General features: G+C 48.0%; 1 protein-coding gene and 1 long non-coding RNA gene across 6 annotated transcripts; one reads left to right on the forward strand and one right to left on the reverse strand.

Moving 5' to 3' along the window:
- Positions 1-8,178: 8,178 nt before the first annotated feature.
- LOC120096556 (uncharacterized) lies at positions 8,179-17,303 on the forward strand. Of its 4 annotated transcripts, XR_010057423.1 has the most exons (4): positions 8,179-8,333; positions 8,674-8,804; positions 11,067-11,128; positions 16,775-17,303. It is a non-coding gene; the product is annotated as an uncharacterized LOC120096556 (long non-coding RNA). The 4 variants fall into 4 exon arrangements; XR_005493107.2 differs by having other exon boundaries at positions 8,179-8,804; XR_010057424.1 differs by lacking the exon at positions 11,067-11,128.
- Positions 17,304-22,934: 5,631 nt separating this feature from the next.
- On the reverse strand, positions 22,935-99,370 carry Lrrc8d (leucine rich repeat containing 8 VRAC subunit D). 2 transcript variants are annotated; one of them, XM_039091810.2, is made up of 2 exons: positions 99,231-99,370; positions 22,935-25,909 (listed from the first exon to the last, which is right to left on the reverse strand). In XM_039091810.2, the coding sequence occupies exon 2, from the start codon at positions 25,905-25,907 to the stop codon at positions 23,331-23,333; it is 2,577 nt and encodes an 858-aa protein (XP_038947738.1). In that variant the 5' UTR covers positions 25,908-25,909; positions 99,231-99,370; the 3' UTR covers positions 22,935-23,330. The 2 variants fall into 2 exon arrangements, with proteins under 2 accessions (XP_038947738.1, NP_001008339.2); NM_001008338.1 differs by lacking the exon at positions 99,231-99,370 and adding an exon at positions 37,884-38,057.
- Between the last annotated feature and the right edge of the window lie 44,809 nt (positions 99,371-144,179).

A 144,179-nucleotide genomic window follows, 5' to 3' on the forward strand; every position in this document is an offset into this window, starting at 1 on the left:
TGACTGGAAATCAGAAAATGGACTTTGAAATTGTGATGCGTTAATTAATTCATAATAATAATAATTATTATTAAATGGTATACAACCCTAGAAGGTCTTGGGTACTCTGGGTAAGAATGTCTTTTGTCAGGGCTTTTGGAGAGATGGCTCAGTGATTAAGAGCATTGACTGCTCTTCCAGAGGTCTTGAGTTCAATTCCCAGCAACCACATGGTGCCTCACAACCATCTGTAATGGGATCTGATGCCCTCTTCTGGTGTGTCTGAAGACAGCTACAGTGTACTTATGTAAATAAAATAAATAAATTAAACAAAAAAGAATGTCTTTTGTCTTAAATGACTAGAGGCTGTGCTCTTGCACACTCCCAGCCAAGGGGGCCTGGCTGTACCAGGGGAGCCATCATGAGCTCAGACCTGAGAGCTTCTCAACCCCATCCCCTAACCTCTAGGGAGGGAAAGGAATTGAAGGTTGACTCAGTCACCAATGCCCATGTAATGAGCTCCCATAGGAACCCAAAACGATGGGCTAGGCCAGGTTCTGTGGGGAGAGACTTCCCACACCAGTCTATAGAGGGTGCACACCCTGAGCCCTGCCTCCATACAGTGAGCTCCACGTAGCTTATGATGAATATCCCAATATAAACTCGCTGGGTTCGGTCCCCAGCTCCGAAAAAAAAAAAAAAAAAAAAGAAAAGAAAAAACAATATAAACTCGCTGTGTCCCTAAAATCCACCCAATACTTTAGCCAGCTAACATGAGGGAAGACTGCAGGAGCTCTGAGTAACAACTGCTCAGTCAGAAGCACAAGCTACAACCCGAGACTTGCAATTAAAATGTAATGTGAGGCCAGGAGAGTTCCATGGATCAGCCTGTGAGGGCTGATGCTGCTGAGTTAAATGACAGAAGAGGTTGGTGCTGGAAACCTCCCTGACCTAGTGTCAGAAATTCTACTCTGAATGGTAAGAGTTAGAAAACAAAACAAAACAAAACACACACACACACACACACACACACACACACACACACGCACAGAGGGAGTGCTGCAGAGATAGCTCGGCAGAGAAGAGCATTGTCTGCACCTCTGGAGGACCCAAGTTTGGTTCCTAGCAAGCACATGGCAGCTTGCAGCTGACTGTAATTCTAGTTCTAGACAATCTGACACCCTCTCTGCCTCTGCTGGCACCAGGTATGCAAGTGGCACACTCAGGCAAGACAGTTGTACACATAGAATAATTCTTGTGTTAAACAAAAACAAATTATTCCTTTAAACAGCATATATGTAGAAATAGGACAGCTGGGCCACATAGAAGGATGGCTAATCCTCTTGTCAGGGCTGGACTTCAAAGCTCACAGGAGAGTGAGGGCACACAAAACAGTGGGAGCAGGCAGGACAGTGGGAGCATAACACTGGGTACTTCTGTAAAGGCATTTCCGATAGGATTAACTCAGAGCGGAAGATCCACGCTGAATGTGGAGGGCTCTGTTCCGTGGGCCTCGGAGTACATGTGGATAGAATGAAGACATGGCGAAGCTCAGGCATATGCTGTCTCTGCTTCCTCTCTGCTACGGCATGAGCTGCTCCCCTGTGGCATGAGCTGCTCCCCTGTATTGTCCCCAGCCCGATGGAAGAACTGAGTCATCCAAACTGCATGCTTTTGCCCATAAACTGAAGGATGTACCTTTTTACTATTGAACTGTACTTTTATATATTTTAGATACGAGTTTCTCTTAGCTGTGTGGTTTTCAAATTCTCCTCCTTCTGTAGTTGTTCACTTGTGGACCATGTCCTTGAGGTTTCAAGAATTTGGTTTTGATGATGAAGCTCACTTATTCCGTTATTTTCTTTTATTGCTTACTACTCCTGATGTGCTCTCTCTCTCTCTCTTCTCTCTCTCTCTCTCTCTCTCTCTCTCTCTCTCTCTCTCTCTCTCTGTGTGTGTGTGTGTATGAAAGAGAGAGAGGAAGAGAGAAGAAACGGAAAAAGGGAGAGGGAGAGAAAGCCCAGACTCCCCCCTCTCCCAAATTCTAAGCTCTTCCACTGAGCTACATCCCCAAAGGTACTGATTCCAGTCCTTTTTCATAGGTGTGTGGAACTCACACGTGTGTACAGGTTCACATGTGAGTGTGTGCAGAGGCCAGAGGTCACCCTGAGATGTCAATCCTCAGGCCTGTCCACCTTGCTTTTATAGCCTCTCACCGGTCTGGCTCTCACCAAGTGGTCTGAATCGGCTGCTCACCGAGTTTGCCAGGGGCGCACTGGGTGTTACCTCCCCCAGCGCTGGGTTGTTTTTTTTTTTTTTGTTTTTTTTTGTTTTGTTTTGTTTTTTTTTTCTTTTTGGGAGCTGGGGACCGAACCCGGGGCCTTGCGCTTGCTAGGCAAGCGCTCTACCGCTGAGCCAAATCCCCAACCCCAGCACTGGGTTTACAAGCATGTCAGTGTGCCAGGACTCTGGGAATCCAACTCCAGTCCCACCGCTTGTGTGGCAAGCACTTTACTGACTGAGTGGTCCTACAGCCTCTCTACTGAGGCTCTGGAAGCTATTTGTACTGGCTAGTTTTGTGTGTCAACTTGACACAAGCTGAAGTTATCACAGAGAAAGGAGCCTCCCTTGAGGAAATGCCACCATGAGACCCAGCTGTAAGGCATTTTCTCAACTAGTGATCAAGTGGGAGGACCCAGCCCCTTGTGGGTGGAGCCATCCCTGGGCTAGTAGTTTTGGGTTCTATAAGAAAGCAAGCTGAGCAAGCCAGGGGAAGCAAGCTAGTAAGCAGCAGCCCTCCATGGCCTCTGCATCAGCTCCTGCTTCCTGACCTGCTTGAGTTCCAGTCCTGACTTCCTTTGGTGATGAACAGCAATGTGGAAGTGTAAGCTGAATAAACCCTTTCCTCTCCAACTTGCTTCTTGGTCATGATGATTGTGTAGGAATAGAAACTCTGACTAAGACACTATTCTTTCCTAGTTTCTTGTAGAGAAATTCTTCTGATATTCTTTTGCAGTTCCAACTTACTCAGAACTGTAGAAGCAAATATTTATCATGTTCTTAGTATATCCAGAGTTTAGATGGTGTGGGTCAGCAGCCCAAGAAACCTGGGGTCAACCCACCTAACCTGACTCCGAAGCGTCAGAGCTCTGCACAAAGCGTCCCCTCCTCTAGGTATTTATTTCTCCGCTGCAGGAAAAGCGTACATCAGCTCTGACTTCACACAGTTAACTCTGCCTGTGTTCTTTGTTCCTTGCCCTTCCCTGAGGTCAGTCCCCTGCCCCACCCTTTCTAGAACTGCCAGGATCTTCAAGCTCTCCAACATACACATAGACTCATCCAAAAGAGGCAAGACAACACCCTCATTCATGACTCAGAGTCCAGACTGGCACACCGCCACCTGTCTTTGACCCTCTCCTCACCCTAGCTATGCTGAGTCTGCCCTTTGGTTGTGACAGTCTTGGCTTTGATAACCAGAGGCAGCTGTGGCACTACCGGGAAGTGAATCCCATTCGGCAGTGTGCCTATAAAGCCCCACCGAGGCTCCCAGGTTTAAAATAGGTCAACTGTCAGTTCCACGCAGCATAACCTTGAGGGGCAGTGCGTGAAATCAAGCAGAGGAGCCTCTCAGGTCTCCCCCGTTGACAATATTGTTACTCAGATGTCAACCTTATAATTATTCTTAAGAACTCTGTTAAAGCGGAGTTACCCTACAGGAACTCAAGCTTCTCCCATGCCCCGCCTTCCCTCCTGTTGATTCCAACTGCCTATCAAATCCATTTAATTATACGTAAGAAACTCCTCTCAACCTCTCCCACTTCATCCTTCCAGTTTCTGCATCCGTCCTGATCTTATCACATCTTCGGTCTACTGACTAATCTCATTGCTCCGTTGATTCTCCCATTGTATTGCAGTATCTCAGGATCCTTAAGGTCAGAGAGCAAAGGTGCTTAGGAGGGAGCCAGCCATATGAAGGCCCCTCATCAACTCCTGTGAAGAGATTCTCTGCACCCTAAGCCCCCCACTGCTTACAGGTTTTTAACAAAAGGCCTGTGGTTAAATAATTAGATCCCACACCATTGGATTCAGGAGAAACCCTTCTGGTCCTACTATGAGGATGACTTAAGGAACATTCCTGGTCCAATCAGGACAAAGTAGACATGTCATCATGACAACACATTTGCAGGCCCGTGCAGAGAGGAGAGGTATTTTGTTGGTTCTTGGCTGGTTTGTTTGTTGAGTCAGGATCTAGTCTAGGTAGCCCCAGGCTGATTCATGGTCCTCCTTCTTCGACCTCCCAGATACTGGGATTACAAGTGTGTGTCACACCAAACCATGCAAAGATATAATACCTTCCTATCACCCATCACAAGAGTGACAACACACAAGACTGTACAGAAAAAGGCAGTCTGGCAAGAGAAAGCAATGATGAATTCACAAAGACCCCAAGAAAATTGTGTTTCATTGTGTGTGTGTGTGTGTGTGTGTGTGTGTGTGTGTGTGTGTGTGTGTGTTTTCTTTTTTTTTCAGAGCTGGGGACCAAACCCAGGGCCTTGTGCTTGCTAGGCAAGCGCTCTACCGTTGAGCTAAATCCCCAACCCCAGTGTGTGTGTGTTTTAATGTATCTTCCTGGGCTGGAGAGATGGCTCAGCAGTTAAGAGCACTGACTGCTGGAGGACTTCCTGAGGTCCTGAGTTCAATTCCTAGTAACCACATGGTGGCTCATAACCATCTGTAATGGGATCTGATGCTCTCTTCTGGTGTGTCTGAAGATAGCTACAGTGTGGTCATATACATTAAATAAGTAATTTAAAAAATGTATCTCTGTGTGTATGTACAATGTGTTTGTGTAAGTGTGGGAATCTGTGAGCAGGTAAGAAGGCAGCCTCCGGCCTCATTCCTGCCTTCCCAGCTTTCTGGAGACAGGAACCCTTGGCTGTCTTCCTCTGCACAGCAGGTCACTGGCCCATCAGAATCTGGGGGCTCTAGTCTCTGAATCCTAGCTTCATGTCAGACTTCAAAGGATTGCAAACATCCACACTGTAACGCCTGGCTTTATGTGGGCTCTGGAGCTTTGAACTCAGGTCCTCATGCTTCTCCACAGCAAGTGCTTTACTCACCTGAATCATCCCCCAGGAAGAGGACAAGTTCATATCTTCCTAAAATGCCGACTTTAGAGGACCCAATACTTTCTTTTGGTTTCTGAGGGTACCAGTGCACACAAGCGTATACACATACAGGGACACACAACATAAACAGAAATAAAGAGTAATTTTAAAAAAAAGTACTCAGTGTGTTAAGGCTCCATTCTTTGGAGGAACGTGGGTTAGCTACTCGTTTTCATAGTTATGGGGGGCATTCTAGCCTGTGTCTGTAGATAGACTCTCTTATAAGCATCACCTGCCAATAAAGAAGCTTATGGCCAATGAGCTGAGGCAGAAAATAGGAGGCGGGGCACCTGGCAGGGATAGAGAGAGTTCTGGGAAAAAGTCAGAGGTCCCGCGGGAGATTCGCTGTAGAACGCTGAGAGAATGGACGTAAACCAGCGAGTACCTGAACTTGGGATAGAATAAAGGGGCAATTCGCTCCAGGAACTCTGAGAAGTCAGACACCAGAAGACAAGGAGAGGAAACCAATCACGTAGCTAAACCCAGGTTCGAATAAAAGTTAAGAACAAGTCAGAGAACAAGCCTAAGCTTCCAGCGAAGGAATTTACTAACAAATAATTAGTTTCAGAGTCATTATTTCTGGGAATTAAGTGGCTGGGAGGAAAAATTTGTTTTTTGTTTGTTTGTTTTTTTACACGTTTCCTGCTCTGACCACTCTCCTTACCAAGTCATTTCCTTAACATACCCACATCCGTTTCATCAGTTAGAATGCCTCATGAACACGGATAAAGAGGCGAGCTTACCCCCCAAATTCAGGTAAGCATGGTGGTACCCCATCAGAGCGAAAATTGTGGGAAAGGTGTAGGTCAGCACACGAGACCTCGTGGGCTTCCGTGACGGTACAGCTGCCTCCTCCTCCTCCATCATCTCCCCAGGCTTCTGCTGTCCCCTCCTCTCCAACCCCTCCCCCACACACATTTAATTTAAAAAAAAAAAGCATTGCTTAAGATGCCCAATTTGTGTAAAAAAAAAAATAGCCCACTACATGTAGAACAAAAGGATCCCACCTAAGATTTCTAGCAGACTTTTAAAGACTTTATTTTGAGTTTAAATTATGTATATGGATGTGTGCGCCCAAGGAGGCCGGAAGAGTTTTTAGAGGGGGTCCCTGCATCTGGAGTTACAGGTGTCAAGAGCCATCTTGGTGGCTGGGAACTGAACTTTGGTTGTCTGGAAGTCCAGTTAGAGCTCCCTCTAACCTCTGAGCTGTCTCTCCAGGACCTTAGTGTTGTTTTGCTTTCCATGCAGCTCAACCCTCTCCTGAATGCCTGCTGTGCAAAGTGCTCCCTGGTGAAACACTACCCTGTACCACACAGGGGAAACTTCTCATGGTTTCTATAACTGCGGCTTAAGGAATAGCATGCTGAGATGGTTGGCCTGGTGATTGTTTCTTTTTTTCCTTTTCTTTCTTTCTTTTTTTCCTGTCAACCTAAAAACAAAGGAAGCAAGCATTTTCCCCAAAATGATTTATCCTAACAACAGCCCTAACGGAGTCTCCTGGGATAGGTTGCTGGGTTCAGAAGTTTATGGAAAACTATTCCGAATTCCTTCTGTTCTCTCCTTCAGTGATGATTTCACTTAAGCTTAACAGTAACAAAGAAACCTCTTCAAGGGAAAACAACATTGAGAGGAAAAGCAGCTCGGAGAATAGCTCAGTCAACATATCTGAGTTGGAATATTAGCACATAAACGATGCCAGGCATTCTTCTAAAGCTGCTTCACAGGGGACACGTGATTCACAGGAGTCTAAAGGAGGGCAATGCTGAGGGAGAAGCACTGTTGTTTTACCAGCGGGTCTTCAGAAATACCCAAATTTTCCACAAGTCCTTGTCGTAAAAATTCATCTATCTCCACTGGAAAATTCCAGGGACCAGCATGCACTGACTTGTATTGTAGCATGAAGCATCATTTGCCTGAGTTTCCGTCACTCACCCAGACACATGACACACAGACATGTTCTCAATCCATAAACCCATACGCTCTTCCTATGTAGGCTGTCCTGGAACTCCTTATGTAGACCAGGTTAGCCTCAAATTCAGAGATCATCCTACATTTGCTTCCCAAGTGCTGGTATTAAAGGTATGTGACACCATGGCTTGGTCATCTTTTGTCATTTTAATTAAAATTAAAAAGTAGTTGATGCCCGATTGCATATAGCCCAGGCTAGCCTTGAATTTGTTGTGTATCCAAAGGTCGCCTTGAATTTCTGATCCTCTTGCCTCAACCTTCCAAGTGCTGAATGACTAGTACCCACCGTCATGATGCCTGCCTTATGTTGTGTTGGGGAATGGGCCCAAGGCCTGTACGTACTGGACAAATATTCTACCGATAGCAGAATATCCCTAGCCTAAAAGGATTTTTTATGTTTCTTTTTTTTTTAAGATTTTATTTATTTTATATAAGTGAGTCCCCTGTCACTCTCTTCAGACACACCAGAAGAGGGAATCAGATTGTGTTGCAGATGGTTGTGAGCCACCATGTGGTTGCTGGGAATTGAACTCAGGACCTGTGGAAAAGCAGTCAGTGCTCTTAACAGCCCCTTATGTTTCTTTTCGAATTTTGCTTTTTCTAATCAAATTACCAGGCAGGAAAATGATTAATCGTATACACTTGGTGTACTTCAGGTAAAGTGAAAGAAGAAAGAAGAGGAGGAAAGCAGGCTTCAGATGCTGTGACGGTAATGATCGAGCTGGCAGCACCAAGAACCGCAGCACATGTCTGCCATCCTTGCACTTGGTGGGGCAGGGAAGGGGGCAGGCAGGAGGATTACAAGTTCCTGGCCAGCCTGTGCTACATACCCACCCAGAAGTAGCTCAGACTGCCCAATGAACCCTTGCCTCGAAATTAAGAACAACGGGAGGCTGGAGATGGCTCAGCAGTTAAGGGCCCTGGTGGCTCTTCCAAAGGACCTGACTTTGGTTCCCAGAACCCGCATTGGGCAGCTGTAACTGCCTGTAACTCCAGCTCCAGGGGATCTGATGGCCTGTGTGGTACCCACACATAAATAAAAATAACAATAACATAACGTAAAACAAAAAGTAAATGAGAAAGACCATCAGCCAATGAGGCTGTGAGATAAGCGGAAATGACATTGTGAAGTAAGCGGAAGTGATACTGTTGGGTAAGCGGAAATGGCATAGGTAAGCGGAAGTGATGCTATTAGGTAAGCGGAAATGACGCTGCGAGGTAAGTGGAAACGACGCTGCGAGGTAAGCAGAATGACACTAAAGCTCCCCAGCACGGCTTAGAGAGCTCCATGCTTCACCCTTTAGAGTCTGTGCGGCAGGCAACACTGAAACTCAGCACCTCTTGTTGCGATGCATAGACTGCACTGCTCATTTGTAGCCGTTAAGAAGGGGAAACTGGGGCTGGAGAGATGGCTCAGTGGTTAAGAGCTGATTGCTCTTCCAGAGGTCCTGAGTTCAGATTCCAGCAACAATCTGTAATGCCCTCTTCTGGTGTGTGTGAGGACAGCTACAGTGTACTTATATAGAAATAAATAAATCTTAAATAACATCTGGTCCAGGTATAGTGAAAACGGGAGAACCAGCGCCGCGGAGTTTGTCACCTGAAGCCCCGTGAAAAATTATAAAGAAAGAATATCCACCCCAGGAAAAACAAAAGCACCTCAGACTCTGGAAAAAAAGATAACAAAAGGTAAAGTAATAAAGGATAAAACTTCATATTTAGAATTTAGAAGTAAAGTCTGGGAGGATGGCCTAGTCAATAAAAGGGCTTGCTGCAATGCGTGAGAACCAGCTTCCGGTTCTGGTACCTAGGTAAAAAGCCAGGCGTGCAACCCAGGCTGTAACCTAGCACTGAGGACGTGGACAGAGATCACTAGGGCTTGCTGGCCGTTTAGTCTGGACGAATTGGTTCAGAAAGAGACCTGCTTAAAAAAACAAGGTGGGAACAAGCAAGGAGCATACCAGTGTCAACCTGATTAAACACTCCCCCACACACCCCATACTGAAAATTTAAATTTAAACAGAAAGAAACTTCCTTTAAAGACTTATTTTGCATCAATACTCTGCAACTTGCCTCAAAGGGCTTTCATTTTTAAATTAACCACTCAAGTAATTTTGTTTCGGAGGGTCTCAGGGTCCCCAGGCCAACTTAGAGCTCCATAAACAAGGGAAGATGGCCTTGAACTTCTAATCCTCCTGCCTTCGTTTTACAAGAGCTGGGATTACAGGCTTGTGCTCCCACACCCAGGACTTCAAGCGTTGCAGGCAAGCACTTTACCAGAGCACTACACCCTCAACTCCTCAAAGGGCTACTCTTAAGCAACACAGACCTTCTGCAAAACAGAACATGCTTTGAATGTACTCATTTGAGTTCTTTCTCGTGCCTGGATTTTTTTTTTCCCCCTTTACTATTAAGTGTGGCTCATTAAGCAAGCCCTCTGGAGAGGGGGGTGCTGTGCAGCTGAGATTGTAGTCTGACCTCAGCAGACAAGTGGCTTTAAAGCTCCAATTTTACATAACCAATATTGTGCAAGCCAGGGACAAGGTCCTTAAAGACCCAACACCTTTACCCTTTTACAGGGTCTTTTGGCTCCAGCTCTAGGAGACCTTCACGTTCCCGCTTCTACCAGGAAATACCAGAGGAAATAAAGTTGTTGGTGAGCCTGACGGTTTATATAGCTGCCCCAGCACAGCAAGGCATGTGTCCTAGGGGCCTTCATGGCGGCTGATGCGAACGCCTGGATAGAAAAGTCAGCTTACTTCTTTTGAGATAGTGTCTCCTTTAGCCCAGGTTTGCCTCCATGACTGTGACTCCTGTAGCACAGGCTGGCCTGAAACTCATATAGCCAAGGACGAACTTCTGATTCCCTCGCCTCCATTACAAATTCTGGGGACACAGGTATACTACCTGGTTAATGTGGTGCTGGAGATCACCCAGGGATTAGTGCATTGCTAGGCGAGTGCTTTACCGACTGAGCTGTAGTTCTAGCCAGTGTACTGGCTATCGCACCTACAGACAGCCCTTGCTTACCCATTCCCAATGTCCGGGCAATGGTATTTCTCCAGCCATCTGTGTGAAGTTGTCCTGAAATAAAATGAGACCTTTTGTGGGTCTCATTTTTAACAGGAACAGCATTCCCAAAGTTACAAGGTGACTGACTCACAGTGAAGCGTTCTGGGAAAACATTTTCAAATTAATATTAATACAGTCGGTCATTTAACATATTCATGAGCCTTTACAAACAATGGGGGAAAGTCAGTGAATACAGACACAGATATCTCTACCTGCCTGGAGTTTATAGTTTCTTAGCCAAGGATAAAAATACACAGGAAAGTAAAAAAAGGTTACAATTTTGTTTTACTTGACACTTTTTATACCTATTTATTCACACGTGTGCATGCTTGAATGCATGTAGTTGCGTGCATCAAAGGAGTGGGCAACTTTGACTCATGAGGTTTTTTTAAAAATTTTTTTGGGGGTTGCTTACTTATTTAAGCCTTTTTTTTTTTTTTTTTTTTTTTTTTTTTTTTGGTTCTTTTTTTCGGAGCTGGGGACCAAACCCAGGGCCTTGCGCTTCCTAGGCAAGCACTCTACCACTGAGCTAAATCCCCAACCCCTACTTACTTATTTAATATATGAGCATACACTGCCGATGTTCTCAGACACACCAGAAGAGGGCATCGGATCCCATTACAGATGGTTGTGAGCCACCATGTGGTTGCTGGGACTCGAACTCAGAACCTCTGGAAGGGCAGTCCGTGCTCTTACCTGCTGAGCTGTCTCTCTAGCCCTGGCCTATGAGTTTTGAGAGCACATGTATGTTTTTGTTTTTTATGACACAGTAGCATGATATCGTCATTTACAGCGGTCATACTCTGGAACCAGAAGATCCACTTAGAAGAAAACTCCCAAGTGTTTTAAGAAAGTTTACATATTTGTGTTATAATACAGGTCCCTTGCTATCCTGGGCCACAGGTGTGAGCTGACCTCCACAGAGAGATAACTTTGCAAAGGTAGGCCTTCCAACAGCAGTCGTGAAGGGTGTGTCAATGCAAACAAAGACCTAGTCTAGTTTCCAGGAGATTCCAGGGACCCTAATTGGCCCAGACCATTGTGAGGAAGGTCAGTGGTTGAACAGAGGACCAGAGACCTGAAAGCCTCTTTGAGAAAATGATTTCTTATTTGACCATGGAGGCCAGGCGAAGGTATACAGTAAAGGATGCCCTGAGATGACTCCTCCTTCTCCCCATCCCCCTCCTCCCTCCCTCTTCTTCTTCTTCCTCCTCTTCTTCCTCCTCCTCCTCCTCTTCTTCCTCCTGTGCCACCAGGCTGGCTTGATACCCATCATTGCTCTGTTGGAAGGTGGGGCCTCTAATGAAGCAATTAGGGTTAAATATGGTGATAAGGAAAGAGGATTGGCCTGTGGGGATTGGTACTTAAAAGAAAAAAACATGGGGGCTGGAAAGACGGTTCAGGGGTTAGGGACACTTGCTGCTCTGGCAGAGGACCCAGGTTCGATTCCCAGCACCTACATGATGGCTCACACCCACCTGTAACTCCAGCTCCAGGGGTTTAGAAACCCTCTTCTGGGAGGCACATGTGTGGCATATGGATATGCAGACAAAATATCCATGCCATAAAACAAACGTTTAAAAAGGAAACAAAGACAGCCTTACAGCAGCAGTCTCTTACCTACTTGTCCCAAAGCACCGTTAGGAAAAGAGGCATTGGAGACACAGCAAGAAGGTTGACTGTAGCCCAGGCCAGACCAGGCTAGACCAGGACAGATCAGGCTAGACCAGTACAGGACAGGAGAGGCCAGGCTAGGCCAACAGCCCTTAGCAAAAATCAAACTTGCCAGACCACTGAGCTCACACTCCTCAGCTTCCAGGATACTGAGAAAATAAATTCCTGTGGGTTAGGTCACCCAGTCCATGCTGTTTATAATGGCAACCCAGGCTGACTAAGAGAGGAGCCATGCAGATGCTCCCAAGAGGCCCGGAGAACAGACAGGCTGGACAGGGACAGGGCAATGTAGAGAAAGGAAGGTGGGAGAGGTCAAGGGTCAGCAGGTCAGCAGGTCAGTTCAGGACTTGCCTTTTACACTGGGTTCAAAGGAAGGTCCTTGGAGCCTTTAGCAGGGCGGAGGGACATGTTTTCAGACGGCACGCGCTTCTGCAGTATTTGACTTGTGTGTGTCTGTGAACACGTGTTGCTTGTGTAATCAGGAAACCTACATAGAATACACAAACAGACAGGAGCTATGGACATCAATGCCAACATGCGGGGGAGGGGGAGGAAGTGCAAGAGGTAGGAGGGAGGGAGAAAGAGTGCAGAGAGGTTGAAGCTGATTGGAAGGGAGCGGCAGCCCTCCACCCTGGCAGTCTGTGAACACAGGTCCCTGCCATGCCTTCTGGCTCTGTCTTCCCTCTAAACTCCTATGGCTTTGTGTCTGCCAAAGGAGAGGAGGCCAGGACAGAGGGTGAGGATGGATGAGGAATGAGAGCATAAGGTGGTCTGGACTGGGAACCGTGTGTGTGCGTGTGTGTGCGTGTGTGTGCATGTGTGTGGAGTTACAGGTGTGTGTGTGTGCGCGCGTGCGTGCATGCGTGCGTGTGCTTGCCACAGTTCATGTGTGGAGGTCATGCTATATGTGGGTCAGCCGTTTTTATCACCACGTGAGTCCAAGAGATTGAACCCAGGTTGCCGAGTTTGGCTTTACCTGCTGAGAAGTCTTGCTGGCTGGCCTTCCTGGTCTCCATGCAGGAGTTTAATAAACGTCTCTTAAAGGCATGGATGAGAAGCCAGAGGGACGATTTAGTCAGTAAAGTGTCTACCTGGCAAGTGGAAGGATCCAGACTCGAACTCCAGCCCCTACTTAGCGCCAGTTCTAACAAGGTCTGGGCAGTGCACTTGTGACCTCAGTGCTAGCGAGGTGGAGTGCAGATGCATCTGTTTCCTGGGCAGCTGGCATAGCTGAATCAGCAAGATCCAGGTAAAAGGAAAGGCGCTCTCTCAAAACCTTAAGGTTGAGCATGGCTGGCAAGATGGCTCAGCTGGTACACGTGCCTACCTCCAAGCCCAAAGATATGAGTTCAGGCTCTGGGACCCACATGGTGAAAGGAGAGGAGATGAAAGCTGTCTTCTGATCTCCACACATGCTCTGTCATACATGTACACACACAGACATACACATACAGACACACACACACACACACACACACACACACACACACACACACAAAGAAAAATGTAATTTTAAGAAATGTAGGAGTCTGTGAGGCCCTCAGTTCACAGTAAATACCAGAGACTCATGTGGTCAAAGCAAAGTGCAGAACGGCAGGTGCACTGATTCGGGCAGAGAAACAGCTCTGTGAGCCCTACCGAGTACCCCTCCCTATTCCTAAGTACTAGGGTGGGGTAGGGGGCCAGCCTGAAGTCATCTAGCCTGTGCTGTCACTTGCGTTTCTTTTTCTCAACAAATGCAGTATGGGGGCTCATCTCTCTGTTTTGCATCCTGCTTACTTTCAAGATTATCAAGGGAAGGCCTTGCAGGCAACCTTGGCTATTAGTAATTGTCTACCCTAAACTTCTAGTTTGGGTTGGAGCTTAGCTTAGCAGAGGTTGGGTGTGGCAGATGCCTAGACTAGCCAGCAGGGGTCTATCCTTTTCTGTTGATTCTTCTAGAACTTAAATTAGCTTGAGGCACTGTTGAAAGTGAATTATCATAGTCATTTCTTACAACACCAACTGAGGAAGGACACACAAGGGTGGCATCTGGCCTCCACATGCACATACGTGCTCCCATGGATTCATGCACACAGCACATGTGTGTGCATGCTTGTGTGTGTGACACACATATGAATGAACTAAGGCTAGGACTGAGTTGGTAGAACATTTGCCCAGAATGCAGTAAGTTCTGGGTTTGATTCCCAGTTTATAAACTGAGCAAGGAAGTATACACTTATAACCACAGCACCCAGGGATGAGAGGCAGATGTGTTAGGAGTTCGGGGACATCCTTCACTCCAGAGCAAGTTCAAGGCTAATTGGGACTCTGTCTTCAAAAGAAAATAGTAAACTTGGTGTTGTGTGCATGCCTTTAATCTCAGTACTCAGGAGGCAGAGGCAGGCAGATCTCTGAGTTCAAGGCCAGCCTGGTCTACATAGTGAGCTCCAGGTCAATCAGGGCTACATAGAGAAACCCTACTTCAAGAACCTATCAACCAAACAAAAAACAAAACACTAAAAGAAGAGGAGGGGTAAGGGGAGAAGGGTGGGGGAGGAGGGAGAGGAGGAGAGGGAAGGAAAGAATAATCCTAACCTGCTTTTCCTCCTTTGTAGACACAGCTGAATTCTAAAGGGTTCTAAAACCAAGCAGTGGGCGGGGTAGGAGGTTGATTGTCATATAATGAGATGATAATCAGTTTGTTGCAAGGTCTTTTTACAGTTTTAAAATATAGCAAATCAAGCTGAAACTCCAAGGTTGAGATTTTACATTTTCTCAGACAGCTGTTTCTAGGTGTGGACTGGGAGGTCAAAGTGCAAAGGTCAGGTGGTGTGCTCTCTTGAAAGACAGATTCACTCCCTTCCTTTAGTACGTGACTTGATGAGCCGCAGGGAAGGGAATGATGCTGTCTGTGTCCCTGAGCAATACAGACTTCCTAAGCATCACCCGTACCTCCCTTCCACTTTCAGGAGCATCACGGATGAAAGTGTCCTCTTTCCCCTTGTTTTTTGAAGGATCATCTTAGTCATCTGCTCTATGAACCTGAGATTTTTATGGCTCCCCTAGTTTTCAAGTAGGGCACACACATAGACACACACATGTACAAGTACATACATACACATGCACAAGCACACATACATGTATATGCACACACACATGTACCAGGGCATACAAGCACACACACAGAGGTACATGCATACACAAATGCACAAGCATGCACACACACACACAGATACTCAGAGGCACATGTACATACACACATGCACAAGCACATACATATGCACAAGCACATATACATGTATATGCACACACAAGCACAAGCATGCACAAACACACACACACACACACACACACACACACACACACACGCCTGATATATCAGCTCTAGGAATCGTTCTTTGTAGTCATTCTTTAGAAATGTGTCTTGGGGCCGTTGTCCAGATGGACCACTGGGCCTGACCCAAGTTTGGAGTACTAATTATAAATAATCATAGCCAACTAAAGAGGGTTCTTAACATTTCAGTGTGTGACAGCCCCAATGTGCTAAGCAACGTAAACAAACCCATAAGGGTGAAGCGCTTGTCCTTGGGAGCAAGGCTAGGCCAGGCCTTCCTGCCCAGTGTGCATTCCCTCACCTAGACCGGTCTGTTCCCGTCGCCTTGTCTTCCAGGTTTATGTTTATGCTTGTAATAGACACAAATCGTAAATATTTCAGACACACTGGCCGTGTGTTGCTCTGAGGGGTTTCTTTTGTGTGACCGCATCTTACCTTCCCCGATGTGCTCTGAGGCCATTAGCACCAGCAGGTTCATTCTACAGGCAGCGAAGCGAAACTCACCTTGCTGACTGATTTTCCAGGAGGAAGTTGTAGTCGTCTAAACCTAACCACCATGCCTGTGGCTTCTCAGAGCCAGTGGCAAGGGGCAGGTGGTTACACTGTTGGGAAAAGGCCACTTATTCACAAGGAATAAAGTCTGAGGCCAAGAATATTAATTTAGGATTGCAGCCACTACAGACTCAGTGGAGCAGGGTACCTTAGTACCTGTGATCCGTGGATGGAGCTCACACAGTGTTTGTCACTCTGGCTGGGGGAAGACACCACCCGGGGGATGCGTCACTGGCTAATTTTATTCTGCAAATGGCAGAATAAGTGTTTACAACATTTGAAAACATTCCCGCCCTTTTCCTGGCTTCCTTGGAGTTCCTTCCTTAGGTCTTGGCCACTATTGACTCTAATTTTAGTCATCGCAAGTGAGGGAAATCTGCTAATAGTGACTATACGTGAACTGTGTGCTAATGTGAGCTGTGCTGTTATCTTCTCAAGGTTTCTCTCGCTTTTATAAGGGGTTCAAAGGTAACATACACATCACATACTACACATACTTCCACATACCACACACATACATACCCCATCACACATATACACACCACATACCCATACACACATAACACACATATACATACCACACACACTACATATACATATGCACACACACTACACATATACCACACACATACACACCACACACATACAACACAGCACATAACATACTTGTATTATACATACAGCACACATACACACCTCCCCTATATACCACACCACACACTCATATACACCACACACACACCACACATACATACTCACACATACCACACTTACACACACAGACACTAATTCACATACAGATTCCACCCCGACAACCACCCCCACTAATACACAGACAGTACACATATTCCTCCCCCCCGCTCTCGCACGCGTTCCTCCTGGGGGCTCTGAAATTCACATCTGTCAGGAGCACATTGGCCAGCAGGGCTGAGAGAACTGCACTGTAATCCCAAGATTCCTTCATCTCTGTTCCAAGCAGTTCATTCATAGGGCCCGGCCCCTTCCCCTGCACAGACCACAAACATGTCTTCCTGCCCTATCCCAGATGCCAACTATGGTGACTACCCAGAAAAAAAGCAGTGCAGGAAGAATAAAGGTCAGAGCAGTGTAGCCGCCTGCTGCTGCCCGGGCTGTGACAGCCTGGGAATCCGCCCTGAAATGCCGTGCTGAGAGAAAAGCCACATCTGCCCCAAGGGGCCTGCGAAGGATCCAGCATTTGCCTGCTCCCACCTCTCTGCATCTGCTGAATGCCAGCCTGCACCACACTGACTCTCCTCGAACAGTCCCGACAGAGTGCCCTCATTTCCCAGTAAGGACACCACGCCTTCAGCATTTAATGAGGGAACATGACTGCGGTACCTTGGGTGGGTTGCCCTTTCCTAACAAGTAGTACAAGGGCAGATGTGGAGACAAACTAAAAATATCTGATGCTGAAACATGGGGGATCCTAGCTCTGGGCATATTAATATAAGTGGATATTCACGCTCACTTCAGAGTTGCTGACAGACAGAGCCCAGTCACTGCTCTGTATTTGGAATAAAAGAGTGTAAAGTCTGGTGTCCTGTGCAGACCCATTTCCGTTCTGCTGTGTGGGTGCTTTAGACAGATTGCCTAGCCTCAGTTTTCCCAACTGGAAGACGGGCACGATTCCTGTTGATGTAAACCAAGTGCAGCTCTTTCCTCAAATGAAATAAGAGTTTATTCTGAGGCAAGTAAGGGTGTCTCTGTGACTCGGGCACATGGAGTCAGCTCACCCGGAGTAGTACATCTCTGGCTTGCCCTGACTAAGGCTTCTCAGCGTGAAGCGGTTTCATGAGCTTTAGACATAAAAGAAAGTCATAGTCAGGATACTTACCATATACTTGAGAGGAGCATCAGGTACATGAGTTACAGAAAACAGGGTTTTAATTTTCAAGATTTTACGTGTGTGTGTGTGTGTGTGTGTGTGTGTGTGTGTGTGTGTAGTATGGAATATGTACATGTATGTGCACATGCCCCTGTACCTATGGAGTCCAAAGGAAGACACAGTTGGGTGTCCTGTTCCATTCTCTGCCTTATTTCTATAAGGTAGTGTGTCTCACTGAATCTGAGGCTAGGTCTGGGTCAGCATGTCCCATAATCCTCCTGTCTCTGGCCCCAGTGTGGAGGATTGCAGGCATGTGTGCGAACACACTCAGCTTTGTACATGGCTTCTAGAGACTATACTTAGCCATGTGTGGTGACACACACCCAGTTTCCTACACTCAGGAATCCAAGCATGGGGCCAGCCTGACTTAACATTGGGACCTCATCAAAAACAATACACGTCATAAAGGAGTCGGCAGTATACCTCAGAGGTAGAGAATGCACTTAGCGTGCAAAGAGCCTGGGTCTGATCCTCAACATCAAAATTAAAACCAAACTACAGCAACAAAAGTGGGTTAAGTAGGTCACTGGTGTCTGCTGGTCTTGACCCTTGTTCCAGCCTGTCCCAGCCTCCAGCAGGTACACCTCTCTAGGAAAGCCACAGCTGGCCAGGCCTAGACAGGGCCGCTCTGTGCGGCAGTCCAGAGTTAGAGGACATTCGGGAACGGTTTTGTTCCCTTCTTTTGATGAAAGGGCTTTTGCTTTGTCCGGCCTTTGTTTGGGGAGTTCAACTAATAAAGGGGCTATTTTGCTGGGATGAATCACTGATGAAAAGTCCCGCTGGGATCGGCGGGAGGACAGCCCTCTGGCCTCTCTTCAGCAAGGTAAGTGGGAACAAGGGCTGGGCGCTGGCGTCAAGGGCACTCTGGAGTTTGCTGCCATCAGCGACTTGAAGGGTCTGGTTACTGGTTAATGTGGAAACCAGGGGAGGGAGGTAGTTACAAAAGGCAGAGACTTACAATAGAAAGCCCTGCTTTATACCCGAAAACTTCCATACAGCAGGGCCTGCTGGCCACAAATTCTAAACAATAAACTTTCTCTGCCTGTTCCTGGGTTACTTAATTCCCATTACTAAAACTGGGACCTCTACAATGACATGAAGCTTACCTTTCTGAACTGAGAAAGCCAATCTTGTGTTCAGGGTGGGAAGGGGATGGTAGGGGGTGGCGGGCATGTGTTCTCTAAGACTCTGTAGGCTTCACTTAAACATGGACTATTTAAACACACCGGAGGGGCTTGAGATGTAGAGTCCTCACCTAGCGTGCACAATGTCTCTGCTCCACCTACACCACTGAGTCTGTGGAGTTTGCTCTGCTCATTTGTAGCTCTGTCACTTGGGAGGGGGAGACAGGAAGAGTCCATTTTCAAGGTCTCTTGGCTACACTGTGAGTTAGAAAGCAGCTTGAACCACAGAAGACCCTTGTCTCAAAGCAAAATAAAACTTCAAAGTCCTTTTTGTCAGTGGCTAAGGGTCCACCCACTGTTTGCCAAGGATGCTCAAGGGTCAGATAAAACCAGTTCTTCAGATGGACACTCAAGGAACTTGAGAAAGACAAAACATTCTTCAGCCAAAACATGTCTGAGCTGCTGTCCTCGTATCTGGTGCGCTTGACCCTAACACAGTCACAAGGATTCATGGACTCACGGGACCCTGGGGCCCGGTTTCTTACTGTGTTTGGAATCTAAAGGAATCTTTAGATGAATCCGCATCTTGCAGTTCCGTTTCTTTCAGAATGTTGCTGTGTGCAAACGGAGCCATGGGGGTGGCATTTAAATCAATTGACCGTGAGCTCTTACGAATTCAGGGGCATTATTAAGAGCTGATAAAGTTAATAGAAACTGAGTAAGAGGAAAGGCAGCCCTTGATGCTGTTGGAGGGATCTCGCGCCCATCAGTTCTGAGTGATTAGACAGCAGATGCCTGGGGCAGAGCGGCCAGCACCCAGCTTTGGATGTGGTTGCCGATTACAGTCTCTGTAGACCGGCTCTTCGCTGCAAGCCAAGCGAGCCGTGGCATCCTGCCATTCCTACTGTTTACAGTCAGCTTTGGAGAGCTGGAGGGATGGCATTTCAGTCATTGAGATGTTTACTATGTAACCCTGAGGCCAAGGGGTCAGACCCACAGCACCCACAGAAACCGACCACGGTGGAGTGCTCTGTGGAAGTCTAGCCTAAAGCATGACTTCCAGGCTCAGCAAGAAGAGGCCATGTCTCAAAAAATAATAAAGTTGTGGGCTGGTGAGCTGGCTCATGGGGTAAAGGTTGCTTTGTAACCTGAAGGCCTGAGCTCAATCCTACGATCTCACATAAAGATGAAGAATGGATTCGACTCTGACCTGTGCACGTAGGCTGTGCCCCATGGCACCCACCCCCACCATGAACAAATAAACAGTCAAAGACAATTAACAACAACAACAACAAAAACAACAAAAGATTAAGGAAGACATCCCATGCCAACATCTGGTCTACACACACCCATCAAAAACCCAGCATGAGAGTCCTTCTCTGTGATTAATATTGTCAATAGGTAAAAGCAAAACGAAACAGGGTCTCACTACCTAGCTGCACCTGGCCTGGACGTAGTATCCTGACCTCACAGCGCCTGCCTCTGCCTCAGCACTGGGATTAAAGACACGCACCACCACACCTGAGAAGTTCAACATCCAAAGCTCAGTTGGAGAAAGCCCCAAAGCTGTCATCTCTTTACATCATGACCGTCAATGTGAACGCATATTCCACATCGTAATAAAATATCATGAAGAAAAAAAAAAGAGATACGTGTTCTAGCTCATGAAGCAAAAATCCTGAGACCTGGCTTGCTGACGTCACCATCTGGACTCTGTGGCGCCCTCTTTAAAATACTGAACCTAAACAGAACAGTAAAAACAAACCGGGTGCTCCACCAACTTGAGGTGCTTACTGAGCTGCAGAAGGGCAAGCGGGAGGGAGACACCGGAAGTACTGGCCTGGCTGGCTGGAATGCATGCTTCCCAGAAGCTCACTGGATGCACTCTGGTCCTGTGCGTCCTTTGGGGGAAGCTGTAATGTAGTATCACCAGTGTCTACACATTCCCATTTCCTCCTGCCTGCCTCCAGGAAACCAGGGCCCCTGCCTTCCTGGAACATGGACTCTCCTGTATCATTTAAGCGCAAGCAACTCGGGTAAATACCACGAGAACTGGACGGTGTGCAGGACATGGCTTGTGTGGCTGTTCTGATTTTCCAAGCTTGACCTTTCATAAACCTTGTACCTCAAGTCCTTCAGGGAAGAGAATGGACAGCCAGCATGCAAACATTTCCTAACTCAACGACAGTGGCTACTGACCTGTTAATGCTGCACTGTTTCTAAGTTCTCCAATGTGCAGAGGTGTATGCCCCTGGGCGTGTGCCGTTTCTCCCAGAATGCCATTTTAAATGTGGAGGAAAACATCCGTGTAAGCCCATCTTCCCCCAACTGTCAGAAGCTTCCAGGATATGTTTAATGGACAGAGAGAAGTCTAGTGACTCTGTGAGAGTCCACTCTGACAGGAAAGGACAGAATGCCCATCAGTCCTCTGCTCTTGCCAACTGTAGTGATTATATCTATATAATCCACACCAGCCTGACAGATGCAAGTCTTGAGGCCAGCCTAGTCTGCCCAAGCAGTTCCAGGTTAGCTAGGCTATGGAGAGAAGACTGGGAATGGAGCTCAGTGGGTAGAGTGCCCGTGTACACAGAACCTAGATTCCATCCTCAGTGCAGCCGAAACCAGGAGTCATGGTGGTAGAACCCAGCACTCAGGAGGTAAAGAGCCCGAGGTCAACATGCGCTTCAAGATACACTGTCTACAGGACGGGCAGAGACAGGAAAGAGAAAGTGACCCCACCAAAGAAAAAAAGAGGGATGGAAAGGAGGGAGGGAGGGAGGGAGAGAGGGAGAGGCCACCCTGTGGAAGCTACCGTAAGCTACCCCGCTAATGTCTAAATAGGTGGCAGGCTGATTCAGACATTCCACGAGTTAAAGAATTAAAGCTACAGCAGAGAATCCCCTCACTACTCCTCCTCTTCCTCTGTTGTGGTAAAAATTAAAAAACGGTGGAACCAGTTCCCGCGTGTACCCTGGTGGTCGCTAGTTCCGGCTCCAACAGGCCATTGGAACTAGTGCTAATTCATCTCAAATTAGTATCTCTCCTGGTACTAGTAGTTATTAGTATCTACACAATAAACCTACAACCAATTGATAAGGATATAAACCACCCACCTAGATAAGATATAATTTGTCCATCTAGACAACACAAAATCCTATACACATCCATCCCTTAAGAATAGTCTTAGCGTCCTGGGTTCGGTCCCCAGCTCCGAAAAAAAGAAAAAAAGAATAGTCTTAGCAGGGTTGGGGATTTAGCTCAGTGGTAGAGTATTTGCCTAGCAAGTGCAAGGCCCTGGGTTCACTCCCCAGCTCCAGGAAAAAAAAAAAAAAAGAATAGTCTTATCAACATGTAACATGTGCAGAGAGGAATCTTAACATCCACCAGCACGTTCTCTCAGCCCTCTCCCCCTCGGTTCCAGCCTCCTCAGCCTCTCTAAAACTTTCCCACCAGTCCATCCTTCTCATCCAATGACAGGCCTCGTTTTATCCTGTACCTGCCTTCACCTGCATAATGACACCAACCTACATTCCCTCTCCTCACAGACACAGAAATACAATTTGCCACTAAAATGTGAATAAAAGCCAGGCACCTTCCAGCTCAATGAATTACAAGTCCTCTTTCTCTCACACCCAATCTCCAATAGCCCCTCACTGACACCACCATGAAAAGGTGAATCTATTTATAATCCAAATGCTGGTCCCAAGAAAGTTTGTGAACCACTACGATTTAGATAAACTTATTTTATTGTTATAAATTTATTTTTAAAACACATTTTCTATTTGTTGGAAATCCTATTATATTTGAGCCAAGAATGTACCATATATAACCAAAACTCTAGCCTATGCACATAAAGTGACTATTAAAGGGTGTAATTTTTTTTTTTTAATATTTTTAGCATTTGTTTTAAGAAACAATCAAAGAGTCTTGACAGGCTACACACTCTACTTCATTCCAGGCCGTCAAGACTGTAAAGTCTGCTGTGGGATTCCCAGAGGTATAGAACCATCAAATGCTCCAGGAAGCACTTGCTTTAAGTTAAAACAGTAGAGAAGTCAATATTTAGCAAATCTAAATTTATGGGTTTGGCCCCTTGTGTCTTCAACGATCCAAGATTAAGCAACATTGCACCAGTTAAGCAAAAAATGAATCACGACACCTCAAAAAACGCAACGTAGTAAGAAGAAAGTCAATTTAATCATTTACTTTAGCAGGCAAGCAATGTGTAAACATTCAGCCAGCAGCCGCATCCAACTTACAATTTTAAAAAGAACTGAGATCAGTGACTGTGATTTTCTTTTTCCTTCCCTTTCCCCAGAAGAAGAACAATAAAACAAAAACAAAAAAAACCTCAAACAAACGAACAGGAAAGAAAAGATTTGGAAATGAGTGACTTAAAAACGCTACAAACATCGAACATTCGGTTTCGTCTGCTACCAGCCTCCGTGCGCCGCGTTCTGCTTAAAGGGCTTATCTACTCCTAAAATGCATTATCTTGTAATAACTTGCAAGTGAGCATCTGCAATCTAGGAAGGTATCCCCGCACGCGGACGTGCCCGCGTTCGCTTGGTTCAAATCCCGTTCGCAAAGGGGACATTTACGTCTTGATTCAATGCCTCTTTGACTTCCAGTGGCAGCGTGTCAAACAGTTGGTCTTCTACAACAAGCCCGCTTTTCTTGAGCATCCGACACTGGCCCAGCTGGGCTGGCAGGCGGTCGAGACAGTTGCCCTTCAGCTCCAGCTGAGTGAGCTGGGACAGCTGACTGATCTTCTCAGGCAGGGAGGCGATGCAGTTCTGCCCCAGGTTCAAAGTCCTCAACTTCACGCACTTAAACAACTGTTTTGGCAGAACGTCCACTTTGTTCCCTGTGATGTGCAAATGCTGCAGGTTCTGAAGCAAACCTATCTCTATGGGGATCGTGGAAATGTTGTTATAGCTGACATCTAAGCATCTGAGTTTCTGTAAACTAAACACTGCCACCGGTAAGGACTCGAGCTTGTTGTTGGAGAAGTAGAGGGACTCCAGGTTCTTGACGTGGGTAATGGAGGGAGGAATGGCCACAATTTTATTGTGCCACAATTTCAAGCAAGTCAGTCGCTTCAGGTGTTGGAAACTGATGATCTCCTCGATCGTGCGGATGCTGTTGGACTTCAGGTCCAGCTCCTGCAAGTTAGAAAGGCTGAAAATGGCGTGTGGAATCCTCTCCAGCTCACAGTTCTGCAGCTCTAGCTCGGCAACGTTCATCATCTTCTTCAGGCTGTTGAGCACCAAGAGCTTGGTGCCGTCATTGTGGATGACGAGCTTGGTGAGGTGAGGAGCCACGTCAGTTATGTTGGAGGGAACTTTGGTCAGGTTACTCTTCACGTGGAGGATCTTAAGGTGCCGCAGCTCTCGCAGAGACTCCAGCCCGATCATCTTATTGTTCTCTGAGTTCAAGTTGCCTATCAAGTACAGCTCCCGCAGGTTTTTGAGCAAATACACCCAGGCAGGGATTTCAGCCACGTCAGTGAACTTCACATGAAGGCATCTCAAGTGATCGCGAAGAAAGCTAAAGGCGGTCTGCTCCACCTTGGCAGGGCAGTGGCAGAGGTGGAGTTCTTGAAGGTTCGTCATCTGAGAGATCTTGGCAGGAATTTTTGCTTCGGGAATCAGTTCAAGTTTTAGCACATCCAGGTCCGTGAGGTCAAAGACAGCGTCGGGCACCCCTGACAGCATGAACAAGTGCAGCTCCTGCTTGTCCTGGGCGTTGCGAGACACGTGCTGCCTGAGTTTCTCGAAAGTCCACTCATGGTTCAGGCTGATTTCCCTCAGTTTGTTTTCACTGACTTCAGATAAGAAGACACCAAAACGCTTGGAATAGAGCTGGTCGTACTGGTCGACCATGTGCAGGAGGAACGCGAAGTCGTTCTTGACATCCGGGATGTCGCTGAAGCTGCTTTCCTCTCGGACTTTCTCAAAGGAATATTCCTTCAGAGGGATCCTGAACAGCCAGAAGAGAGTGTAGAGGCAGATGAAGCCATAGACACAGATGATGGAGATGTAGCTGATGAGCAGTTTCTTCAACATGTAGGCCATATTGTGAGTGCACTCGAACACCTCGTACCCCGTGAGGTGCTCGACTTTTGGCTTGCAGACATGCTCGAAGCTGATGGCGTTGACAAAGTTTGCAGTGTAGCAGAGGATAAAAATGAACTTGGCGGTCTTGATGAGGGTCTGGACCACGTAGAGCTTGTAGATCAAGTCACTGTCTTCCACATGGGCACGAAATTTCCTCACCTTCTCAAACAGGGCTTTGGCCTGCTCCCCGTCCTTCTTGTCCAGGATCGTCATGCTGGGAACTTCGATCACCGGCTTTTCAGCTGAGAACTTGAAGCCCGTTTTGTTGATCATGGGGGTGCTGGCGCTGGGGCTCCCCTCATCGCTGCTGGTGGACACGTGCTTCGGTAGGGTCTGGGCGCCCGTTATCCGCTGCTTGTTCTCCTCAGAGTCCTCACAGGCTGTCTCGGACAGCGCTTTAGTAGTCCAGGGAGATTCGAAACACTTTCCTAATATTGAAACAAAATGCTCAACCTTGGAGCACGTTTTGGGATATTTGAACCAAAAGTTGCTACTGACCATAAGGATGATGGTGTGTATAAGGGCAAGGTATGGAAAGTACTTGGAATACCAAGGAAGGGCCAGATGGTAGCACATCTGATTGATAAATACGTACTGCTGAAAATCCAAGTTGGTTTTGCGGCCCGTGGGGTCTCTCTTCTCCTTCTTCGTCTCCTGACTGGGAAAGGTGGACTCTGCGTGTGAATAGGTGGCTTGGAGAGGTATGTCAGGCGTCACAGCAGATGTGCCAAAGGCAATGTCATTCGTCGTCTGCCCGTTTTGGTCTTGGGGTGTGGCTGTCTCCATCTTGGGGACTTCAGTGGTGACGTCAGCATTCCCGGGTGGTGTGTGCGCCTTTGAATTTGCAGGCGACGGCAACACTGGCAAACAGACCACCTGATCTTTGGTAAGTTGCATGGTCCCTGCAAAGATGGCTACCATCAGCATAACAACCGCCAGGTAATCCATAAACACGTCCCACCATGGCTTCAGGATTCGGTAAGTTGGCTGAATGTCATTAAGTGAAGCAACTTCCGCAAGGGTAAACATTCCTGAAAAACATAAAGAAAACAAAAGGCGTCACTAGAGACATCATTGCAGAGCAGCAGGCAGTGGGACCAAGGAGAGCCCAAGTCCACTACAGATGTCATTACGCTACACAGGCGTCATTGCGTCACCAGACGTCACTGCAGAGCAGCAGGCAGCGGGACCAAGGAGAACCCAAGTCCACTACAGATGTCATTGCGCCCCACAGGCGTCATCAAGCCACACAGGCGTCATTGCAGACGTCACCACAAAGCAGCAGGTGGGGGACCGAGGAAACCTACAAAATGTGTCATTATAGACATCATCACACAGCAGGAGGTATCAGGAAAGAGGAAAACCCCATGCTTAAAGTGACAGCTTCTAAGCCAGGTCTTATATTTGTTTACATAGCAGCTGTAGTAGAAAATAAACAGAAGGAAGGAAGAAAGGACCAGGTTCGGGTTGAGATGGAATGAAGGTCTACGCTAAGTCTCTCGCCGGTCTTGGACCTGAACAGAGGGGGTGTCATTTATATATTAGTCTGACAAGCTCCAATTAGGACTCAAGGATTGGGGCAGGGAACAAGATGACTTCTGTATGACTAAGTCTAACGGGGCCATGCAACCCTTAATCTCTACACAGCTGAGCCCAACGAGCCCGACTGAGCCCTGTCACTTCTTAAAGGTGTTAACTCAAGGCCTTGTGTTTACCAAACTCTGTTTGCATGGGGATAATGTCTAAGGATGGCCACAAAGGTTAAATTAGGTAAGGAACGCAGCTCTTCCCACCGCTCCGACCACAAGCACGTGTTAGCAGGTTGTTAGCAAAGACTGCCCTGTTAGACCGTTTCCACAGAGAGCTGAAATTAAGGGTCTACAACTCAGGCATAGTTTAGCTGGGGATACAGCTCATTTCAGAGTGCTCGCCTAGTATGGCCTGGATCTCATGACCTCCCTGCCTCCAGCTTCTGAGTGTGCTGACAAACACATGCCACCACAGGTGGTCTACGCCACTAGGAACTGAACCCAAGTCTTTGTGAACACCAGGCCAGCAGAGCTGCAACCACAGACGCTGTTCAAGTCTCTCCCCATCCGGCCTCTTCCCCCAGCTGCAGGAATGATCAATGATTTTATAAAGCTTCTATGTAATCCTACCAATACAAACCTAAGGACCATAAACGCTGAAACCACTGAGTTATGATGCTCTGTGAAAAAACATATACCCAGACTTTGGGCACCAAGTCTGGCACGCCGTCTGGTGCTCTGCTCTCTCAAGGACACAGTAGGGTACGTGGATGATGGCATATCTCCTTCCCCCTTTTATTCGGAGTTTCCTGTAACTGTTTTACGCATTTTCAACCTTTCATGACTAGCTTGGGGCTCCAAGCAGGAAGAAGAGCTCCCAGAGTGACAGAGACAACTCAAGCTCAGGTCTGGGTTTGAGGACTGAGGATCGAGGACTGAATCTTGGCCACTGTCCTGAGAGCGCCTGAGACTTGTCTTTAATACCTCCATCACTGCCTTGACACCCTGCGGTCTGTCTGTCCCAATACACTGAGGTAATATCCACTTAGCTGTTCCCTCCCTGCAGTTCTCTTCCTGGAACTCTTCCTCCAGTCGCTCAGCTGCCAGGCTTCTGTCTCCTTTTTCTCCGTAAGTTCGTGCCTCAGATGCGCTCCTGCAGGCCGCAGACCTCTGTTCAACACTGCCCCACTCTCGCTCTTTGCTTGTCTTGAGCCCGTCCACATTACCGTTCCAGCAAGGGCCAGGACTGCAGTCCTTTCCTTTCCTTGTTCTGCACATCAATACCTGGCGTAGCAGGCGCTTGGACAAAATAATGCATGAGGTTTTAATCATCACCTTCAAAGTATAAAGATTCCAGGAACACCATTAACTACATCTGTATAGTATGGGGTGGGGGGACAGCTGTTAAGGCTGAACCACCCTGCGGAGCAACTTGTGACTGTGAGAATAAAAGTCCAGGACAGGCCTCGGCATGGAAGAAGAAAATGGACGCCGCATACAAGAAGCCATGGGGTTTTTATGGCGCTGTTTCAGAGTGGTCAAACCTTCAGTCTAGACTGGCCTTCAAGCATCTTGTCCCAGGAACTGGCTTCATTCGGTGCCAAGAGAGACAGGAGACAGGTCTTTTTCTCAGTAGACAAAGAAAGCAGAAAGTCTGAAAGGTGCAGCAGGGGACTTGCCAACAGCACACGGTAACTTCACACCAGCTGCCAGCACACCGTGACTTCACACCAGCCGCCATCCTCTCCGGCAAGAATGATAAGGCCAAACTAAGACCAGCATCAACTCCACGCTCAGACAGACACGACCTCCAGCAGTTCCTGCCCTACCACTGCCAAGGGTGATGTCCAACATTTGTGACATGTCCCCATCCTCTTTCTGCTGAAATATAGCCTTGCTTGCCCTGGCCCTCACATGCATACTAATAGTAGTGGCTTCTAATCTGATCTCCTTACTCACCTCAGGGTCCACCATGGCCTACCCTGACTCCTGAAAGAACACAGGAGCAGGACCAGTAGACTTGCCATCTTCCTGCCAGATGCCAAGCACTGTCTTAGACCAGTCACACAGGCTGTGGACTCTGAGTTTGTACAGAACGTGTTTCTGAAAACGAACTGATTTCGAGTTTAGAGTTTTGTGGGTTCCCTTAGTTACTTTCCTACTGCTGCGACAGAGTACCATGACCGAGCCAAACACTCGTACATACTGAGAGAGAGAAAAAGTCTCCTTACTGAGAAGATGTCCTATTGGAAACATCCAGGGTCAATGGCTCTCTTAACAAAGTCCGGGGAAGGATGCCACTAACTAAAGCCAGGAGTTTGAGCAAGTCTTCATAAGCCTAACTTCATCCAGGTTACAGTACAGTCTAATTTACCTTCCCTCCCTCCCTCCCTCCCCTGCCTCTCTCTCTCCTTTCCTTTTTGGTTTGCAAGGATGGTGGGACGGGATCTCATAAAGTCCAGACTGGCCTTGAACTCCTTACTCTCCTGCTTCCACCTCCCCAAATGCCGGGATGACACGTGTGTACCACCACGCCCAAAAAGCATCTAAGGGGCCCTGGCAGGAAGCTTTGCAAACATTTCTACATCCCTTCCTTCGACTTGTGAGCCAGGCATCCGAGTCCCGAGTTCCTGCTTTCTCCATATGTTCCCTCACCTTGAGTGTGTACAGAGGTAAAACAGAGTTTGTGTCTGAAGCTGGGGGATTGGTGGGTGGAGCACAGTTCTGCAGTCCCAGAGGTTCCCAGCGTTCTCTCGCACCTCTCTTCGAAGCAGGAAGCCTCTCTGCTCATTCATCAAAGGACCTCTGCCCAGACGCTGACCCTTGAGCCTCCCAACCCTTATCTCTAGGTGTGGGAGACTGCTAGAAAGCAATCTGAAAGTATCTTTCAGCCAGATACGTATCCTGTTGGCCCTTAACAACTCAAAGGCAGGTTACAGAAAGACAGATGGGGGATACAAATTCTGCTCTACCCAGAGGGATTTATTAAGTTAAAAAGGCTCCTGTGGTGTGTTAGGAAACCTAACCACTGGGACCGAAATGAACACAGAGCAGACACTGGCCCTCGGTGGTGCCCTGCTGACTCCCTCCAATTAGCTTGGGTTCCTCTCCTAGCAGGTAGCTTCTTTTTATCTGCATGTCCCCAGGGCACAGCCCAGGATGGGCATTTAATATGGGCTGGTGTGCGGAACGACCCACACGGACATCGGACATCCAACAGCAGGCTCATTAGACACTGGACCCAAACCAATACTGCCAGCAAGAAAAGGTCACTAGTAATTACATCAAGGTGGAAATGATCGGCGTTGACAGGTATTTTTCAACGTCCAAATGGACAGTCTGTTAGAGACCTTCGTAGCAGGTTATTCTGAAGCTAACTCACTGCAGCGGGCCAACTGCAGGCAGCTTGGGAAACCACAGAGGCAAGCGCAGTCGTGTGCTCAGGAGAAGAGACCAGGTCCTGACTCCTAACAGAGTGGTAAGCCCATAATCTCTGGGCCAGAAGCCAACAGACTTAGCACGTCAAGGGTGACACCACACCAAAGGCCAGGAAGGGGCCTCCAGGAGGCAGCCTCCTGCCTCTGGCTTCCTTCTTGCCCTGCATGGGGTTTTCTAACCTCCACACAGGCAGTGGGACGGGAACTGTGAATGAGGGGAGCTGCTGGGTTAGTAGTTAATGTTTCCCTCTGTCCACACATTTTACTGCAGTCAGTAAAGCAGAGCACGGTATCAACGTGCTGTGCACACGCCTGGTGCGTCTTGAGCACCCAACACAACCTAGCTGTGCTGGTGTCGGCCATGAGGAGAACCATTTTACCTGAAGAATCCTATGCACACTCTGTGCTAAGTCCGCTTTTCACGATGAACCGATACAAGGAGCCACGGAGCCCAGATGGTCCCCACTCGGCTGAAGCTTCTGCCAAGTTCATTTAAACATTGTGCAGGCAACATTGGCATCGAGGATTCACTCAGTTGTCCACTTATTCATTCCTCCTCTAGCTGAGCCAGAACTGACAACATGGCAGAGTCCCGCCCAGCCCAGAAGCTCTAGCTGGGCTAGAACTCACAGCAGGGTAGAGCATGCTGGCTTCAGCTCTCCTCCTCACCACGTACACTAACTGTAACGTGGAGAGCACGTGGCCTGGCTGTCTTCTAGGGCACCTAGGCCTTCCCTTTTCCTGCCCCTTGGAAAAGAAATAAATGACTCACTTCCTCAAACCTTCCTTTATGGGGTCTCTCTGTGATAGGCGCCTAACACCCTGCATAATTAACTAAAAAAAGAGGGGTTGGGGATTTAGCTCAGTGGTAGAGCGCTTGCCTAGCAAGCGCAAGGCCCTGGGTTCGGTCCCCAGCTCCAAAAAAAAAAAAAAAAAAAAAAAAAAAAATGTGACAGACTGGTATTCTTATCTACAGGGCAAGTATTTTCTCTAACACCATCCAAGGTCTTAAAGAGTGGAAAATACAGAATAGGAATTTACATGAACAACTGGCAGGCCAGAAGAGCAAATTAATATACCATAAAACTCACATTAAAATAAACAGAGTATGGTTATAACTGTAACAAAGTTAACAGTAAACCGTGAGAGGCAAAATACACTGGACAGTTGAGGCGATGACTCAACTCAGGCTACAGCAATAAAACATCCAATAATGAGGGCCGTCTTGGAAAAAGGAGGGGGCCTGGCCTCATAAAGACCTCATCTGATGGGAACCAGGACAAAGGAGAGATGGGTTTCAGAACATTCGAGAGCAGACTGGTTTGCTGTAGTTCCTCAGACCCCCAGAGAGTGGTGGGGGAAACTTCTGGGAAATTAAGATACAGGGATATCTGGAAACCCTGTTATACTGAATTTAGGAGGAGGCAACGAGGAACCCTTGGACGGTATCTGGGTGGGACAGTGAGGTACAACTGTGTGTCTTACAAGAGGAAAAAGACTGGAGGGAAAAGGCTGGAGACAGGAGGATGGATAACTTTAATTTTTCAGGTTGGACAGCTTGGATCGACTAACACACTAAAGCACAGCTAGGTTTGGGTGGGGCTAACGTGACTATCAAAATGAAGACCAGGGGCAGACCTACAAATTCATTAGCATGTGCCAGACGAGACCACTCAGGGAGACACAGGCCAGAGCAGACCCAGAAGCACCAGCATCCAGCGTCGACATGGCAGAGCTGGGCAAAGGAGGGCGATGGGAGGCGGGCAGAGAGGCTCGAGGAAGGGGGTCAGCATGGACCCCAGCACAGGGATTCCCACACAGTAGTGGGGAGGGGTAAAGGAAATAGCAGCATCTGCAGGTGAGAGCCCGCTGAGAGCAAGGTAAGCTGAGAGCAAGCTACACAGCGAGGCTCTGCAACAAAGAAAACCTGGCTCGAGTGGGCCAGGCCCAGGCAGACACTTGACGTTTGCCTCTTTCAGCTTGCCGGGATGGAAAAGCCCGGCTTGGGCTGCAGCATGGAGTGAAGGAGATCTGGCAGAGTACACATTTACGCCAGAAAAGGCATTAGGTGAGAGAAGCTGACAGTGGCTGAGAAAGGGCAGAAGCATCAAATTATATACACAAACACATTCTGAGTAGGAGCGTGTGCACACACAGACACACACATGCATGAACACACAGGTGCATACACACAAACATACAGACACACACGGTTTGTGAGCAGGTGTGTGCGCACGCGTACACATGCACACAGTTTGTTTAATCTCCACACCTTTACAAAAGGGAAAAGATGAGGGAATTTCTATCCTTGTGAAAGTTCCCTTCACAGTGTTTGTTTTCCCTTTACTCCCTGGGCAAACATTAACTTTACCAACCACCACCATCTTACTCATCCAATAGTAAAACTTTAAAGGGTCCCATTTTGTAGTCCAACAGGAGTGCATTGTAATTCCAGGTAATCATACCCCTCCCACAAATACACACACACACACACACACACACACACACACACACACACACACACACGAGTGAACTGCTCTGTGAATGTCTTATAATGCAAACAGGGTCAGACTCTCCCACCAACCCAAACTCTCTAGGAAGGCTAAACATCTAGAGAACTCAAGTTTGATCTCACTGGAAGGAAGAATGCACAAAAAGAAATGTTTATCCTTCCTAAGGAAAGTGTCAGCGACCCAAGTCGCTGAATTGACTCTGTATTTCCTTGGTCATAGTGGGGTGTGTGTGTGTGTGTGTGTGTGTGTGTGTGTGTGTGTGTGTGTATGTGTGTGTATGAGGGAGTGCACAGAATCTTCACGGGATAATCTTAAATTGTTAGACACCCCCCTCAAACACCCCCCTCCACCTCTAAGGGCTAAAATCAGAGCCAAGATTCTCATTTAGACCTTGGCATACTCAGGACCTTCTTTTAAGTCTGCTTTGCAAAATAACATTTCCTAAATTAGTGTTTCTCCAAAGATGAACCATGAGAGCCCTACGCGTTCTCCGCTGCTTAGGGAATGGAAAAGAAAATGAGGTATTAGAGAAAATATTTCTACCTGTTGCTTTTAGCTATTGAGCCATGGGTCACACAGCCATTGGTTATGCAAGCGACCCTTTACCAAGCTGCGTCTAGTTACCCTGGCCCAATAGCTCCCTTCTGTCCGGGTTACGTGAGGAGTCGGCACTGCCTAAATGACTCAGGTCTCTATTCGCTAAAGTCACAATCACCGGCAGAAGGAAAAGCAGGCCTGAGTTTGCACAAGCATGGCAGGAGGCAGTAAGCCACAGATGTAAATTACAGGCCTCCCCTGAATGCTGTCATCGACCTCAGCAAGCTTCCTGCCCCATCAGATCTGTCTTAATTGCTTTTCTTTCTGCTGTGGAAAAGCAGACACTGAGCCGGCCTGGCCATCCAGGCAGCGATATGGCAGGTTCTCTCGCATATCCTTATAAAACGCAGACAAGCACATCCAGTTTTTAAGGAAGTTCCCTAAGGAACGGGTTGATAGTATTTTTCCATTGGTTTAAAAATAAAAGCATTTGATGCTTTTGCAAGAAAGAAGGGTCTCGGAATTACAGAACAGGAAGCAGCAGCCGGACGCTGGACGCAGCAGCCTTCGTTTCCTGAGAGTCGCCAAGGAGAGGCAAAAGCAATGCCCAGGCTAGCCCCTGCGGCAGGGTCTATATATTCCCCCCCACCCTCGGGTGCCAGAGCAACAACAGATGGTGGCCCCAGAAGAGCTTCTTCCCTGGCTCAGACGTCTGCCTTCCGCTCACTCTGGAGGCGTCGGGAGCCAGGCTTCAGACATAGCCTGGAACACACGGAAGCCTGGTCCCCGTGCGTCAGCTGGAAAGAAATGGAGGAGCTGGGTGGGTTTCAGGCTCTTTGCTGACACCCAGGATCTCCATCTCTCGGAACCTCAGTTCTCCCCTCTGTGAAATGGCAGTGAGGTCACCCACTTCAGAGAGTGAGTGAGACAACGACTGTGAGATACTCTTAAAGTCACACTGCAATAACAGTTACGGTGCTGTGTACTCTTTATAGAACAGGGGCTTTGTAGTTTCAATACTTCCACAAATGGTACATAGGACAGGGTTAACGGGGTAGCATCACCACCACCATCACCATCGTCGTCGTCATCACCATCCTCCTCTTCCTCTTCACCATTACCACCATCGGCACCACCATCATCACCGTGGGCAAACTGTGTCCCAAGTCCTCAGCAAGAGTTCGAGTCAGAGGCTGGGGAGGCGATCCAGCAAGTAAAACTGCTTGTAAGAAGGGATCTAAAGTCAATTTCCTCAGCACCCATGTAAAACACTGGGTCTGATGCCAGACGAGATTGCAATCCCAGTGGGACAGATTAAAGATGGGGTTCCTTGGGGCTTGCTACACAAACCTAGCTGGAGATTCAGTGATGGACCCCATTTAAGAAAGTAAGAGAGAGGGGTTGGGGATTTAGCTCAGTGGTAGAGCGCTTGCCTAGCAAGCGCAAGGTCCTGGGTTCGGTCCCCAGCTCCGAAAAAAAAAAAGAAAAAAAGAAAAAAAAAAAAAAAAAAAAAAAAGAAGAAGAAGTAAGAGAGAACAACAGAGCAGGACACTTAGTATCTCCCTCTGGTTTCGCACATACCCATGCACACAGGCAGGCATGCACACTCACATACATGCACCCCCCCCACACACAAACATACTGGTACACAGGCAGGCGTGCACACACATAAACATACACAGCTGTGTAGGCAGGCCAACACAGGCAGGCACACACACACACACACATCCACACACACCCACACAACTTCAAGCCATCTGAAATGCATCTGGCAGGACACAAGTGCCAAGTTTGAGATGGTGAATTATGAAAGTCCTTATACTCCAGGCCTATACTCTGGGCAAGTCCCTTCACTTCTTGGGCAACATGATTCATCTACCTGTCACCAGCACCAGGCTGGTGTCAGACAAAAATAGATGAGACCTGGTTCCAGCTCTTGAAGAACTCGACTGGAGGCAAGGGAGGGGGATAGAAAGACATGACATATAAACAAATTAATTACAAAACAGTACTTACTCAAAACATGGAGTCTGAGGAAAACACCATGGGACTCAGGACAGGAAATGACTAACTCTATCTGGGGAACTTAGGGAAGAATTACTTTAATTTGTAAACAGGGAAAAGAAGGGAACCGGGCTACATGCATGTTGGTCTCAGGCTAAAATTCAGCCTTATAGAGAAGGTCCTACTGCTCGCCTGCTTGTAAACAGGGAATAACCCACCCGAGACAGCACACGTACCACGTGAAAAGCACACGGAAGTGAGGCCGGGTCTACCCAACATGCCCCAGTTATGGGGCTAAACGACGGAACCTGAACGGGTGACTGCAACTGCGAGCTGAGTGGATGTTGTCGCCTGGTCTCTCTCTGCTGCTGTCCCCACGACTGTGGAACGGTAAGAAGCCTGACCGTGATCATAATCACAGCAGTAATGGTCCCCTGCCTCAAAGGGTCAATATGAAGATGGGATGTGTTCAGAGGAGCACCCAGACCCGGCCTCCGCACAGACTTGACTGGAGAGCTGTGACTGCAAAGCACTGGTGGGGCAGGAACTGTGCCACTCTTCTGTGTTCTGACTGGGGATGTGGCCGAGTGCTGGCCTAGTGTGTCCAGGACCCCCATTTGATTCTTGGCAGAAAAAAAAAAAAAAAAGAATTAGGTGATGCATCCTTGTAACCCGAGAGAGAGAGAGAGAGAGAGAGAGAGGGGGGGGGGGGGAGGGAGAGGTGGGAGGGGGAGGAGGAAGAGGGAGGAGGAAGAGGAGGGAGGGGGGAGGGAGGAAGTGGGTACAACAACAGACAGACAGGACAGGAGGACCAGGTATTCAAGGAAATCTTCAACTACAGAAAGAGCTCGAGTTTTCCTATCAAGAGATCCTTTTAAAACACACACACACATGAAAAAATAGTTAAAATTACTACTTCTTTGCTTGCTATTCACAAAGCATGCCTTTAAGTTTTAAGGCTGTGCCCTAGCTAAGGCCCCGTATTTTATTATTTTAGAAGAGACAGATGGTTTGTTTAGTTGGTGATGGCGTCAGGTCCCAGGCTTCATATACACTGAAGAAAACGCTTTCCCAGTTGTAAATATGGAGTACGTGTGAAGAGAGGCTCAAGGTAGTAGAATTTTTTTAAAAAATCATATTTTAGAAAAAGATGTTTTTAAATCGACACTGCAGGAAATCTGAATATTCTGGAATTACAGAAAAGCAAAAACAAAGGGGGGAGATACTTTTCTGAACCCACCGAAACTACATTATCGTTAAAATCTGGTTTACAATACTTCAAAATGAAATCATCCTTCTTACTACTGAAGAGGCAAGTGTGGCCACCCAACCGAAGTCTAGGCAGTTAAGCAAAATTATTTTCATTAGTTTTTTTCTGCTGTGTCTGAGAGCTTTGCCTGTATGCATGTATGGTATCACGCGTGTGCAGGGGCCAGCAAGAGGTCATGTGAGCATCGGGCTCATGTAAGATATCATGTGCATGCTGGGGTCTGAACCCAGGTTCTCTGCCGGAGAAGCCATCTCTCTGACAGAGATTAGGTCATTTCCATTTTTCTCTCAATGAGAGTTATTTGGATTGTTATCAAAACGTCATGATGGTATGGTAATTGTCAGATGAAACAGGTTGTATCCAGATCAAATTAAACTTCTATAAATCAAACTGGATGTTTTAATTGGCAGCGTTAGCAGCACTCAACACACCAAAGGATTCTGTATTTAATATTTAATGTATTAAACATCACTCACCCATTGGCCTTAAACCAAAATCAACACTTCCTGACTCCAGGGGCCTGTGGTTTTGTTTTTTGGTTTTTTTTTCCTTAGTCAATAATACTTAGGTTCAAAATCAAAATCCATCACTGAAACCCACTGCTGAGAAAGAACTTATCAGAATTCTAAAAGAATAAAGAAGTGTGTGTGTGTGTGCACATGCGTGCATATTTATCATACTCTTATTAATATTTTTGAAAGAACATATTTTTTATTCAAAAGGTTATTCTTAATGCTTTATATAAATATGTCCACAGGAAATGAAGCAAATTAATTCAAGCTATGATTCATCATAATTTACACGTTTCTTGGTCAGGGCATTAGACTAATCCACCCAGTGCCACAAATCAGAAGGCACGGTGACAGAATAAGATACATTTGCAAGTTATGTGCAGTTGTGCACACATTTAATTCCAGCACTCGGGAAGCTGAGGCAGCAGGACCATGATCTGAAAAGCGATCTTGGCTACACAGGGAGAGACGCTATCTCAAAGACAAAACAATAATATAAAACCGGGTACGCAGGAAAGCCTGTAATTCAGTACTCATGAGACACACACTGGAAGAATGCCCCTGAGTTTGAGGTCAGCCTGCTCTACAGTAGCCCCACAAAAACATAGGCCAACAACACAGAAGAAGCCAAAGAGTTGTTTCCAGGCCAACCTGGGCTACATAGTCAGACTCTATCTCAAACAAACCAACAAAATCATAAGTAAATAAATTCCCAAATGTTTGGTGGACAAACTTGATAGAATACATGTACCCCAAGACTTTGTACAGACGTGTGAAGCCAGGCAGCCACGCCAGCCCGCTTTTAAGCAGCACAGTGGTGACACAGTCGTAAGTAGATGTTAGTCGAGGACAGTGCTCAACCCTGAGTGATCCGATGCAAATCAGTAAGTCTGTAGTGAACACAGCTCAGCAAAACAGATGAAAATGACTCCTTCAGTCTTTCTGTCCTGTGTTTAATTATACTACATGATGGACGGTCTGGTGTGCCTGGTGTCCTCAGACTCCCCGAGAGTCACACACGAACCCAGTCCCAAGGTGTCTTGAGTGTCCTGCCCTTTGTAATTAAATGTCAGACAATGCACGTCGTCCATTTACAGGAAGGAGACTTTTAAAAGCCAAAAGCCAACCAACATCCCTTGTACAGTAGCCCCACAACAACGCAGGCTGACCTGTGTCCCCATGACTCTTACAGGGTAAACCTACCCATGATCCAAGCTCAATTTCCAGCAGGAGGAGGAGAGTCCCAGCATAATTCTTGCCGTGAGTCTACATAGACTGCTGCCGGGTCTAAGGCAAGGTCACCTAATGTCTCCGAGCCTTAGATCCCTCATGTGGGAGACGATGCCTGAATAGGGACGGACCTGCAGTCACCTTCGTGGGCTCAAACTGTAACTCCCAATGTGTCTTAGCAAAGCCTTCTGTCCCACTGCACGGCTGAGTTAACAGGGCCACCTCTGAGTTTCCACACTTCATCGCCCGCAGTTCATTAACGTGAACGCACTAGGCTCTAACTGCTGTTCATTCAACGAACTGAGCCATTTCAGAGGAAAGAGCGTGTCTTACTGGTCTCTGCATATTTAGTATCTGTTTCTGGCTGCCCTGGACACAAGACACACGACAAATGGCTATAAAATAAATTCTCTGAATCACAGCGTCAAAAACAACATGCCATTTCCCTTTGTTGGGTGGGGGCAGGGGGCTGGTGCTCTAAGGATTTACTGGCCTCCTCACGAAACATTTTTAGTTTAAAAAAAACATCGGGCTCCCGTGGATGATATAACGTTAAGAAAAATTTAGTACATTTTAAGGAGCAAGTCCACGTGAATGACAGAAGCAACCCGTTCCCAGTTCCCGGTATGTAAGATCCCAGGACCTCTGTGCACCGCTGCCTTGTGACTCACCTTGGAGAGCTGTTACCATTTGCCTACCACTCCCTGTGCGTGGGGACGAATCCCACCATGGTCACTTCTAACAACTCAACTATTCGGAAGAAATAAGTGAGCTCACTAGGACAGAACCTGGAAAAAACTAAACCACTTGGGCGGGGGGGGGGGGTCGGGGAGTGTTGGAGGAGATTAGAACTGTTTTCTAACAAAGCCGCGTAATTTAAGGAGGAGGTTACATCAGGCCGAGGCAAACAGGGAAGGGGGTAAAAGATGTCTTTGGCTTGGCCGTGTTTAGTTTTCAAGTTCTGAAGCAGAGGCTTATGCAGTACTTGTCTGCCCTTCTGTTTTTATTCTTGCTTGAGGCTCATCCCCGGTGATTAGGAACCAAAGTGGTAAGAAAGGTTATGGCTCGGGGCTGGGGACTTAGCTCAGTGGTAGAGCGCTTGCCTAGGAAGCGCAAGGTCCTGGGTTCGGTCCCCAGCTCCGAAAAAAAAAAAAAAAAAAAGAAAGGTTATGGCTCTCTGGCCCATGAGCAGAGTGGCAGACGGGAAGCCTGGCACCTCCAAGAAGGACGAAGCTTTTGAAACACTTTGTGTTCTCAATGCCAGGTCACAGCAGTCTTTCTGCATGAGCAAATGCTGGCAGGTTGGGCTGGAGAGGTGTAGGTTACCCACCGGGTGTTTCTTGTAACCTGAATTCAGCCGAGCAGGTCTTCCCCTCAAATCCGCTCCCTGTCTACACGAACCCCCAGAGACCTGCACAAAAGAGCTGTTTGACCAGCAGAACGCTCACTCAGGCAGGAAAGGCAAACTGAATTCGGCTTGGGAGTCCTAGCCAGCAAGGCAGAACCGAGATGACTCAGCAGGCTGGGGCTGTGACCCTGAACTGGGGGGAGCCCTTTACCCAGTGCCTGCTACAGATGCTTGTGCACGGACTGGTCTCAACCCGGAGCCCACCTGAGGACAGCACGTAGCAAAACCTGGCACAATACACAGGTTTTTCTCATGGGAGTCAGCCCTTGGTCCTGGGTGGCACGCAGCTACCAAAGGTTTGGCTGAAGAACATCAGCCAAGAGCCCAGGCAGATAGATACCCAACCAGTGCCTGTCCGGTCAAACTGCAGTCCTGAGACAGGACTCAGATGCCAAGAACAGGGGAGGTGGGGGTTGGGGTGTGTCTGTGTGGTTCTGGTGGTTACACGCAGTGACTTCCAAAGCTGAGCTGTCGGCAATGCCGACGGGCGTCGTGAACTGGCTTGGGTGATGACAGCGAGGTGACTTGTATGCCTCTTAGCAGCTGGAGAGGAGCGTGTGCTTGCCTGATGGCTGCTGTGCAATCTACTCTGCGTATATTTAGTGTAAAATCCACCTTTAGGGCGTCCTGCTCACCTACAGATGCCCAGCAGCCCCGCCCAAGCATTTTATGAAGAGCAATCTTTTCTCTCGTGTTTTAGTCGCACAGGGATTAATTATTAAAAGGGCTTGGAACTCGGCAGTGAAAACATCAGGGGAGGAGAGATCTGTGACTAGGAAGCAAGCTCCCAGCCCTGGCTGATCTGTGAGTGGGACTTAGCAGGGCTCACCTGGGCAATCCCTGAAGGAATCCACCTGGGTGCTTCTCTGCCCACCCTCCTCACTAACTAGGTAGGGCTATGGAGGCCCTCCCCGCCTGTGCACACCCAGCCTGATGGGCATAGGTGGCTCTCCCTGTTGGTAGCCTGCCAGTTGTGCTGTCCCAGTGAACCAGGGAAAGGGTACTTAAGGCCACACAGTCTACAGAAAGTGCCAGTGTTTAAAATGGCGGCAGGGTGGGGGGATGGGTGGGATGAGGGCGGGGCGGCCGGCCTAAGAACCAGCCCAAGCCTTTACCTTCTTCATTGGTTCTGAATGTGGATTGGGTTTCTTACCCCCTGTCTTCTATCTTTCTACAGTGGATATTCAAGACATGTGCAAAACCACGGTGAAAGGGAAGCTGAACAATTTGCTTGGTCTTATTTGGGAGCGGACAGTTGAGCACTCTCCACCAAATTCTTGAGGAGGTAGTCAAAAAGCATCCAAGACATTCTGGGCATTTTCCTCCATTAAGACAGACATTGATTCTGTCTGTCTGCCTACCTGCCTAAGAAATTCTGGACATTTCCCCCTTAAGAATCCTTCCTATCATCTGTCCATCCGTCCTTCCATCTGTCCATCCATCTATCCATCCATCATCCATCCATCCATCCGTCCGTCCGTCCGTCCATCCACCCCCACACCCATCCAATGTGAATGAGTATTTTGTCTACACGTGTATCTGTGTAGCCCATGCATGACTACTACTGGCAGAGGTGAGGAGAAGCCATCCACTTGCTTAGAACTCAAGTTACAGTTGTGAGCTGTCACAGGGTCCTGGGGCCTGAACCCAAGTCCTCTGGAAAACCAACCAGTGCTCTCAATTGCTCAAGACACTCCTCCAGCGCTCACTTCACAAGTGCTTACTTCTCCAGTGAGCGAATTCTTAAACATCGAACAACTCAAATGTCACCGATGACTTAACACATTTCCATGGAACCAGGATCCCGATCCCACGGAAAGTTTCTCCCAGACGTTTTGTGCCGTGGAAGGATGCCAGAAAGGCTCACTATTTCCCGAAGCAGAGAGAGACCCACAGGGCATCACGACGCTCTCCACAAATTCTTCCTCAGTTTCACAACCTAACACTTCAAACTACGATTCCTTTAAGATGAGTTTTTTTTTTTTTTTAAACTCCAATATATGCAAAAGGCAGCGACAGGGAGAAGCTGACCCTCAAGGCTAACAGTCAGGATGGTGCAGGTGTAAACCCTGTAAGTTCTCTGTAACATCGGTGTGAAGGGAGAATCAATCCTGTAACAGAAGTGTGCTGAGGTGCACATCCTGGTCTTCCAATACGAAAAACAAGTGCTCTCTATTTAAGTCATGATTCTAAGGTGTCTCTGACATGCCAGGTCCCCAGACGTGGTCGCCGCAGGAGCGGCAGATAGGGTCTGGGTAGAATGTCAGCAAGGACCAAATGAAATCACCCGGAGCCAGATGATGTACGGGTTAGGGATGACGTGAAGGGTATTTCCGCCTTCTCTGTGCTGTCTACACCCCACCTCCACTTTCACTTCTCTGACATCAGAAGAGTGTGATGGCTGCCTCTCCCACAGTGGCTGGAGGGACAAACATACCATGCAAGGACAAATCCTCGATCTGCCATTTGTGAGCCGAGTAGATTAAGCTAGGTTAGTCACCACCTCTGTCCCTGTCTTTCCATATCTGTAAAGCAGACATAGTGTGGGTAAAGATCTACTAATCCAGACACGTGCTTAGTCCCCGGCACAGAAGTACCGTATGTGACTGACAACGCTAACACACCCTAAACTACGCTGTGAAGATATGTTCTGGGGACTAGTAAGGACCTACGTGAGTTGAAGCTAACTGTTCCCCTAGACGGTCAGACACAGAGCCCTCTTTAAAACAGCCTTTTAGTCTGGTCCCTGAGGACCACAGCCTGCTCACTCCTTAGCAGCCACAGCAGTTTACCAAGGGAGCCAGACTCCTAGGATCTAGGATATGACACACAAAGAGGATGCCCGAGTTTGGGTTGCACTGGTTTACGGCAACTCTGAGAACAGGCAGCACCCAGTGACCCGCGGCCGTGGGATTCCAAGCTTAGAAACCAAGTACCCAGCCATCCAGATCTGCACGGCTTGCTCACTAAAGCTTCTGCCTCCGCCCCTCGGTGGCCACTTCCACGGTCTGCTCCTCTGCACCCCTGCACCACATCTTTATGTGCTTTTAATCCTGGGCCTCGACTCATTTATAAGCTCAGGGGGATTTCAGGATACATAGGCCAACATGGCGCCAGCGAAGAGACAGAGAAGCCGGTGACCATGCGGGCTTGCTCCAAAGTCTGTGTGGCCCTGGTGAAAGAGAAAGAAAATGGAGGCCCAAGTGTTCCAGAGGATCATATTGCATTCCTCCAAACAGAAACTCAAGACACAATGAACCACGAAATAAGCATAAGACAACAGCTGGGATGTTTTGCTCTAACCCGCCCGAGTATCTGATTCTTTTATAAACATTTTCTGGTGGTGGCCGTGCTTTGCAGGTGACCTCAACGCATGTTTACTCTGTCTATCTATCTGGTAACCCAGCTTAGCACCAAGGCATCACTCCAGGCCCACAGAGGCTTGTTATGAAAGAAAAGGACGGGCCCGAGTGGAACAGGAAGTAGGGAAGACAGTGGGAGTGAGGGTAGGGTAGCGGCCAGTGCAGCTGGGGGGTCAGCAATGACACCAGCAGATAAGTCATCAGGATACACTGAGAGACCTTCACACGCAACCTGAACTGGGTCTTCATTTATAGGAAGCTATGGCCCACTAGGAAGGCTGGCACAAGGCCCAGCTGCCAGTGAGGGGCAGAGCAAGAACTGAAATTGGGTTTCCTGGTTGTCCAGGAGGAGCTCTCTCTCCACTGAGCACATCCCTTGTGCTCACAGGGCATGGGGTGCAGCGGACCAACACCAGGACTCAGACAGCCAAGGGGAGGGAACGTGGCAGACCGCTGGCCAGTGCCACACGTCAACAGAGGGACCAGATGGACACCCTCACTCTCACACTGCTTTGCATGTCTGCACACTGTACACGAATATTCAGGGTCACACGTGCATTTACTTATGAGAGCACAGTTTACATCAGGTGTCTTACTTGAGTTCTCTCTCGCTTGAACCCAGAGCTTACTAGCGAGCCAGTTTACTCTGGGGATTCCTGTGGTCTGTGGCTTCCACATGCTAGAACTGTAGGCAGGCCTCCTAACTCCTATTATGGTTGAGGGGCCAGCACTGCCACCCTACTGTCCCCTCTCTGGAAGCCACATGGGATTTTCATGGCGTCTCACTGGGCTAGGAATCTACAGAGCACAGAACTAGCCAGCCTAGCAGTCTAGATGCTTAATTAGTGTTCTCAACCTGGGTGGGTCCTCTATTCACACCACAACCCATAACAGCATCAACACTGCAGTTGCGAAGTGGGAACGCAGTAATTCCATGGCTGAGGAGCGGGGGAGTCACCACAACATGAGGAACCGTACCAAAGGGTCTCAGCATTAGGTTGCGGGCCAGAGCACTGGACGGTTTGTATAGGAAAAGCTTCTCCATGCCCTTCTGGCCTTCACCCCTCATCTTGGAAGGGCTGGAACTGGCTTTGGATACTGATCTTTGAGAGTCTTGGTTTCCAGGACAGAGATTTTAAAGGAAACGGGTGAGGAAAGGCCCTCCCCAGCGGCTGAAGGTTGGCTCTGACCAGCACTGTGCTTTTGCCGGTACAAACCGGGAGCTCCATGGAATCTCCAGCCAGGGCTCTGCATGGTTGATGGACCAGCCCTGGTCGCTCCACAGCTGTTAGAACACGCAGCCTTTTGACAGGACCCTGCGGATTCAACGTTCACCTCCGATACTAAACACAGAGCAAGCTCCACTCGGACATGTTATTTTGACCACAGGTTTCTGACTACAGAAATCCTTTAATCTCCTCTCTCTTCCTTATCCCAGGTACCTACACATGAATTAGGTGTGATAGTTTGTATATGCTCGGCCCAGGGAGTGGCACTATTAGAAAGTGTGGCCTTGTTGGAGTAGGTGGGTCACTGTGGGTGTGGGCTTAAGACCCTCATCCCAGTTGCTTAGAAGCCAGTCTTCTGCTAGCAGCCTTCAGATGAAGGTGTAGAGCTCTCAATTCCTCCTGCGCCATGCCTGCCTGGAGGCTGCCATGTTCACACCGAGATAATAACGGGCTGAACCTCTGAACATGCAAGCCAGCCCCAATTAAATGCTGTCCTCCTTATAAGAGTTGCCTTGGTCATGGTGTCTGTTCACAGCAGTAAAACCCTAACTAAGACACTAGGATTTGTTCTCCTTAATTCAAAAGTAAAACCACACCTCCCAGTGGAAAGAGAAGTCTGAAGAAAGCACCCCATCACCCCTCTCTCCACCCCCCCCAAAGATCGTCCTCTACTGTCCCCTGTACTGCCTGCTCCTGTTACTGCCATCAGTACCCATGGGTTGAGGGTGTCCAGGTCTGAAGGCATTTACTGCCTGTGTTGTGTGACCCACAGCTAACGACCTGCAGGAGTCAGCTTCAATCTCAGCTCCTGACACACAGGAGGGAGGTGTTCTCTTTGGAGCTTGTGAGAATTGGGAAATATCGAGGAGATTCCAAGATGCTTCCCTCCGCTTCTCACTGGTGAGGCTGAATCCTAACCCCAATTCATACTCATCCTCTCTCCCCTCCACTCTTCCAAACTCCCCGTGCAGCCAACAAGGATCCTCCCCCAGCCTTCGCCTCCAGAGGGAATGCTGGGACTATAGGCACGCTCCACCAGTCTGACGAATCTGACACTGGAATGAAACCCAAGGCTTCTTGTATGCTAGGCAAGCATACGACCCCAGACCCCCAAAATGCCCGTCCTCCAGCTATGTGTCTGTCAGCCATGCTTCTAGCTTCCCTCTTGTGAACCATTTCAGATTTGCTAATGTCTGGAATGGTCTCCCTTCCACAGTCTCAGCAGACTTCTCTACAGTGACTGTATTCTATCAACGGCCACTCGCTGGCTCACACTAAAAGTTTGAAGGTTCTTAGGAGCCTAACGTTTCCCCCTGCCAATATCAGTGGCCGGTGGGCCCTGAACCACAGAGTGCAGCCACCTTTGACAGTTCTTTATGCTCCTCAGGAACAGCTGTGGAAGTTGGACGGCCATTCCTTTTGTTACTGCCTGTGCCAGAAGAGGTGGCCGGATTCATGCTGTCCCTTCCCTACGTCCGGTACCTCTTCCCAGCCCAACCTCTGCTGTGTTTGCACAGCCATTCTGTCTGTGACTTGGGCTTGACAACACACCACCACAGAAATCCAAAGACAGATCGCTAAGGCGGAAAGAGGCAAACTAGGTCACTCTGAACGGAGCAGTCACCTCACCTCCTATCGGCCCCCTCCTCTTAAAATCCAAAACAAAGCCCACAAGATGGAAACAAGAGCATCTTCACTGGAAGCTCTGTGAACGTGTCGTTTTACAATAAACACCCAGCCTACCGTCACGTCAAGTCCACGGTAGGTGCTCATTAAGTGGCGATGGTAATTCCCATCATTAGTGTGACATTGATGTGACACGGTAATTTCCTGTTTGTGGAACGTCCTTCAGGGCTGGAAAACTTGATCTCCCCATGCCTGGCTTGGTCATCCTCACACCCTTGAGTCTCTGGCTTTTTCTTTCTAAGTCCCAGGGCATGTACTTTTAAAATTGTGTCAGGAGTCCCAGCCTTGCATTCTAGACCCTGCTCAGTGCAGAGCTCAGGGCCTTGGGCCAGGCTCATGATGTGTGGATCCCCATCCCCCTTCTATAAGGTAATGAAGACATTACTCGCATATTTTTTTCTAAAGATATTTTTATTATGTTGTGTGTGTGTGTGCACATATGCACGTGTACACACAAGCACATGCACGCATGCACAAGTTCACATTCATTTATAGGTGCTTCAAGGTGCATGTGAAGGTCAGAGGTCAACTAGCTCAAGCCAATTCATTACTTTTACCAGGTGGCTCCTGGGGACGCAAGTCAGGTCATAAGGCTTGGGTCTCACTGCTTTCACCCACTAAGCCACCTTACTAGCCCTAGGCAACAGGATTTCTAAGGTCTCTGTCTGATCCCAAAGTTCACGACCCCATCTCACAGCCTCTTCATGGCTGTCTTGCTCTCTGGTGGTCCTCTCCGCCTTCCTCCTCACCTACAGGGGAGTTGTCTTACGCTAACCAATTCCCACATCTCGACCTCTGTCTCAGGCCCTGGTGGCCACACACTTACAACAGATCATGTGAGACATGGCTTTGGTCAGGAGCTAGGCAGAGCGGATAGTCTAGAAACCTAAAACGCGCTCTTTAATTTGGATCTGAAATGCACCCTCACCTCAAGGCACGTGTCATCAGATACATGGATGAGGGAAGGAGACTGACCCTTTGGGCGTTGAGCCTGGAGGAAGAAGGCTGGGTCACCTGAGGTCTTCCCAGGAAGGGATCACTGTGGCTTCTGCCTCTGTCCTCCTCCCTCCTGGTTTCACAGCAGAGGTGAGCAGGCAGCTCCCACCACACGCTCCACCATGATACAGAGAGTGGCCACTGGTCCAGCACCAGGCCAAACACCAATAGCTGGAAACCTGAAAACAAGTGCCAACCTTTCCTGTAAAAGCCTGACGTAGTGTCCCATCCCAGTCACGGGTTGGTCAGTGTGCACATAAATGCCACTCTGTTAGAAAAAGGTATCAGCAAACTACAGTTACAGTACGTTAAGACCACGGTATATAACACTGTTTCCAACACTGGTCACTGGGAGATGTAATGGCTACACTACGAAATGCATTTAATATACGTCTGCTGATACAGCTTTTGTTTCCTGGTACTTCCCACGGGCAAGTTACATACATAAAGCTGAGAGATACTCTAGAGTTACCATTATATACTGATGTATAGTGCTTCACACACACACACACACACACAAACACACACACACACACACACAGAGACAGAGAGAGAGACAGAGACAGAGAGAGAGACAGAGACAGAGAGAGAGACAGAGACAGACAGAGAGACAGAGAGGCCAGATCACTAGAACCATAAAAAGAATAAGGCTCTGATTATTCACTTTGTATGTTTGTAGTACTCTTTCAAGATTTCTAAAAATAATTTAGCTTACTGAAGTTCGAGGTCTCACCAGCTCTTTAGAAGCCCAACTGCGACATGAAATGAATTGTGTCATCTATAAATAGACACTTGTAGGTAGGCTGGAACAGAATGGGTAGGTCGCTCTCTATGTGTAAATTCATCATCACACCTCCACTCACATTGTTCCCTGCTTGCTCAGAGCTATTCGCTGTAAATGTAGGCTGTGGTGTGTGTGTGTGTGTGTGTGTGTGTGTGTGTGTGTGTGTGTGTGTGTGTGTGTGTGTTGTACTCTCACACAAGCAGAGTAACAAGTAACTTCAAGTAATCTGTTTAAATGATCAGATCAGAGAAAACGTATTAACTCTGCCAGGCCTTACAGTAAAAAATAAATAAACTGCACTTAAATGCCAGCTTACAGAGGCCACTCTATGGATACATTGATCCTACCTTATTGGGGGGTGGGGGGAACAATATAAAAGTTCATCCCCTGCTCCAAGCATAGTGTTGTCCTTTTAAAAATATAATAATTGCTTGTCAAACATGGTCACTATAGATCGGCATGCTATTTCTTAGTTACCCAGTGCACCTCTGGGCCCAGGCAATCACACAGCCCCTGAAACTGCTGACTAAAAGCTGAGTGGAGGGGTGTGGGGGAGCTCTTTGGGGTCCCCTCTGTAAGAGATCTTCCTCCATAGACACATCTGGGTCCCAGGAGGAGGACAACATGAGGACACCTGTTGCTGGAAATGCAGTGTTTTCATCTTTGACAGGACCTCTTGGGGCCCCGTTTAAGTGGAGAGATTCCCTAAGCTATAGGATATGTGTAATTAAGATCACCCTTATAGGGGTTGGGGATTTAGCTCAGTGGTAGAGCGCTTGCCTAGCAAGCGCAAGGCCCTGGGTTCGGTCCCCAGCTCCGGGAAAAAAAAAAAAGATCACCCTTATAAACATACTGTTCGTACACAAATAGTAAACGTGTAACACCATTAATCTTTATACAATTCCATTTAATTAACATTGTGCTGTAAATACACATTATCTCCTTCATTTCCTTTGTTCTCAGTTCCCTTCTAGCAAATTCCTTTTCTTGCTGTTGTTACTATCTGGTTTGATTCCACTAGGACAGTGTCTCAAATTGTAGCCCAGGATGTCCTGTAATTTACAAAGTAGCCCAGGCTGGTATTGACTTCATTCTCCTCTTGCCTTAGTTCCTCAAGTGTGAGGCACAGAAGGCACGAGTCAAACAACCCTTGCTCAGCCTAAATCCAACAGAAAACTGGTTTGTCTAAAACTCCTAAATAATCTGAGGTTAGTGAACCTGCTTAAAAACAATGTTTAGAGACAGGGCATGTTGAGCTTCCTGTGTTCTGAAAGTTGACCCTCAATAGAAAAACAAGAATCACACATCCCTGGCTGCTCCTAGACATCTCCCCTCGTACCCTTCGATGCCAAGACTGTACTTGACTCCCTCTCAGACAACAGCAAAGTGAGAGCTGAAGGAGGTGGGAGCGGCTACAGCAAGTGACACAGTCTGTGTCCTAACCCGACAAACATTCCTCTCTGTCCTAGAGGCGGGAGCCTGAGGTCAGGATGCCAGCAGGGCTGGACTCTGGTGAGAGCTTTTCCAGGCTGTCACAGTGCATGTCAGGAAAGGCCTGGGAAGCTCTCTGGACAGCTCCTTCTATAAGTGTCTCCATGAAGCCCTTCACCTAGTAACAGGGTACTGGGCTTTAGGTTTCAACAAAGATATCTCCTGTAGGACCGAAAGATTTAGGTGGGAACAGGAGCCCTCTGCTTCCAGAATGTATTGTCGCCAACAAGAGGTTCAGCATATTCGGAAAGGCGTCACCAACTCACAATACCAATTCTGCTGTGAGAATCCAGACTGTTAATGACATCGCTCCACAGATGTATCTCACGGAGTGTCCCTTCCAGTCACCTCCTACTAAGGCTATAATAACAAAATGCCACAAACCGAGAACAGAGCCCAGGACAACATTTTATATCAGATGTCACAGCATCTAAAATGATGCCCCTGACTGCACTGATGGTTTTTCTACTACAGGGGCCTGGCATTCACTCCAGGGAAAGGTTCACCTGGGGACTAAGTGACTCCCACCAACCCTGGAGATCATTTCCAATGTCTTTTGCTTTGTTTGCAGGTAGCACACTCTGCTCCTGGGGGAATATGCTAATTCTTTTCCTGCAATCCCCGCTCTGTCTCTTTCCCTAGCTATCTGAGAAAATTAGGTCAAATTTGAAGCATAAAACTGGATATTTTCCAGAGTCAAAAAGCTTTGAGTGAAGCTGGGCGGGCATGGTAGTGTAAACCTTTAATCCCAGCACTTGGGAGGCAGAGGCAGGTTGATCTCTTGTGAGTTTGAGGCCAGCCTGGTTTACAGATCGAGTTCTAGGGCAGCCAGGGCTAGAGAGAAATCCTGTCTCAAAAAAGTCATAGACAGACAGACAGACAGACAGAAAGATAGATAGATAAAGAGACAGACAGATAAGTAGATAAGTAGATAGAGGGAGGGAGGGTGGGAGGGAGAGAGAGCAAGCGCAAGCAAGCTAGACAGCTAGAAAGAAAGATGGATAGGTAGGTGGGTGGGTGGGTGGATGGATGGATGGATGGATGGATGGCTAGCTTTGAGTGTGTCTGTCAAGCACCTGAACTCTGTAACCACACTCTAGGCCACAGAAAGCCTGTGTGCTCTTTAAGTGTACATGCCTCAGGACGTCAGCACAGTCTCCTCTGCAGGACTGCATCTGCAGACCCTGTCACGGCCTCTATAGTCTCTCCACTTCAGTCTCCTTCAACGATTATCTTCCCACGGATGCCCTTCTCAACTGGCCTCCACCCACTGCAATGTTTCCACAGCCCTTGTAACCAGTTGAAGGATTTTGTGGTTAATTTGCTCGTGTATCCAAAAGGTAAAAACCTTTGAGTGTAGGAGAGTGGCTAAAGTCTCTGTAATTTACCTTAAACAAAACACTAGACTCTGTCTCTACAGCCCTGAAGCTTCCTATTTAGATCACGCAGGCCTCTAACCAAAAGGTCCCCCTACCACTGCCTCCCAGCTGGTAGGATCAAAGACGTGCGAGTGCCACCACGTCCTGCTGGCCTGTCTGTAAAGAGCAGTACAAGTGGAGTTCAGGTTCCTGGCTTAGCTGCAGTAGCACCACTCTAACTGGCCCAGGGCTTCTTGTGTCCTGAGCTTCCTATGGGCCAAGTACACATGGTGGGTGGGCTGGAGGTCACGAACCAGGGTGGGAAAGACCAGAGCAACAAAGCTATGTTGCTCACTGCACTCAGTTTTTGAGCAATTCTTGGGTAACAGGCATTATACACAGGGAGATGCAAGTTGAGAGATCAAACATCAAAGGTCCACTGTTAGGAGACCGAGCGCAGGACAGGGAGAATAACCAGGAGGGCAGGCAATTTCCAGAACAGGGTTCTTCAAGCCATGAGGACAGGCTGTCCAGAAAGAAAACACATAGCTGATTCATAAGGTCTGATGAAGAGCAGGGTTTTAGCCCAGCACCAGACACGTCATGAGACTAATGTTGGGTATTATGATTATAATTGATATCATGGTTGCTATGACTATAAATAAGAGAATTCTCCATCAGGTGTTCCCTAGCTAAGTATTCCAATTAGCACAGGAAATCTGAGTGGTGAAAATAGAAAACTCACCATCAGGCAAACACCGTGGTGGAAATGGCTGCCTTGGGGGAGGCCTCGGGGCCAGATGCTGGGCTCAGTGGGCAGAGGGAAAATGAAAAGCGAGACACCAGCATGGCCCACGGTGTTTCTCCATCACACACTTAACGGTGGAGGAAAAACAGCAGCCTCACAATGGGCTGACACAGACTGTCAGGTGCCGTCCCCAGTGACAAGAAGTATCAGCGTTACAACTGCCTGTGTGTCTTAACATGATAAACTGGGAAGAGAATGCCACTTGTGTGGCCTCTTAGGTAAAAATGTGCAACCTTCATCCAATCATGGGATACCAGAACACCTAAACCGCAAGGGTACGAAATACCTCGCTGGTCAGCAAGCTTCAAGAGAATCTGAGGAACTATTAGGACTGGGTGTGGGGGGTGGAGGGATGGGGGGGAGGTTAGGAGCTGTGAAATCTGCACAGGACAAGGACTGATGGGAAATTTGGTGGAATTTGAGGTGAACACGGATGCTACCTTCCGCTTCCACCATCTTGAGGCACGCATGGCGTTAACCTCAGGAGAAGCTTAGGTAAAAGGTATCTGAGAATTCCATGCACGGTTTGCGTGACTTTTCCTTAAGTCTAAAATGTTTCAAAACCAAACATCAAAATAATGGATGCAGCAGAGCCAGGAAGATTCTGACAGAGATACAGGAGATGAGGAGCGGCTGAGTCAGACCTGAATTTTGGCTTCTGGGATTGGAGGCCAAAGTACGTTAAGGAAAACAGAGAGAAGTGCACAGAGCCCAGGGCTATGAATACCAAAACCTTGACTCTAACCAGAAAGAGAACTGTTCTGGTTTGAAGAGTGGCTCTAGGGCGGAGTTGGTCGAGCTCTTGGTGACTCAGCCGTAGAGCTAGGAGCATTCACTAACAAGTCCTTGCAACACTGAAGCCCCAGGCCTGGGTGCCTAGGGTGTGGTGTACCTCCTCCCACGATGCTCCTGGATCATTTCAGGTGAGAGCAGGGGAAAGGGATCCAAGGAGACCAATCAAGGTCTCACTATTTGGACACGGCAAGCCTCAAATGCATAATCCTCCTGCCTCCATTTTCCTTGTGTTGTGAGTTTCTGGAGCCTACCGTTACAAAGAAACGTCTAAGAAAATACAATACAGTTTTAGGTTCACAGAAAAGTCTTGAGTATCACCAAAGGTTACAATTTACCTCATACTCAGTTTCCCCTATAGCACATGTGTCAAAATGTATCCAATACGAACAGCAAGACATAGGAAAGTCCACATTCTGTTGACTTCCTAGGGGTGCTTTCTATCCAGGGCATGTGGCATCCACTACTGCCTTCTCCTGAGGTTCCTATTGTTTCTACAATTGCTTGGCTTTCTTTCTTTTGATAACCTCGACCTTGTCGGATGACCTGAGATTTGTCTGATGTTTTCCTCATGGTTCGTTCATCTAAGGCTATGGGTTTCAGGGAGATGAAAGGTTACCCACCCCACTTTTGCTTCAAACAAATGTGTGGTTCTATTTATAATAGTCATGGTTTGGGTGCCTGTTTGCATTTGATCTGGTCAATCTCAAACATATTTCCCTTTTATTAATTGGGCTTCACATATGTCATTTTACAGGCTGTGAATATACCGTGTTTCAAAATAAAACAAAAACCAAAGAGGACTAACAATGTAGCTGCTGACGGGTGCACACTTGCTCATGTCTGCACGATAAAGCATTTCAACAGCGCAATCTCCTGTGAAGAAAGACCAAGTCAAGGACATATCATCTAAATGTTCAAGAAACACTTGCTCCACCTAGGGAAAACCCTCATAACAGAAAGTGGGGGGCGTAAGAACTGTTTTCCCGTTCTCCCTCCATAATCTGAAGTCTGAGAGAGGAGGTGCTTTCTTATCAGGGCTCCTGTTCATTAAGCAAACCAGAAGGAGGACAGACAGACAGACAGACGTGCCCGTGACAACAGCAGGAGGTTCCTCAGAGCTAGAAAAGACTTGGTGCTGTTGTACATTGCCACTTGCTGTCCTTTCCCAGGGGCAGGGACACAGTGAAACCTTCCAGCAAACAAATATTCCGCTACCAGAACACACGGATACGATTATAAAACTACCGTGTCCTAACGTCATATTATTTATTATGAGGGAAAAATAAAATGGGGGAGTGGAGTACTAGTTACCACGGCTGAGGTTCTGGGTTCGATTCCCAGCCCAACGGTAACCAGGAAGGGAGGAAAAGGGTCTTGGTCATTCCTTAAAGGAAGACATCTCCAGGCTCCCGTGACTCACAGAGCATGCGCATGTGTGAGTGTTTCTGGATAGAAAACACTGTGTGCAGCACATTAGACAGGAAGACCCACAGGAGTGAACTTCACACGGGCAAGACTGACTCTGCACCTTCTGTGTCTTAAGTCAAAACAACCAATGCTTAATGAGACTGAGGAAGCGAGCTTGGGGGAAGTAGTCATGGGAAACGAAGAAAGGGGAAGGGTTTATTTAGCCAGGGGTCAAAGGGCACGGAAACCCAAAGGGAGTTCAGCTTTATTTAGTAGGTAAAAGACAGTGCAGATTCACACTGACTTGAAAGGGCTTTAGAAAGTGAAATTACAGCTCCGAGACACAAGGAAAGCTGGGTGTGGTGGCACTCGCCTAGAAGCCCAACTCCAAAGGGTAAAGTCGGAGCGCGGTCTTGAGTTCGAGGCAGGAGAGCGAGGGAGGGTGTGGGGCAGAGAACTATGGCTAGAATTCTGCAGGAAAACAGTAGGGCTGGGCAAAGGCTGTGTTTAAAGGGGGCAACCTGGGTAGGAACTGTGACAGCTCCACATGATAAGGAAGTCCAGGCAGGACACCAAGGTCACACAGGGAATGCCTTGAGGACTCTAGTTATTCATTTGCAGACTGCGCTTCTCTGTGTAGGGGCTTAAAGAGCCTCACTACTGTCTACCCCGCCCCCAACTTGGGGACTTGGACACGCAGAGCAGCTCCGTAGAAGGCTGTCCTGCTCAGAATCAGAGCTCAGGTTTGCCGAATTCCATGGCCCTTACCCCACGCTGCTGCCCAGGGTCAAGCGTGAGAGGCACTGCTCCGGGTGCATCACCCCCACCCCTGCTTCCACTAGAGCAGAGCATCGCAGAGTAGCTTCTGATATGTGGATGTGGATAAGCCCAGCACTTAGGAGTGCTAAGCAGGTGTTCGGTATTATTTTTAATTATTAAGTGGGAGTTTTCCTCCAATGAGTAATATCAGGAAACAGAGGGGGCCCCGCCTCACCTAGACAACTTCTTCTGCAGCCCACTCCAAAGACGGAACTTATTAAAGGCTTACTGTAAGAACCTTTTCCCTCAAGGCAGGATAAAAAAAAAAAAAAAAAAAAAAAAAAAACAAGCGAGGAACTGTGCTCACACTCTGGGGCCTGGAAGAAAATCCCTTCCGTAGTTTCAGGTGCAGGCTGTGGCCTGACAGATGTTCCTCCAACACCATGGCCTACTTTCCCAGCAGTGAGAAGGTTAGCAGGAACCAGCCAGCCCGCTGCTTTGTCTTCCTGGAGAATCTGGGCAACGCTGACTAAACAGAGGGCAGTGGCTCGGGCTGGAGTCAGCTGAGAGTGGGATGCTAGAAGAGGCGGCCATCGGGGCTTCCCAAGTCCTGTCTTCACTGACAGCCACATGATGCTGGCAGAACGGGCACCAAAGAACTACTTTACAAAGGAAGTAATTAAGGCCCCTGGAGACCCGCATCTTCGACATGGTCACCATGCCAACAGTACCACTTGGACTATATATGAGACGCTGTGGAGCACACTGGGGGTGTCCATCAGCCCCCGCCCCCGACTTCCTATGTCTCTTCCAGACAAACCTTGTGAGCTGTACTGATCCCCACTGCCCAGAATTCACAGCAGAGGCCAGCACTCCGAGGCCTCTCTCTAGGGAAAGGTTGGCTGAGGGAGTTCATCACCTCCCTCCTCAGCATCGCACATGACCCAAGAGCCGGGTCTCCTTCCCACCTTGACCTCTGACCTTTTCATTCCCAAACCTGAACCCCTGTTGTGATCCCACAACTTCTCCTATTTGAACATCACAGTGCCATCTACCATCAAAAGCAGTGTCTGGAAGCAGTTTGTGGGGTGACCTTTTACAGAGGGCAATACTTTCTAAAGCAAAGTCTAAACTCTCAAGTTTGGCCCACTACTGCTTCAACTCCTTCCTCCACGTGTCTCAGGGGCAACTACAAACAGAAGCCCGGGTTGCTTCTGTGGCGTTTCTGGTGCTTGGCCAGCCTCCTCCTCGATCCTGTGGACTATTTTCCCAGACCTGGATCAAACTGTCACTCATTCTACAAGAATCACGATCATGACCGTACGTCAACTTCTGTCTTGCAATCAATAGCTACTGGTCCGTGGACTCAATCAGCATTAATGGAGTTTCCGATACCAGTATTTTACTGGGAATACACAGATGGGGTATTTTTGTATGATGAAAATGATCTCACACAGCAAAAGGTTTGCATCATAGAATGGGCATGAATGTCTCCTAAGGGCACAAAATGAGCGTGTGTGTGTGTGTGTGTGTGTGTGTGAGAGAGAGAGAGAGAGAGAGAGAGAGACACACACACACACACACACACACACACACACACACACGTTCCTATGGGTGTGCAGACGTGTGTGCAGGTGTGGACGCACCTGTGGAGACTGTCTTCCAGAATCACTCTCCATCTTCCTTTTTGAGGCAGGGTTAGGGTTGCTGACTGCCAGTGAGCCGCAGGTGTCCACAGGTCTCCACCCTCCCTCAGCACCAGGACTACAGATGCCCGCTGCCACCGCACCCAGCTTTGAAGTGGGGGCTGGGAGTCTGAATTCCGGTCATGTTTGCGCAGCAGGCACTTGACTACAAGTCTGTCCCACGTACATCTGTGAACTCACAGAACTTTAAAGACTTCTCAGTTAAAGCGCTAAGCACAGAGGTGTTTGTGATGGGCAATCCTGACTGCCAACTGGATGGATTAGGAACGCCTGATGTATTCCGGAAGTGAATGGCTATGCCTGTCTGTGACGGTGTTTCAGAGGTGGTTACTAGATTCTCAGGGCTCTGACCTCACACATGGATTAGCCCCTGGATGGATCCATACGATGGCATTATTGGGAGATGGGTAAAGGATACCGGGAGTGTCACTGGGGGCTCTACCCAGTGCCGGTTTCTTCCTGTGTCCATTTGCCACCTCACTCCTGTCGGTCAAAAACCAAGCAATGACAGCCTGCACTACACAAGGCGCCAAACAGCCCTGGGCTAACCCCCGGAAACTACCAAAACATCTTTCTTCAAGTCCTTTATTTTTTGAGGTATTTGGTCATAGCTACATTGATGTAACCAACAGAGTATTGTAACTTACCAGTTTAGCCTTGAGTAGACATTCATTTTTTTTTTTTTTTTTTCGGAGCTGGGGACCGAACCCAGGGCCTTGCGCTTCCTAGGCAAGCGCTCTACCACTGAGCTAAATCCCCAACCCCGACATTCATTTTTTAAAAAAAGATTTATTCTAATTTTTATTTCTGGGTATCCCATATATACACCAATGTCTGGAGAGGACAGAAGAAGGTGTATAATTCCCTGCTGATTAGGGTTACAGGCAGTTGCATGTGGTCTGACAAGAGTATGGGGAACCAGACTACTCAGGTCCTCCAGGAGAGTAGCAAACACTTTTAGCTGCGGAGCCATCTCTTCCTCCCCTCGCATTCATTTTTAAAAATTTCTATGGGCCAGCAAGATATCTCAGCCAGTAGTTAAGAGTGTACTGCTCCCACAGAGGACCCTCAGAGTGGGCAACTCACAACCACCTGTAACTCTAGTTCCAGAGGATTCAATGCCCTCTGGCCTCCACAGGCACTTGCACTCACTTCCCATATGTATACATACATCCCATACATACACCAAACACACCAGACCCCCCCCCCACGTGTTCAATACATGGTCCAAAACAATCACACAGTAATTTGATGAAGAATGAATGAATGAATGAATGAATGAGTGAACCCATGACCCACCATGAGCTCAGGGATGTCTCCTCTGTTCCCCTTCTTGTCTGTGGGCCCCACACAGGTCTTGGTATACAATGGGGTACAACACACATCTGCCGACAGCCAGTACTCCAGATGAGCCTATCTCTCAGTTGTGAGGATTCAGTCTCTGGTCCCAGTGTGGGTGGAAAAGGCCCATGGGCAGGTTTATAACAGCATGCAGTGTGGTCCCTGATCCAGCTTCTCCCCACCCTTCCTGGCAGCTGCCTCTCTTGACATGACTTGGCTTTCCAATCCCATCACCCAAGCCCAAGCTTCCTGAGGAAAACTTAGCATTAGTTCACCAAAAGGCTTAAAGTGAGCAAGGCCAGCTCTCTCCTCGGTACACAGCCAAGGGCACCCTCAGTGTGGCCTTGCTGCTCTGAGCCACACGTGATAAGACCAACGGTCACTTCACCCAGCCTTCCATTGGGAAGGAAAAAGCAGTGGTCCCAGAGCAGCTGCACTTCTGACCTCCCTCATGCCCTTTCCCAGAATTCCCTGGGGCCTGTGTCCTGGACAGACTTAGCACCTGGCTTGATATTTTTTTCTGTCTCTTACTTCTTAGCCTGCCTGTCTGAGTACGTGCACGTAGGAAGGTTCATACTGACTGTTAAGCTGGCAGATCTAGAACAACCTAGGAGAGAACTCTGTGCACGCCTGCAAAGCACCACCACTGTTATCTACGTTAAGTTAATCCAGCTGGGAAAAACTGTCTTGGTGGTGGGAGGGATCCTGGAGTTGATAAAAAGGATAAAGTGAGCTGGGCCCCTGCTTTCTAGTGTGGATCTGAAGCCTCAAATTCCTGCAACCACGATCCTCCCCCAACCCCCCATGAAGGACTGTACCCCGCAAACCATGAGCCAGGATGCTCTTCCTTCAAGTGGCTTGTGTCAGGTAGGGTACACCAGCAACACATAAACTTGGTAAGCCAGCTGCTGGCCCCCACATGAATTCTCTTTCCACTTGCCTATCGTGCTATCCTCCTCCTACCCGCTCACATTACCCGCCCCTCCCCCTCATGTGTTCTCATTCTATTTACTTAACATAATCCTCCCTCCCCCCAACCACATCGCCCACCCCACTCGCCTTCATAGCTTCCCGTGCGACTCCTCTTCATCCATATAGATATGGTTTAGACGTAGGATGTCTCCCAAAAGCTCATACATCAACACTTGGGCCCCGGCTTGGCTCACAGACATTGAAAACTTATAACTGTGGGTCCTGATGTTAATTAAGCCTTCAGGTCTTTGACACATGGACCTGTTGGCCCCTCCTCCTCCGAGCATCCCCAACCAGGGACTCCCACCATTCACTCAAAGCAAGAGGACCAGAACCTCCAAACCTGTCAGCCAAATAGCCCTTTTGTTGTTGTTGTTCAATTCGACTTCTGCTTGGTCTGCTCCTGTATCTGGGCTGCTAACCAGTCAGAGACAGCAGTATCCACACTGACTCTTACTATTTAACCCGAATACTGACCTCAGATGAGTACTTGGCTAGTCTGGCAAAACTCACGCATTTCCTGGCCTCCAAATCTTCCCATTCTACCGCACTGTGCATGCTCCTTTCTTTAAACACATCTATCCCTGGCCCAAAGCCCACTACATTTTTATTTCCCCTTAAAAAAAAAAAATAGGGTTGGGGATTTAGCTCAGTGGTAGAGCGCTTGCCTAGTAAGCGCAAGGCCCTGGGTTCAGTTCTCAGCTCCGAAAAAAAGAAAAAAAATGCAGAAAAAAAAGAGGATTTCCATCCCCCACTTCATTCTGCCAGTGTCTCTCTTCATTGATACAGAGTCTCTCAACTTTCTCTTTAGATAACTTGAAACAATGTTCTGACTTCTGGCTTCCTTCCCAAGTAGGTTAAACTTCTACAACAAAGCTAATGGCTTAAATACACACAGAGAAAATAACAGGTCTCTTAAAACGTCACTTCTTTCAACACATGTGGATTATACAGAAATGCCTGTCATTTTCAGTGTGAGCAATTATTTCAAGATGTTTCATTATAGAGGGATGATAAATTCACATCACTTACTCTCTTAAAATTCCATAGCATACCTAGACTTCTATAGAATAAGACGGGGTGTCAGCACAGAACCTAAGTACTGAACCATTCATCTCCATCACAGATGCGAAGTGTCTACCGCTCTGTCGAAAGGTATGAACATGTAATTCTAGTCCTCAAAGGTTAATGGTCTAGAAGTGGTAAGATATACACACCTGTAATATTTAGTGATAAAATGAGAACATGTATCTAGTGGAGAGTGTGTCACAGGTGTGGGGGTAAAGGAGAAACAGATAAATAAAGTATCATGAAATGTAACAAGTTTCAAAGATGGAGGGACCTGACTGTGCCAGGATGTTAGGGTGAGAGAGAGCTGGAGATGAGGAAATACACATGTGAGAGGAGTGGAGGCTCAGAGGTTAGCTCATCATTCCGCGGGATGACGTCAGATGGCTATCCAAGGCCTTCTGGAAATAACACGATACACATCAGATTTGAGAGAAACTGATCTGATACTCTATGCTCTTAACATCCACGCGTTAATACACTGGAAAACTGACACCCCATGAAAGAGAGGAAAATGAAATGATAAATCAGACTGGTGGGCCCGGGGAAAGAAGCATACACACGAGGTACCTAGCCAGCTAGACAAGAGGCAGATAAGACTTCAAGTCTGGAACCTTCATGCACCCAGTGCAGTTTAGAGCCCTTCAAACCATGGGTAAAGGGACCGAGTCTCTGTAAAACATTGCAAGTACAGGACAGAAAGCAAGCCTGCGTCTCTTCACCCCATGAGACTTAACCATAACCTAGCAGAGGGACTTGAAGTGCTGGCAGTGGACATTTGCCTCAGAAGGGTCCTAGAAGCAATGCTGCAAAGTCAGCTTTTCTCAATGAGAGAATTCAACCCGCATCAGCTTCCTCAGTCTCAGCTGTCCAGTTCTCTCCCTCATAAACCCTACATCCAGCCAAGCCAGGCTACAACATCCCTGTCCTTATACAATCTAACCAAACTCATGCTTTATTCCTGACCCATTTCCTCATCTGTGAAACAAAGACACCACCACCAAAGAGACATGCCAAGGTGCGGATGAACCAGCACGCTCACTGCCTCACGCTCACGGCCTCACGCACCCTGGAGGGAGAGAGAGAAGGATTGCCCACAAGTTTGATGCCAGTCAGTCTAGTCAGTTCTGGGTTGGCCAAGGCTATATAACGTGACCTGTCTTAAACAGTGGGTGGAGAGATGGCACAGCGGTCAAGAGCCCTGACTGCTCTTCCAGAGGACCCAGGTTCAATCCCCAGTATCCCACGGCAGCTCACCCCTATCTATAACTTCAGTCCCAAGGGATCCAATGCCCTTTTCTGGAATTTGCAGATACTGCACACACATGGTGCACAGTACACACACAGGCAAAACAACAGAAACCATTCACAACACGTGGACGCTTGCATTCAGTATATTACAAGTAGGGAATGGCAATTCGTACTATTATTTGTCATTCCTTGTTATTGATGACACAGCATCTCACACTGTAGTTCAGACTGACCTCAGACTCCCAATTCTTGCACTCAGTCTCCATGGTGCGGGGATCAAAGTAGCAGGGAGCCAAGGATCACAGTAGCAGCCACCTCGCTCGGCCACATTAATCTTTTAAGGATCTGTCCACACTGTTAACATTCCTGCTAGGCTCCGCCCCACAGTTACCTGGCAACAGCCAGGTGTTCCTGACTCACTATAAAAGGGGCTGCTTGGTCCCTCCTCACTCTGTCCCTTCCCACTCCATCCCTACCTCCCTCCACATGTTCAAGGCTGGCCTCTTCTCTTCTCTCTCCCTCCCTCCCTCTCTCTCTTCCCCTCTCCCTCTTCCTCTTTCCCCTCCCCATGCCCTAAATAAATACCATACAATTTCCATCTATTCCATACTATATCCATTGTATGGCTGGTACCTCACGGGAAAGGGATGTCTCAGCATGGGCCCGCAGAGGCACCCCCTTCCACCTCACCACACTTACTATTGCCAATCATACCCCTGGCTTCCTTTTATTTATTTACTTTTTTATAAAACATAATACACACCACCTCTGGGTTGCTCTGGGAACTATTTGGCTTGTTGCTCTGTGGTTTCTACAGTTGGGTTTTTTTTTTAAAGATTTTATTTTATTGTATATGAGTACACTGTAGCTGTCTTCAGACACACCAGAAGAGGGCATCAGATCTTATTACAGATGGTTGTGAGCCACCATGTGGTTGCTGGGATTTGAACTCAGGACCTCAGGAAGAGCAGTCAGTGCTCTTAACCACTGAGCCATCTCTCCAGCCCTCTACAGTTGGGTTTTAATACCCACGCTATCTCGTCCGTGTTCAGGCTCCTGTGTACCTGTCTGTGAGAAGGCAGATGTGGCAGCTCCTTATAGCCAATCCCGATCCCGAGGAAGCTGGCAGAGCTGTAAGGACCCAGCACAACCGACTGCCGGAGGCAGTGAGGTTCGTTATAACCAGAGAGTCTTGGATTTTTTTTTTTTTTTTTTTTGGTTCTTTTTTTCGGAGCTGGGGACCGAACCCAGGGCCTTGCGCTTCCTAGGTAAGCGCTCTACCACTGAGCTAAATCCCCAGCCCCTGGATTTTAAAACAAAGTTAGTGTGATCGATCAACAGCCATCATTTGACCGATGACAGCTACGTACCAGAGTGCCAGATCCCAGGTCTCAGAAAAAAAAAGAGCCGGCTTGGTACATCATATCATAAACATGATAACCTCACAGACGGAACAAGGAAACATTTACTCCCAAGGTAACCAATGGCATGCACAGCCGACAAACCACGCTGAGAGCGTCCACTACATCCCCACCCTAGCAGAGCTTTCCTGCGCAGTCTCTCTCCAGCAGAACACTGACCAGCTCTAACTCTTAGCAAATAGCTCTTAGGCTTGGCACCAGTCAGTCTTCTCAGAATGCCTAATGATTAATTCAGGCTCTGCAGCTTATGAGCTTCATAACCCCCTAGGAAACTGATAATTGGAACCACAGTCTCCTCGACTGCAAGCTGCAAACCTCAAACAAAAGGAGAAGGGGAAAAAAAATAAACCATCGAAATTACAGCAGGAGGGGCTGCTTCTGTCCTCCGTTCTCTCAGTGGAAGCGATCGGATGTGTGTGTCGAAGGCAGTCGACAAGAACGTTCTAGAAAAGAAGGGCACCAGGCAAACAGAACTGAGATGCTAAGCGGGAAGGTAGGACTGTGAACCAGGAGAAATCGACCCTGCAGCCAAAAAGCTGTGCTCGCTGACAGCCCAATCTGCCACATCGCTGGAGGGCCACAGGGCGTCAGATGCCCTCCTGTCCCTGCAGACCCAAGTTTTAGGGTTTTCATGCTTTTAAACCAGGGGACATAAACAGCAGGCCAGTTCTCGTTCTTTCAGCTTCATGGGAAAAAAAAAAAAGAATTCATATAAAACTCTCAGCAGGTTCGAGAATCAAGTACACTATAGCCAGTCTCAGCCCTTAATTAGAAAATGAATTTAAAGCAGTCACACCCATCATTAGAACAATGACAGCAACATATCAGAGCGCAGACTTAATGTCTCGCTCAAAAAAAAAAAAAAAAAATCTCAGCTCTATCTCAGAATTGTGAAACAGAAAACACGTAGAGTACTACAGCTAAGAGACAGCACCACATGGTAATCAGTCAGCCCAACTGCCGGGCAAAGCTATTTCTTAATATCATTTGCTAATCAATAGGTCTTGCAGCATGGTGTTACTGATTTTAAAAATGCAGTTTGGAGCCAGGGGAAAGGGCACAGACCTGCGATCTCAGCTCTCGGGAGGTGGGGGGAGGAGTTCAAAGCCAGCCACAGCCACATGGCGTGCACAAGGCCAGGCTGGGGTCGATGACAGACACACACACACACACACACACACACACACACACACACACACACACACACACACCACACCACACCAAACCAAACCAAACCAAACCGTAATGCTACTCCTCCTAAAAGCACTTCAGGAGCAACTGCTGGGTAGAGAGCATCTAAGACACCACAGTGTTCAACCTCAGAGAACAGATCTGAGTCTTACCACTGCAATATCAGAGAGTCTGCGAGCAGATCCCAAAAGTTTCATTCATTCATTCATTCATTCATTCATTCACTCATACTCATGTGTGTGTGTGTGTACACATTTTTATAGGCTAGCTGAAAGTTAACAAGCTCCAGAAATCATCCCCTCTCTGCCCCACTTTGAACTGGGGTGACAGGCACAGATGCCCAGTGCTGATCCAAATTCAGGACTGAGCATCAAGCACTCTCAACCACTGAGCTGCCTCACCAGTCCTGCCTGTAAAGTGGGCTTTTAGGAGCCTCATTCACTGGCTCGTGGGAAGTCTGGAAAAGCTGTCACTCGTCTGAGGTAAGGATTCATTCAGCTGTACTGGATGAAGTGGCTCGGGACTGAGGACAACCCGAGATCACGGTTCTGGGCGTCCTTTTCCCTCTTCCACTCTCAGCGCTGTTACCATTTACACAAGTAATTGAGCCAGCACACTGCAGCCGACCCTGTTCACCTTCTAGGACGGGGAAGGCATGAGGCTTGCTTGTGTGAGGATCTCCAGGCCAAGTCTCAGATAAAACGGGAGGCGGTTCTTTTCAGTTGGTATTAGGGTTCTCATACCTGGGAATAAGTACTGGCTGGCTTTATGTGTCAACTTGACACGGGCTAGAGAAAGAAAGGAAGAGAGATTCTCAGCTAAGGAAAAGCCTCACCAGATCAGAAAAAAATGCAAGGCATTTTCTCAATTAGTGACCAATGGGGGAAGGGCCCAGCCCATTGTGGGTGGTGCCACCTCTGGGCTGTGGTCCTGGGTTCTATAAGTTCTATAAGCAAGCAGGGGAAGCAAGCCCATAAGCAGCACCCTCCATGGCCTCTGTATCAGCTCCTGCCTCCAGGTTCCTGCCCTGTGTGAGTTCCTCCAATGATGGACTGTTGTGAGCTAAAAAAAACCCCTTTCCTCCCCAACTTGTTTTTCCATCGTGGTGTTTCATTGCGGCCGTGGAAACCCTAAGCAAGACAAGTGTGTGACTGAGTTCTGCTCCTGATTATTAAACGCGTCTACTTTATTTCTGAAGAGTTCGTGCAGAATTACCCAGGCATCTACTAGGACAGACCACAATCAGGGCAACCCGGACATGCACCACGATGCCTACGGTCGCCTGCTGGACCCAGAGAGTGTCAGAAGGACACTGGCACAGCTGACCTCCAAACTGGACACACACTACACTAGCCAGGTCCACATGCAAATCACCCTGGAATTCCTGAACACAAGGAAACCCGTCCCTCTGTCCCAGGTCCCACAAGCCACCCGCACCCCTTCCCAGCATCCTTAACCAAGCAGCTCGTGGCTCAAAGCTGGTTCGCCTAATGATGAAGCTTTCTCTCTCTCTAGAGACATCTCCCTTTTAAGGGTCTATAAAAGCGGCCAGACTGGTTACCTGTTACCGGTTACCTCTAACCCCAGCCCTCTGGAAGCGGAGGCAGGAGGATCTCAACCCAGCCTACAGAGCTGGTATCCCTCACCCTATTCCAAATAACTGAAGATTTCACTTGGATTTCCCCCTACCTTCCTACCACCCCCACCGACCAGCAGAGAAGAGTCACACTGGCCTTACACAGTCCCTGCATCTGTAGAGAGGAACCTTCTGTTTCTCTCTTCTCACTGCTTCTTTTCTCTCCCAAGAGCAAACAGAAATCTTTGTAGAGCAGCCTGGCCTGGAACTCACAGAGATCCTCCTGCCTCTGCCTACTGTGTGCTGGGATTAAAGGCCTGAGCCACGGCCACCCAGCTATAGTCAGCTGTTCTTAACAAGTCGGACACACAGACTTTGGAGACCCCTCTGCAGAGATTTAGTGGCTCTGAGGTGCCACCTAGTGTGTCTGGCCAAGGGCCACCATGATGGTTTGTCATGTCGGAGGCCAAGCCGTTCCTTCCATATACTATGGCAGGGAAGGGACGGAGAGGTGGGTGGTAAATTTCCCTTTAGTGGCTATAATCTCCAAATCAAAGGGAGAAAGTGGCCACTGAACTTCAGAGGCACCAAGAAAGTCCAACAATTTACAGAGTCATAAAGGGGCAACCAAGGCTTCCAATGAGTCATGCAGGAAAGGGTTTGAGAGAGAGGGTGGTCTGGGCACAAGCAGTAAGTGGTTTCAGGGGAGAATTTGTTAAAGACTGTCGGGTTCTTTAGAAGAAAGAGCAGGTCTGAACATGAATGTGTACTATAAAGGGGGGACAGTGACCGGATTGGTCTACACATCAGAGGCTGAATAACCCCACATGACCTTCTGCCCACAACAGAGGCTGAGAACCTGAGAGTCGCTCTGTGCACAGACTGGGTGCTGCCTCTGAGGCTCTGACCTGGCGCTGAAGGCCTGGAAAATCCCCGAGGAGACTCGCACAGTCTATAATGAGTGAGGACCATGAAGGATGTCAGATGTGGGTAGCAGCAGCAGGGATGGGCACACTCAGCAGCCGGAAGCAGAAGCAGGCAGGCCAATCGAGCCACACTGCCTTTCCCTTCTGTGCCTCTGCAGCCAGGAGACCCTCCCCACTTTAGGGGAGGCTTCCCCCCACCTCAGTTCATCCACCTGGAAATGCCGCCATAAAAACCCGCCTAGAAGTCTGTCTGTCTCTTAGTTAAATTCCAGACCCAATCAAGTTGAGGATCTAGACGAAGCTGTTCCGAGGACCCACCTGCTCCACCTAACCCACCATTCCTGTTCCTGGAACCCGGAGCCCAACTAAGAATCTTTCAGAGTCTTATCGTTTATCATAACTTCCTCTTCCTTTATGAATGGATCCCGTGGGCCGTAATTAACTGTGACTGTCGACAAATTCCTCAACGATTTTGCTGTCTCAGTCCCCATCGTAAAAGTAAAGCGGCTTACCTGGAAATCAAATGAAGCAATGTCTACAAACACTGAGAACACTGCTTGGCCCAGAGCAAATGTCGGGTGTTTGTTAAATAAACAAACGAACAAAAAAACGCCACCAGCATTTAATAAGTATCCCCCGACCCTGACCGTCCCTTGTGTGTTGGGGGAGGGGTGAGACGAGATGAAACTTAAACACTGCAGGGTCTCAAAGAGTTTCCTGACACCCGGCACTCCCTACACCACTACCCTGTCTCCCCGTCCTATTCCTTATTAACACCGCTGGACATCCAATTAATACCCAAAAGAATGTAAGCTTACTGGGCTCAGTCACGAAACGGCCTTTGTGTGGCTGATTTCCTTGCACAAGCCAACACCGTATCTGGTTCCTAAATCAGTGCTTGGTGTTTAATGACAGTTTAGGAAATGGATTCTGAAGATGGGTGTGGTAGTGCAAGCTTTTAACCCCAGTCTTCATGATTACGGTTGGCAGAGGCAAGTGGATCTCTGTGAGTTGGAGGCCAGTCTGGTCTACATAGTGAGTTCCAGGACTGCTGGCTTTATGTTGTAAGTGAGAGAAAGACAGACAGACAGACAGACCGACTGACAGACACACACACACACACACACACACACACACACACACACACACACACAGAGAGAGAGAGAGAGAGAGAGAGAGAGAGAGAGAGAGAGAGAATGAATAAACGAATACATTCCGAGTGACTGAAGAACACTTGGCTCCCTTTTATGAGATCTGTAAAGGCTGGGTACTAAAAAACTTTATGGCCTCTGACTTTTTAGTCACATGCATATTTAAACACTTGTTTGTGGTCTACTGTACTCCTTCCATAATTTAAAAAAAACAAACAAACAAAAAAAAAACCAGCAGCCACCCCGGAAACATCCATATTCCGAATCAAGTCCAGAGATTCCAACTAGATCTCTGACCTATATAAAACTGGATTATGGCTTCATTTACCTATTGTCTTCGCCCTCAGAAGATTCTGAGGCAAGAATGGAATGGAGATTTCCTCCAGTATTAATATGAAAGCAGGCAGCAAGGTTTCCTTGGCCACACAAGCTGCTCAGACACCAGCTGGAAATCAGGTAGCTTTCCCCTCGCCAGGTGTGGTAACAGGTGTGGCCCAGGGATTTAGAGTCTATGATATTAACTGTAGGAAAGGTGCTGAAACCAAGCACCAAGGGGCTGCTGGGGAGGGCCTCCCAGTCGAGGTCTAGCAGAACAAACAGGAAATGGTTGTACAGGTAAACATCCTCACCAACACATCAAACCCCGTCTACAAGTGCCCCTAAGTGAAGAAGCGTCTGTGGCTTAACGGAAGGCGCCCTTCCTGTTTTATCCGACCTTCCCATTACATCAAGTCCAACATCTTCAGTTCATACTATTGCGTCCTTCCCCACGGAGATGAGATCGGCAGCCTCTGTGGACACAAAGGGAGAAGCCAAGGGGCCAAGACTCTCATCTTTGCCAAGCTGTGAGGTTTTTGCCCTTATTGATGGAGTAGAGGCGATTAAGGAGTAATATTTAATCCTCATCACTCCCATGATGGGACAAACCCCCACTGTACCTCTCAATACACCCCCCACTGCACCTCTCAACACACTCCCCACTGCACCTCTCAACACACCCCCACTGCACCTCTCAATTCACCCCCACTGCACCTCTCAACACACCCCCACTGCACCTCTCAACACACCCCACTGCACCTCTCAACACACCCCCACTGCACCTCTCAACACACCCCCACTGCACCTCTCAACACACCCCCCACTGCACCTCTCAACACACCCCCCACTGCACCTCTCAACACACCCCACACTGCACCTCAACACACCCCATACTGCACCTCTCAACACACCCCCACTGCACCTCTCAACACACCCCCACTGCACCTCTCAACACACCCCCCACTGCACCTCTCAACACCCCCCCACTGCACCTCTCAATACACCCCCCCACTGCACCTCAACACACCCCCACTGCACCTCTCAACACACCCCCCACTGCACCTCAACACACCCCCACTGCACCTCTCAACACACCCCCACTGCACCTCTCAACACACCCCCACTGCACCTCTCAACACACACATGAATCCCTTCTAGGCTGGCGAGGTACTCAGCAGCTATAAAGGCATTTGCTACCAAGCAGGGCGACCCGCATTTGAGCCGCAGAACCCACACACTGGAAGGAGAGACAACTCCTAGGCTTTTGGCTCACACATACCGATGGTCACACTCACATACACCCAACAGATAAACTGGTTAGAAAAACATTTTTTCAAAATACAAAATAGTTTCTTTCTTATGAAGGAACAAGGAAGAGAAACATTCACTAGGAACTATCTTCTCATGAGTTGGAAAACTAGGGGCTTACTCAAAGCCAGGCAGCCCGCCTTGGAAGTCCTCTGGCATGCTCTCCTCCAAGCTCTGGGGCTGCCTCTGCGTGAGTGAAATTCAGACCTTTAACAAGTCGCCATAGACCTAAGAACGATAACTGCCCTGAAACGTCGGAGTGAGCGCCGTTAACCACTATCTGGTGAACTAAACCAAAGCTGGACTCTGCTCGTCCCCAGAAGCAGCAGAAAGCTTAGCACTCAGGATGATCCTCCTGTGACTTCTGGTTTCCATGGTGATAAATAACATTTGCTGCTCCGTGCGGTCTGGCTTACATCTACGAACAAGCATTTCCTGATGAATGGTAGTTCCCACAGGATAGAGCTGCCCAGATATTTCAGGCAGATGAGGAGAAAAAACATTCTACACAGAAGAGATTAGCAAGCGATTAGGTCAGCGAGCGGCAAAAGCTGCAGCATAGCTGACACTTTGGTCCTAAGGTTCGTTTTAGCAACGTAAGCTACTCCGTCTGCTGGTTTGCTGCTCCTACAGGGACTCGGCAAGGCACTCAAGGTGCATTCATCACGGGATGCACAGGGAGAGCCTCCATACTTCCCGTATTCAGAGCACTTAAGGCCAGTTGTGGTAGCCACAACTTTAATCCCAACAAGGAGAGGGAGCTCTGTGGAGTTCCAGGCCAGTCGGGACTACACAGTGAGACCCCGTCTCTAAAAGCCAAAACCAAAACAAAACAAAGGGAAAAAAAAAAAGAACAAGAACACCCAGCAAACTTAACAGGATTCTAAGTCTGGGGATTGTGAGGACCATGCCAACGTTTCAACTCAACCGCTTACGTCCTGGGAACTTTAAATGGTCCGTGATAGCAAAGATATATTTCATATTTTAATTCTTCAGCTATCATTTTCAGGTGTGTTTCATTTGATTTTTTTCAAACATCCTCATTTGTAAAATAGAACGTTAGGTTCTGTGTCGCGGTTTGCTCTGGTAAGGTTCTTGTCCCTACACCAGAAGGGCTTTCTTTCACAAGGCTCACCCACCCCTTTTCTCCCTAAACCCATACAGCAATTTCGGTTCCTAGGCTCAGTACTGAGTAACTTGATGACAGTGCTCTATGTAAGCCTTTGCCAGACCTCGACTGGGAGCTGCCCACACCGTCAGTCCACTGTGAATCCCCGTAAGCCTGGTGCATGGAAGACCGTCCCCAGGGAGGAAGCCAGGAACTTCAACCCAACCCCGTCCCTCTGATTTCCCTCTGCCCTTTCCGTCCCACGGATGGGTGTTTCCCGTCCACGGCACTTGGTCATGAGATGTCCAAGGAGCACCTGTGTAACCATGTATGAAACAGTTCCCCCCATCCTCTTCCCACGAGACAGGGATGCAGGATCTGCGTTTGTACTCTTACACGATCTGCACAGAGTTAGTTCTGTGGGGCTGTGGCATCCAAAGGCAGAAGCAAACGGCTTCCAGAGGGGACAGGTTGAGTTAGTGGCTTCATGTTCCTTGAGTCTTGTCCTCTCCCTCCCTCCCTGCACGATCGCAGAAGCCTGTACACACTGTTTCTAAGAACGTTTCGGCACATTCGCCTTGGGTGAGAACAAGACAACTGTTCGCAGTCTGGACAGAACAAGTAAATCTTTGGGTTTGTAGTCAAAAAAAAAAAATTGGTCTACTAAAATCCTTTATTCTTCTTGGTTCAAGCTTATGACCATCATCCCAATTCAACTTGACACAAATCCACCCCCGAACATATGGAGAACAGACAAAACACATTGAAATTATTTAAAAGTATTCACAGAAGCTTTGCACACACCTTACCAAGTGTTTACTACCTGCGTGGCCCAGTATAGGAGGCCTATGGTGCCAGGCTACTAGATACGTAGCGTCATCTAAAAGGCGGGAAAGGCGGGAACTGGGAAAGGTAACCAAAGCACAAAGGTTCACCTAATTCAAAACGTAGATATTTGCCAACTTCGGCTTCATGGAAATGAAGCTGTGTAAAGTCAATGGAGCCCACGGGAAAGGTCAGCAGCTAAATACAGAGCTATAGTAGACATACTCTTGTATCCCTATCCTTGGAGATGTTCTCCTGGAGGTGTGGATACAGAAACAGACACCGGAGAAAGCAAGACAGAGGATGAAGGTGCTCTGGGTTGGGGCATCCAGAGAAAAGCTGTGTATCAGGGCCCCAGAGACTCAGGAGGAGTGCAGAGCTGGGCTGAGAAGATGGTTCAACGGGTGAAGTGACTGCCACACAAGCAGGAGGATCCTCAACTCCAAAGTAAGACAGCCCAACATGGCCGTGCCGTGGGCAGACGGAAGGGTGGGAAGACGCTTGTGTGTCAGTTAGAATGGCCAAAGGTGGACTCCAGCTTCAGTGAGAGCCTGCCTTAAACACAAGGTGGGAAAGCCAAAGAGAGGAAGATGTCAAGCATCAGCCACTGGCCTCCCCCTCTTCCCCTCACACATGCGTGTGCGCGCACACACACACACACACACACACACACACACACACACACACACACACACACACACAAATAAACTTTAAAACAAATCCTACAGGGGCCAGGCCTGACTAAAGAGGCAGAGATCTGTTAGCACAAGGCATGCCTGATGTACAGTGAGTCCCAGGCCATCCAAGGTTATACGGCGAGACCTGGATGGGTGGGTGGGTGGATGAACAGATGGACAGACAGACGGACAGACGGATGGAAGGAGAAAATAAAGAACATGCCCTCAGCTCACTGGTGGTCTGTCTCCCCGACACACGTGGCACTTTTAGATCTCCCGTCTCAGCACTGAGAGGTGTGGCCTGGAAGGATATGTAACATCCCCAAACGACAGCTGGCAGGACAATCTCCGTTCCACTCCCAGACAATGAGCTCAGGAGGAAGTTCAGTTCCGTGAGCATGCTCTGAGTAAGCACCACATGGTCAGCACCATGCTGGCTGCTTTGGGGGGAGAAGTGCCCTTTAAACTGTGGCCCTTTGTACCAGGACAACTCGTACGTAATGTGGACTTGGAATACACCTCCGTCGCGTGTATTTTATAATGTACAGACTTCAGATTCTGCCAGAGGCTGCCGATGCTACCGAAGAGACCTGCCACGGCCCCTCGGAACACGAGGTCAGCAGGAGTATGTCAGCTCCCGTGCCAATGAAGACAAAAGGTCCAAGTGTCCACAGCAAAGCTGAGAACACGAAAAGTCGGAAAGCACAGACCCAAAACGATGGCGGGAAGGAAAAGGACACTTCCTAGAATGGTCGACGGGTCTGACCCTAGCAGAGACAAGGTATCAAAGTGTTCTTCAAAGTTGTGTGCGTGATTGGCGCACATATGTGTCTAGGTACTACACATGTGGCTGGTGCTCTGGGCAGTCGGGAGAGGGACGGGATCCCCTGGGACTGGGACCATAGGTGCTGTCTGTGTAGGTATGGGAAACTCTGGAAGAGCAGCCAGTGCTCTTAACAGCTGGCCATCTCTCTAATCCTAGTATTAAAGTCGGTGTAATTATCATCTGTTCCAAACCAGTGTGAGGGTTAATCCTGCCTGTCATAATGGTGGGATCTGGAGCCCCCTAGGAGACAACTCTGGGTGTGCCTGTGGAAGTGCTGGCTGGGGTCCCACACGGAATCCGGAGTGAGCAAAGCAGCAGGTTTACGTCCCTCGGCCTCCTGACTGCAGACACACGTAACCCGCCACCCCACAGTCCTACCACACCACAAGCCCTCTTAAACCACAAGCCAAACCCTTCCCTCTCTAAGTTACTTCTGGCAACTACTTTGGGATAGCATCAGGAAAGGAAACCACTGTGCGCAGGTACAAAAGTTCGAAGAGTGTCAGCATCCTGCCTGTCAGTATCTTCTACTATAAACCACTAAGATTAGGACCTAGGGTTAGTCACACGTGGTATTCTGAGATGACAGCTGAAGCCTTCTGGAAAGTAAGCCTAGAAGGAGCAGAAACAAGATTTTACTGGGGGAAAAAACAAATACCCTCCCCTCAAAAAAACAAACAAACAAAAAGTGAAGTGAAACTCCAAAACCCAACTACTATCATCAGAAATGTAAGAGTTGTTATACCGTATGTAAATCACTAATTCATAAGCTGTGCTTCTCATAAATTTTAAGCTTTGAAACACACACACACACACACACACACACACACACACACACACACACACTCAATGTGTATGTAGGGAGAAAACAAGAAGGCAGCCTCCTTTCCTCCTACTACTTGAATCACAGAAGACCACTGTGGTTGGGGTGCCGCGGCAGCCTGTCCTTGGGAGGTAAGGCGGAGTTAGGAGCAAGAGCTCAACACCATCCCCAGATACATAGCAAGTCTGACACCCGTATGAGCTACTTAAAAAAAAGAAATCTGAAACCTAAAAAAGACTGCTCTGTACAGGCACTTAGCAAGAAAAGTGCTTCTGTGTTTTGAATTAATGATTAATGACACCAGCTTAAAGCCCAGGTAAACCATCTACTCGGTCTCCTTGACACGGTGCAAAAGACAAACTCTGTTGCATCATATTACCCATGAGCCTGTGACATTTAACCCTAGACAGACTCGAGATAATTTCACTCTGTAAACACAAGACATCTGCGAGGAGAGACCAAAGATAACCATCAGCGCTTGGGGTCCATCCCCGCTAGTGGCTAATGAACCTGCCCTTCGCTGGGCCGCACTGTAAACAGCTTACATAACTGACCTGCAGGCGTGCATTGAACGGCAGGAAGCGGCTCCCTCAGCCCCTCGGTACTGCACTGCCAGGCTTTTCATCCCAGAAGCGGCTTCTGGAGTACAATTCCCAACTCACGTCACATTCGCTGCCTTCATTGAAAGCAGAGCATCCTAAAGAAATTACTCAGTTTCAAGCCTGGTGTGATGGTTTTACACCTTTAGTCCCAGCACTCGGGAGGCAGAGGCAGGCAGATCTCTGAGAGTCTGAGGCCAGCTTGGTCTAAAAATAGAGTCCCAGGACTACACTGCACTACATAGAGAAACACTGTCTTGAAAAACCAAATGACTGAATAATAAAAAAATAAATAAAAGAAAGAAAGAAAGAAAGAAAAAAGAGAGGAGAAAAAAATTACTCAGATTTCAATGTTCCAAGACCAAAATGCCCAGAACACTACTAGTTTCTTTAAAAATTACCTAGGTGAACACAGACAGGCTCATGAACTGAACTGGGAGCGGTCAGTCGGTACCTTGGTCCTGGACCACCTCTGGTTCTGACATGGCCCATTTGCTTACAATGAAGCTGGGTAGTGAGGAATCTCATGGCCGAGGTTAGGACCAGACAGGTCTGAAATTATCTGCATACCCAGGCTCAATCCATCAGGCATAAGGTGTGTAAAACGGCTCTCTGTGATTCCCTTCCAAACGTACCCGAAAGAGAAAACTGGGCAAAAACAAAGAAACTGTGGTAGAATCTCTCGTGGCTTAATGAAGCCCACTTCCCGACTTTGAACATTACCTGAGCCATCAGACCCGCCATTAGTTTTCTAGGAAGCTCCAGGCTTACAAATGCAAGATGCATCCTCAGGACAAAGCAATGTGAAGAGTCTTCCAAGAGCTCAGCGCTCTGAAGCTGAGCTCAGCACTGGCTTCCCTGCACACACCACATCCTCCCAGCCCTGCACACACCCATCCTCCCAGCCCCGCACACACCACATCCTCCCAGCCCTGTACACACATCCTCCCAGCCCCGTACACACCACATCCTCCCAGCCCCGCACACACCACATCCTCCCAGCCCCGCACACACCACATCCTCCCAGCCCTGCACACACCACATCCTCCCAGCCCTGCACACACCACATCCTCCCAGTCCTGCACCTACCTCCACATGGCCCAGGTTACTCTCCTGCCCCTGGCATCTCTAAGTCCTCCTCTCGGAAACCGTTCTTCATCCTGTTCTCTCCTACCCGCTGCCTCGATCTAGCCTTCAACTCCAAAGCAAATTCCCTCACCCTCCACCCGGCTCCTACCCAACCTCCACGGTGCCATATGTACTTTGTTAGAGAAAAAGAAAATCTAATCAGGAATCAAAAATCCTTTGCCCAGTTTCGGAGTAAGTCCGACTTTGCAAGGTGTGGGCAAGACTGCCGCCATGACGTCAGAGCCAGCCACAAGTCCTAGGAGGTGGCTGGCACAGGTGGCTGCACCTCTGTAAGTAGGCCATGGTGGTGCTCACAGAGCCTCAAACAGCACAGCACAACATGAAGACCAATTTATAGCATCTCAATCCCCCATGAAAGGACTAAGCAGGCCACCTAGGAGACCTCTGTACTTACTGAGAGGCTCAAGTGCTGTGTCTGTGGAGTGCGTGATACCCAGCAAGTTACTGGATCCGAGAGATTAAGACTCAGTTTCTTTTCAGCTGGTGCACAACCAGAAGGAAACAATTAGTTCCTAGTTCCTAGTTCCTAGTACCAGCCATCTCTAGGGAAGAGGAGGCGTAAAGACTGTAAGAACGGGAGGTGGTGGTGCGGACAAGGACACAGAGCTTTCCAGACCCTTTCCAATAGGGCAGGTATACATAGGAATGCAGAGGCCGTGGCAGAACTCAAAAGACCTGCACAGGGTTCAGCATGGGGTCCCTGCACTAAGAGGGGCAAGTGGACACGAGGCCCTACCCCTAACCAAGACACCGTTTGCAATCAATACGTCCTGGCAAAGGGAAAGTAAGTTTTCTCCAGGGGAGCTATCAGTGGCTTTATCAACCACACTCCGGGGCCACAGTGAGGAGGCTCCCGATCCTAAAGATGAGAGGTTTTCGAGCCACTTCTCAACCCAATGGTCAGTTCCCACCCCTGGGGTGGCTGCGTGGCGGTCTCTCCCCCTTCAGAGAGTCCCCAGAGGACATCGTTACCTTAAGTTGTAATTCTCAGATTCTAGGGAAACCTCAAGAAGGGAAATAAACGTTAACTAGCTTCGTCTTTGCACAGACAAGACACGCTGCCTCCTCAGTCATCTGAGAAATGCACGTGGAAACCTACAGGGCGGCCCCATTTTATACCGGCCGCGGCGGCGAGAACGAATGGAACCCAAACCTGTGAGTGGGAATGCAAGGCGGTCTAGCTGCTTCAGGAAACGGTTGCATTAAGCAATTAAGATCCATCGATTATATCCCGAGGGGACACCAAGAAAAGCACACCAAGACATACCTCAAACCGCGTTAGTGTCAGGGACACCAGCCCAAATAGGAAAGGTTCCTCAGACTCCTGCCAGTCACTATGGACAGAACTCGGTATACAGAGTTTCAAGTTTTACAAAATGAGATAACTCAAAGGGCTGTCTTAACAGCAATTTGAATCACCGAATAGTATTTTTTTTTAAAATACTGCATATATTGTATAATGGAATGATCTCTGGCAACGAAGCGATCATGTACTGACCCAGGGAGGCATCAGTGAACGTCATGTTCAGTGGACAAAGCCAGGCACAGAAGACGATAAAATCAAGTCTGCGTACTTTCAACGCACTGACAAAAGACTGGTATTTGCCAGAGGTTGGTGGGGTAGACAGGGGGAAAATCATGTCTAAAATGGCGGCAACGGTTTCACAGCTCCACAAATGTACTGAACAGTACTGGACTGCACACTGTAAATGGCCAGTAATTCGATGTGAGAATTCAACAAAGTGGTCCGTGTATATAGAAAATAACCCAATGACCGCTTCCTGTGGACCCACAGGTCAAAACCGTGGTTATGTTTAGGCTGAGAAAGTGCCTCCAATTCTGAGATCTACATCAGCCCCAATCACACCTAACATGCTCACTGGCCTCCTCACCCGGCTTTGATGGCTCTGCTGGACTGATTCCACTCCCTGGGTAACAAGTACTTCCCGGCTACTGTGGGAGATGGCTACGTGTTACTCAGGTAACCAGAAACAGCCCACAAGAGGTCCACAGAGAACAACGTGGCCTTAGTGATCCCAGGAAGCAAAGCTTCATCGCCTCTCTCACTGGGCGGGGGGGGGGGGGGGGCGCTTTGTAAAACACAGGGCTGGACAAGCTAAAGAGACACATAAAACCAACATTTCCAGGTACACAATAAGATGACTATTCTGAGCGCTGAAGCCAAGTGCCCCTAAGCAGGGAGTGAGAGTTTGTGAAAAGATTCACTTAGTTATTACTTGTGTGTATTTCTGTGCGCCTGTGTATGTTTACGTCCACCCCGTGTGGTGGTCTGAATAACAATTCTTAATTGTGCCTGCTGGCATCGGTAAAAGTAAGTTTCCTCCCATGGAGGGTCAGCAGCTGGATCAGCCACACTCCAGGGCTACAAAGGAGGAGGCTCCTGAAGATGGGAGATCACCAAACCGATTCTCCTCAACTCATGGCCTGCCGACGGTCAGCCCCGACACCTGTGGTGGCTGCGTGGCGGCCTTTCCCCCTCCAAAAGTGCACTGTCACATGACGTCTGTTTCCATTTTAGTGGTTTTAAATTATTTGTGTGCACTTACTCTAACTTTACAAAAGTTTTTTAAAGTAAACCAAGATCTCATTATTCATTTTTATTCCACGTACTTATTCTTGGCGTGTGTGCAAACGTGCACGCGCGCACTGCTTGTCACAACATGACTGGCCTAGAGGTCGGAGGGCAACTGACAGTAGTAATAGGTTCTCTGTTTTCACAATATGGATCTCTCTCTCTCTCTCTCTCTCTCTCTCTCTCTCTCTCTCTCATCATGAACACACTCACTCATATACACCCACCTCCACCCCACCCCATCCCCACCCCTGAGGGAAGAGGAACTCAAGTCACCAGGCTTCTCAGCAGGGTCTTTTTAACTTGCTGAGCCCTCTTCTTTCTTGTGTGGGGTGGGGGGGGGGGACAGGAGTAGGGTCTTATTATGTAGCCCAGGCTAGCCCTGAACTCATCCTCTTTCCCCCTGCCTCAGTCTCCCAAGTGCTAACACACAGGTGCAGGCGCACACCTGGCTTCAAATTTCCCAACAGCTCTACCGTCTGCAAGAATGTCCAGTTCATATCTGTACGCATTTGGTACAACAAGCAACCGTAAAGTCACCAAAAGAAGCCGGCTAGATAGATTTTTTTTAATTCCTTTTTTAAAAAGCATTATTTATTTAATGTATGTGAGCCCACTGTCACTGTCTTCAGACACAGCAGAAGAGGGCATCAGACTGCATTACAGATGGTTGTGAGCCACCATGTGGTTGCTGGGAATTGGAAGAGCAGTGAGCACTCTTAACCGCTGAGCCGTCTCTTCAGGTCGTTAGTTCACAGACCGTTTGGTATGTACTGCTACACAAAAATGTAGGGTGGTTTGGATCTGTTCACTTAAAGAATTTTAGGATCCTACTGTATGTTCAACTTTGGAAAGAAATGTGGGCGGACATAGTTAAGGTCTTACGGAACTTGAGGTCTATCAGAAAAGACAAACTGACCACGTGGAAAGTGGGGACCTGGTCCCCACTGGTGAAGGTCTCCTGGAAGAGATGACATTTAAGTTAAGATAACAGGAAGAAAAGGGAGACAGCTAGGTCAATGTGAAGGAGCAGAGCAGGCGGAGGCAAGGGCATGGAAGAGCCTGGGAGGATCCGCAGTTCCATGTAAGCCGGTGTGGAGGGTGGGCAAGGGCAGCAGCTTCAGACTGGACACACGGGCAGGGACTTCCTCATACAAGGCCACAGGTGAGGATGCTGTTTTCCTAAGAAATCTGGGGGCGAAGATAAACACTGAGGGCCTAGGTAGGTGGCGGCATATCAGGCACCGGAGGTCAGAGACACGGAGACTGCAAGGACCACAGCTCCAGGAGGACTCGATGGTGGCCTTAAATGGACTTAGTGCATGGGGAACACTCAAGGATATGGGATGGAATTTAAAACTTTCATGACTGGGGAAAAGGCTTCATCAGTAAAGCACTTCAGACCTGAGTTGTATCCCCAGAGCAACATGAAAAGTCTGGGCTTGCTTCATCCTAGTGCTGGGGAGGTGGACACAGACAGATCCTTGGTATTCACAGACCATCAGCCTAGCCTGCATGGGAAGTTCCAAGTCAGTGAGGGACTCTGTCTCAAAAACAGAGGTGAACTACATTTGAAGACTGACACACACATATGTAGATATCTGCCTATAACACACACACACATACACTCACACACATACTAACACACTCATACACACATATACACTAACACACACTCACTTATACACACACATAAACATACACACTAACACACTCATACACATACTAACATACTCATACACGTACTAACATGCTCATACACATACTAATATACTCACTCATACATACTCATACACATATACACTAACACACTCATACACACATATACGCACTCATACACACACATACACATACACACTCATACACGTACTGTCATGCTCATACACATACTAACACACTCATACACACTCTCACACACCACACACACACAAACACACATGAGTATGAGAGCTTGGGCAGACCTGAGTGGGTAAGGCAGTTCATCTTAGGTGCCATTTAAACGAGAAGGAGCTGGTGCGGAAACGTCTTCCACAGTGGAAGAACGACAGATCCTTATAAACCACCTACATTCAAAAGCTGCTTTGTGCAAGTTATTTGGAGGGGAAAAAAGTATTTTTGTTTTCCTTGCAATTTCATACCTCTGCAACTATTATGAACGGGATTTTAAAAAATCAGAAATTCTACTGACTTGCATAATCACACCCAGAGGCGGCAATATTCAAAACAAGTCTGTGCTCTTTCTGGAAAAGTCCTGGTTCAAAGACAAAAAAACAGAACAGAAGAATCTTTTGATCCTCATTTATGACATGTGGCTCCAACACAAATCCAGGCCTTCAGACCTTTCTTTGATGGGACAATGGGAAGAATGAAGGCAATTAACTTGAAGAGGCTTCGTCTCCGAAAACAGAATTAAATACCAAACAAGCTGGGGGGCTCAGTTCAAGGAGCTTGTGCACCTAGCAGAATTGAACCATGAATGAAACCTCTCTAAGCAAAACTACAGTTTTCTAAGAACAAACAACCCTGAGAAAATTTTTCCCATGACCCACCCCCCTCAAGAACAATTTTTTTAATATTTCAAAAATGCACAGAAACAGGAACAAAGCAGCTTTAAAATCTCAGAGGGTCAAGGATGGCTGGGATTGGTTTCAGAATACATAATACAAGAAAGGCACCAAGGCTCTCTTCATAAACAACATCTTCACACCAAAGTGCAGAAAAACGGGGGTGGGGGGTGGGGGTGGGCACTAAACTAACACAGACCACAGAAAACCTCATGTGAACAGAGACTCCTGTCTGGCCTGGTCTGTAAGAGAGAAATCTCAAATAGACAGGCTTAGTCTGCACGGAAGAAATGAAAGGATAAGAGAAAGGAAACAGAGTCATCCTGAAAACCAATGGTGGTGAGAGACAGGAGAGACAGGAGAGACAGGAGACCTTCAGCAATACTCCAGGTATCAGGATTACAAATTAAGCAGACAGGCAAGAGCCCTGGATGCTATTCCTCTCCCGACACACACCTACTTCAACCCAGTAGCCATCAGCCCACTGCACTGCTGGAACATCAATCCTCTGGTCTTCCCCTTCTCTCTCTGCCCCTTCCAGAGGCACAGAGGGAAAGCCCGTGCACATCAAGAGCACCCACTCTATTTAACCCACACTGTGTTGCACTTGCTATGTAGTTCCCAAGTAAGGGACATGACACCAGTGTGTGTGTGGGTGGAGGGGGGGCGTGGAACAGCCAGGAAGTGATAGAGACCCAAATCCACTCCGAATCAGCTGAGCTGTGCCTGCAATGCAGTTCATCTCAATTGTTTCCGCTATTCCCTGTGTTTTCATCAAAGGAGGATTTATTATTTTGCCAAAACAAAGAACCAGATGAATGTTTTTCTTTTTAAACAAACTTTTATAAAGACCAAATAGAGACATGGTCTCAAACATGTCACCCATGAAATCATAGGAAAAAACAGCTTATCCAAGAACAGGCTGGCCGGCTCCAAGACCGTCCTAGCCACACCCGCTTCCTCATGGCGGGCAGAAGAGACTGTGAAAGAGGGCAGAAATTACAAGAGAGCTCAGGCTCTGGAACTCTCCCACCAGCTACAAGTTGCTACAAAGTATACATTTGTTGTATACGTTTGGTTTGCTTCCTACACAGTTTCTGAAACTACCCCACCACCGGGCTCAGGTAAGTAAATGAAAGGGCCACAAGAAATTCGGTGTTAGCAATGACAGAAAATTAATTTTTAAAAAAAGTTATCACTTTTTGTGACCCTCAGGTGGTCCCGAACATGCACATTTTGTGCTGCATTTGTAGCACATAGGCTGCCTATCACACTGTGTAAGACCAGCAAACAGACTGAAACACTCCCCTCTAAGGTGCATACATACATACATAGAGCTGTCTGTCCTTACAGAGACAGTGGCACAGACGCCAGCTGGAACCCCATTATTCAGCATGTAAGTACCACTCTCCTCTATCTTTTCAATGTCATCCTGTTAGAATGTTAGGTTTTAAAAACTGGGGCTTCAGTTGCTGGCTTTAGTTTTATGAAAACCTGTCACGTGAATACATAATACAAGAGAGGCACCAAGGCTCTCTTCATAAACAGCATCTTCACAGCAAAGTGCAGAAAAACGGGGGGCGTGGGGGGGCACTAAACTAACACAGACCACAGAAAACCGCATGTGAACAGAGACTCCTGTCTGGCCTGATCTGTAAGAGAGAAAGCTCAAATAGACAGGCTTAGTCTTCACAGGAGAAATGAAAGAATAAGAGAAAGGAAACAGACCCATCCTGAAAACCAATGGTTTGGGATTAGGACAGAATTTCCAAGAATTTTTGGAAAGTCCTTAAGCACGCCGTCACTTCGTGATACATGTTCTTGAAAAGTGAATATTAATCTCAAAATAGGAACAGATTCTGAAAAAAACAATTCAGGGAGAGAGGCGTGCAGGATGAGAAATATCAGCATCACAGAGCCATGTATGTGGAAGGGGTAACTGCACAGAGGGACCAGCACTTGACCTGTACTTCGGAGGGGAAGGAACTATGGCATGCATGGGAGTTGGGTCTCCTGTCTGTCTGTGCTTCACCTGCCTAACCACAGAAGATCATCGATAGCAGAGAAGGTTCTCCCGTGTAATTTCAAAAGGAAAAATGGGGAATGTTGAAAGAACGTCAAAGAAAATCTAATCAAACAATTATAAACAAGCTACTGTGGGTAGCGGGGATAGAAGACACCTTTAATCCCTGCAGAGACAGGCGGACTTCTTATTTTTTAGGCTAGCCTGGTCTACATAGTAAGACCCTATCTCAGAAATAAAAGTCAAATAACTAGAGTTGTCCAGAAGAGTGAAGGAAGAGCTCTGGAGTTGGAAACCTCACAGGGAAGGGAGAGGGCAGGGAGGCAAACCTATCTTGTTAACCATCTCAAGAGGGATGGATAAGCCAGAGCCAAATTTGTGTTATTTTAAGTTTTTGCACAAAAGGTTTAATTCATAATGCTACTGACCAAAGAGAGATTAGAGAAGTGATGCCTTCTACGAAAGCTTAAATTGCACATTTTCTGCCCGGAGTACCGCTTCTGTAGGCTGGCTTGCCCAGCGTCAGTGCACAAAAAGTTTGGCTAATGAGTGACCCCAACGTGGCGGGCCCATCCACATAGTAGGAGTAAAACTTGGGCGACCATCTATCTAGAAACTGTGATACATTCTGCTCTTCCAAATACACGAATTGCAAGCTAACACTGAAAGTGGTGAAGAAGCTTAATTCTGAAACTACCTAAAATAGCTTATTTTATTACACTGGATGTGAGTGAAGGTCTGTAAAAAGAAAGTCACAATTCTGAACACAACCTCGAGGACCTGCCACTGAGGCCATTTCTGTCCTTTAAGAATCTGTCACTCTGGTTTTCACAATGGGCTATTCTACTTACATGGAGGGCTCGCACTGGGCATCCGTGGGGCAACCAGGACCTCAAGACCTCTTCCTTCTAAGAGCAAAAGGATTAGAACAGGCAGGGAGGCCACTGGGAGGTAACCCATGAAAGGACACTGGGAAATTAGCGCCTGCCAATCTTTTCCTCAGAGTGGTCATTAAAGCATTATCTTTGGATATATAAAAGCAAAGGTCGGCTGTCGTGGCTGTCACACTCTTGCCCTTTGTGGGTGAGAGAGCTCAGCTGCTGATTACAGCTTCCTCTGCATTTAACATAACAACAGGTTACTTCTCTCCTCACACACAAGCTTCTCACAGCTCACTCAGCCCATCACAGCTGCAAACAGCAGGTTAAAAGAAGGAGGGGAGATGGATTGGAGAGATGGCTCAATAGTTAAGAGCACGGACTGCTCTTCCAGAAGTCCTGAGTTCAAGTCCCACCAATCACAGGGTGGCTCACAACCATCTGTAATGAGATCTGATGCCCACTTCTGGTGTGTCTGAAGACAGCTACAGTGTAGTTATATATAAAGACCCTTCTTTGGGAGGAAACCAATGGCAGCACAGCCCAATGGCCCCAAAGGTAAACTGAGGCAGGAACAAACCCTAGAACCTTCACCCGTGTTCCTCTGGTAATTCAACTGTTCCTCCCACAAATCCTATCTCTATTCAGGACCAAGAATGAAAATGAAATCAAATTCGCTCCCCTTATCCCCCACATCTACTGAATAGTGTGATAGGATTTTATTACACATAACAAAAACGCATTAATATTTCAATATTCTCTTGAAGTACCCCCCACCCCGGAGCTCACTTACCTGTAAAACATCTGCTGTCAAAGTATTCTAAAGAAAAAAATGCTTACATTTTGCTCTCAATCCCTTAAGTAGCAATTATTCATATACGTGAGCCTAGCCTATAGCTGTGGTACATGTATGTCTGTCACGCGTGAGCCAATCCACTACTTCAAAACACTAATGACAGCAGCAAACAGAGCCACCGTCCATGCATCTATCGGTATTGAGCCGTGCGAATTCTCCCAAACCTGAGTTTGGGTTTGTTTTATATTAGGAGTCCAAATAAATTCAGAAGGGAGGATTAGCAATATCGCAGTGACAGCAGTCACAATTTTCTCATATATTTTATTTTCCTAATATCTAGACGGCCTTACCTTAGTCATCGTCACCCACACCTTTCAGAGGTGATCCCTTCCCCCAAATCTGACTCCTTCAGCAGGTTCATGCCCCACCCCAAGAGCTGCATGTTTACAAACTTCACTAATTAGAGGTTTTATTTGAAAGACTACGTTTTAAGGTAGATTCGCAACAAACATCATTCTCTGTTCTCACTGTTTTTCAGAAGACAAAGAATCACAGAGCAGCTCTGTACAGGGGAAAATCTCAATTATGCTGACAGACAGACAGACAGATAGACGAGAGAGAGAGAGAGAGAGAGAGAGAGAGAGAGAGAGAGAGAGAGAGAGAGAGACTCTGACACTGAGACTCTGCTAAGAAACTTCTTAGAGCGTGCCTTAGTGTGTGGACTCCCACATCCTGCTGGGTTGGTTCTCACTATATTACGGTGGAGAAGAAACAGCCCAAGGGAGTGATAACAGGGAGAGAAAACCAACTCTGTCATCTTCCCGCCCAGAAAGTGGAGGTGGCACGAGACCCTGTGCGCATCCCAAACTCCAAACAGAGGCAGGGCCGTACGTTTGGAGCCAAGCAGAGTCTCAGTTTGCTTGGCCCTTGTTTTAATCTCTTCGAAATGAAAAGAACCTGGTTCGTTCTGGTAATGAACGTAACACTGGTTATTTTTAAAACTCAAGTTACAGAGAAAGCTGTATTTAAAAAAAAAAAAGGGGGGGTCCTTTGCAGGACCAGAGAGATGGCTCAGTTGTTCAGAGAGCAGATTTCTCTTGCTAAGGAGCCGGTTCAGTTCCAAGCACCCACGTTGGGCAGCTGACAGTTACCTGCAACTTCAGAGCCTGGGGATGGATCTGACATCTCTGGTCTCCCAGGGCACCAGCACTCACAGGCACATACAGTCATATATACACATCATATATACATATATACAATCATATATACACATGATTAAAAGTGAAAATAAGTCTAAGAACGATCGATAATCTCACCACGAAGCGACCATTATTCTTAATATATTCATGGATAGCCTTCCTACGTTTATCCCATGCGTATACATGTATGTAATTTTCTTTATGTATCTAAGTCTCTTATGTATATGAGCACACTGTAGCTGTCTTCAGACACACCAGAAGAGGGCATCAGATCCCATTACAGATAGTTGTGAACCACCATGTGGTGTCTGGGAATTGAACTCTCTGGGAATTGAGCCATCTCTCCAGCTCCCAACTGTCTTTTTTTCTTTTCTTTTTTTAAAGGAGAAGGCTGTGGCAGCACATGCCTTTAATCCCAGCACTTGGGAAGCAGAAGCAGGCGGATCTCTATGAGTTCAAGGACAGCCTGGTCTACAGAATGTGTTCCAGGACAGCCAGGGCTACAAAGAGAAACCCTGTCTTAAAAAAAAAAAGAAAAAAAAAAGAAAAAGAAAAAAAAAGAAAAATCAAAGAAGCAGAAGTTGTGGCCAGCATGATGGTTCATTGGGGACAGCAGTGGGGACAGCACTTGCTACCCAAGTCTGATGACCTGAGTTTGCGTCCCAGAACCTGCGTGAAAGTGTAAGAAGATAACTGACCCTAAATGATCACCCTCTGACTCTCATCCACGCACCGTGACATACATGAGTGCATATGCACACACATGTACGCATACATACACACTTGCACACACACATGCACACACACATGCATACACATGTGTGGGGAATAAGAGTATCCTGTGAGAATGAGCATTCAGGACAGGAGTCAAAGACCGCAATGCCTCTAACCCACGGGACTACAATAGATCTAATGCTCAGGCGCAGGGGAGTGGCAAGGCCTGGTCCGACTACAGATGCTGACAGTTTACGGAAAAGGATCAACTATACCTTCCTGCTCCTGGAGGACTAAAGCTTAAGACTGTGCTTCTCCAGGGACCCTCTACTGAGATGAGCTAACCTGGTCTTCCTTCCGCTTATAAAAGAAAACTGCTGGGTTTCTGGGATGCTACTGAATCTCCATCAAGAACGCAGGGCCCACCAGATCAGAGCTTTTCCGTACATGTATGTATCCGTCATTCCCTCATTCTCCTGGCCCCAGTCAGGTCAATCCGAAAGCTGTGCAGGTGCAGGTCAACAACAACAACAACTATTATTATTATTATTATTATTATTGTGTCAGTTATAAACTCTAAGGTAATCACTAAGTATGGAAGCATGGCAATGTGTTTTGCAACTGCAGAGGCAGCGAGAACAGAGGACTGTGAGAGGGAGTGGTGGCCCCACCTAACACTACAACAAGCAAACAAACAAAAACCACGTAAGTCAGCCAAGGGGTAGCCAAGATCCCAAGCAACAATTAAAAGAGCAATTACAGATGTGAGGAACAGCCCATCACTGACCCCATTTAATGTCAAAAACTTGAATGTTCTGGTAAGGTGGGGGGGGAAATTCCATGCACGAGAAACCCACTAAATACAAAGGCTTGGATCAAAAGTAAAGAGGCCGAGAAGCAACAGCTCTGAGCGTCTCAAACATCTGCTTTCACCTTTGTTCATTTTTTTGCTTTCTATGTGTGGGGTGGCCCAGGGTTTCTCAGTGTAACAGCTTCGGCTGTCCTGGAACTCATTCTGTAGACCAGGCTGGCCTCCAACTCACAGAGATCCACCTGCCTCTGCCTCCCAAGCGCTAGGGCTAAAGGCGTGCATCACCATTGCCCTCTCTACTCTACTTTCTCTTAAGAGACAAATGGTGCTGGGGTTTGGGGAAATTTAGTCTGTTATAAGTATAACCCTGCAAAGGTGCTAATTTACAAAATAAACTGACCTGCTGTGTACCACAGACAGAACAGAGAATCCTATCTCTGGAAACAAGTATTAATAAACATCCTATTCCCACCTAAAGATGGATAAACAGACAGACAGACTCACACATAATTACTGTCACAGACTTCCTCCCCAATGGGGCACAATGTGCGAGCTGCTGACCCTTTTCTACCAGAACAGCATCACACAGCTTCCTGGGCTACAGGGTTTTCGTTCAAACAGATGCACGTCTTAGTCACTGTTCTCTGACTATGAAGAGATACCGTGACCAAGGCAACTCTTGCAAAAGAAAGCATTTAATTACAGGCTGGCTTACAGTTTCAGAGGGTTAGCCCACGATCACCATGGCAGACCTTCATGGTGCTGGAGAGGTAGCTGAGAAGTACATCTTGATCCGAGAGGGGGGGGGAGGGCCTCGGTGCCCCCCCTCGGGGGGGGGAGGGAGAGAGAGAGAGAGACACACACACACACACAGACACACAGGCCTGGCATGCATGGGCTTTTGAAACCTCAACGCCCACCCCAAGTGATACACTTCTTCTGAAAGGCCACAGCTCCTAATCCTTCTAATGAATAAGCATTAAACTATATGAGCCTAAGAGGCCATTCTGATTCAAACCACAATGCAGAAAGTCAGATGGTGCTCTGTCTCCCTAAATGTGACGTCACATCCCCCAGTGAGCATGTCATACTAATCAACTACAGGACATAGAAGAGAGGACATTGACGCCAAGAGCAGCTCAAGCACTCAAGGCATGTACAAATCACACACACTTCCAAGTCACACACATACGTACTCTCACACTTCGTGGCAAACAAAAACACACACAGCCACGGAGGTTATCAGACTTGACTTTCTGGGGTTACGGAATGGGCTGTAAAGCTCCTACTGGGTGAGGTGCTGGAATCTTTGATCTCTACTGCCCCGAGTTCACACTCGGGCTACTGGGTTTATTTTGAGGAAGCGTATCCTTCCTGTTGTTTCTCAGGAAATGGGAGAACACACTGAGAGACTTCGGCCTAAGTTCAAGATGAAATGGTTTTCATTTTTTCAACGCTGCCTCGCTTTCCTCGATTTGAAGAATATTTAATTATGGGGGGGGGGAGACTTTGAGAAACGAGAGAAGAGGTGCGGAGACGGGATAGTCTTCTCAGTCTTAAAAGGGTGAACGATGTACAAACACTGAGTCTGTTACACCCCTGTTTCTTCTTCCTGTGAAGAATTTTCCAAGCTCTGAGTTGTATAACAGCAAAATGCAGGGGGAAGGAAGTACCCGGGTTTCTGGCTCTCTAAGAGCCTAGAGAAAGATGAGAGGCTTACTTGTAAAAGAGTGTCCTATCACCTTCGTAGCTTGTTAAGTTATTACAGTAATCTCCACAGCCACTTAACCTGACCTGAGTTCACCTTGTAATGCCAGCCATGCCTCGGGGCTTTAGGAGGGTCACAGCCCCATCCTTAAAAGAGCTGGCTCTGAAACAGACCAAGTCACACAAGAGGAACAGATAACAGCCACGGTTTCTCCCTCCTGTCTGTCTCCTTCCCGGGCTCTGACCTCTCCCCAACTGACGCTCAGGACCACAAACAAGTTACCCGCCCCACCTGATCTCATGTGGTTCACCCCCACTAAAGACCCTGATCCGAGCCATTAATGTCTGTCTAATGGTGCACAAGTCTCCCTGGAGTTCTGAGAGCTCCAGGAGATGGGAGAAGACATAAATTTTAATTCCCTCCATTACCAGACAGGAAAACTGAGGCCTCATGAGGTGAATGATTTCCCTATAGCTGGCACCCCAATCCCTTAACACTCAGTCTTTGGTTCCCCGTTTCCTCAGCTTCCTTTTCTCCGCATTCTAAGTCAACACTCGCAAGGCCACGGGGTCCTAAGTCAGAAGTTCGCAGTGTTATCAAAACACTCAGTCACCCAGGAAAACAAACTTCGCAGTCAGCGGCTAATGCCCACGGAGAAAAGCGCGACAGGACGCTCAAAGAATGTGCGACTCGGGGTGGGCAAGGCGGCCGCCAAGCCTGGAGACCTCAGCTGCAGATACACAGGGAAGAAGGGCAGAACTAACTCCCTCAAGTTGTGTGTCCCCAGAAGACACGTTATAAATCAGTCTAATAAACAAATAAAAAAAATAAAATAAAAAACAAATAAAACAATAAAACACATAATAAACAATAACAATAAAAAACAAATAAAAAAATAAAAAAATATAACTCTTGCTTCTCTCAGATCAACGGCTCCTATATCTGAGGTCAGCTCTGAATGTCAGTCTTAAAGCCCCTAACAGCAACATCTGTCCCCTTGCTAACAATCTCCCAGCAATAGGAGTAAATCCCTCAGCTTCCCCCCTACATACCTGCATATTCATCCACGTGGGAGTTCTTGTCCTGTCTCAAGAAGAACTGTCCTGACTTCTTTCTAGGACAACCCCACTGAGCACATGAGTACTCCTGAGCGTGCCCTCCCCAGCCCCACGTTTTCCCAAACTTTCCCTGTAAATTCTTCCCTACCTTTAATCACTTCTCAATCAACAAAATCCACCGTATGTATTAACCATCCACACCCTTAATCCCAGCACCCAGGAGAAGAGGCAGGTGAGGGAGAGCCAGCCTGGTTTACACATGGAGTTCTTACAGTAGCCAGAAATACAGTGAGCTCCTACCTCAAAACCAAACCAAACAAACCAAAAAAACCAAAGAAACAAACCAAAAAGGGAAAATGTCAATCACCATCCCGTGCTCCACAAACGGGATGCGTGCATATACACGACCAACCTCCCTGACCAAATCTAGTCCCCTCTGTTCTCCCTCCCTGGTGAGGAGCCATGTTCCCTTCACGGTGGCTGCCCCCTACCTGGGTAACTTGGTTCCTTACCATGTATGAAAAGGACGACAGCAGTAATTCTTCCACAGAGCTGACTGGACGGATTAGGTGACTAACTCCCTTCTGTCTGCTCACTCCGTCTTTGATCTGTCGGCCATGCCTGGAGGACGTCAATTACATCTGTGGCTATGCTGACCCAGCCAAGTGCACCTCAGGGCTCTACAGACTCCCCGGCTTCACTTCAGATACTCAAGGGACCACCATGATGGCTCGGTGAGTAAGAGCACATACTGTCATGACTCACAGACTGAGCTCAATGCCCCCTGAAACTCGGAAGACGGAAGAATGGAACTGCCACCGGCGAGCTGTCCCTTGACCTCCGCGTGTACACGGTGGACCATGCGACCCCGCCCCCATCAAGTATGTGAGTGTCAGGAAGTTTTCTTTGGAGCTGGGGACCAAACCCAGGGCCTTCTGCTTGCTAGGCAAGCGCTCTACCACTGAGCCAAATCCCCAACCCCTAAACAGACTCAGCATCCTCTCCAAACCTGTCCTTTGGTCCATCTTTACTAAAGGTCAGCCCCGTGACAATGACACCAGGAATCTCTTCCCCTTTGTTCTTTTTTTTTCCTTTCTTACTCCCCACCCACTTTCTACCTAACCAGACACCAATTCTGCCCCCTAAATCTCTCTCCAGTCTGCCTGTTCTCCTGTCACTTCAGGTGCGGAGCACAGTCTTGGCTGGATCACCAAGGACCATGCAGAACCGCGGGATTTCTGTGTCTAGTCCCCACACCTAAGAAAGGAAGTTGAGCATTATTTTTTTTAAGTCCTGAGATTGCACAATCCCGTTGGGATAAAGCCCACGTTTCCAGGATATAACGGAGGACCCTGGGTATGAGCTGAATGGAGGAGGGACCTCCATTGTTCTCCACATCCCCGTCACCCATCCCAGCCACCCTGCCTGTGTCATAGTCACACTGGCCTCTCCGTCTCTAAACCGTGGGTGCAGCTACCATTCCCCCTCAGCTTGGTAACTAATGTTCACACCAAACGCCACAGAAATCAGCTTCTTTGTGTCCTGCTCCCCCGGTGTGCGTTCTAGCCTCATGTCTTAAATGCTCGGGTTCTGGTTAGTGCTACACTGTCTACCTTGTGAGCTGAACTGCAGACAGTGGCTTCTGTGCCTGTCCCGAATCTGTCCAGGCATCTGCCCGTTATCCACCCTCAAAACGTAACACAAGAACTAGGAAGGCGGAAGGGGACCTGAGCGCTCGAGGTTTGGAGCTTGGCAAACATCTGTAGACTGAGTGATGTAGCTTGGATGCCAATCGTATTAGGATCATGACAAGGGGAGAGTTTAGTAGGAAAGGTGGGTCTGACGCCTGGTGAACGTGGCACAGAAGAATCTGAACGAAAAATGGGAATGCTGATCGGGTCCTCTACACGCGGTGAGTCAGACAGGTAGACAGTTTGAAGTATGGGGGTCGCGAGAGCGACTGTAACATGTTTATCTATCAAAGCGGGTTCCTGAGGTGGGACATTCGCCTAATTTCATCAGACTTAATACCAGCTCGGCGATTATCAGTAACTACATACGAATCAAGCTCTTTCTTATTGGAACTCTCTTACATTGCCCTTAAAGGGCTACAGATGAAGGGTTGAAGGTGTGGTCCAGCTGGTAGAGTGTTTACTTAGCGTAAAAGAAGCATAAAGGTGCCCAAACCCCAGCACGGCACTAACCGGGCATGGTGGCACACAACCGTAATCCCAGACCTGGAGAAACAGGCATAAGGACCAGAAGTTCAGGGTCATCTTCAGATACATAAACGAGTTTGAGGCCAACCTGGGCTACACGAGACTGTGTTTTAAAAGCAAAAACTAAGGCCGGGCATGGTGCCTTTCGTCCCATCACTTGGGAGGTGCCAACATGTGGATCTCGGCGAAGTTGGAGGCCAGCCTGGTCTACATAGTGAGTTCCAGGACAGCCAGAGCTACACAGTAAAAGACCCTGTCTCAAAGAAACAAACAAGACCAAAATTGATGTCGTATCACCCAGACAGTCCTAAAGCAGACGGGAAAGGACACCACCATCTTTGGACTCCAATACTGGTCCCGCAATATTCAACCAAGACCACATCTATTCACTCAGTGATCTCAAGTCCACCTATAATAAAAATCCAAGCAACACACATTCATTTTGCCCAGAAACACAAGTGCTCACTTAACGTAACATAATGTAGTGCTTGGTACTATGACATAACGTAGTACTTGGTGTAATGTAGGTTGCAGAAACGAGATCCTGAGTACTGAGAACGCACTGGGGCAGGGGAACGTTGGAGTAGAGCAAATTGAAACTGACGCTGTTTCCCCACTCATAGAGAGACATCTATAGTTAACAGGCTTTCAAAGGTACACACCCGAGTATTACCACATCACACCTCATAAAACATTCAAAACCACCCAAGCTCGCAAGCTCTCGCAAGCTCACACAGATCACTGAGGAAGAAAGAGAAACCTTTAACCAAAGACACCATCGCCCTGCAGTGAGGACCAGACAGCCACGGCCCCAAGCAGGCAAGCAGGAGCATAAAGAGGCTAAAAGCAAGCTGCCTTCGAATGGCAACTACAGCATGTTCCACATCACAGACACATCTAGAAAACGAACTTGGTGTGTAAAGAATTAAAACGGTAGCTGTGGCCACAGCTCAACTGGTATAGTGTCTGCCTAGCATGCACGAAGCCCTGGGTTTGATCCCCAACATTGAATGGGCCAGGCATGGTGGAACATGTCTATAATCCCAGCATTCAGGAGGTGGAGACAGGGGAATTACAAGTCTAAATTTATCGTTGGCTCAGTGGTTAAAAGCACTGGTTGCTCTTCCAGAGGTCCGGAGTTCAATTCCCAGACACCACATGGTGGCTCACAACCATCTGTAATGGGATCTGATGCTCTCTCCTGGTGTGTGTGAAGATAGTTATGGTGTACTCATATATATATAATAAGTAAATAAATCTTTAAAAAAAGATTGTATCAATATAGGTTCCTGCTAAACTGGGATGGATGGCATCACCTGTAACCCTAAAACTCCAGGGGTTTGGGCAGGAGGATCAGAAGTTCAAGGACAGACTCAGCTCATATCAAGTTTAAGGCTAGCCTGAGTTATTCATCCATTCTTTCATTTATTTTGAGACAGGGTTTCTCTTCATAGCCCTGGCTATCCTGCAACTCCTTCAGTAGACCAGGCTGGCCCAAATTCAGCCTGACTCTCCCTTCCAAGTGCTGGGATTAAAGGTATGTGACACCATGCCCAGCTATGAGCCCCTGTATGTGTGTGTACATGTCTGTGTATACACACACACACACACACACACACACACACACACACTCTCACATGTGCTCGTCAAATAGAAGGGAAAGGGAAACAATAAAAGTATAAATCCTACTTAGAAGTTACAGAGTTTGGGTTTAGTTCTGCTGAGTCAGGGTCTTCCCACCTAGTAGCCCAGGCTAGCCTTGAACTTGCCTCTGGCCTTCAGGGACACTTATTCATTGCTGGGTGATATTTTGCCTCTCTGTTGTACATATAATGCCCAAAATACTGGCTTCAGATCTAACATTGTTTCCAGGTTAACTGTTTAAATAATCTACAAGTAGGTAGCCATCAAAGGGTAAGACTCCAGAATGAGACATTTGCACGGATCTACTCACAGATACAAACACGCATTTTTAAAGATACAAAATTACTCTGCGAAAATGCTGCCAATGAAAGGGGAGACTCAACAGAAAAAAAGCAGACATGGCAAAGACAGGAGAAGATACTCAGGGAAGGCAATCAATTAGTAAAGAAATCTCGACTTCAACAGTGATCCCCAAAAGGGAAAGTTAAACTATGAGGGCCAATGAGAACTTACCCACTCAGTAAGCACAGGAAATCTGTTAGTGAGCTAAGTCATCACTCAACACTTCTGACATGGAAGGAGAAGACCTATCCAGACCAGTGAGCGGCACGAATGGGGAGGGGCCGGTGAAGTGAGGCCTTGGCGAGAAAAAATGCTCACACACACTTGCACGAAAACTTAAAAGGAAACGGAGATGCTGTGATGTCAGGCGTGGTGGCGCAAGCCTTTAATCTCGGCAGTCGGGAGCAGAGGCAGGTGGATCTCTGTGAGTCCAAGGCCAGCCTCATGTGCATAGCAAATGAGACCGGTTCCCCCAAAAAACAAGTCATTATGGGGCATTGGTGGAGATAAAAAAAAAAAAAAAAGACATTTTCTACAACCCCAAATAACATTAGCACAGGCATCTACTGTAATCCAGTAACAGTGCTTTTGCACAACTGTTTTAAAAACTCACGGGGCCGGAGAGGTGGCTTGGCATTTAAGCGCAGTACCCACAGGTATAATCAATCACAGGTAACTCCGGGGCATCTCACACACTCGCCCAGACATAAACATAGATAAATAATAGTAACAAGTCTTTTGAAAAATGAAGCCAGAACTCTATACACCCAGGTGTCATAGAGAAAAGGCAGATACATCTTTGAAAACCCAAAATATTTACAAAAATGCAGATTCCCCCACATCTCTACTGCTAGTGTCTGTACAGTCTCCAAGGGTAGAACTTAAACCTCACTGAAATGGCAAGTCAGACTAGACGAATCACGACCTCCGCTCTCTATGGGTTGGGGTAAGGAGAGAGAGAGAGAGAGAGAGAGAGGGAGGGAGCAGAAGGCGGGGGGGGGGTGTTTAATGACTGAGGCCTGTGCAAATCTGGGCAAGCAAGGCTTTGTCTATATAGGTCACAATCTATGCCTGCCTCAGTTTCTTTTCATAAAAAGGGCCATTACCCAGAATGCATAGTGATAAGAGAACCATACATCATCCACGAGTGTCTAGAAAGTGTATGGGATACTAAACAGAACACACACAGACACACACACACACACAGAGACACAGACACATACGCACAGTAAAACACACCAGCCAATACACACACACACAGTGACACACACACCACACAAACACATAGCATATACACATACATACATACAAACATACAAAAACATACAACATAGACACACACCACACAGAGACACACAGTGACAAACACCACACATCCGACACATACACATACACACCACACACATACAGACTCACATAGACACACACCACACATACATACCACACACAGAGATATACACACACACACACACACACACACACACACACTCACACATACACAAAAAGATCTCATTGTGTAGTCTGAGCTAGCCTCCAACTCTCACTCATCATGCCTGGCCTAAGACATGTTTTCTTTTTTAACTAGATAAAGAACTTTAGGATTGTTCTAACAATTGGATTGACAGCCAGAGAGGCTGATTCAATAGAAGTGTCTACGTTTCCCCCACTGCAGACCACAGATAACTTACAGGTCCCTTTCCTCGTGCTTATCACACACTGCAAAGGTTAAGGGTGGGCTGCTCTTGGCTTCTGGGAAATGAAGACAGGCTACTATGGAGGCCACAGGAGCTGAGACGGTAGTGATGCTGCAGTTGGTGTCTGAGTCCTGGAAGACGCAAGGAATGGATGCTCGTGGCTTAGGCTGGGGTGGCTAACAAAACACCTCTTTACCTATGACTGAGTAACTCCAAGATCTCAAAGCTGACCACGAGAAAACAATTAGCCTGGATACAAGATCAGAGCCAAAGGTAGGACGTCACACGTCACCAACCTGATGTGCAACAAAGAAGAAAAATCGCGCCAAGGAATCTTTACAACCTGGCGGTAGCATACCATGGATGTTGAGTATTTCATTCAGTCTGGAGCAGGCTTGCTTTGGTGTTGAATTGGATTAAGGTCCTGGGGGAATCCCCATCCCTGAATCCCTGCCGCATACTCAGAAGTACTAATACAGACAGACAACCTATAGCCATTACTCTGTAAGGACTTGAATAACAGTAAGTGATTTAGTCACCAGACATGACAGAAACCATCATAAGGCAAGACCTGTGAAATTTATTAGTAAATAAAACCACCCTGATTTTTTAAGAGCTAAGAACCAATGGAACACAAGGTCTGACAGAGACAGTATTTTCACTTTACCCACAGTTAGAAAAGTTAGAGGGCTCTGAAAACAATGAAAACCTTAGCTTTCACCGACCTCCATGAAAACCTGCTCCTGACCACTAACTTCTCCTTGGCATTTAACATCAAAGACACTCACCCTTCACTCTTGGCCTCCCTGCTGGAAGAGAAAAACCCACTGCTCAAGCAAGTCCTCAGTACGGACAGAAATGGCAGCCTGTGGCATTTAAGAGAACCTGCATGTTTCAATTCATCGCTCCCTTAAAAAAGAAACAAAACCAAAATCCCCCCCCCATTTCCTCTTCTTCAGTCTTTCCTATCTTCTCCCTGACATTCTGACAAAGTATTACATGGCCAGGATTTTAGACCACTAAAAACACTAGAAACTAAAACGGAAACAGGTGTTTTATGCATCATTTCCCAAAGAAAATGTACCACAAATTTTAATACCTTGGAACGCCTCAAACTTAAGTAATGCAAAGATACTAAAACAAGCTTATTTCCCTGTCAGAACTTTTGCTTTTGGAACTGGGTTTCATGTATCCCAGGTTGGCCTCAAACTCACTGTGTAGCTTAAGTAGCCCATCCCTCCCGAAGGCTGGAATTCTAGGCATGCATCAGCACACACAGTCTACACAGAGCTGGATCAAACTTACGACTTCGCGCACAGTACGCAATCACGCTACCAACTAAGCTACGGCACCCTAGCTCCCATCTCGGGATCGTCCCAAAAATATTTCATGTGTTAACATAAAGGTAGATGAGCTTACCCTTGTGTTCATGTGTGGACTTCTCCGCACCGACAAGCAGGGAAAGTATGATGGCGTACATGGGAGAAGTACACACCCCAGGGACGAGCCGATTACAGCCTGAGTTACAAACTAGAGTCTTTTGCATTGTGATTGATTGATTGATTGATTGATTGATTGATGTTCTGAGACAGGGTTTCTCCATGCAACCGCCCTGGCTGTCCTAGAACTTACAGAGATCTGCCTGCACACACCAGGTATGAACTGATTAGGTCCTGAGATACAAACCGGTCTTATTAATTAACAAATTAATATTTATTTATTTACCCCACCCCCACCCCCGACAGGGTTTCTCCATGCAACCACCCTGGCTGTCCTGTAAAAGATCTGCCTGCACAACCCAGGTATAGACTGATTACATCCTGAGATACAAACCAGAGAGGTCTTTCATCTGTCTGTCTGTGTGTCTGTGTATCTATCTATTTTCCAAGATAAGGTTTCTCTGTGCAACTGCCCCTGGCTATCCTGGAACTCATAGAGACCTGGCTGCCCCTGCCTCCCAAGCGCTAGGATGAAAGGCACATGCCACTATGATCGGCTGAGAGGGTTCTTTTTAATACCGAAAGCTTACAGAGTGCTGACCTAGCTCCCTGAAAGGACACGTGCTCACTGACACCTGACACGAGATGCTGCAGATTAAAACATGCCAGAACTTTGGCAGAACATAAATCATATTCATGTAAATACAACTAAACCCAGTGACAGACAAAAGGAAGAGGCTTAGCCAAGCTCTTGGCCAAGTCTAAACGGAGAAGGAGGGAAGATCAGAACTGGGGGTCCTAGTCCTGATCAGATCCTGTGTCCTGGTCCTTGTTAGAAGTGGGGGTCACCTGATCCTGTGAGCTGGTCCTTTTTAGAACTGGGGGTGTGGGGGGGAGTGTCACCTGATCCTGTTCTTTTCGGACCAGCAAAGGCCTACCTGATTTAGCATTGCTCTCTCGTCCGGAGGCAGCAAGTTTCCAGACTACCGCGAAAGAGTCAAGAGCCACAAATCCAAGACCCTTGTCTGAGCCCCAGCATCTCCATCTACAGAGGCTGATGACCCTCTTATTGGCCTTACTCTCTCCATAAATGGACTCTTTTACCTCACTATTGCCAGGACTGACTGGCTACATGTAAGATACACAAAGTAGCCCTGCAAACAGAGCAGGATGCCCAAGGCTGCACTCTTTCTGAGTTCACACTCTCCCGAGGTGAATATACCCTGCTCCAGCAGCAGGTCAGAGGGTCAGAGAAGCCAGCCCACTACATCTTAAAGCAGAGTGACAGACAGATGCCAAAGTCTCGTGCAATAAATGCCTCAATAAACCCGAGGGCAGTGCATACTCCTAAAATATGAATAATAATAAGGCTATCTGGATCCTTCAGAGGGGTGTGTGTGTGTGTGTGTGTGTGTGTGTGTGTGTGTGTGTGTAAAATCAAGTGTAACTGAGTGGACCTTGGCCACAAGGTTCTGAGTTCAAGCCTCAGGAGAACTAAGAAAAGGAGAGAAAGAAATGGAGGACTTCTTGGATGATTGGTTTTTATTCTTAGGGAGTCTCTGGGAAAAGAAGAGGCACAAGTAAATAGAGGTAATATACCATTAACTTCAAGCCTAGGTCAAGGCAGATCTATCTAGCAAGGAGGAAATTAGCTGCTCAGTCCATACAAAGTATCTTGGCTACTGCTACTGTATCACACCAACTGCTGACATTGTTAAGGTGCTCAAAAGCCCTAATTTAAAGAGATCAGTGTGGGCTGGAGAGATGGCTCAGAGGTTAAGAGCACTGACTGCTCTTCCAGAGGTCCTGAGTTCAATTCCCAGCAACCACACGGTGGCTCACAACCATCTGTAATGGGATCCAATACCCTCTTCTGGTGTGTCTGAAGACAGCGACAGTGCACTCATATAAATAAATAAATCTTTAAAAAGAAAAAGATGGGGCACAGACCTAATGACCCATCTGAGGATTTTCTCTTAAAGCAAAATTAATTATGCAAAAAATGTATTCCACTGAGACATTAGGATGACACAGTTAGATTAGGTATGGACTTGGAAGCCTCAGACCCCAGCATTTGGGAAGCAGGCAAATCTGAGCGGCAGACCAGTCTGTGCTACAGGGTAAGATCCCGGTCCCTGCCCCACCCCCCAAAGGGATGGTTGCCACTGAGGGGCGTGGACTTAAATTCAGTAATCCGCAACTGGATGTGGATGAAGGACTGGGAGTACAAAGAAAGGCCCTCCTTCTGGCAGAGTCCCCCTCCCTCTTCTCCCTCCTGTCACTTGCTCACACCTCAGCCTCCAAAAGAAGCAAGAAGTTGCTGCTGGCTTCTCCATGGCTCAGACATTTAACTTGTCATAACAACCATCTCAAACAGTCTTCTCAGCCAAAGTGGTTCCCTAGCGGGATGGCCGTCTCCAGAGAATAAATAAAGGCAGTCAAATACGGCCAGGCCTCCTTCCACCGAGGGAGAAGTCTGAACCTGCAGAGAAGCATCCTCAGAAATAAAGGTGCAAAGTCTACACCATGAACCCACCTGTTCCTAAGCATTTATTCCACTCCTACTAACAGCTGGAACCAAGCAAGGCAGGGTTAAGAAATTCTGTCTACCTGGGGAGCCTCAGAAGAGCCGTCCCTACTTTGGTTTGGTGACAACTGGAATTTAATAAATTAAAAATGTCTGGCTCATATTTATAAAGCACCATGTTTCCACACAGGGGAAACCACAGCAGCGTTCACCAGCTAGACACCAGACTAAACACCTCAGAACTCGGTGCTGTCCCTCATTCGCGGTCCCTACCTTTCCGGTGTGCGTCTGCACCACCAGTTCCCTCAGTTTGTGATAGCCTGGCTCTACAAGCAACCCAGCCCTTCAGCTTCCCAGCCTAGCTGTCAAGCCTTTCATACACTCCGCCAAGAGCTTCCTCCTTCCCTCTCCACTTTCGCCCTCACACCAACTTCAGCAACACCCAACAGTCTTGAGCTTCCCAGAGCGGTATTTAGACAGCCTCAGGCCAACGAGTGAGGAACAAAGAGCAGCTGCTCTGGGCAGCAGCTGGAGAGGGTGGTGAGGGCAGCTAGGGACTGCTGGAGGCGGCCCAGACAGTCCCAGGGCAGCCCAGCCTGGGGAGCACCAGTCTAGGGGAACACCCAGAGGTCCCCAGACCGAGCTGCCAGAACCTTCCTGCCCTGTCCCATACACCTGGGCGGTGGCGACAAAGTGGCGGAGACTCCTGGAGGAAGACATGGTGGCAGGCACAGGCGATCAAGAGAGTCCCCGCGAGCAAAGACCCCATCCTTCCCGCCCCGGCCCGCGCACCTGGACCAGGTGGCCACCCTGCTCCCTCAGGGCGCTCTCGAGGACTCGGCTGCGGGCAGGCTCCGGGGGCTGGAACCGCTGCGACGCCAGACTTCACTCCTCCATCCTGGGAGCCGGCAGCACGTTGCAGTCAGCAGTGCACTTCCTGTTTCAAAGAGAGCGAGAGAGTGTGTTGGCAGAGGGGCCGCGGAGCAGCCGCGGATGGAGCGAGCGAGGGGCAGCGGCTCGCACACGCACAGGCAGCCATCCAGCCCGCAATCGCACGCCGGAGACCGCGGCTACCCGGCTCGCTTGCCCCGGCCCGGCCTCCCCCTGCCGGTCGCAGGTCCAGCCCCAGCTGCAGGATGCACCTCCCTGCGTGGACTTCACGCTCAGGCTCCCTGGGGTGGGCAGCGGGCACTTGGCCTTCGTCTCCCAACTGCCTCACCTCCCTACCCTGCCTCCGCCTCCCAGGAGAAGAATCACCTCCGGGAAGGTATGAAGACCGAGCCTTGCCAAAAGAGAGGAGGCAGCGAGTATGCAAATCTGGGAAGTTAACAGCCACATCCCAGCAGATCCACGCGCAGCAGGGAGCTTCAGGATGGGAAATTACTTGTCTTGTGCCTTGCTGACTCAAAAGAGAAGCGTGTGCACAGCTACCGCAATAGAGCCGTCACGAAATGGGGGGGCGGGGGGTGTCAGGGGACCCTGCAAATATTCCGAGTTCCTCCTAGGGTCTCTCCATTCAGATCAAGGAGATCACCAAACCACTTTACCAGATACCAATGCCCCCGGGACGCAACCCTCAACTTTTCTTCCATGTGATTATGCATCAATGAAAAGTTAAGTTCTGAGATAACGTTCAATTTGGTCAAACTCCGTCTTAACCCCCCCCCCCCCAATGTATTTATGGCGGAGGAGATGGGTGGCGCATGCGGACCACAGTGTCTGTGTGGCGGTCCGAGGGCAACTTTCCGAAGTCAATTCTCTTCTTCGACCTCGTGGGTCCTGGGGGCTCTAACTTAAGTGGTCAGGCCTGATGGCAAGTACCTTTCCAGGACTGCACGGACTTAAAAATAACTTCAGAGTAGTAAACTAAGGCGCACGTGGAGGGGTGGGTGGGGGTGGGGCAGGCGGCGGGAGATGACGCGGAGGGAGATGACTCGGCAGTAAAGGCACGGGCTGCCACCAAGCAGAGGACCTACAAAAGGTGGAATGAGAGGGAGTCGATTCCCACAAATTGTCCTCTGACCTCCATGGCTGCAGTGGTGGCACACGACTGCCCACACACATATAAACAAACAACTATTTTTTTTAATTTGTAAAAAAAAAAAAAAAAAGTAGTAAACAGGTGGCTCAAATTCTACCAAAGGCGGCAGGGTCTCATCAGTTCCAGGAGTTGGCCAGAGTTTGCAACTTGCCTGCCCCTGTGACTGGAAATATCAGGCAACAGGCACTCAACAGATGTGTGGCATCTCAACCTGTTGGTTTTATTAAGTTGCTCTTGTTTCCAAACCCCAAAAGAACAGAAACAACGTATATATATGTATATGTATGTATATATGTATATATGTGTGTGGTGTGTATATAGATATAGATATATATTCTGATAGTAGGAAGGAAGTGCTGCGAATTCAGGCCCTACTGGGTGCTACTGGCCTCCCCTCTCTCCCGCTAGGTCTTAACGTTTCCCAACAGCTCTATTAAAAACCTTGCTCCCATATTCCCAGATGAGGAAACAGGGTCAAGAAGTTAAGTAACTGGCCCGATGTCTCAGCTACAGAGTGGTCCACTGGAGAGATGGATACAGGTTTTTGCTAAGTATAAAATCTGGGTCATTTCCTCTATGTTCTGAATTCCTAAGACAACAGTGAGTTCTAGGGGAGAAGTCAAGGCCGGAGACCATCTGGGATCCACCCCTTGTCTCGGAATGATCCTGTAATTTACAGGCTCCCACTGTGGAAGAACTGGGTTTTTCACCCAGCTGATTTTGTAAGGTCCTTGATGACTGAAGGGGAGGGGTGAGGCAGGGGCATGCGGTGCACTCATCCAGGAGCCAGCTGTACTGCCTCCGTCAGCCTCTTCAGAATTACTTGGTAGCAAAAGTCCAACGGGTTCTGATGGCCACTCGTATGCCAAGGGACAAAGTCTGTCCAGTGCAGAATCTAACTAGCTAATATTTGTCCCACAGATTGCTTTCTGTCTGTCTAGCAGGGCAGGTTTAAGAAGGCAAAGGCCACTGGCAAAAACTAATGCCTGCCTGAAGCTTTCAGGAAAGTGGCTGGCCATTCCCCACTGCCCATTTCCTTCTGTATTAGCACTCGCTCAACGCTCATCTGTCCGTAGCATGGAGCTATTTCCCTCCCGACAGAGGCTAAGAAATGGAACACGTCTTTAAAAGTCAGGAGTCTTGGCAGTAAAGGCATCCTAGACACCTACATATAAGACAAACTGCATCTCTCCGGCCCCACCCTCTCCTGCCCCACCCTTCCCCTTCATGTGACAGAGCAGCACAGACCGGAGCTGTAGATGACGAAGATGAGTTCAAGCTTGGCAGAGATAGGGCAGAGGGGCCTCAAGAATCGGTGACCCTCGCCCTAGTCCTCGAGTGGTCTACAAATCTGAAGGGCTCTGAATTGACCCATTTAGGTCCTGCTCTGCCCACCAGTATCCCATGGCTGGACCCAACCACGCTTTTCTGACTGGCGAAATGCTTCTTCCCAAAGGGCTTACAAAGTCTCCAGTCAGAAGGAAAGCCTATAAACCATCAGCTTCAAAGGACGTAATTCCACTTTTAAAATACCTTTTGCCATCCCTGTATTCCAGTTACTCATTATAACCCCGAGTCCAGAAGGGGAATCTCTGAAGAAAAATAACTTTTTTTTGTTTTTAGGAGACACTGTATAATATGGCTCTAGATGGCTGGGAACACACTATGTAGACTAGGCTGGCCTAGAACTTGCAGATCTGCCTGCCTGCCTCAGGCTCCGAATGCTGGGATTGAAGGAGTTCCCTACTCCTAAGGAAAGGCATAGCTTCTAGGAAAAGGCAAGGAGTGGGAGAGACCGCTCAGTGGTTAAGGCACTGGCTGCTCTCGCAAAGATAGGGGTTCCCAACAATCGCACAGCAGCTCACACCTGTCTGTAACTCCAGGGGCTCCGATGACCTCTTCTGGCCTCCTCAGGTACTGGGCATGACCATGGTACATAAAGGAGGATACATGCAGACAAAAGATACACGCATACAAAATAAAACTTTCAACTCTTTTTTTAAAATTTCACACATGAAAAAGAAAGGCTAGGAAGGTGTCTTGGTCAGTACAGTGATTACCGTGTAAGCCAGAGCAACTGAGTTGCGTTCTCAGTACCCATGTCAAAAGCCAGGTATGGCGATGTGAGGTTGTAACGCCAGCCCCGGGGAATGTAAACAGGACTCCATAGCCACCCAGTCTGGTGGAGTCAGCAACCCTGAGTCCTGCTGAAAGGTTGTCTCAAAAGACAAGGTGGATGGCCTGAGGAAGGTTGCCCAGCTGACCTCAGGCCTCCACAGAGATGTAACCACACACAGAAGAACAGAAGGCAAAGGTTTAACTGTATTACCTCGCAGGGGTTGGGGATTTAGCTCAGTGGTAGAGCGCTTGCCTAGGAAGTGCAAGGCCCTGGGTTCGGTCCCCAGCTCCGGAAAAAAAAGAAAAAAAAAAAAAAACTGTATTACCTCGCAGAGCCTCGACTTCTAAGGGATGAGATCACACCACCTTGCTTCTCAGGCTCTCCCCTAGGTCGGCCACATTCAGTCGCTAATGTGAAACATGAACCGTAAGCCACGCTTATCTTTTCCTGGCCCTGAGCAATACACGAGGATACACCGACCCCACTGAATACGACAGAGACCCTACTGAATAAGACACAGTCCCTAACGGGCCTAATAGTACATCATACTTCTTCCTGATCTAGCTATTCCTCAGCTCCTTCTGTGTATCACAGAATAGTGTTTCCTCTTACCGTTACCCAAAGGGGGAAAACCCTGAAATCACAGTGTGGCAAGAAGAGAAAAAAAGCTTCTTTGTTTTTTTTGTTTTTTTTGTTTTTTTCCGGAGCTGGGGACCGAACCCAGGGCCTTGTGCTTGCTAGGCAAGCCCTCTACCACTGAGCTAAATCCCCAACCCCTGAGAAAAAAGAAGCTTCTTGGTAGGCAGAAACTGAAAGTAGAGTAGCACTGGGCAACACACTCCTGTAATATCCCTATGCTTTGGAGGTGGAAAGGGAATCAGCATGGGGCCTTCCTTACATGAGACTCTGTCTCAAAACATTGATTTTAGAAGGCACACGTGCGTGCGTGTGTATGTGTGCATGCGTGCGTGTGTGTAAGTAAAACCTCTCCCTCAGTACCACAACCTAGTACAGTGTGCAAAAGCCATTTTAAAGGCTCTACGTTAAGTTACCTTCTCTCAAAACATGGCTGCTTGCTCTTCGTCTTAAGGGAGGCACAGCTTTGAAGGTTGAAGCTGTTTACCACGAGGTTTCTCTGTGTGGATGTCAGCATGGCTGCAGATGGACACCGACAGGAGAGCGGAAGCTGACAAGCCGTCTGGTTCCCTGAGAGATGCCCTCCGCCCCCAGCCTTCACAGCAGATGTTCCTGACTCGGCCCTCCCTCCCAGGAGAACACAGGCAGCAACCCATTCTGGAAAGGTGGACCCTGGCACCGAGTGAGGCTCTAAAACCTGGCCTATGGCTTTCAAGGAAGCTGTTCTCAAGCCAACTGGCTGGCTCAACTGGCATGCCCCCCAGAGAGCTATTACCATCTTCCCAGAGCCAGGATGAGTGTCCCTTCTCAGGGCACAGTGTAACACAGGGTTGCCGGTCATCTTCTCAGAGCATCTGGCTGTGGGATGGGATGGGATCCCATTTGGGCCGACCTCTAGCTGCTCTAGAAAGCAGGGCTTCCACGGCCCTAAAGCTGGAGCAAAATGTCAAGGTCTGAGCTGGGTACTCTCAGCTTCTGAACACAAGAGTCATGAACCTCCTCAGGTTAAGAAAAAAAAATTAATAATACACCCGACAGGCCAACCTGCCCCCCACAGAACTCTCCCAATTTGACTGGGCAGGGCAGGGGCAGGTGTAGTCACTGAGCTCAGCAGAACTAGAGTAGCACAGATGCAGATTTTAACTTTTATGTTGTGTGTTGCCTCTGTGTGTGTGTGTTTGTGTGTGTGTGAATGTGCCTGCACACATGTGCTGTGTACACTCAGGGTTGAGTTGTGTTCTAAGGCACAGGGTAAATGAGCAAACACTCCCTTGTTTTTTTTGTTTTTGTTTTTTGTTTTTTTTTTTTTTGGTTCTTTTTTTCGGAGCTGGGGACCGAACCCAGGGCCTTGCGCTTCCTAGGCAAGCGCTCTACCACTGAGCTAAATCCCCAACCCCACGAACACTCCCTTGTAATCTATTCTTCCTCCCCTTTAAACGGATAGAAATGAGTGGGTGCACATTCCATGAGCTGGCTTCAAGGTGCACTTAGGGGACAAAGCCAGCAGGGCTGCTCTAGGTTTCACCAGCCTGGGCTACAAGGCAAGACCTCGTCTCAAGCATAAAGAAAACCGCACATAAATACATCTTAACTTGTAATGGTGCCTCGATTGCTCACTGCCTTCCAAAATTCTGGTAAACTGCAAGGCACAACTGCTTATTTTACGATGGACAACTAGTGGCGTAAGGGGAGGTTCTGATAGTAACATCCTGCTCTCCAATTGGTCCTTGATTTGTCAGTAACGAAGGGCCAGAGGGCAAAGTGTTGGGCACAAGGTAGAGGCGGGACTTCCTGGTCCCAGGAGGAAAAGACAAATGCAAGGAGAGGGGCTTTCTCTGCCATGCTTTGGAACAAAAAGAAGGCAACAATCATGTAAGGCCTTGGGGACAGCTAGAGCCTGCAGGCCCCGCTACAGGTGCTTGGCCTAGGATGTTTGGTAGGGGCTAGGTCTCAGGAGTGGGCTGGTGGTTCAGAAACCTCCCAGAGTCAAGGCTGGGTAGAAAGGAAGCAGGGAAGAGCTGGTAGTGCCTCCCTTCCCGGGCAAAGGCAGTAGCAATTTTAAAACAACCCGATAGGTAGTACCAGCAGGAGTAGAGACGGTTGAACGTGCTCATGAGCTAAGCGTAATTTTATATAGTCATTTAGACACGTTCTGTGTTGAACTGTGGTGGACAAAACTAACAGACTGTCCCGTGCGTCCTCTCTTATTCTTCAGCTAGTTAGGTCAATGTCTGTGGTTTTTGAGGGCTAATACACGAGAAGACTAAAAGAGGGAAAAGTTAGACAAGGTATGGCCGCCCACTCCTGTGATCCTAGTGCTTGGAAGACAAGACAGGATGATCGGGAGTTCACGATAATTCTCTACTACCTATGGAGTCTGAGGCCAGCGGGGAGATGCACGAGAGCCTGTTTCGAAAACAAAGCAAGGAACCCAGCAGCAACAACAACAAAAAGATGTCACAAAAGTATGGCTAAATCCAAATACCTTCAAGCAAGTGAGGACTGTTAAAAATGTTATCAGCAAAGAAAGTGCAGGGAACACTGACTGTCCACTGACTTCTGAGCATGCGCGATGAGCATTTTTTCCCTGGAAAGCATGTTTCAAGCTGTTCACCTTCTATGCTGGGTATCTCAGCCTCCTTCTCCAAAGAATTGTTTTCATTTTCTCTATGCACTCTTATTCCTACGGTGATGTATTTGAAACCCAAGCAACTTAAAAATAATTTGTTCTAACAAATATGATTATTAGTAAGGCAACAATACTCTTAAAACAACTTTTGTTACAAAGCAGCCAGTGCACACCTATGCTCTCAGCTCAGGGGGCAGAGACCGGAAGGTCACAGTTCCTAGGGCTGGAGGCAGCTAGAGAAACAGATACTTAGCAATCCCCAGGGGGGAAAGCCTGACTTTGTGCACACACAAGTACCTGATGTAGCCAAACATGTAAGACGTAGGAGTAAGAAAATGCAGAAGTCAACAGGGAATAAGGCACACACACAGTCTTGACAACATCCCCTCTTAACTGCCTACTGCAACAAAAACTACAGGTTATAAAAAGTGCATGGGGCAGATAAATAGTTTGATTTTCATTCCGTTTCCTTTCAATGAAACAGCCATGTAAAGGGCGTGGAATAAAAATAAAAGTGCACACACACCCCTAAAAAAATCCAGAAATCGTATTAAACTTTTGAAAGCTGATGATCAAAGGCTTATTCTTTTTTTTTTTTTTCTCAAGACACGATATATATCCATGGCTGTCCTGAGACTCTCTCTGTAAACCAGGCTGGCCTTGAACTTAGAGAACTGCCTGCCTCTGCCTCCTGAGTGCCCAGATTAAAAACATGTGCCACTTCACTCAGCCTGATGGTCAATGTTTTAAACACTAACTCTGGCTCACGAAAATGTCAATCGTGACACATGTATGACGTAATTTCCTGCCTCCACCAGTCCCTCCAGAATTATCTCCATATACTGCCAGGAAACAGAGAGAAATCTAAGTTTGCCCCCAGTCACTGACAGCACATCCTACCTCATCCTACCAGCACCCTGGCTGGCCACAGTAGCTGTATTTTCTTGACTCACTGTGTTTAACTCCAGCAACCTGGAACTGCCTATGCAGACCAGGCTGTTGTTCAACGCATCCACCACTCAGAGATCCTCAGGCCTCTGCCTGCCTATCTCATGGAATGAAGGCCTGGCCACAATAACATTTTATCAAATTACCAGCCAGACACCTGAGGGTATGCCTTCCCCAGTTGAGGGGTCCAGTGTCATGGTTATGAGTACAGCTAAATCCTCAGGTCTTCCTCTCTGTGGCAACAGTGTAACCATTGGTCACCACAGTACAGAGAGAGCTGCGGCACAGCAGGAATCCCGAGTCTGATAAAAGTTACAGAATAAAGAGCTAAAGGAAAGTGCAGATATTTCCAGCAAGGCAAACCAGGAAGAGCTACTGCTTCCTCCGCCTGACAGCACCCACCATAGATTTACAAACTGTAGAACTTCCTGGCTCCGAGGCAGCTGGACTAGCAACTGCAGGGAGACGGACTAACCCACTGTACTTCTCGCACTTAGATCCTAGTAAAGAGGTTGATACAGTGACCTGAGAAGTCAGGACCCCTGAGCACCTGCAAATTCCTTGGCCCCAAGAACCACAGAGAACAGACAGTGGATACATTTCCTAACAACAGGAAGACGAGCGCCAGGAGGAACATCATTTAACCTCTACTCAGAAGTAACAGAAACTGTTTACATTGGTATAACCAAATTAGCATATAACATTAATTTGGGAGGTGTGGAAAGGACAAATGAGAGTGAGTGAAGGGTTTAGTCAAAGTAACAGAAATGGTAAAGAAGCAAGTTGCTACATTGTTGTGATCCCTTTACTCCTCAAGGGAGGGCCTGCAGGTGTCCATGCCCAGTAACTGCCTCTAGCTCCAAGAGGGCAGGACAGAGGGAATACTTTGAAACTCTGACTGATCATCATCAAACACATCCTGATATCCCAGTAAAGTTCCATGGCAAATGTCACCCCTTTAGTGAAAGAGCTGGTTAGCAAAACCCAAAGGAAAGAAGGGCTCAGAGGTTGAAGTCTGATGGTCAGATGAAATGGTGCCTTTGGACTCTGGCTCCAGTACAAACATGGCTGGGCCGGAGGTCGTGAGAAGAGTTGGCAGATACGTGCTGGGATGAAGAGTGGCGGAGACAAGGAAAGGAGAACTAAAACTTGGACTAATCTTGTTTTTTCAAGCATAAATTATCATTTCTAATGTCTTTAATGCTGAAAAAATAGCTTTTCCCTTGACAGAACTGTTTACCTTCCCAGAAAAAAAGTTATACTTCAAAAGTCATCAGCTGAGGGGCTGGGGCCATTTCTCCGTTGGTGTCCTATCTGCCTAGCATGGACCTGGTCCCCAGGAGAGAATAAATTGGGCTGGGTGGTCCTCATCAGTAATCTCTAAACATGAGGAGCTAGAGGTAAGGGGATAAAAAGTTCAACAACACTCTTGGCTACAAAGGAGGTTCAAGGCCAGACTGAGCTACAACTTTGCCTCAAAAGTTAGCAGCAGCTACAAAGTTTAAAAGAGAAGAGTGGGCCAGTCAGAGACCTGTTAGTCCCAGCACTTAGGAGACTGAGGTAAAAACCTCTGTGAGTCTGAGGCCAGCCTGGTCTACAAATCTAAACTACAGGGCTACACAGGGAGACCCTGTCAAGAAAGAAAGAGAGAAAAGAAAAACTGGAAAGCAAAAAGGAAAGAAAGAAAAGAAGGGGGAGGAGGATGAGTCTGTAATGGTCTCTGCTCAGTGGGTCGCAGGAAATGAACAAGTGACCATCTTAGAGCTCCACAGAGACTGAAGAATGAACTAAGAAGTAAGAATTGGGAGGGGAAACCTCCCCCGCCCTGGGATACAGGCTCCAGTTATATCCCAGCAAGCTTGTTTGTGCAGCAAGACATGCTTCTAGAAAATAAAAGACCTTGAAAGAAGGGACCCTACGTAACTGAAACTTCCTGATACGTCAGTCACTCTCAGGACTCTCCTCTGTGGTCTGGGCAGCTATTTTCAAAAGGACAGATCTCGCCCAGACCAGAGTACGGAAGGACGACTGACTCTGAGCTGCAGTCACCAACAGCAACGATAACAGCAGTTAACTCTGAGGCGGGAACTACAGCATCCGCTTTACATAAATTATCCTCACCACTAACCGCACACTCACATCTTCATTTTACAAGGAAGCCATGTCACTCTGCCGTGGACCATGATCAGCTAGTGACACAGGCGGACCAAAATATAGGCAGGACTCCAGATGGCACATTGTATTGTGTGATAGCCAAGGAGGGCAGGCAGCCTACGTCTTCCATTTCCTTCTAACAAACAAAGGAGGAGAGAAGTTTTACACAACGGTACGAAATGCAGAGCACGCTGAGGTCTACACAGGAGTGGAGAGGTGACATGGACACATCTGTCCCATGACTAAGCTCTGAAGTTACTATTTATTTACAGGGAATAGGAACACTGTGGGGCTGGAGGTGGTTCAAGGTATGAGAACTACAGTTCAGTTCCCCAGCACACACACACACACCACACACACACACAGACACACACATGCACGCGGGCGCACACACACAGAGGAATGCTCACACATGCACAGAGACACACACACACACCCAAGTCAGACAGTCACACATCTGCAATCCGGAGGCAGGGAGCAGGAGGTGGCCGACACGACAGCCACCAGATCCCCAGAATTCAATGGCACAAAAGTTGAGTATGTGTGAGCAACAAGTCCACGTAGAATCCCTATCTCGAAAGAGAGGTGGAGATCAGTGGAGAGAAATACCACACCAACACACCACTGGCCTCATCCTGGTGTACATACACTCACACGAAGGACTGTGTGAGTGCGTGCACGCAAGGTCTGGTGACTGGTCTCTTTATGGTTTAAAAAAAAAAAATCTTCCATACAAACTACAAATTGGCTGCAACCCAGACTCTTCTCCTAAATGTCCTAAAGCCCTCGCCAGAGTGTACAGTCACACACAGGCCCCTTAAACAGTTCCCCAGGCCTTACCCCAGATCTGCAGCCTCAGAGTGACAGCAGGGGAGTTTGTGGAAGCTGTACATTTAGATAATTCCCAGGCCCCCTAAGGAACGGCCCCCCTAGCTGCTCTGGCTGTGCTGCAGAAATACTACTCCCCTCTCTCTCCTGCTGTAAACAATGAAGGCGGATGTTCATATACCAGAATAAATTAGCTCCCTTTCAAGAACCTTCTGGGGAGGGCATGGTTCAGGCCTGTAGTCCCAGCACACAAGGGGGCAGATGTAGAAAAGTCAGGACTTCAAGGCTAGCCTGAGCTACATAAGACTCTGCCTCAGAAAATGAAAAGAACTGGTTAGGTGACTCAACCCAACTGGTGAAACGCTTCCCACACCAACCTGAGGAACCAAGTCTGGCCCCCAGAACCGGCAGAAGGACAGGGCTGCTTCCCAAATGTTATCTTCTGAGCATGCAATGACAGTGACTGGCATGTCCCATGCATGCACCCACGGTCTCCGATAAGTAATGCAATTAATTTTTTTACAACTCAAAGAACCCTTTTGTTCAAAAGTCCATGCTCCATACATAGCAGGACATTAACCCTCCATACCTGCCCCACACCTCTTCTAACCGACCCCCTCCCCCCACCTCCCCACCTCCAGTCTGCCACAGAACCAGGTTATAGGCTGTTCCAAAGTCCCTCCCTCTCTTACCAGGTCTCTTGTCTGTCACCATCTCCCTTACAGGTCATCTCCTGCTTCAAGTCACCTCCGGACTTTGCAAGCAAAGTCAGTCTCCCTCCTTGGAGAAACTGCCCCAGCGTGCAGCTCATGCGAGAACGTGGCACAGACTGCAGACTGGCATGTGCCAAATCTTTCTCCACAGCGGCTCTTGAGAGCTGGCCACCCCCTCGAAGCATGGCGAATGCACAGAACTTCACGCGGTGAGTGAGACAGGCTTGAGTTGAGAGCGTCATCTTTCGCCAGCTTGAGTAACCATCAAGCGCGGTAATGCTGACGTGTTAACCTCGACTCACTGAACCTCGGTTTTTAGAATCTCTGCTATGGGACAGTAATGGCAATGACCTTCACAACTGAGGGGAGAAAGCTGGGAGTCTGGGCAGATACATCAGAGCAGTGACTGTCGCATGGTCAGTGATAGGATCTCCACGCACTTCCTTTCCTGCTGCAGTGCATGTCGGACGGAGTGATACTCAAAAGGGTTATTATCTTTTCTCAAAATAAAAAGGAAGGGAAGGAGGAAGAGGAGGAGGGAGAGGAGGAGAAAGAGGAAGAGGAGGGGGCTTTTACAGTCATAAACAGGGACTTCTGAAAGCCCTTTCTCCTTACTCAGTTTTGTTCTGCTGTGAAGGGCATTTTATAATATTTCTATTGAGAAGCCATTCCTTGCTTTCCTTCAAAAAAAAAAAAAAATCAATGTACCAAGTTTTAGGAACAAGCCCCTCAGTCTCCCTCCCACTCCAGCCTGGCTTTCCACCATGATTACAGTAACTGCCTGCAGCCAGTGTTTCTGCCCAGAGAATCGCCTGCTTCACCCTTAAAACAAATAGCACTTTGTAGGGAAACTGGAAGCCAGCCCAAAGAAGGAGGGGAGAGAAACCAAGAAAAAAAGAGTTGGGGCCAGAAATGGAGTCAACGCCCACACTCTGGTCTCCACACTAATACAGGTAAGAAGGGATTGAAAGAAACGAGTTCAGGCCAGCACAGGCCTTACCCAGCCACCCAGCCACCCACCTACCTCCCCACTCACTAGGGAAATCGAACTCCAAGGCTCACAAAGATTGTGATGGGCAGCTCATTATCCACCACATGTGGCTTTTGTTGTTGTTAGTGAACATTGTTGCAGGGAGAAGCTCCTAACCCTCCCGGAGCAAGTAGCACTGCTGAGTCGGCCCCTCCCCCACCCGCAGGGGAGGAACCTCAAGTTTTGAGAAAGCCAAGGTCACAGCAGGCTGTAGAAGAGAAGGGCAGCTCAGAATTCCCATTCTTTAAGCCCCCAAGCTCAGGTCTTTCCCACAGCTCACACTGATTGTAAGAGGTGATTTTAAAATACCCCTTTGGAAGTTCACCAAACGCACTCCTGGGAAGGACAGGTGAAACAACGCGGGTTTTGTATTCCTGAAAATAATTTGGTGCCAGGGATGAGGGTTGTCACAGCAACAGGCTCTCGGTACAGCCTTATACTGGTCATTCCACTGTCTGGGACATGGCTCCAGGAAGGCTGGAACTGGGCTCTCTGTTCTACTTTGTTTCTATTTGCTTGTGCTGGTTAAGGGACACATTAGACCAGAGGCATAGGATTTTCTTTGTTTTCAGTCAAACTGTGATGTTGATTTCAAGACTGAAGCAATATGATAAAGTTAAAGAAATTTCTAGGAAAGATCTGCAGGCAAAGCTTAGACTAGGATCCTACACCTGGAATCCCAGTACTTGGGAGGCAGACACTGGGGGTTCAAACCACCAATCTTCCTCCACTTAATTATAATCCAAACTACATGACCTTGAATCACTTGGCTGTCCTTGGTGACTGGGTGGAGCAGCTGACAGAAGACTGACCTTGGTTTACTCCCCTACAAAACACGGCTGCTGTGCAGAATAAATGAGCTAACATATGTATAAAGTGTTCACTACCATTTCGGCCACCAGGAGAGCTGCACAGACATTTCCCCTGGGTGCTTCCGGGGTGCCTTCTCTCTTCATATTTCACTTTATAAGGAGCTTAACAAAGGCATCTCAAGGGGGTTAGGGGGAGCCAGGCTGCCTGACTTTGATCCCAACATTACTTGGGAGGCAAAGCCAGGCTGATCTCTGTGAGTTCAAGGCCAGCCAGGGCTGGTACACAGAGAAAACCTCCAAAAAACTAACAACAAAGACATCTTGTACAGCTTTTTAGTCCACAACGTCCCAAGCCACTGCAAAGACACTTCCTGCAAGCGAAGAACAAACCCATTCTCCTGATACCACAACCCTGCTTCATAATGAGAGGGGGAAAATATCCTCCCCAAATCCTTACTGCTGTTAAGTGTTTGCTGAGAGGCTTTTAAACGCAGCCATTCTAAAACCACCAAAACACTGGAAATTTAAAGCTTGATTGCTTAAAACACCTGCCTAGCACGCACAAAGTCCCAAGATTCACCCCTGCCCCCATATTCCCGAGTCACAGAAACAGGGTGTGTTAGCAGCACAGACCTGAAACTACAGCACTTGAGAAGTGAGGTATAAAGACCCTAAGTATCAACGTTTAAGGTTAGGGCTGAGAAGATGGCTTTTCTGGTGGACCCAGGTTCAAGTCCTAACACTTGGCAGCCCTCAACCCTCTGCTGTTCCAGTTCCGAGGGACCCAATGCCCTCTTGACCACTTCTGACCTCTGAGGACACCGGGCATGCATGTGGTATGCAGACATACGTGCAAGCAAAACACTTGTACACATAACATTATAAACCTTTTACATAGTTAAAAAACAAAACAAACCCCTCAACATTAGCCTCGGCTCCTCTGCGACTCGGGGGCCAGATGCAGTTACATGAGACTGTCTCAAAAAGAAAAGGAATTTAAAGTTACTCTGCTCGGGAGGGATTGGTTCAACTGGCACTATGGTATCACCGGGAAGGTTTAGGAATACAACCTGCAGATGGACACAAAGTTTCTCTTCCCGGAGAAAAAAAAGTTCCAACACAATCCATTAGCCGCTGGGAGTGACTGAGATTTAAAAGTCGAAAATGTGCTGAGAGATCCATCCTCACAGTAGGATTCTGAACTTGGCCACTACAGAGATCTCCCGAAATACTTCCCCTCTCTTCTGCCCCAGAGGATGTGTGCACAGCTAGGTATAATCCGACCACCACCTTAGGATGCCCCAAGCAGATAAAATGTCCACGAGAGGTGAACCACGCTGGTGAGGTACAGATCCGAGGACCTGTCTTGCACCGAGGGAGCAGAAGAGCCAGACTGTTCCCCCGGGCCTGCCACACTCACAGGCCAGGAAAAGAACACATACCCAAATGTAAAGACAGAAAATATCATATTCCAAGTTTTGTTCTACTCTGTGTGTGTGTGTGTGTGTGTGTGTGTGTGTGTGTGTGTGTGTGTGTGTGAGAGAGAGAGAGAGAGAGAGAGAGAGAGAGAGAGAGAGAGAGAGAGAAACAGAAGGATGGTATCAAGTTCTGATTGGACATTTTGTTAAGTGAGCCATACATGTTGCGGACCCTATGATCACAGCCCTCTGTAGGCAAGAGCTCTAATCTGCTTCAAGGCCATCCTGAACTACACAGGGAGGTCCAGGCTAGACAGGCCTACAAAGTGACACCCTGCCTTAGAGAAGTAAAGAAGAATGCACTGTGCTCCTATTCCAATCCTGCCTTTCCAATTTATCTCGCCACAAAGGGCAGGCCATCTGCTACTGAGGGCTTAAATGCCTAGGCTCTCTCCAGCCCACAATATCATTTTTGTTTAGTCTGCAGGAAGTTCTTATTTGAAATGTTGAATTAGCTAACCTTTTAAAAATCAGATTTTACAAAAGAATCCGGATTTTGGCTTCCAGTTTAAAAAAAAAAAATCAGAAATTTGGCCCACATTCTGACAGGGCGAACAGCTGTAAATAGACCCCCTTCAGAGAGAGGCCTCTTCCGTATCTGCTCAGCCCTCTCCACCTCCCTCCAGATTGCTGTCCCAGAGACCGAGCTCTAACTGCCACACAGCATCTCAGGAGATGCTGCCTTACGGGACTCCCTGGTATCCACCTGCTCCAAACACCTCTTGCTCCAACCTCACAGACAAACCAGAGTCTCTCTTTTTCATGCAAAAAAAAAAAAAAAAAAAAAATTACAAAACAAAAAAAGTAACCAGAGGGGTTGGGGATTTAGCCCAGTGGTAGAGCGCTTGCCTAGCAAACGCAAGGCCCTGGGTTCGGTCCCCAGCCCCGGAAAAAAAAAAAAAAAAGAAGAAAAAAAAAATTAAAAAAAAAAAAAAAGTAACCAGGAGGCTCCTACTTAGCACAGAATCTACAAGATACCAAAATAAATAAATAAGTAAATAAATCATGTGGAAAACAATTCAGAACTAAGCAAAAGAAAAAATGTTTTGTAACACGAAAAACATGTTTAAGGAATTAAACTAAAAGGGAGAGAGGAGGAGCTCTGTGAGCCGGCAGCATAAGCGGTCAACCTGACTCTGATCTCAGGAGACCACAGTGAAGGCAAGAACTGACTCCAAAATGCTGTCCCTCTGACCTCCATATGCTCCAGGACAGAGGGGGGGGGTAGGGGGGGGAGGGAGGGAAAGAACAAGGGAGGGAGGGAGGAACAGAGACAGAGAGACAGTGACAGAGACAGAGACAGTGACAGAGAGACGGCCCACGAGTTTTAAAAGGTAACAACAAATGGGGCCATGAGGTGCACACCTTTAATCCCAGCACTCAGGAAGCAGAGGCAGGCAGATCTCTGCAAGTTCAGAACAGCCTGGTCTACACAGAGAAACCTCTCAAAAAACAAAACAAGGAGCTAAAGAGATGGCTCAGAGGTTAAGAGCACTGACTGCTCTTCCAGAGGTCCTGAGTTCAATTCCCAGCAACCACATGGTGGCTCGCAACCATCTGTGATGGGATCCAATTCCCTCTTCTGGTGTCTGAAGACAGCTACAGTGTACCCGTATCTCATATACATAAAATAAATAAATCTTAAGAAAAAGAAAAGAAAAACAAGAATGTATGAAACAGGGATGGGACGTACTTCTGTAAGACACACAGCCAACCACCTCGTCACAGGCTAAATGTTAGTCTGAAAAACAACTGCTGAGGTAGGAAACTTAGCTGTAGAAATTCAATCCACTGGAACCATACTTGAACACAGTGAATGTGTAATTAACCCGGGCATGCTGACACCGGTCTACAAGCTCAGCAATTGAGAGGCAGACATAGGAGGACCAGGGTTCAAGGCCAGACTCAAGATAAATAAATACTTTTTAAAGGAAGAAAAAGAACACAAACAACAACACAGATCTGGGAGGCAGGAAATGGCTCGTGGGTAAAAGGCCTGCGTGCAAGCCTGCCGGTCTGAGCTGGATTCCTGAAACCACATCAAAGTGGAAATAGAAAACTGATCCCATAAGGTGTTTTCTGGCCCCCCACACATGCTCCACGAGGCACACAGGCCCACACAAAGTAAATAAGACAAGGCTTACAACCACAACACAACAACACCCAAATGACTAAAGTATAAACTGTACAAATGAAACAGACCCTAAGACGTATGAATATATATTTATTCTTTTTTTTTCTTATTTTGAGCATGTGGTAAATCATGTCTTAGTACACTTGTTTGTTACATTTATATTCACCGAGGACCTGCCCTCTTGGCAAACAGGGGCACTGCTTTGCAATACAGCTCTTACAGTGGTATTGTGGGGTTAAGCCTGATTAGGAGGAGCATTCTCATGTCCTAGTGCGGCCTTCTACCGTGACTAAAGAGAAAGGGGCTAAAGAGACACCAAGACAACTAAGTGACGTGAAGCTGCGTCTGGGGGCTCTAACTGGGAAAAAGCTGGTTGGGAAAGAGCCTGCTGAGCGAGTGTGAGGACGATTCTGGATCCCCAGCTCACATAAAAGCCAGGTGTGACCGTGCCCATCTGTTCTGCCAACATAGGAGGAGCAGAGACAGGCTGATCCCTGGAGTTCAAGGGCCGGCCAGCCTGGCCAATCTGTAGACTCTTATCTCAAAGCATAAGGTGGCAGGTGAGGAAGAAAACAGAGAGTGACCTCTACATACTCCACGAATACACCACACCACACACATGTGCATACACACACACACACACACCACCACCACCACATAACACCACACACACACCCCACCACATAACCCCACATAACCCCACACACACACACACGCACCACCACCACCACCACATAACACCACACACACACCCCCCACCACATAACACCACACACACACATATACACACACACACACACACGTATGAATGTATGCACACATGCTTGAGCATACTACAAACAGAAGTTCGTACACACATGCAAATACACATGCATACACAGACCACACACACACATACACATACACACACACACACACACACCACACATGCACAAACATACCATACACACAGGCCACACACACCACACAAGCACACACATGTATGCAAACACACACATATACAGAACCCCACACACACACAATTACCCTCTGAGTTCTAGTATAAACACTCACCCTATAAAAGTGACCTGGGATGACAAGGGTGACACATGACCCAGCAGAGCCACATTGCTCAAAGGAAAAGCAAGAACTATACCCACAGCCCACACGACCCCACCCCAACTCAAGAGTCTCCCTTTCACAGAAATATCATGGGGTTTATGAGGTGATCACAGAAGAGAAATGAGAACGAAGTTTACAGGGCACAAGAGAACAGGCCGTGAAATACCTGAGCTTGTTTTCAATCCCTGCCCCCAGCATGGGGGTGGCAAGAAACCCACACATGAAAACCAAATGCCCTCCCCATCCTCACTACCTCACCCATCAAGAGGGAGTGAGCCTGCTGCTAACTTAAGATTGGTCGAAGAATTAAACAAGAGCACGCACACATTTCACAGTACCTATTCAGATGATTAATTGAAGCCAAAAAAAAAAAAAAAAAAAAAGCGGTTGTTATTATTAAGAACTTTGGAGACTAGAAATAAATCTTGGTCAAGTTCTTGCCTGGCACGCACAAGGCCCTGGGTTCAGTTCCCATTACAACAAGCAAACCTTCAGGCATTCAGTACATTGTCCAATTACTTCCTGGTCTACTAAATGAGGAAACTTACATCTAATGATAAACTGATTTCTAATACACTGATTGACCGGGCATGTATGTGTCACAGCACACATGGAAGTCAGAGAATACCTATGGAGTCCATTCTCTCCTTCCACCATGTAAGTCAGTCAAGCTGACAGCAGGTCCTTTACCTGCTGAGCCCTGTCACCGGCTCTAAGCTGGGTTCTAAGCCTTCCGGAGACTCTCATGGAAAGCGCTGTGAGGATAGTTTCCCTGAGAGCTTTAACTGTCTACCAACTCTTAAAATTCTGCTGTAGAGAGTCAGTGAGGAGAGTGCTGACAGAATTACTTTGTTGCCATTGGGACTGAATTGAGGGCCTCATGTATGCGTGTGCCGGCCAAGAGCTCCACCACTGAGCTACATCCCACAGCTGTTGACAGCTTGCACGCACTCCACCTGGTCACTTTATGCGGTCCCTCCAGTGAGGGGAAAGGGTTTGCAGCAGCCAACAGCCTCTGAAGAGAAGGGTGACCCTTTACTTTCTTCCCTTGACCCTGCAGGAACTCACTGCAGCATTCCTGCCCGAGGACATTCAGGTAAAGCAGTGAGTTTCTGTGTTGTGGGGAGTGGCATCCTTCTAAACTGTGGTGGTCTAAAGAGTAAAAATGGCCCCCATAGGCCATTCTTTGAATGATTAGTCACCAGGGGAGAGGGTGCAGGCTGGTTGGGAGTCCAATGGCAGGTCTACTTTCTCTTCCTTTTCCTCCTCTTCCCCCGCCCCTCCTCAGATCAGGATGTAACTCTCAACTACTTCTCCAACACCATGTCTGCCTGCAACCGCCCACGCTCCCCACTACACTATGAGGACACTGAACTTAAGACTCTGAAACAAGCAAGACCCCAACTAAATGCTTCCTTTCATGAACTGCCTGGGTCATGGTGTCTCTTCACAGCAACAAGAACAGCGACTGAGACACCGTCGCCAGCAATCACTCAGGGGGAGTCTTTCCCAAAAGATTTAATGAAAACTGTCAGCACATTTCTGAGGATGGCAGCTGTCAGGGAAGGCTACGGACATCTTGGAAACTAATTCACAGACCTCTGGTTTCCTACGCTAGTAAAATTGCAGAAGACCATCCTGACACTGCGAATTTAAAGTCTGACCAAGGTTTGGGTATGGTGGAGAGGTTGAGGCAGGGGGAGTCTTGGGTTGAGGCCAACCTATACTAATGTCCACAGTAAGACCCTGGCCAAAAGAAATCGAGGCAGCGATGAGTCTCGGCTGGTCGAGGGCTTCCCGAGTTTGATCTCCAGCACTGAATTAAAGTGTTGTAATCCCAATAGTTAGAAAACAAAAATGCGGTTGTCTCTGTGATACGATTAACTGGCCTTGCTGACCAACAGCTCTCTCTGATTCCCTAGGGTGGGCTTTGTCCATTATGGTGGGGTGACCAATGAGTTCACCATACTCAAAGGCTGTGTGGTGGGAACCAAGAAGTGAGGGCTTACTCTCTGTAAGTCCTTGCTGGTTCAGACCAAACATCTGGGGGCTCTGGAGAAGACTGACCTGAAGCTCACTGACCTCCAAGGTTGGTCACAGTCATTTCCAGACCACGGAGGAGAAGAAAGCATCCATGAGACCACTCAAGAAAGATGACACTGCCAGGAGGAAGGTGTTTGACGCCAGGAGCACTTTGTGCAGCTGGTGGGGTCTCATCAATAAAATGTTTTTAAAAGGGTTGGGGATTTAGCTCAGTGGTAGAGTGCTTGCCTAGTAAGTGCAAGGCCCTGGGTTCGGTCCCCAGCTCCGAAAAAAAGAAAAAGAAAAAAAATGTTTTTAAAAAAAGAAAGGAAGGAAAAATGTGGCGATTTCAGGTTCAAGGCCACCCCTGGCTACGTGCTGACTTGGGGGTCAGGACAGGCTACATGACACACTCAAAATACGACAGATGGGTAGATGGATGGAATGATGGACAGACACACGGATAAAGGGGAGGCAGCTATGGAACATAAATAAACAAACCCCTTTATCATCCTTTCACAAAAGAAGTAAGAATAGCAATCCGACAGGGCAGGAGAAACAACCTGAGAAATAGAACCATCACCTAAAAGCAAAGCCCTCTTGGAACGGAACACACTTAGCAGGAAAATTAAAACGAAACGCTTGCTGCATTCTGTCTATTCTCGAGTTCCCTCGGGTTCCCACAGGTCGGGCAAACTGCAGTCTCACTATGGAGACAACTTCTCAAGAAGGGACTGCAAGTGCCATCCTGTCCAGGGCGCCTATGTCATAGCAGCACCAAGAGCCGCACTAGGAACATACGCTGCCCTGGTCCTTACTGTGCAAGGGATCTAAGGCTGCCTCCAAGTTCCTAGTAACCTATACAGCTCACCAGCCACACCCTAGTGTTTTCAGCCAATCGGTGCCTGGCTTTTAGCCTTGGCTGCACATCAGAGCTACTAGGAGGCGAGGAAGGCTTTCATCTGAATAACCCCCATAAAACAACACCAAAACCAAAAATAAGCAACTCTGGTGGCTCCAGAAACTCTGACTCACCAGACACGGTGAAAGATATGGACAGGTCTTTGGCATGTATGCACGTGTGTGTCCTATGTATTCATGTGTGCACATGCGTGTGCAGGCTACAAGTCAACATACGTGTCATTCCCTGAGCACCTTTTATTGGTGCAGACACACCAATGTGTGTATGAAGTATGGGGGGCAGGGGGGGGCGGGTACACGGAAGTAGGAATCGGAGAATAGCTTTGTGTAGTTGGTTTTCTTTTTTCACAGTGTAGGTTCTGGGGACCCAATGCTGGCCACCAGGCATGCACATCGAGTTCCTTTACCTACTCCACTAAGCCATCTCACCAGCACCACCTTGGTTTTGTTGTTGGGGTCTTGTTTCTTGTGCTGGGACCTGGGGCAGGCCAATGAGGCTAGGGTCTGCTGACCAGGGAGCCCTAGGAATCTACCTGTATCTCCCCAGATATCGGGTTACAAGCGCACACTACCACAGCTGCCTCAGGGATCAGACTCAGGTCCTCATGTGTATGGTCAGTGCTTTACCAACCGAGAGATCTCTCCAGATCCTGGTATACATTTAAAATAACAGTATTTTCTAAGCTGCCTCTGCAGCGTCCCAGGTCAAAGGGAACTAAAACCTCATTTTTTAACATTTGATCTGAACTCATTTGCATCTCACTTAAGACATTTGAAAGCAAACCCTTCTCCCTTCATTCTTTTAGACGACAAACGCTATTTGAGAGGCTCTCACCTGTATGGCACAAGAAAAAAAATGCCAGTGGGCCCTGTCTCCATCGGAATTACAGGATTGCTTCTTCCTGAATCCTTACAGCAGCAGTTACCTGGGCTTTGACAACACCCCTCAAGCAAACCTTTCCAGACAGAAATTTCTGTCAGAAAAACAGCTGTGGAAGAAGCCTATGCCCAAGGGGCTTCCGCTCCAACAAGAACTCTTGGGTCTTTCTGGGAATCACATCTTTGTGTTTCCTGAGGCAGAGTGACCATGACCAGGAAAAAAGCATCATGGAAATGAAATTCAAACTGATTTCTAGGATGGCCTTAGCGGTGCACACCAGCAACTCTAGCATGTGGAAGGTGGAGGCAGGAGGATGACCATAATTTGAGGCCAGCTTATACTTTAAAATTATTTTTTTTTTTAAGAAAGACTATTGGGGTTGGGGATTTAGCTCAGAGGTCTTAGAGTGCTTGCTTAGCAAGCGCAAGGCCCTGGGTTCAGTCCTCAGCTCTGGGGGGAAAAAAAGGACAAAATAATAAAAAAAGACGATTGGGCTGGAGAGATGGCTCACAGGATAAGGGCATTGACTGGCTCTTCCAGAGGTCCTGAGTTCAATTCCCAGCAACCACATGGTGGCTCACAACCATCTGTAATGGGATCCGACGCCCTCTTCTGGTGTGTCTGACATTAGTGTACACATATACATAAAATAAATAAATCTTAAAAAAAAACAAACTCTGCTTTAGATGTTACATCTGCTGTACAATTCAACCTAGTTCCCAGAGAGCAACGTAAAGATCAGAGGCAAATCCTGAGTACTGATAAGCAGATAAATGCATATACACTGATCTCAACCAAAAAAGGAAACAAAAAAAAAAGACTATTGTGTCTACCCCAAGTCTCTTTTCTGAAAGCGGCATCCCTTGTCCTCTTGCCTGACATAGTAGGACAGTGCTATGTGGTTCTCTCCATAGCTTCTCCATGCCCCCTGCCCCCCCACCCCCGAAAAACCAAACAAGCAAGACCCTGTCCCATGACAGCCCCACGAAAGCTTCACCCATCTGCAGCCAGGTAGCTCACCTGCAAGCCTTCCTGCGACTAACACTGGCCTGTGTGGTTTCCCCAGAACAGATCCCTTCTGCTTAGATTTCATAATCCAGAAAAGCTCTGTGCCACCTGCGAAGCTACAAGTCCCACTGTGCACGCCTTCTTTTGGTTCAATTATATAAATAAGACCTGAGGGACTTCAACTGTTTACACACCTCCATGCAGAGGAGAAATCTTTCCTTTGAGCCTTTGTCTTTTTTTTTTTTTTTTTTTTTTTTGGTTCTTTTTTTTCCGGAGCTGGGGACCGAACCCAGGGCCTTGTGCTTGCTAGGCAAGCGCTCTACCACTGAGCTAAATCCCCAACCCCTCAAAGGTCCTTTTTTTTTTTTTTTTTTTTTTTTGGTTCTTTTTTTTGGAGCTGGGGACCGAACCCAGGGCCTTGCGCTTCCTAGGCAAGCGCTCTACCACTGAGCTAAATCCCCAACCCCCTTTGTCTTCTTTAAGAAAGATTCTGAGGCCTGAAACTGTGAATGCAAGCTTAACCAAACCACCTTCCCACGCAGGGCCATCCTTGTCCGTAATACTTAAAAGGTTGATCCATTCTGGTTTTATTCCTTCCTTCCTTCTTTCCCCCCTTCCTTCCTTCCCTCCTTCTCTGGTTGTCCAGAGAACTGAATCTAGGGTCTTGAACAAGCTAAACAAGCATTGAGTTACACTGCGCTACGGCCCCAGCAATGCAGGACAACATCAAATATCATTTCAATATCATTTATCACATGTTCACCAAACACCCCTCCTTATAGAAACATCCCTGAACCCCAGAAGGTGCACACAGGTTTCCCCTGTGGACCAGAACAGAAGCGAGACACAACTAGTTTTACTAGTTGGATAGATGTGACCACAGCAAGGACAAAGCCCCCGGGTTAACTCTGTAGCACTGCACACATCAAGCATGGTGGTACACGCCTGCAATGCACTAGGAAAAGTGGAAACCAGGAGATCAGGAGTTCGAGCTCATCCTGGGAATTTGAGACAGACCAGTTTGGAATATACAAATATGTCTCAATCAATCAATCATCAATCAATATCACTGGGTAGATCCAGAATATCTGAAGGCCCTGGCACTAAGTTCCCAAGATTTCTGACCCGTTCCCTTTAAAGCCTGTCTGGGAGTAATTCCTAAGACTCTCAGTGAAGTCATGAAATCCACATCACACACAAAATCACAATGCACCCGAGAGCTCGGCGCTGGGACAGCTGTTTGATTCTAAGCCCCAGTTGTCTCTTCTTCCACGGCGTAAAGCTGTCGGCAGTGTTCTGGGCAAAGAGAAAACAGCACAGAGCCCGAGTGGGAACCAAGCTACCTCACACTGTCTACCACCTCACAAGCTCGAAGGCGACTCTGATCTGGCAAGCTGGCAGGCTCCCAACCTGGAGAAAACATCAGCAACTCTCCTCCAGATGTCCACACAGAACGACAAGAACCCCAGAGGGGGAAGCCAGCCTCTCGGAGGCCTGTGACAGTTCGACAGCAGGCAAGTGGCAGCGCAGGTGCAAACGCTGAGAGAGCCCAAAGCTGTGTGGACAAGACTCCCATACGCCCCTCACCAAAGGGTTAGCCAACCTCTAGAGCTCCCTCATCCCTAGCACACTCAGCTCTCAAAGTCTGAGAGCACTCCAAATCCGTGAGTCTCATCACAACCAGATGAGGGGCAGTTAGTGTTCTGGGATTACCACCGCTGCCTACTCTTTGCCCTGTCAGGATACAAGGTGGAACCAAAATTCAAAAAGGCCCACGCGGTTAACAAAGTTTAAAATCAAGCTCCCAAGAAGTAAAGAAAAATGCTATTCCATGCACAGCAACGTATAGGCAGTTCCCGCAGCAGCCCCTGCAGTTGATCACCTATAACCTGAGTCCACAGCAGTGCAGTTCCCGCAGCAGCCCCTGCAGTTGATCACCTATAACCTGAGTCCACAGCAGGTACCGCTCATCGGAAAGGCAGCTGGGAGTTTAAGCAAACATGGAAGCTTATGTTCACTAGGTCTCCAGAGCAGATTTTTTGACTGTTCCTGGATGGCCTCGCCAATTTCAACCACCATACTGAATTCCAGGCTCTTCAGGAGCCAAGCTGAAAAGACGGGGAGGATTAGCATCCCCTGAAAAGACTGACTAGAACTGAAGGCTACTTCCCATGGTGAAAAGGGGAAAGGCGACCTCATCCTGTGAACTGGAACAACTCCAGAAACTCCTATGAAACCATGGGACGCAGCCCTCTTTAGACCCAATAAATAATAACCAAACAGTCCAAAGACAATGATCCTCTTCAGATGGGGGAGCTCCCTCTTCCAACTAGCTACTTACCAATGGCAAGGATTTGCTGAAGGATTGAGACTCTCTAAAACAGCAGTTTGGCGACGTTATCCTGCACGCAAGCTCATCGATTAATTGCTCTCGGAAACTGTCTCCTGATCAGGATTTGCCCAGACCCTAGTCATTGCGGGCCTAAACAGACCTGCTCTCCTAGATGGGCTTCTGGCCTTCCTGTTGTTTTCCTTCACCTGTCTGAACCACTGCCCTCCGCTCACGTCTGGGAAGGACATACAACACTCCTGCTCACTGCTGACACCAAGCAATGTCAACTTGGGCACTGCCTGTGCCTGCCTGCACATGCCCACAGGAACGTGTATAGAGGCCACATACTCCATCCCTCTCCACCTTAGACTTTGAGATCAGGGTCTTTTGTAGAACCTGGACTCAAGTCACCACATCAGCTTGGTTGGCCTATGAGCCCAGGAATCCTGTCTCTCCCTTCCCCAACCCTGAAGCTATAAACATATGCCACACCTGGCTTTCTCCAGGGCGTCGGGGACTGAACTTGTTTCCTCGGGCCTGAGCAAGAGCTTAACCTGCTAATTTTCCCCCAGCCCTGGGTTTGGCCCTCCTGACATGGTCAATGAGGTATTCCCTGGGCTAGGAGCTTTCCTGTGCACTGCAGGCCTCCCTGATGTTTTACATTAGTTACTTATGGGGGGGGAGGGTCTGTAACGAACAAGAGACAGTCTCAAATTCCAACGTGGGTGGGTTCCAGGAATTAAACATTCTTCTGTGCTAAGCCATCTCCAGGCCCCCGAAGGCTGTTTAAATGGCATTTCTAACCACCAGAAGACAGTGGCACCTGTCTCCACACATTACCAACTGTCAACCGAGGCAGAATGGTCCTGCGGAGAACCTTGGGGTAAGGCAAACAATTAACGCTAACTTTTTCCATAACTAGTTGATAGGTTAGAGTTTTCTGCTCCAGCTAGGCAAACCTATTCACTTCTCAAAGTTTCCACTCAAGTGTGTGCACCCATTGATCCCCTCCTTTGAGGCAACCCCAACCCTAACTACTGTCAAAAGTCTACTCTGGGGGCTGGAGAGATGGCTCAGCGGTTGAGAGCTCTGACTGCTCTTCCAGAGGTCCTGAGTTCAAATCCCAGCAACCACATGGTGGCTCACTACCATCTGTAATGGGATCCAATGCCCTCTTCTGGTGTGTCTGAAGACAGCGACAGTGCATTCATATACACAGAGTAAATAAATCTTTAAAACAAAAAAAAGTCTACTCTGATCCCCGCCTCTGTCCTGACACATGTCTTCATCCTGAACTGTTGGACTCCATGTTTGTCTACCCTTGCCATACAGGGAATCCCCCCCTAACCCCATCCACTCTGCCACTGCTGTCCGGTGTGTCTCTGGTCAGACGCACCATCTCCAGCGGTGGGAGAAATCCCTTCCAATGACCATTTCGACAGCATGTGTGGCTGAGTAAGGCAGGCCATGCCTGCAATCCCAGTCCAAGGGGAGGCATACAGAGGACAGCCTAGAGTTCCGGGCCACTCTGGGCTACAGTGTGAGACACCCCCCTCCCCCATAAATACAAAGATCTGTCCAAACTTTAACCTTCTTATGACTTAAGTCAACTTATCTACAACTTGCCCACACTGTGGGAGAAAGTCCAGTTTCCAAGACAAAGAGCTCACAAAACAATTTAACTACCTGGACAAGCCAAACACAGCAGACTGTTCTAAAATAAAGTGAAGAAAAAGTTAAAAGATTAAAAAAAAAAAATTACGCGGGGGGGGGGGGGCGCACATGTTGACGAAGTGTTTCAACGCTGTAGGCAGAGAGCTCGCTCTGTGGCCGTGGCTCAATACTTGGTTGCATCAGAAGCACTCCACCCTCCCCGAGTGTGGAGTGGGGGGAGGGGACCATGGGTCACTTGAGGACAGCTCACACAGACCTCTTAATCTATTAGGTTTCAATCAACAAAGTTTACACACCTTCAATAAAAACTAGAGGAATCTAAGGTAGTATGTTCCTGTGGGCAGAGCTGGGAAATCTCCACTGTGGAATCCCCGGCATAGTTACTTCCTCTTTTTTCCGGAGGGCTCCCTAAATAATTAGCGGCAGTCAACACTCCCAGGTTCTCTACCTCATTTTAATCTTCGATTCTTTTTCACGTCTGGACATTGGATTTTAACTTCAGTTGGTGTCAGGGCAGCTCTGCCCCTGACCCAGCTCATAATATATATGCCCTGTGTTCATGAGCTGTAATAACAGGTGGTGTTTGAAGACCTCACAGAGTGATTTACCCCCACCCCAAGTCTGTAGGACCCCCTATACGAAGCCCCAGAAACTTTGGGGAGGGAGGCCTGAATCATGTTCTCCTCGGTCGTTTATTAAGTAAGCAGCCCTGACCCTGACTGAGACCAGACTCCATGCTCTGCCGGGGCTCTTTCCACACTCCAGCACTGAGCAGTAAGCGTGTGTACCAGGTGCTCTGCGAACGCTGCCTGGGTGGGATCTTATTATTTAAGTGGCCGAGGAAAGTTTCTGGAAATCAGTGCTTCACGTCTCTATCAATTCCAAAAAAACATGTCTTCACAACTGTCTTGCCCAATACAAAAAAATAAAAGGTAAAAGAAAACTTTCAAAGTCAAGGAGAAGGAAATCGTACGAGGAAACACAAACAAGAACCCCAAAGTCTCAAGTTGGGGCTCCAGTTCGGCGAGGACGCCCAACACTTGGGTGTCCTATCTCTTGCCTTCTCCCTTCTGCTCCCATTTCTTTACCCTGCTGTTTCTTTCCAGCAATCATACCTCCCCACTTTCTGCCACACACACACCCCAGCTGCGAGGGAACCTCGAGACCTTACACCCCAACCCTCTCCAGAGGGGACCTACCTCTCCTCCCCTCGACCTGAAGCAGTTCTCCTTCACTGCGGATGGCTTAAAAAGAAAAATCAAAGAACAACAACAAAAAAATCTCATTTCCTTATCTGTTAGGGATACCCCGCATAAAGGGCGACAGAAAGAGAGAGTCCCCCATCGACCCTCTAGTAACTGGAGGCAACAGTTCTCTGGGAAGGCACCCCAGTTCTCTTTTTCAAGCCCCTAAACCAGAATCCAGCAGAAGTCCCTTTCCCAAGAGCCCACGCTTCCAAACAAGCTAGAAGCGGATTATACCGGTACCCAACCCGGAGATGGCCCGCGGCGCGCAGGGTGCACCTGCGGCCCCAGTGCCCTCCCCCCGGGCGCGGAGGGCGGGGCGCAGGGATCCCCTCCCTTCCCCGCCCCAGCCCGCGAACACCCCGCGCGGCCCACCGGGAGCGGGTCGGAGGCGGATAGGGAAGCGTTTCTGCAGAAGTTCAAGGGCTCCTCTCGCCGGCTCCCGGCCAACCAGGCCAGACACCAAACACCCACCTCCGGGAAGACTCGGAGTCGCCGCGATAGGCAATCTCCGCCCCTGCGATCGCGCGCACGGAGGCCGAGGCGGGAGCGCGGCAGCCGGCACCCGGCCCGCGCAGGGCCCAAAGCGGAACAATGTCCCGGCACAGGGTGGGGGACTTGATCGCACTCCCCGCCCCGGGGTTCCGAAGCCCTCCCGAGTTCTCGATCGCGGCCCCGGGGGCAGACCGTGCTCCTCCGCGGCGCCGCGCGCGGAGAGGCCGGACGCCTGCGCGTCCCGGGGCCGCTTTACCTGCGCCCTCCCCGCTAGGGTGGACCGACGCGCACCCACCTTCGCGGGCAGCCCGGGCCGCGCGTGCCGGAGCTTAGGCGGAGGCGGGAGGCGGCGGCATCACCTGCGGCGGGCGGCGGCTGCACCGGGACGCGCCCCGGAGGCGCGCGGCGCCCTGGACCCTGAGTCCGCGGCCCCGCCCGCGGCTGCCACCTCGAAGCGCGGCGGAGGAGCCGGGGCACCCCGGGCGGCGGCAGCGGCGGCGACGGGAGCAGCAGCACATGACTCTGTAACGAGGGGAATTAGACAAAGCGTAACATGGACTCCGGGCCCGTGCAGGCGCCGCAGCTCTGGGACCAACCGCAGCCTGCGAGCGCCGCGACTGGCCGGGTCGCAGCCAATGGGGCGGGCCCGGGCCTCCATGTGATTGCCTGCGCTGTGCCCGCGCGCCCCGCCGCGCCTGCCTAGGGGTCTGTCCGGCTGGCCAGAGGGACTGGGTGGCGGGGAGGTGGCCGGGATGCTGGACTGACTGCTTGAAGCTCAGCAGGTGCACCGGGCGGAGAAGAATGGCTGCCAAACGTCGCCGGAGGCGCAGGGCATATCTCCTCCAAGCGCACCTGGGCAGGGCATGGTGCCAGGCTGGCTGTTCCCCTGTAGCAACCGGGTTGGGCGGGGAAGCTTCGTCCGTGCTGCAGTTTCAGGAGGCTATTCTGACCACTAGGAGCCGATGAGGTTGGGAGAACGGGTGCCGGATTGGCATTTAAAAGTCACCCAGTGCTTTCCAACCGGGAGAAAGCAATTACCTGGGATTTAGGGCACGTGCTACTAACTCAATCTCTGCGCGAACCGCTACCTCAGCTATCAGAGCCGTATCTCGCAGGTTTTGTTTTCAGCTGAATCAGGACCTCCCCTGTCTCAAGCCTTTAAACCAAAAACGTCGTGCGTACGAAACAGGCACTTGGGAAGTTGTTCTAAAAAGTTTCCCAACTTGATTAGCTTTCCTGTGGTTTTTGTTCCTGTACAGGTGAAGTTTTATTAGTGTCTTTTTTTTTTCTTTTTCCTCCGTAGAGAGATGAGGGCCAGGACACCGCAGGATAATTATTTTGGTTCAATCAAAGCAAATGATTCCTCCCCATACTTAAGTATCTCCTTTCATCCGAAATCCCGTGTTTCTTGAAACTATGAGAAGTCATGCCCAAAAAGATGCCCTCAAGATTCATTTATCATCCAACGCTCTTGAGGAGCCAGCGCCACGAAGGTATCTAGGAAGGCCTAGGTCCTACAGAGAAACAATAAAGAGAATGTTTTTCTGTGCTCCCAGATGGTGACAGTTGCCCCTAAAAGGTGGGAATAGAACTCCTAGACTGGGAGGAGGCCAGCCTTGGGGCCCACGCCCTCCCGCTGAGCAGCCCCAGGCAGTTTAAAATGGAGCCTCTGCCTTCTGTTTCCTTCCGGGACCCTCCCGGAGCGCAGCCTCTCCAATTCCCTACACCCTGCCAAGGAGGAAGTGCGTGGGCAGCCAATGTGTGGCAGGTGATCTAATTACAGTCCTGGTTTTGCTGATCTAGGAGGTTAGAGGTTTTTATGCTCCTGACAGCTAGTGATGTGATGACTGGATGGACAATTCCCTGCTGTTACAGTCAGTTTAGAAAAGTTTCTCCCTTTGCAGAACGGCTACTTGCCTTTTCTGTCTTCTCTATCTCTCTCTCTCTTTTTTTTTTTTTTTAGCTGATTCTAGAGTTGGCTTTTGTTTAATGTTTTTATTATTGGTATAAATTAAAAGCTCAGGCCTGTTGTAATCTCAGCACTACAGTGGATAAGGATAAGGATCAAGATTATCCTGGGCTCCATACCCAGTTTCAGTCCTGTCTCAAAAACCACTCTCACCCACCCCCCCCCCAAAAAAAGCATTGATACAAATTTAAAAAGCAAAGAACTGATGTTAAGGCAACCAGTCTGTGCACACACCGCAGAGAGAAAGAACACATTGTCACACTCCGAATATGAGATTAAGTTTGACATTTCAGAGACAAATTCTTCTGAAATACAATTTGGAAATTATGTTTTTTGTTCTTGAGATCAGGTCCCCTCGATCTAGGGGCTAGGCTGACCTTGAACTCACAGTGTATCTGGAACTCCTGATCTCACCTCCAGCTCCTGCTGAAGTTGCTGGAGAGTGAGTCACCAGGCCCAGCCAAAACATGAAAAAAATTTTTTTAATTTATTTTTAGTTATGTGTCTGCCTGGGGTTCTGTACAAGTGAGAGCAAGAGCCCATGGAAGCCAGAGTTGTTGGATCTGCCTGGAGTTACAGGTGGCAGGGAGCTGCCTGACACTGAGAATCAGACCAGTCCTCTTCAAAAAAAATTACTAAGCCATCTCCCCAGACCCTCAATGTGGACGTTTTCGTTTTGTTTGAGACAGGTTTTCTCTACACAGCACTGCCTGTCCTGGAACTCACAGAGATCTTCCTGCCTCTGCCATCCAGGTGCTGGGATTAAAGTCATGTGACCATTTTCGAATACACAGTTCCACACCTAGGAATTTTTGCTTTCAGTACATGTATGCAAAAATTATATGTGTCAAAAATATTTACCAGTGGCATCCAGAGACACAGCTTAACTGGTAGAGAGTTTACCTAGTGTGCAGTAAGTTTGGGATTTGATCTCAAGCACCAAATACACAGTACACCAGGTATGGTGGTGCATGCCTGTCCTCCTAGCATTCCTGTGGAAGAAAAAGACGGAGAATCAGACATAGAAGGTCATTCTTGGCTATGTAACAAACCTGAGGCAAGCCTAGGATACATGAAACATTGTCTCAGAGGAAGAGGGAGAGAGAGACAGTGTAGTGAAGTACATCTTTCCTGGGTGTTTTAATTATAAAGGTAGTTTGCTTTTTACCTGTGCTGCAGTATGCTTGAAGACTCAGTTATACTGAGTGGGTCACTGACCTTCCAATCAGAGAAGGCACCTGGCCCCTCAGAGGTGAGGGTACCATTAAGTACAAAGCTTAGTGTGACAGGCCATAGACATTACTAATGATCCACAGACATATTTTTTTTTAAATGTGTGGAAATCAAACTTTACAGACTTGTCCCAAATGTGCTGGGGTAACTTGTAAAGTAAAACACAACCCCTGGGGAAGGGGCCGAATCTGATTTACACCTGGATGTTCACATATAAACAATGTAGGGTGTGGCAGGAATGCTGAAAGACTTATGAGAGTGAGAAAGGTATGGAAGGGCTTAGCCAGGCGCTTAGAACATAGGGGTTATCTAATTTACATATTTCTACATAGCAGAAGTGTAACAAAATGTCTACTCTTCTTGCTTCACAGCACTGCTAAGGTGTAGAGCACTAGCGGGGTGAGTACAGATGCTAGAGTAATACTGTGAGCTTAGCCTTAGCCAATGGTAAAGCAGGACCTGAGATGGTCTCAGGTAGCCAGCCCATGCAGACCTCAAACTTCCAATGTAGCCAAGGGTGGCCTTACCTTCTGGTCCCCCCATGCACCTCTAGTGGTTGGATGGAAGTTGAATGCCACCACTACTGGCTTTCTCTCCTTGTTTGAGGTAGCTCCTCTTTCTTAAGTGGATTTAAGCCATCTTACTTTTTACATTTATATAAATAAACCCTTAGCCTTGAGGTAGGCGGCAAATCCCCTTCTATCTTTACTGCTGAGGACAGTTCAATGATGGAGGCCAGAGTAGCTGTGAGCAGGGCAGAAAGGAATTGGGGCCTGGGTGGACTGTGTTGGGTAACTTCCTATGACATAACACATTGCCAGGCTGCTATAGTTAGAAAGAATGTGTTGAAATTGAAACCAGAAAAACTAAGGCAGGTGTCTCAGCCAGAGAGAATGAGAAGGGGATTTGAGCCCTTCTCAAAGGGATTCCAAGATTGGCAGGTTTTAGCCAGCCCGTCTGGGTGAACAGGCGCTCCTTAAAAAAAAAAAAAAAGTATTAATTTATTATGTATTAATTTATTATGTATACAGTATATACTGTATTCTGCCTGCACATATGTATGCCTGCAGGTCAGAAGATGGCACCATATCTCAATATAGATGGTCATGAGCCACCGTGTGGTTGCCGGCAAGTTGTAGCCCTGAAGTAAATATACCATTTCAGTAAATGAAGGGAAAAACGACAAATCAAGAGAACAGATAGAACAAATTCAGACGCCTGCAAATCTGAACCTGCAGGCTCTGACTTCGCCTGCTACCACCTCGGCTAAGAAAAATAGTGGTGCGATGGCAAAACTGGAGTGGACCAGGGAAAGAGAACGGAAAGGTACTCCTGGTCTCAGTCATCCACTGGGATCTAGAGCAAGAGACCAGAGGGGCTTTCAGTGAGAACGTGCACTTATGAATCGGTTCAGGGCTTTTAAAATGTCTCATTACCTCCTCTACCCGTTTCTCTTTTCAAATTTGCATCTGAACACCTCAAGAGATTCACTGTACCCAACGATATCCATTTTTCTCTTGATTTTTTTTTCCCCTGAAACTTAAATGACCAGAACGGAGCCAGTTCTTCCTCGGGACTTTCTTCAACTTCTCCTCAGTAAATGGAAAGTTAACCCTTGGTGCTACGCAGACAGGGTGCTCTACAGGCATTCTCGACATTTTCTCTCACCATTTATATCTAAAGAGTCAGGAAAGTTCAGTCAGTCAACTCTTGTCGTGGCTTGAATATGAACTGTTCCACACAGGCTCGTGCACTGAGGCCTTGGTCTGCAGCTGGCGACATTCTTCTGGGAGGCTTGTGGAGACTTTAACAGACGGGACATTGTTGGAGGAAGTAGGTCACTAGGGGACATGCACTTGTGGAGTATCTTGGCGCTCTTACCGTCCCTCTGCCCTCCTCCAGTACCCATGAGGTAAGCAGCTATGTTCTACTATCCCTGCTATCCCGTGATGCTCCTTGGTTCCACTATTTCTGCTATCCCGTGATGCTCCTCAGTCCTACTATCCCTGCTATCCCATAATGCTCCTCTCTTCTACTATCCCTGCTATCCCATGATGCTCTGTTTTTTCCACCAGCCCACAGCAGTGGGTCCACATGACTATGGTATGCATGTCTATAACCCTGAGCCAAAACAAATCTGTCCTCCTTCAAACAGCTCTCCAGTACTTGTTACAGCCCGGGATACATTCTCATTCTCTCTCCCCTCCCTCCCTCTCCCTCTCTCCCCCTCTTTCTCACACACACCTACCTCTGCCTCTAACTAGTCTTTTGCTGTAGAGTAACAACAGCAAACTGAATAATGGCCGCTCCCTGAGACTTGATCGCCTGTAGGCATTTTAGCTCTGAACAAAGTCACTTTGTGCAATGACACAATTGACAAAGCATTTCTCAGAGTGTCCGGAAGCACTTCCTCCGATACCACGCTGACCTCCTGTACCCTTGTTTGGTCAAAGTTTCCTCCTAGAAATACTCAATCCTACTGGAAAGCCCCTTAAACCAGAAGGTAAACACTCAGAATAGCTTCCAGAAGTCCAGGATCACTAGGCCCCTCCCTCCCAGAGTAAGCAATAGAGAATCCCTCTCAGACAAGTCCGGCTGCACGGGAGACACTGAGATCAGACGGGGGGGGGGGGGGGGGGGGGGGGGGGGAGCCGCGGAAACCAGCCCTGTTGCCTGAGAGAGGTTTAAACCAACTAAGTCACATGAAAAGGCCACTTGTCAACCTCCTGAGCTTCCTGCAGGCTGTATAGCGTGCTCCAGGTTCCCAGCATTTGGGAGCTGTCACCCACGTGTCCCACCCATGCTGGGGTGGTCTTTGGTGATGCGGCTTTGTCTTTGAGTCATTTCTGCTTCTGTAGGTAACGACTCACATTTCTGTAAGGAACCCCCCCCCCAAAAAAAAACAAAAAAAACAAAACTGGTTCATCAGTGTGGACTTTCCTGGTGTCCTTACTGTGGTCTGTTGACAGCCCTCTATCTGGGATGAGTAGACATGTGTGTACATCTCCCCAGAAATAATGTCACACGACATCTGGAAAGCTCTCAGTCCTTTGGACTCAGACCACTTATGTGTGGACCCCTGTGTTCTTCTCCTGTGTAGAAGGTAGTGCATAGGGCTTTTCAGCCTCCATAATCACACGTGCCAACCCTCACCATAAACCCCTTTCCTGTATGTTTATGTCACCTGTCTATACATTGCCTAATCTATACATCTGCCTGTGGCTCATGGTGTGTAACTCTCTGGAAGATCCTAATAGGGTCTCAAGGAGCTAAAGACATGGTCTTATCAAGGTCTTAAGGACAAGGCCTTAAGGAGTTAAAGAGGGCTATAAACCACTCACACACGAGGAAGGCCCAGGAAAGTCCCTTTTTCTGGGACTCTGTAATGGCCCATAATAACCACCTGTGTGAGATTATGAAATAGGTATTTCATCGTTGGCCTCGTGTCCTGTCACACAACTCCTACAGCTTCTTCCGGAATCTTGGGAGTCGTGGATTGTTGCTGCTGCTGTCTTTAATTCCTTCCGTGCCGAGATGGGCGCTGAGGACTGGTAGTTTTTAAGAAACTTTCCAAATTGGGGCTGGTGGAAGTAAGTTAAGAGTCAGAGGGCCAGGACTCCGGTCTTCATTTCCCCTGACATCTGTGAGTGAAGCTGGAGGTGACGTGCCCACTTGTGATCAATGACTGAACCACAAACGTGTGTGAGCAGAGCCTCAAACCACCCCCATCCCCACCCCAAAGAAATATTCAGGGAGCTCTCAGATCAAGGCAGCACGCCTACAGAGGTCTACGAGTTCTGATCCTGTACTTTCCTACTCCGCCCCATGAAGCTCTGCTATTCTATAATTTTCCCCACAATAACTCACTGAGTACATTCCCGAGGTCCATGAGTCCTGGCAAATTAAACTCAAGAAGGGATGATGAGGTCCCAGCCTGTAGCTACTCAGTTGGAAGTATGGGCCACAACCTGAGACTTGCTACTGGCATTCAGAGTTAAAAGAGGCAACCACGGGACTGGCCCCTAACCTATGGGACCCTATGTGAATACTCTTAGGGGTGAGCAGAGATGGGCTTCCTTCAAGGTTTGGAGGCGACAACGAAGTCCAAGATCAACCTGCTAGAAGGCTCCGTGTCTTATGACCTCTTTACCCTTAGGTTGCTGATTTGCTTTTCCCTGTGTCCCCACATGGCCCTTGGGTGTTCTCTGATGTCTCATCTTAGGACACTAGACATCCATGATCCATGGGACCCACCGCAGAAGTAATTGCTTTATTTGCTGGTGGGGGTGATTCCCATGCCCATGAGGTCACATGACTCTTGTGTTGACTGAGTGGGGTTCTAGGAAGCAGAGTTTAGGTTCCATGGTTCCCTATGTCAGGACACTCATTTTCAGTTCTTTTTTTCCTGCTCCCCAACCCCCAAATGAAGACTTACAGAGCTCTGGATGGCCTCAAACTCCCCACATGTGCAAGAAGGACTTGTCATTGTGATCTTTTGGCTTCTCCCCCAGTGCTGGGAGGTGTACCCCACCACATCTAGTTCACAAAGTTCTTGGGATCAAATCCAAGGCTTGGTGTTTGCTAAGCTAGCACTCTACCAAGGGAGCTACATTCCCCTCCAGGCCCAGTGGTTGTTTTAACTGTTTAATCAATCATCAAACGTCTAAACAAACTTGTTTGCCTTTTTTCATTATGAGCACTAGACGTGAGAGGCAACTCAGAAAAAAATTACTGCCCTAACCCCATCTACCTTCGAATTTTAATATGAGTTGTATAAATCAGCAAAACATTAAAACAAGTGCTGTCCCTTGAGAATGTCACCTTCACTTCTCAGTATTCTGAAAGTCATTTCTTCTATGCAAGACGACTGGGCAGCCCCTTAGCCTCCTTGTGGTGAGCACCCCCATCTTCTCCACAGTCGTGGAAGGTTCAGAATAACGTGGATTCTAAAGACAAATCCTGCTGGCTGGCTGCATTTTAATACCAACAGGGTTCTGGGAGGATGAAATGAAATCCCTCCCTCTCTCCCAGACCTCACGCACACCATGAGTGAGCAGATACACACTATCTGAGTATCACACACTGCAGTCAGCAACTCCAGGCCCCATGAAGGACAGGGACACGCCGGTGGCAAGAGTGGCCAGAGGACTTTGGAATGATCGGCAGTCTGAGCATGAACAACAACGGGGCTTTAGTGACCTACCCGGCAGGATGATACTTTAGTTGAAGTCCAAAGAACAAGGGCTATGCCACTCCCGGGGTTAGCAGTGCAGTTTGTGACTTGGATCCTGGGTCATTCAGCTTTGACGGGGTGGATTCCTGCGTTTGGGTGGATGGAGAGCCACTGTGTTTACAGTGTCTTACCCTTTGCTACAATTGAACTCTTTTGTCGTTTGCTTTGTTGGTGATGCCGGGGGCGGTTTAGATGTGTGAGTTTCACAGGGTAAACTCCGAGGAGCCAGGTGCCTCTTCCATTGGTCTCCAGCCATTCCTGCTGCTGGCTGACCAGCTGCCGAGGTGAAGAACTGAAGAACGGAGAGTGTGCGGGTGTGGGGTGCTGGAAGCTTCAGAGGGCAGCCAGAAATTCCCGGTGCCAGGCTCTTCCCCCTCCCTTCCCATCTGAAGCTGGGACTGACTTCCCTGACTCCCTCACCTACATCTTGTGTTTCTTTTAGATTCACAATGAGCCCCTGTGTGGTGTTGAGTGTGATGTGTGGAGGCTGCCATCCAAAAATAAACTATTGCACCAATGAGAGAGAGGGCTGCCTGAATAGGCCTGCCAGGCAGCCACGGTGTTCTGTAGCAGTTCTTGGGTAATGTCTGCAAATTTTCTTCCTCTGCACAAAGCCAAATGGGGCTGATTAAGCTCCTCTAGTGTAATTTTTTAAAAAGAAAGGACAAGTTAAAAATAGCCTAAGAACAAGTCCTAGAAGCTTAGAGCTGTCAGGAAGAAGTGAGGATGAGGTCTGTGGCAGCTTCATAATCCCCATTCACACCTGCTGGGTGGGACAAAGACCCCCCAGCCCAAGGAGAGAGTCACCCTGGCCAGCTGGGTTCTCTTTCTCCTTCCTCTCCTCTCTTCTGTGTCTGTCTCTCCTCTCCTCTCCTCTCTTCTCTTCTCTTCTCTTTTCTTCTCTCTCTCTCTCTCTCCTCTTTCCTCTCTCTCTCCTGTCTCTTCTCTTCTCTCTCTCCTCTCTCCTCCCTCTCTCCTCTCTTATTTCTCTCTTCTCTGTCCTCCCTTCTCTCCTTTCTCTTCTCTTTCTCTTCTCTTTCTCTCTCCTCTCTCTCCTCTCTTTCCTCTCCTCTCCTCTCCTCTTTTCTCTCTTCTCTTCTCTTCTCTTCTCTTCTCTTCTCTTCTCTTCTCTTCTCTTCTCTTCTCTTCTCTCTCTCAGACTGGCTCTCATGTTCCCCAAGCGGGCCTTAAGTTCTACATGTAGTAAAAGATAGGACTTCTGACCCCCTTACCTGTCCACCACTCTGGAGTGCTGAGATTACAGGCGTGTACCCCATCCCATGCCAGTTTCTACAGGGCTGATGATCAAACCTAGAACTCTGCTCGTTAGCAAGCACCCTACAGACTTGAGCCACATCCCCAGGCCTTTGTGGGTATAGTGCACCAGGGCCTGAACCCAGGGCACTTGGACTGAGTGGGCTCAAATTTGTACATGTACAGACTTATGATCCAACTCTCCTCTGACAATTGTCACCGAGGTCTCAGTGGTGATTCCAACCACACCAGTCCCCTAGGTCTAGGATTTTCCTCCTTGCAGCCCGGTTATGATAGAGCTGTTGTATAGATTTTGCAAGTGTCCAGTGATATCTTCTGTGACCCGAGGTCTAGTCAGTCCCTGCCTTCCTTACCAGAGAGCAAGCAATGCTATCCCAGCAGGTCATGGATAAGGCAGAGACAGATTTAAACAGGGCAGTCACTTGACAGATGGGTTAGGGGGATGTGTGTGCCTGTCTGAGAACCCAGCTGGGAGTCTGGGAGGCTTTGAAGCCCCAGGAGACTCTGCTTGCACAAAGAAGGCCTCCTGTCAGGGGAGCTGGCTCCTGAGTTTCTGGGAGCAGAAGGCAGGAGCTGCAGCCACTTGAGACTGGAGTCGAGTGTATTTCCTTCACCTCTGACTTGTGCCATGGCTCCCTTAATGGGTTGCAAAATAACTCACCCCACCAGTTATAGTCTTGTGGGTTTAACTTCTAGACTTAAGTGAGAATATTAGAAACCATTTTTTAGAAGATTTATTTATTTTATGTATATGAGCACACTGTAGCTGTCTTCAGACACACCAGAAGAGGGCATCGGATCCCATTACAGATGGTTGTGAACCACCATGTGGTTGCTGGGAATTGAACTCAGGACCTCTGAAAGAGCAGTCAGTGCTCTTAACCATTGAGTCATCTCTCCAGCCCAGAAACCCTTTTTTTTTTTTTTTTCATCTTTTTTTTTTTTTCCGGAGCTGGGGACCGAACCCAGGGCCTTGCACTTGCTAGGCAAGCGCTCTACCACTGAGCTAAATCCCCAACCCCAACCCAGAAGCCTTTTTAAGAGTATAGTTTATCGGGGTTGGGGATTTAGCTCAGTGGTAGAGTGCTTGCCTAGGAAGCGCAAGGCCCTGGGTTCGGTCCCCAGCTCCGAAAAAAAGAACCAAAAAAAAAAAAAAAAAAGTATAGTTTATCACACCTTGCTAGGATTTTATTCATACTGTCTGTCTGTATGTATGTGTGCATGTGTATTAAGATTATTTATTTATTTACTTATTTAATTTATACAAGTACACTGTAGCTATTTTCAGACACACCGGAAGAGGGCATCAGATCCCATTACAGATGGTTGTGAGCCACCATGTGGTTGCTGGGAATTGAACTCAGGACCTCTGGAAGAGCAGCCAATGCTCTTAACCACCGAGCCCAGTGGGGTGTTTTTTAAATTAAATTAATTTTAAGGTTTTCATCCAAGTGTTTAGGTTGAACATATTCTCACCCATACTTTGTCCCCCTGCTGTTTCTCCAACCCTCTCCCATTTGTACCTTGTCCCTCTAGACAGTTATAATTACCCAGATTTTTTTTTAAAGATGTGAGCTAGGATGGTTTAATCCCTACACTTGGTAGGCAGAGTCAGGCAGATCTCTGTGGGCTTGAGAATAGCCTGGTCTACCTATCAAGTTCTAGGACAACCAGGGCTACATAGACACTATTTCAAAAATAAATAAATAAATAAATAAATAAATAAATAAATAAATAAATAAGCAAGCAAGCCACACACACAGAAAACAAGCAAAAAACCAAAATAACCAGAAATTATATGTATTTGTGTGTGTGTGTGTGTGTGTGTGTGTGTGTGTGTGCGCGCGCGCGTGTGTGCATGCGCGCAGTATTCAAGTGAGTCGAGTTTGGATGCTCATGGAGACCAGAAGAAGGGAGTTGGATCCTCTGGAGATACAGGAGTTATGAGCTGCCTGATGTGTGTGCTGGGAGCCAGACCCAGGCTCTGGAAGAACAGCACGCATCCTTAACTGCTGAGCTATCTCTCCATCTCTAACTTTTCCCTTCTTTTTTGGTTTAAAAGAAAAATTCCACTGTGTGTATATAGAGCATGTTTTTTTTATGCACCCTCTGTTGCTGGGCACCTACACTGGTTACACTGTTACTCTAGAACCTAGAGTAACAAAGAGTTGCAAAGAGTAACAAAGAGTGTTCCAACACAAGTTGGTGTACTAGTGTATCTATGTGTGTTTGTTTCTTTTTGTCCTCGTTTGCTTTGATTTTGAGAAAGCTATATTTTGCTACATAGCTTCTGGCTGGTTTGCCAATGCCTGGCAACTTCCTGCCTCCTGCTTCAGATAATCTGCAATCCTCCTGCCTCAGCTTTGATTTATCTGCATTATCTTATTTACTCACAAGCAGTCCTAAGTACAAGTCCTGGGTATAGCACTTGTTATCTGTGTCGGGGAAACTACCCTCCCCAGGTTAAGTTATAATTAACGCCAGGTGCTGGAACAAAACGCTGCAAACAAGGCTGCTCTGGCAGCAGAAATGGGCTTTCTTGAAGTTTTGGAGGCGAAGTCCAAGATCAACCTGCTAGAAGGCTCCGTGTCTTGTGACATCTTTACCCTTAGGTTGCTGATGTTTGCTTTTCCCTGTGTCCCCACATGGCCTTTAGGCACAAGGCGTTCTCTGATGCCCCATTTTGGGACACTAGTTCAACTGAATAGGCTCTGACCCTTACGGTCTCTTTTAGCCTCAATTATTTTGATACAGATTCCTTCTCCAAGTCATGCTGGGGATTAGGCTTCGGAGTATAAACTGGGGGCGGGGCACAAACATTTAGCATAATGAGTAGGTTCTTCAACAGTAAAAAGGAAATGACTGGCGCTTGACTGTGAGGAGAACTGAACTCAATAGCATGAGGAGAGAGCTCAGCAGAACCACCCCACCCCCCACCCCCCCCACCCCACCCCCCCCCCCCCCGGCAGAGAACACCGTGTAGACAATCGCTTACGCCAAGGGTGGGCAGTTTTTATCAGTCCACCTGGAAGCGCAGCCCAGACTCTCAAGAGGCTAAGGCAACCCAGCGGAAGTTTCGTGGAACCTAAAGCCCAGCCTTGCCCCATTATGCCTCAGGGCTTCCCAAGGCCGCCTTATATACCCTTCACATAACGTGGAAACCAAACTCAGGCTTCCCTGGCGCGGAGCAAGCACTCCGTTAACCAAGCTACATCCTTGTACAATGTGCCAATGGTTAAACCCAGAGTCATTTGAATTCTCCTAAGAGTGGAACAGCGACATATCTTCTTTTGTGCTAACACTTAAGCACACTGGCATAACTTGAGATGACTCCATTGTAACCGTTACACGTTCAAGCTTAGGAACTGGATGTGACTTTTGGTTATTTCTCTTTAACACCAGGAATCCAACCCAGAACACACACCAGGCAACTGCTCTGTCAGTGAACCGTGAACTCACTTCTAAACACGTTCTGATTCTCCCGGGTCTAGCATAGCATCTGTCACATCCAAAGACGACTAGAAACAAGTGGTTCAACGACCCTAGATGGACAGGGAAAATGAAGTTGGTGAAAAAGCTGTGCTGTCACAGCTCCTCTGGGGGCCCCACCCTGACCACCCGGATGGCACACTTTCATAGTTTGTTTCAGCTTTAACAGGGTCTCCTGTGTCCTGGGCTGGCCCTAGACTCATTACACAGCCAAAAATGGCTTTGTCTTTTGTTTTTCCTTTTCTACCTCCTTAGTGCTCAGATTATAGGCTTGTACCACCTCACCTTGTTTTTCCAGTATTAATATTTGTGTGTGTGTGTGTGTGTGTGTGTGTGTGTGTGTGTGAGAGAGAGAGAGAGAGAGAGAGAGAGAACGAGAACATGTGGGGAAAAGAGGACAACTTGTGGGGGTTGGCTCTTTCCTTCCACCGTGTGGGCCTGGACTTGAACTTGGATCGTAGAGCTTGGCAGCAAGCTCCTTTAACCACTTAGCTCTCTCTCCAGCCCCACGCCTGGTTTTATGCGGTGCAGGGTTAGAGCCTTGTGCACTCTAGGCAAGCCACCTTTCAAAGACATCCCCAGTCCTACAGTTGCCACTCTTGAGAAACAAATGTGTAGAAATGAAGCATCCTGAAAAAAGTTGAAGTAACAGTGACAAATTTGGATGGATGATGTAATACAGAAGTGTGAACACATTCAAATGAATGCAAGAGGGGGTGCTGGTCCGCTCAGAGCTCACCAGTCACCTACACCATAATCATAATAACCACACAAGGATACTAACCCAGCCTTGGGATCACACTGTGTGTAGGGCCTGGGTGCCTACAAACAGGACTTTAGGTCTTTCTGAGCCCTGCGAAGAGTTATGAGCCAGTGTGAGGTAGGCAGTGCTTAGGAGCCCTCCTTGCTGCAAAGGAAGCCCCGGGAGTCAGGAAGCCCCAGAGTCCTGTGAAGACACACAGAGACGTGCAAAAAAGCCTCGAGAAGGGGTTGAGAAGGGGGTCGGGGAGGAGCTCACTGGCTCAGATGGAGAGAGAGAAGGGGGAAGACACTTCAAGTGTGGAATGAAGAAAGGGAGGAGTCCAGAAAGGTGTTTATGACCGACCGAAGGCTAGCTTGGAGTCAAGAGTGCGGAACAAGGGAGTTTCAGATGTAGGAATCCGAAAGAGTTCTGCAAATGAAGGCGCTGGGTCAAACATCAGCTGCCCCGTGCTCTGAACTTGCCGTTTGAAGGAGGCAGACAGCAAAATGTTCCTGTGCTGTGCTTAGGACTTTGGGAACATTGCTTGTTTTTAGTAAACTTTGGTTTCTTAATTTATGAGGCAGAGATAATTATACCTACTTCTGTTTTACTGAAACATGAGTCTAAATGATTGAATGGTATGTATTTGAAAAGTCATTCCCATTACAAGGTGGGGGCTGGGATGGGAGTGGGGGGGTTGGGGTTGGGTAGAGTGGGGTGGAGGGGGTTGGTGTGGAGGAGGGGTGGGGGTTAGGGGTTGGGATGGGAGTGGGGAGGTTGGTGTGGAGGGGGCTGAGGGATTGGGGGGGGGGTTGAGGTTGAGGTGGGAGTGGGGGTTGGCGTGGGTGGAGAGCACTCGTTTATAACCCATCCAGCAGCTTGTGACGTTTGGCCTGGAGATGCTATCTGTAGATTTTTATTGCTCATTTCCTGTTTCATCTCTGCGTTGCCGGGAGTCTAACTGTTCCAGGAGGCTTTCTGGGCATCTGTGTAGCCAGCCTTCTCGTGGAGCGCCCTCTAGTGTCAAATGCTTCAATGACGTAACCTAATCTAAATGTGAGCATGACAATTCCGATTTACAAGGAAACTATCTTTGAGAGTGCTATTTAATAATAATAATAATAATAATAATAATAATAATAATAATAATAATAATAAAGCGCCATTTTATAAATAATACAAAAGACAGCATTTTGGGACAGGGTACCATGCAATCCATACAGAAGACCGTGAATATCTGACCTTCCTGCCTCTGTCTCCCAAGTGTTGGGATGACAGGCTTACCCCACTATGCCTGGTTTTGGGGAGGCTGGGAGTGGAACCCAGAGCTTCATGCATGCTAGGCAATTACCCTGCCAACCTAGTTACATCCCTAGCCCCTCAAACTAACGTCTTTTTAAAATTGCATGTTTATTTGTCACAGGGTCTCATGTAGCAGACACTGGCCTTGAACATCCGGTCCTCCTGTGTCTGCCTCCTAAGTGCTGGGATTATAGTCACATGCTACCACATCCAGTGCTAAGCAGTCCTGGAGTTTGAACTCTCAGCTTCATGCATGCCGGGCAGGCACTCTCAGCAATTCTTATCAACTGAGATATATCCTGTGCCCCACATAAAGGCTACCTTGTTGTTGTTGTTGTTTGTTTATTTCCGTTTTTGTTGTTTGTAGACAGGGTCTCACTGTATCCCTTCTGGCTTGTAACTCACTCTGTAGACCAGGCTGGCCCTGGACCTAACAGTGACCAGTCTGCCTCTGCCTCCCAAGTGCTGGGTGTAGAAGCTTGTATCAGCACATCCAGTTGTTGCTGTTTTTGTTTTGTTGTTGTTTGATGCTTAAATAGGGTCTCACAGTTTATCTCTAAAAGGCCTGGAACTCAGAGATTCTCTTTGCTCTGTCTCCTAGGTGTTAGGGTGAAAGGCGCACATGCCACACCCAGGAGAGTCCCCAAGCTTGCTGTTGCCCATGTGCATTTAGTGCTGGAATCTCTGAGACATATTTAACCTGTCTAGACCTCTGTTTCCTCACGTGTCAGGGGAAGGTCTCTTGGGTCACACTTATTGTTTGCCTGCATAGTCGCTTGATTGGCTCTACTGTCACCATGGAAACAGACCTCCAGAGGCAGCTGGCTTGTTTTTCAGAGAGTTCAACTGAGGAGAAAGACCCTTCCTGTCCTTGGGCAGCTGGGGTTCTAGGACAAATGAACCCGAGGCTGTGAGGGGAGCCAACTTCCTCACCAGCTACAAGACCAGCTGTTTCTCACGCTTTTCTCTCCCCCACCCTCTTGGACCATCCCCTCTGGCACCCGCCGAAGGAAACCCTTTCCTCGTTAAGTTAGTTTCATCAGGCATTTTGCAACAGCAATGGAGTAAGCACTGTTACATTAGGAGAGCCAAAACCAAAGCCAAACTGTTACAATGTTCTCAAAGGCTGTAAGGGGCTACACTGTTACATTAGGAGAGCCAAAACCAAACCCAGCTGTTACAATGTCCTCAAAGACTGTAAGGGGCCGCAGAAATACAAAGTGCTGAAATGGATCGTGTTCCAGTCTAGTTTTTCAGAATAGTGTATAGAAAACAGACATAACTTAATTTTTTCTTTAG

Source organism: Rattus norvegicus, chromosome 14 (genome assembly GCF_036323735.1).
Source record: "Rattus norvegicus strain BN/NHsdMcwi chromosome 14, GRCr8, whole genome shotgun sequence".
NCBI classification, from domain to species: domain Eukaryota; kingdom Metazoa; phylum Chordata; class Mammalia; order Rodentia; family Muridae; genus Rattus; species Rattus norvegicus.